At 34.2% G+C, this 144,179-nt stretch overlaps 1 protein-coding gene across 1 annotated transcript; it reads left to right on the forward strand.

Moving 5' to 3' along the window:
- The first annotated feature begins 2,215 nt into the window (after positions 1–2,215).
- Positions 2,216–86,744, forward strand: LOC143234926 (uncharacterized). Its single transcript, XM_076472621.1, has 13 exons — positions 2,216–2,330; positions 2,746–2,810; positions 7,542–8,013; positions 19,011–19,165; positions 21,399–21,437; positions 32,712–32,821; positions 53,164–53,219; positions 59,129–59,184; positions 69,257–69,346; positions 74,285–74,338; positions 74,808–74,844; positions 83,273–83,359; positions 86,060–86,744. Exons 1-13 carry the CDS (start codon positions 2,216–2,218, stop codon positions 86,113–86,115), a joined length of 1,392 nt encoding a protein of 463 aa, XP_076328736.1. The 3' UTR covers positions 86,116–86,744.
- Positions 86,745–144,179: the final 57,435 nt, after the last annotated feature.

Raw genomic sequence — 144,179 nt, forward strand, 5'->3', positions numbered from 1 at the left:
TACACAGTGATGTCTGTGGTCCTATGTAAACTCCATCTATTGGAGGTAGCAAGCACTTTATTACATTTATTGATGATTACTCAAGATGCTGCAGAGTGTATTTCTTGAAACAGAAATCAGAAGTCTTTGAGAAATTCTAGGAATTTGAGAAGTTGTACTCAAATGAATCTGGAGAGCGCATAAAAACCCTGCACACAGATAATGGCGGAGAACATACGTCAAATGAGTTCCAGCAATATTTGAAGTCAACAGGCATTCATCATGAGATGTCAGTAGCATATTGTCCAGAACAAAATGGTGTTGCTAAGAGAAGGAACAGAACTCTTGTGGAATCAGCAAGAAACATGCTGTCACATGCTAAGTTGCCAAGAATGTACTGGGCGGAAGCTGTAGCTACTGCAGTGTATGTGAGTAACAGAGTATCCACATCGGCAATAAAAAATGGTAGTACGCCATATGAGAGATGGTATGGGAAGAAACCCGATGTAGAACACATGAAAATGTTCGGATGTCTTGCATATGCACATGTGCCAGGTGCGTCAAGACAGAAATTAGACATGAAGTCTGTAAAGGTACGTTTCATTGAACATGATAACTGCACCAAGGGATATCGACTGTTGATGAAAAATCCAGGAAGATTTTCATACGGCGAGATGTTATCTTTAATGAAACAGAATTTGGTCAAGAGCCTGTGACAAAGAGTATATCTCATCAAGTGAACAGATAATGGACCAAGAAACAGAAGTTAAAGCTAAAGATAAAGCTGAACGACCAGCAAGAAACAGGAAACTCTCCATCTGCTATGGATATGATGAGTATGCTGATATGGCAGCAGCAAATGAATCAGTTTGTCACACTGCAAACTTATGCAGTATGTTAGAGCCAAGCACATTAAGTAGAGCAATGTCAAGTGACAATACAAAGAAGTGGCAGTCAGCCAAAGATCTGGAATTTGAGTCTTTACAAGAAAATGACACCTGGGATCTGGTGGAATTATCAGTTGGAAGAAAACCTATAGGTTGTAAGTGGGTATTCAAAGTTAAGTATGGAAATACTGGAAATGTAGAGAGGTTCAAGAGTAGGCTCGTGGCCAAAGGTTACTCGCAGAATTATGGTCTGGATTACGAGGAAACCTTCTCCCCAGTGGTGCGCTATGCATCAATTCGCTCCTTGATTGCATTTGCTGTGCAGAACAGCTTGACAATTCTCCAGATGGATGTCATGACTGCATTTCTGAATGGAAATCTGGATGAAGAGATATACATGGAACAACCGGAAGGCTACGCTATTTCAGCAAAGGAAAATCTTGTGTGTAAACTGAAAAAATCACTGTATGGATTAAAACAGTCACAACGCTGTTGGAATAAATAATTTCATGAACAGATGATGGAACTGGAATTTGTTCAGAGTTCAACAGATCCATGTATTTACATACGGAAGGGTGAAAATCTAGCAATAGTTGCAGTATATGTGGATGATATTAATTTGGTTGCTGATAGTGATGATGAAATAATCAATATAAAGGAAATACTGAAGGAAAAATTCCGCATGAAAGACCTTGGAAAGCTCCATTACATCCTTGGACTCAGTGTTGTTCAGGATAAAAAGAATGGCTGTGTATGGTTAAATCAAAGACAATATATCCTAACTATCCTGGTAAAATTTGGAATGACTGAGTGTAAGGCAGTTGCAACTCCATCATATGTAAACATGAAACTGCAAAACGATGATGGTGTAAGCACTCAGGTTGACCGCAGTTTGTACCAGTCGTTGGTAGGCAGCCTTCTGTACAAGATCAAATATTGCATATGCAGTGGGAGCAATATCGAAATATTGTGCTCAGCCCAATACAGCACACTTGACAGCAGCAAAGAGAATCCTACGTTACTTGAAAGGAACAGCTGATCTTAGTCTTAAGTTTGAAAAGGTACCAAGAGATGTCATTACTAGTTACTCAGATGCATATTTTGCTGGAGACCTGGATGATAGGAAGTTTACATCAGGAAATATCTTCATTTAAGCAGGAGCAGCTGTAATTTGGATTAGCAAAAAGCAATCCCCGGTGGTCCTGGTCCTGTCCACCTCAGAAGCAGAGTATATAACCTTGAGTCTTGCAGCACAGGAACCAGTATGGTTAAAACGATTACTGCAAGAAATAGGTTCCGAAGTTGATGACCCTGTTTGTATCATGAAAGATAACTAAGGAACAATCGCAATGGCACAGAATCCAGTGGGTCATGCAAGAACAAAGCACATTGATATTCGTTACCACTTTATTCGCCAATGTGTGCAGAATGGATCAGCAAAACTGGAATATTGTCCTACAAACAGTATGACTGCTGACATTCTTACAAAGCCACTTGCTAGAAATGCATTTGAAAGGTTCAGAGATAATTTTGGACTGGCACCAATGGATAAATGAACCAGATAAAATGACGATTATAAAAACAGATTGAAAGTAATTGTAAAACATTTAGAATAACTGTACGATTAATTACAGTAATTGTGAGTTTGTGTAAAACTTAAAATTAAGTGGGAGTGTTAAGAATATTGAGATAAGAGCTGCCACCTGTAGTTAGGAATAACTCAAGGATAATATTATTAATGACAGGGTCAGGAAGTATTGTGATGTCACACTTTGTAATTTGTTTGTACATGTGTATTCAATGTGTATCAACACTTACAAGTGCCATAAACTGCACTTAAGTTCTGAGCCTGTGTTGGGTGCATGTTTTCTTGATGCAGAGCAAGGAAGACTCAGGATGGTTCTGGGTCTCTCAGATGATGTTTCCGAACCTCTTGAGAGTTACGTTTGGTACCTGCTTTTCATTGGAATCACCTATAGTGTGGCTTTGTGTCATAACAGATCAAATGTGTTATTTCTCAGCTTTGTGTCCTGTATCATGATATTCAATGAATGAATATTGTCTCACTGTGTGGCAGTATAGCCTATTTATCTGTCTCACTATCTACTCGTTGCAGAAAAGGATGCAGTCTTTTAACTAGTATCACAAACGCATGCTACCTCAGTTTTTTCTAAAAGAAAGAAGTTTCAAACTCCAGAAATGTTTTCTTAGATTTAGAAATATAATACTCCTGACAGAGGTGTGAACACATCAGGCACCTTTTGGTGAAACATCTTGGCAGCAACCTTTGTTCCTTGAGGCTTGCATTTGGTTCCTGATTTTCTGGTATAAGCAGAAGTATAAATGGTAACTGCTGTCCTATCATGCCTTCCAAGATGGAGATGTTTTTGTTAGCTCAGTTGAATTTTTTACTGCCAAGTGGATTGCTTGACTCCAGACAACCTCAGTGTCCGTCCAACGATTGACAAAGTGAGCTCTTTCGAGTCAGATGCATTGACAGTTAGTACATCTTCATCCATGAGCTCAGCCACTGTGGAAATCAGTTTGGATGTCAAAGCACTATGTTTGGCAACTTCATATACTTACCCATAAACAGCAAATCTTTAGCATACTCATTGGTTTCGTTAGACAAATCAATGGCAATTGATATAGGCTTCTAATGCACTACTTTGGCATCAAATAGGAAACCAGGAAAGCTTAATAGTCAATAAGAGAGATTGACCATGACCAAAACTCAATTTTAAATACTGAAACTTCAAACTCAAGTTTAAAATTAAATGAATTTTAATTGGCCAAAAGTTTGTTCATGTGCATATACCAGGGAGGATCATAATGTGTGATTACTTCTATGAACTATAAATTAAAGTACTGGTCAAACAACACTTATATAAGCTTTGGATGTACTCATTCATATATTGCCAACACGAGGCCTACCTGCGCTAAACACTGGTATTGATACTCGTGGTTGGTACAGCACAGATAGCCAGTCCATTATGTATTTTTGCGCTGAACTACGTACAAACAAAATCTATCAATAAAATGCAGTTTCAACATAATAATTTATTGTTATGAATTACAACTCAGGACGTTGCACATGCGTGATAAGTAGGTGGTCAAAAGCTCAATTCATATTATATTCTCAGTGTGCATAATATAGTTCTTTTTCCAAAATGCTTGTGTTTATAGTGAGGTTTGATACCAGTAAAGAAGGTGTTGTCATCATATGTGGACTCTTAAATGCTAGAAGACTATTTTTCTGGTACTCCAGTTACCAGATCCATACGAGTTACAGACTGAATGAGCAGATGATAAGATAATGTGAATATACATACTGTTTGAGTGCATATGCAGTTACTTCATCAACACATTGAGTGTTATGGTAATAAGTCCCTAAAGTTCTTTCTATCCTCAGAAACTTGTAACTATTTTGTTTGTGTAAATAGCTGTTTATCTTTGTATTTGGACAATGTGATGCTTTAACCAAATTGTTTAGCAAAATAGTGTCACCATGCAATTAATTGAAAGTTGTCAACAGTTTTTCTTATTAACATTTCAGAAGAATTTATAATGATATTTAAGTACACTGGCAGATTCAAGAGTAATGTTCGAGAGCGTTCAAAACTCTCCTCATTCAGTTTACTACCAAATAAACATACATTTATACTGAATAAAAAAATCAAAACATTTTACGATTTCAAAATGAGCTGTCTCGCTCTGTTCACTACAGATATTGAAATCCATGATTAGTATTATATATATCTTTAGACTTACCACTGAGCTACTGGGAAAGATTTTATGACCTGTTGGAAAAGTAGCTCCCATTAAAAGAATCCTAGATCTAACCTTATTATGAAATCATTGAGATCTACTTAACTCTAAGGATCTTTATCTGACAGTAGAATAGCAGAGATTATTAAGTGAACTGTTGCAAATGCTCACGTTCCAGTTCTTGATTTCTATGCTATCGCAGTACTTTTAAGTAATATATTTGCTATAAGGGTGAAACGATAGGTCTACAAAATCGCAGAAGGGTATTCAAGATATTTGGAAAAACTAATTCTGCATTTTTGACAAACTGAATTCATGTGAGAAAATGAGAGATTCAATAAAGATATACATTCACAATAAACGATATTTCTTTAAATAAGATATACATTGAATAAAGACAGTTGACTTTGCTCAAGAGTTAAGTTTGAAGATGTTCCATGATGATGTAGATTAAATGACTCAGATGTAGTCCTACTATACCAACCCTGTTGTAGCCTGAATAAATCTTATGTAATATATTTAACTCATTAACATTATACTTCTCCAGAGCAACTAGCACTATTTACATAGCTGGTCATTTTCAATGAAACGTAATGGAGATCGTGAATTCAAAGATCATCTGACTACAAGTGGAAAATATCAATAACTTTACATATGATCCTGCAGCCATCTTTACCAGTACATGGGAAAAGGTGCTATTCTAAATGAATGACACAAAATAAGTAGCAAAAATACAAGAAAATAACTCATGTTCTTGGCCAATGTGTTATGTGGAAACTGAATATACTTTCATAAACAACAAATTATGTAAAACTCCAAAATTGATACAAGAAATAGAAAACACGTGGTATTCATGTACACCACAGCTTTTCTTCCTCCTCCTTACTGTAATTTACAAACATGCATTCCTGAAGAAGCAGTGTAACTTTTTATTTGTGTTATAAAAATAATTACATGTAACATAGATAACACAATCTTTTAACAATAAATAAACATTTTTCATGTAATAACACTCTTTAACAAAGATAACATAATGGTTCTTAGGACCCAACTGAAAAGTACTTATGAATCATGAAAACAGTGGCAGATATTATAAGGGAAGACGTTCGTTCAGTGGCATATGAAACATACTTATGTTCCTACAGATAAACCTGTTGATATTACAGTGTCTGTAGTTCCAGACACTGAAAGTATTTATCGATGATCTGTTAAACAAAGGGGAAAAGGTAGCTGAAGATAATAAAAGACGGAAATGTGCTTATATTAGTCATACTGTTATTTCAGCTACCAGACCAAGATAATGTCTGTTTATGATCCAGCTTGGATCTAAGCATCTTGTAGACATACTAAAGTTAGAAGGTATGAGGAATCAGCAATGGTAGAAAACCATCCAACGATAGATAAAAATGCATTTACGCAATTTATATTTGATAATGTTCATTTTAATGAGTATACTCTTGATGGGTATGACACTTTCCACGGTGCTCTCTGTCAAGCAGATGTTACTGAATGCAGAAAGAATTGGTCATTGTCTGAAAGCTCAACTCAAGTGTGTAAAGCACAATTGCAGATGTAAAATGCTTAAAGCATAAAAGGAGTGCATGATATAACAGTTGAAGACCTCAAAGACACCAAAAACCTCACGTTAGCTATTTTTTTTGCATGCCGTTATTGACATAGTGTGGATGTGTGGTTCATGATGGAAGGTACCCACAAACACATGTTAAAGTATTAACCAATAAAAATATGGACTACATGATCACTAAACTGATTTTGATAGCTTTCAGCCAAGTAGAAAAGATGCAGTCTACACTGCTTTGATGTTTTAATATTTTGTTGACGAGTATAAAATACAAAAATATCAGACCTATGTTTTCATATTCAATCAGCCTCTGTTTGTCAAAGCTGCAGAAATGATGGCTGTTAAAGGACCTAATATTGAACTTTAATCATTAGTTATCGGGCTTGGTGTATTTTTCTTACTGATGTCATTCATGAGTTCTGTTAGATTTATTGATTCGAAATAATTCAAAATCTCTTGATGATCTCAATAAAGACTCTGTACATCAAGAAGCGTCAGACAGGTATCACCAGTAGAATAACCAAACTGATTACAATGTTTCGATCAGGTAATACTGATGCAGTAGTTTGTATATCCTGGGAAATGTGGTGAATGGACTATGTATATCGAAACAGTTGACAAAATGATTTCTAATTTCCATGCAGGTAGTCATTTGGCACATGCAAATGTCTACAGGTGTCTGTATTGGAAGAAAGGATGACACCAGCTAAGTTAGAGAAGTTCACTATTTTAAGCAACTTCATGGTATGATGTAGTAATAAGACGTGAGCAAGTTTATGGACAGACATGAAAATAGAGCCGATGTTAATGTGAACAACAAAAATCCTTGGTTACCTCACCTGTGACCATGGCATGACTAAAAATGTTTTAAACCAGTAGGTTCTCGCTATTCCAGAGTTTGCTGAGTTACGACACCACTTCGAAGAGTTATGTGATTATAATTTTACAATCACTGAACAAAATGTTGAGCTCTGAAAGTCGATAAAAGTGCACAAAACTATGATGTTGATAAGCTGAAAGACTGGCTTACAGTCCATCATCTGCTACCGAAGAGTCAGGTATTAGCCTCCATAAGTACCGATATTGTTGGTAATGACACAAAGCTGAAAGCGTAAGGTATCTGGATAAAGTATACAGTATCAAAACTGTTTAAGAGAGTTTCTTAGACTTCTCTAACAATCTGCTCTTCCTGCATACAATGGCAGGTTGTGATATTACTTCTGCATTATACCAGAAAGGTAAAAAGAAGATATTTTCACTACTGCAAAAACAGGCAGATTTGTATAAATATATGAAGGTATTTAATGATCAACTTCTGCTAATAGATGCAGTCATATGAACTAGAGAAGAATTGCTTCTTGCCTTTGCACAGTGTCCTCAAGACCATATCATTTCTAAATGAGCATAGACCTTATTCCTTTATGAAAGAAGTTGCAATATGCCTGACACACACAAGTATCAAACTTGAAGCACTTTTGCTAACATCTGCAACAGTAAAAGAGCGTTCATTGCTTGTGTATAATCAAATTCAACACAGGTTAGGGCATTATCTACCATCAACTCATTGGGGATGGGACCTCATTGATGGGCAACTAAATCTAGTTCTAAGTCATCAGCTTCTTGCTCCTAATGCACTTTTAAACTACCTTCGTGCAAAAAGGCTGGGCTTAAGTGTTCACTGCTCTGTGGCTGTTGTCGTAGTAGTGTCTGCAACAAATCTGAAGAACCAGCTATACCAGCTGGGTGGTGAAAATGACCATTCTGGTGACCTTCTGCAATCCAACAGTAGTAATGAAGGTGAACAAGATATTAAAGAGGACTAACCATCCAACTGTGAGGATAATTTATTCATAATTAAGCCACCCTTCCATGATAGATGAACACTGCTTGAAGAAGGGGTTGCTGTTGTGATTGAATTATCCTGTTGTGATTGAATCATTATACAAAAATTTATATTACTAATTTGTGGTTGAAATTTTTTACACATTTAATGGTAGTATTTCTAGAATTATTCACATTTCTATAGTATTTCTAAGTTGTGATAAAGGTTAATAGAACTGTTGAATATGTGTGACGTGTTCATAGTTGACTAGTTTTTGACAAAATTGATTTTATTACATAAATAAAAAATAATAATTTTTTAAAAAGTGCTAAAACAAATTTACAACTCAGGAAAACCCAATATCGTTGTGTTTTTTAAAAATTATAATACAATTAGAAATAAGTATGGGGTTATGACTTGGAATATATGGGACTTTCAATATGTTATTAAATTGGTTCAGAAGAAGGTATCCACCAACTTTCATCTTTCCCTTATTTTTTTTTCAGTGTTTAGGTAAAAATGTCCTAATTTTACTGAGCTAATTCTAGAACCTAGCCTCATTTCTAGCTTAAAAATCTTGTCATACAGACAGTATTTAGTTCCACTGAGAAGAAATGGGTTACGATGATATTGCTTAGGTTTTTCGAAGTCAAACTAACCTGAAATATGGAGCTCTAGCTTTACGTTTGATCATTAGTCTTTGCAAACACTTTTATTATTTCTTTATGGACTTTTCTCCATATGTAAAGTGTGTCACAGCTTTAGTATCTTTTACTTCCCCTATTACACAGCCTGCATTTTCATTTTCAAAATTTATATTTTATAATGAAATGTCCGGAAAATATCCAGTAAAATTATTTACATATTAAATATATTCAACCTGGATGACAAGATATATTGCCATCATAAATAAATATAAAGGTGGACATCATGGGTATATGCTTGTTATGACAACAAAGCCATTACTGGTGAATTTAACGTACCTTTATCTTGATCAAAATAATGTTTCCGGCATTATACTTATGGAAATCACCAGATAAAACTAAATTAGGACCACTAGATAAATTCATGTTTTTCTCTTTCTAGCCATAATGTTAATATCTTTGTTACTTCTGTCTTTTCCATTAAAAATTCATCATCTGCCAAGCATTTAAAGATCGAAGTTGAAAGTTTCTATTATAAGCATTAGCATGGAAACAGTATGGCATATTTTCCAATAATACTTTCCTGGTCACTTAATACTGTTAATCACATTTCCATTAATGTTTAAGTCGAGATCATATATTTTGTCTACATTATCTCAATGTTAGCGTGTTTTCGTTTTGCTTATTACAGTGCTACTTATGTGATTGATTGATGTGCTTTATTTGTCCTTAAAACATTCATGAATGACTCTGTGTTATGGTTTGAACAGCCTATGATCCACACACACATGTAATTGTTTACGTATTTTTACACAAACATTTGCTTAAATACGCACATTGCCATACGCATGTGCTACCATTAGTCCCTGTAGTAGTTTATATAGTTCACACCTGAATGTCAGATGAACCGCTTCAGTAAGTTAAAAAGTTACCTATCAAAGCTATTCTCGGTACTGAGAGTGATGTCATCTAAGAGCTTTCAAACTCAACTCATTTACATTTCAGTCTTTACAAACTATCAGGTCATTCCATAAATAATAAAAGAAAATTTCATATACTAATGACTAAATATGTAGTAGGACATGTATAAAAATATGCAGTCAAATAAAAGAAACTAACCCAACTCCACTCTTTCAAGTCATTAATTAAACAAACCCTTATGAAAATTGATATGTCTGAGGAGTACATTAGGCACATAGTGCTTTATGAGTTTAAAAAAGACAATAGTGCAGCAGAAACTACACGAAACATTTAAGTCCTTTACGGTGCAGAGTCTCTCAATGAAAGAAAATGTCGAAGGTGGTTTCAGAAGTTCAGATCAAGTAACTACAGCTTAAGTGATGCGCCACGTTCAGGTTGTCCTTTTGAGTTAAATGATGACTTGCTGCAGGCTGCACTTGATGAAGATTGTGTTGTAACAGTTGAAGAACTAGCACAGAAGCTTAATTCAACCCATTCAACAGTTCACCATCATCTGCAACAGCTTGAGAAAGTATCAAACTTGGAAAATGGGACCGCCATGATTTGACAGAAGCCAACCTTAGAGCAAGGATGGACATTTACATTTCTCTGCACTCTTGTGAACGTAACTCACCTTTTTTGGACAGATTAGTGACTGGAGATGAAAAATGAATATATTATAAAAATGTTAAGCGCCACAGACAATGGCTCAGTGCAGGTAAACTGGCTCAAGCACAGCCCAAAATGGACCTCCACCCTAGGAAAGTCTTGCTAAGTGTTTGGTGGGATATTGTTGGTGTTATCCACTTTGAGTTGCTGCCATTCAATGTAACGATTATATTAGATTTCTATTGTCAACAGTTAGAACGCTTGAATGTTGTAATGAAAGAAAAGAGGCCTGTTTTGATCAAGGTAAAGGTGTTGTGTTACTCCAGGACAATGCGTGACCCCATACAGCAAGATCACATCTGCAAAGATTGAAGAACTATAATGGGAAAAATCTTCCACATCCTCCTTATTCTCCAGACCTTGCCTCATCTGATTATCATCTATTCCAAAGTTTGCAAAAATATCTTGATGGAAAAGAGCCTGAAACAAATGAAGATGTCAAAACTACCCTCTTTACATTCTTTTTCTCTAAACTTCAAGTATTTTAAGAAGTGGCATTCAGAAGGTTGTTAATCGTTGGCAGGAAGTAATTAGTAATAATGGAACATACGTTATTGATTAAATAACATTAAAAGTGTTTGAAATCCTTTCTCTTTTTCTGAACTTAAAATTGGACATTACTTGAGGGATGACGTGATATATCATCACTGGCAAAACTCAGAAAGACATTTGAAATTGTAGATCTGTCTGAGAGATCAATGAAAAAATTGAGCAAGTACCAGATGGTACCTCTGCAGAGTTCTCACCACCTAGCTAGGTTATCATAGTACTATTCTGGAAACATAAGTAAATATTTTGTATTGTAACATTAATTCAGTGGTTTGGGAAACAAGGAGTCGCAATACTCTTTTAATCCCTTTCTTTTTTGTCACACAATTAGCCAAACTGTTAATCATCTAATTTATTATAGAAACCTTTTGATTGTTTGATATTTTCTTTCCGCATCATAAACTGTAATAACTGAACTGGTCAAGTAGAAATCACACAATATAGTACACAAAGTTCACTGTGCCAATCAGAAATAAAAGAATGCCACTCTCTTATATTCGACCTAATGTTCATCCTAGATTTTATGATCAATCTCGTCATATGGACCAAGATGTCAAAGTTGACACTTCATTTGCTGATTGGAGCTAGTAGATACTATAACTTCCAATGACTCTTAGCATGGGTTATCAAAGATCACCAGATAAGTATCTGCAGTTTCCTCTCCATCAACAATTAGTTTGGTATAAGTTATTATAATTTTCTAGTCCTCTCCTGACTCATTGGTTTCCTCTCCCGTTTCTTGATCAAGCCAGTGTACAAAATGTTCGTCTGTGGAGTATAAATACAGCTGATTGACGTTTTCTACTTGCTTTTGCATGCCTCTTGTCAACTGTAGCTCATACATCAAAATATCAGGGATGAACCAATGTAGCCTGAATTAAGATACTTTTTTAGCAGTTGGCATGTGCCACAATCATACACACAGTCTCTGCATTGTAACACTCATTCTTTCACTATCTGATCATGGTATTTATTCTGCTAACATACTGACAAATTATCAGACTGAAAATAATTAGGTGTAGTACGACTCTTCACGTCTAACACTACAAAACCCAATGAAGTGTTGACTGTTGAAGAGTATTTTTCTTATACTATTTATTAAAGGTGAAGTCTAATGTATCTATTTACACGAAATAGATTATTTCCTATCCTGAAATTAGGGATCTGTCTGGTAAAAGATGAAGTCCCAGAATACTTTGTAACCGTGGCTGGTCATCTATTTTGTTAGACTCGGAATGATTGTAGACATGGTGGGTAACGAATTGTGATAATGTAAGGATTGTTTCACAGGCTAGGTGTAAAAGTGGATACACTGATGTATTTGTGAGACCAGATGGCTAACAGGGTTGAACGACAGTGACTTAACATATTATTAATATATTAAATATATATCCAATAAAGCAATCATTGTTCCTATTTCCTTGGTATACTAGGGAGGTCGCCAGTGCTAAAATACAGTGGATTTTATAGAATAGAGTTACACAATATTTACAGAGTGCTTATCCTCTTTAGTAGTGATAGTGACTTTAGAAAGTAGAATTTATTTATTTGTTTGTTTGTTTTTGAATTTCGCGCAAAGCTACACGAGGTGTATTTGCACTAGCCCTCCGTAGTTTAGCAGTGTAAGACTAGAGGAAAGGCACTTAATTATCGCCAACTCTTAGGCTACTCTTTCACCAACGAATAGTGGTATTGACCGTCACATTATTACGGCCCCATGGCTTAAAAGGCGAGCATGTTTGGTGTGACGTAAATTCGAACCCGCGACCTTCAGATTACGAGTCGAGTGCATTAACCGCTTGGCCATGCCAGGCCATAAAAATTAGAAAAGTACATTAATTTTTTTTATTGATTTTAACGGGTGAACATGATAATTCGTGTCAATGTATTTCTTTTACTGCAAAAAACGAAAACGAATTTCTGATTGCATTAAATGGTAGATGTAAATTCAATACCTTGGATATGGTTGAAGATACAGACAAGTTGAGCTGATTGATAAACGTAGGATTAAAATTAATTTTAGCACAAGTAATGGCTCAAATTAATTCTAAGTTATGTAACACATTCTTAGTAATGAATCAGCTAATTCACAACAGATGATGGAGCTTATTTAATAAAAAGGAGAGAGATATCTAGTCCACAGATATAATGTTTTGATGTTTGACTATACTTTGAAGTTAATGTCTGAAAAAGTGAATATGATATTTTAATGTGTATAAAAAGTAATCTTGGAACTAAAACCACGAAAGTGTTAGCTCATCGGTATAAAGTTGAACTTTTTGATCAAAGTATGGGGAGAGATGGAGTCTCGACAGACTCAGCTAAAATAGCTGCAGTGAGAGACTGACCTCGACTCTCAAAGAAGTATGAAGCTCACAGATTTCTTGTTGTTGTATCACATTACTGATGATTTGTGTTAATCTTCTGTTACTATCAGGAAGATGGTAGCACCATTGTTGGTTCTCTTGAAAGAGGAAGCACGCTTTGAATGGAACAAGAAATGCGATCGTGTATTCCAGCCTCTAAGGTCTGGTTTGGCGAATGCTCCAGTGCTGGCCTATCCACGCCAAGACTTTGAGCTTCTCCTGGACTTCAACATCAAAGTCAACGAAATTTAAGTAGTGTTATTACAGTTGCAAAACAAATTAGAATGTGTAATTGCATATGTTAGCTTATACTTATGGCTTCTGAATGTCGATGCTGTAGGACTAAAGAAAGCCGCTTCCAGTGGTTGTGTTAATAAAAACCTATAACCAGTTCTTGTATTGTAGGAAGCCTGTCATTCAGTTGGACCATGTTTTTCGTAAGTAGTTAGTAAATTTTAAAAATTTATGAAGGGATGATAGCACTTTGTATAATAATTTAGAACATGACTTTATTATACTTCTCTGGCTGGGCTAACAACCTAAAAACACAAATGGATTATTATGTCAAATGGTTATATCTCGTTGTGAAATGTCCTGATTCGTGAAAAAAGTGAGAGACGAAACTATGACCATTTCAGTTTTAACAAATGCAAATCATTAATTACGATATACCATCGGGGAATGGATGCTAAGTTAATGTTCATGGTGTTCTGGAGCAAACAGCTGAAGGATCCTCACTCAGCATGAATGCTCCTTACTGTTCAACAATGTCAAGCCCAATCGGCACTAGTAGAGGAGCATAGCATGGATTCATAACCTTTGGCACCTAAAAACACAGTTACAAGTGCAAAAAATGTTCTGTATCATTGATATTAGCCAATAAAGCTTGGTGTCCCAAACTCTACACCAAGATACACTACGGACTTTATAAAACACAAAGACTGAGGGCATCAGCATGCAACTTGCACTCGCGTTAATATTTTATGGTAGTTATTCTAGTCACAAATGAGTCTTTGTTTTGTTTTTGAATTTCGCACAAAGCTACTCAAGGGCTATCTGTGCTAGCCATCCCTAATTTAGCAGTGTAAGACTAGAGGGAAGGCAGCTAGTCATCACCACCCACCGCCAACTCTTGGGCTACTCCTTTACCAACGAATAGTGGGATTGATCGTCACATTACAACGCCCCCACAGCTGAAAGGGCGAGCATGTTTGGCGCGACGGGGATGCGAACCCGCGACCCTCGGATTACGAGTCGCACGCCTTAACGCGCTTGGCCATGCCGGGCTCACAAATGAGTCAAGGTGCTTAGTACTTGCGTAAACGCTGTTCATTGTGTATCACCCGGAAGAAAAAAGAGCTGAGATAAGATTAATTACAACAGAGAAATGTTGGTTCGTATTTCCCTATAAATATAAGTTAATTAAACCAACTAATAGCAGTAGACTTGATCAGGAAATAGAGTAGCCTATGTTTAACAAGTCGATCAAAGTTTTTTTTATGTGAAATAATAGTGACACCTGATAAGTTTAACAAAATTAATGTAATCGTTATTATGAAGCAAACAAAACTAAAATGCAATGCACATGTAACACAAAAAGATAAACACTTGTAGCAGATCATACTTTTATCCACAGTTTTCTCTTTCTTAGAATAGACTTTTGTGGAACTAAACATTTTGATATTCTTTGATACATTGTTTAAGCAGAATACTCATGATGAAACTTTATAAAATGGACGGCAACTGCCTGTTGTGGAGACACAAGTGTAGAGGACGACGTTTCGAAAGTCTTACGCCTTTCGTCTTCAGGTCACAGTTGCCGTCTATTCTACAAAGTTTCATCATAAACATTTTGATCTTATAGTGTGTCTATTCAAAGAACTCCAGACAGAACTGAGCTAAGCAGACACACTTAAATTCTGCAGGTAAACTTGACTACTTTGTTCAGATGACACTTGTGACTCTTGTTCTATTACATTATTAGTTAGCTCTAATACACACATATTGTCAATTTTGTCATCAAAGTGCATCGCAGTCATTAATCCTATTAATATTATTGTTGTTTTTACTGCAGTATCCCTTCGGGTATAATAGATATTATCTACAGTGGAATAAAGAAACAAATAACACACATCAACAACTTTCTAAATCATGTAATTATACTAAAACTACTCAGGAACTAAACAAATGACCTTTAAAAATTCTGTAGCATTAAAATCAGGTGTAAAACATTTGATACGCTTGCATATCGTATGTACATCCATGTAAGATCAACATAGAGACTAGACATCCTTTTCTTCTTTTTATACTCAAAAACTGGAGATGAGAAAGCACTATTTGAATGCTGCATGGTCTCGTTCTTTATTATCTGCTTTATTTCAGTGCTGGGTATATTTGTTGAGCTTCATAGAAGCCTGCATATGGATTATTAAATTTGATATTCATCACCTGTATTTATACAATGTTATTGTTCTCTGACCCTGTTGGCCATCTGGTCTCACAAATACAACAGTATATTCAACCACATTTTCCATCAAACAGAAACAGGGACATGAGAGAAGCTTATTTGTTATTAATTAAGTACGGAGCGACACAAAGGGCTATATGTGCTCTACCCATCACTGGTATAGAAATCCGGTTTCTAGCGTTGTAAATCCGCAGGCGTACAGTTTGCAATTGGGAGGTTGAAAGAAGTTACCTGATAGTTTTGTTAAATACTCTAATACCAAATGGCAAGTGTCTCTAAAAGGTCCAAAAAACATATATGTAATTAACTTTTTTACTATAAGTATTACCCCCGTGTTTCTATTTCTCAATATCACTGTTATTTATATATACTTTTCCATATTACAATTTTCTCTGATTCCCGTTCTTTCTCATTTTTAATTTTATTTTTCTATTCCATGAAAACCGTTTTAACATTTTTAAATAGTTATATCGCTTCCCTCACCTTAAAAATTGCTCTGGTATGTAGAAATCTAAAACAAAAAAATTGAAAAATTTGTACCACAAAAAATGGTTGATGGGAATTAGATATTTTAATATACACAACATTCCAGCCCGACACTTAGTTAATATTAAAACATCTGTTTCACATTAGCCATTTTTCATGGTAAAAGTGTTTCCCCCTTTTTTATCACTCTTCCATGTTTTATGTAACACATACATTTCTTTTGTACAAACTAAATCTGACTCTAATGTTTTCAGTTATGATTAGCTAGTCCCCAAGATCAACGTACCGATAAAATCTATTATGTGATGTTGACATATTTCCCTACATATTACATTACACTCACTACTCATTACCCTTTGTTCTCCTGGAAAATAATAGTCAACTATATGGAAGCGTTGGAGCTTTGGGTTGATATTAGTCTTTCGTTTTTTTGTTTTTTTTTTGGAAATTCAAGCAAAAAGTTACCGAGTTGCTGACTTTACGTCGGGTCCAAATTATTTTCACATTACTCATTCAAATATCCAGATGTGTTGGCATCCTGTAGATTTCTCAGACACGATGTAATGGATACATTACAGCTAGTCTCAGTTATTTCCGTTTTACTTACTCTTCTAATGATCATAACAGCAAGAAGGTGAATAATCAATATTCCATAATTGTAAAACAGTGTCGTTAATCATATTTATCCTTAATCGGGCAGAGAATTGCACAAACTAATAACTCTTCCTTTCAGGTTGAAAACTGCTCATTTCATATATGAATTCTATATTTGCATTACAAGGTACAGACACATCAGACTTCCTTAGTACCAAGCCACAGAATATTTATTGTGTACTAGGAGGTACTATGACTACCTGTCTACTGCTTCTGAGAAGTGGATAGCTTTCTATGGAGCAACAGTACACTGGTTGCATAAGTGAAACTGACCAGCAGGCTCTATAGTAGTTGCACCAAAGGGTACTTATACTTGGACTGAGGTCAGCAATTACTATCTTTGTTCTGTGGTTAATGCTACCAACATCTAATCAGAGACATACTTCTTAATTCACTTCTAGTTTACTGCTATTTGTAAGGAAAAAGCTGACATTGTTTGGCCAGAGTTATGGTCGAACTTGAAGAGATTGATGTGTTGCATGATATACCAGTGCTTTTACTGCTTCTGTTTCGGAACTATATCTTTCTCTTGCACTTTTACAAGTACGTATTAAACTCCACACACTTTGAGATATCTAGGCTGACCAACAAATCTTTATGTGCCAGCAGACTGATGAGCTCGTCAAATGTTGCTGAACAGTAAAAAATACACCTCTAATTCTGAATCTCAAATGGAAAAATTAAGAGAAATGTTAAAAAAACATCTACAGTTAAAATTATTTTCATCGTAACTTTCTGTTCTGTTGGTTCACTATGCTTCGCTACCTTTTGACATTTAAACCATTATTTTAAAGCTTTCTCTGAATGTTTTTTTTTAATTTCGCTCAAAGCTACATGAGTGCTATCTGCGCTAACTATTCCTAACTTAGCAGTGTAAGACTAGATTGAAGGCAGCTATTCATCACCACCCACCGCCAACTTTTGGACTACTCTTTTATTAACTAATAGTAGGATTGACCGTAACATTATAACGCCTCCACGACTAAAAGGGCGAGCATGTTTGGTGTGACGGGGATTCGAACCCGCAACCCTCGGATTACGAGTCGAGCGCCGTAACCACCTGGCCATGCTGGGCTCTTTCTGATGATAAATGCATGACGTGACTTCTGAAAGACAGTAGATATAAAGCGCTATTTTCAGAGCTCTTTGATTTTTAATCGGAAATAAACAAATGAAGCAGTATGTGTGAAAAAACGACGACATGCATTTAACATGATTTTATTGTAAATTTTAAGCGTTTGAACTATGATTTTAAACGTAGTTCACGTAGTCAGTGAACTAACGGCCCGGCATGGTCAAGCGTGTTAAGGCGTGCGACTCGTAATCTGAGGGTCACGAATTCGCATCCCCGTCGCGCCAAACATGCTCGCCCTTTCAGCCCTGCGGGCGTTATAATGGTACGATCAATCCCACTATTCGTTGGTAAAGGAATAGCCCAAGAGTTGGCGGTGGGTGGTGATGACGAGATGCCTTCCTTCTAGTCTTACACTACTAAATTAGGGACGGCTAGCACAGATAGCCCTCGAGTAGCTTTGTGCGAAATTCAAAAACAAACAGTGAACTAACATACGATTCTTGGGACCACTGCCTAAATCTAATAGTGAATAAAATCTTCATTTCATTTGTAAGATATTTTAATGTAATATCCTTATTGAATTTTTAACATGATGTTTTAAAATGTTTTGAGTGCCGTCAAACGAGAAAAGAACAACACAAAAGAATCGAGAGGAACGTTTACATTTCAAGCAACGCTATGGGCTGTTACTTTGGAAAGAAGTTATTGTTGTTTTTGAATTAAGCCCAAAGCTACACAATGGGCTATCTGTGCTCTACTCACCATGGGTATTGAAACCCGGTTTTTAGTGTTGTAAGTCCCCAGACATACCGCTGAGCCACTGGGGAGCACTTTGGAAAGAAAAACTCAACCGAATGATGTCATGGTTATGCCTTCGCATTGTATTTTGTTACCCTTATAGTTTTGGCATAAGACGTTATTTTTTCAAGCATTATGTAAATTGTGAACACATATTTTAATTTTCTAATTGTCGTTAATCAGTCACAAAATGCTAGTACAATTTCAAAAATTTACTGTTAAAATTAAACTTCAACTTTCTAATTAGTAAAATTCCTGCTCTGCGAATATTTAGTAAACTGTTATTTAAGTAAATATAAATTAGCTATCTGTGCTGTGTACACCCGGGTATCAAAACACAACCAACCACTGGTGCAGGTCTACGGATTTACAACGCTAAAATCAAGGGTTCGAGTCTTCTTGGTGGACTCAGCAGATAGCCCGACGTGGCTTTGCTATAAGAAAACACAGTTTTTAGCGGTATGAGTCGAAACTGAAAATATATTTTTGAAATATGGTTTCCTTCAAAGTTCAGTATAAAATTCACAGGGTGTACTGTACTCATGTATTTCCATAACAACAGAGAGTCGCAAGCATGGTGTGTTTCTTTAGATTTTATATTTAATATAAGAAAAACCTATTATTGTCCCATAAAGAAGACTAAGTTTTTTTAATCTAATTGAAAACAAAATTATGCATGATGGTGTATCTATAACAGAAGAAACGTAGTGAAAATTTTAACTTCTATCAAAACTAATTGAAGTTGAACTTGGGAAATGTATTTGTAGGCGTAGGAACTTATAAATATATTATACTATTGTTAATGCCTAGCAAACGTTTATTATCAAGTAATATATTGTATCTCAGAATGGCTGGTATGAGTATTAACACTTTTACCAAAATGTAGCAAAGAACAGCGTTTCGACCTGAAGATGACCTAATCTTCTTTGCTATATTTTGGTAAAAGTATTAATACTCATACCAGCCATTCTGAGATACACTTATACTTCAAGTGGGTTCTCGTCATCAAGAAAAGTAATATATTATTGTTATAAGTCTAATTACATTTAGTAGATAATTAACAAGGACTAGATTAGTGTCGTCTTAATCTGGGACATACCAACCTAAAGTTCTAACATTAATGTGCTTGTCATTTATTGTTGAAGGTATCATCATCACATACTAATGATACAGTACGTGGAAATGTGGACCCTAGTGACGAGATCTAATATTATAGTAGTGCAAAACACTGGTTCATCACACCTGAAAAGATAATGTTTATTTCACCATTTTCCTATTGCAGGCTTCCAGTAACTGTATTGGTACAGGAAAGCAATGTATTGAATATACATAGCTCTGATATTTTACAAAAATTATAAAAAACGTAATTTTATGTTTTAAAATGTTTCTTTAACAGATTTTAATAACTGAAACAGTTTAGACACAAGAAAAATATCTGTTTTTCATAAAATAAAAATGTTTTCAGACCACAATTAAGAGTCTAAGATATGGCAAGATGCATGACCATTTATTGAGTTTTATTTTATAAGTTACAGCTTCAGTTCCAGGTGAGTGGGGAAGTTGGTATAGAAAACTTCTCATTGAGTAGCACAGTCACACTTGTACTAGAGTGAGTGGATGAAACCCTTAGTGGCAAAGTAAGGCTAGAATCTTACCTACTAATGTAGCATAGGACACCCCATTACATTATTAATCAAGTCATTCCCAGTGGCTTCATTCCATTCGGATGGGTTGTGGGTACGTTTTGGAATGTAGGTCTAGGCTGCCATTGTTAGTATTTCATACTTGTGGTGAATATCTTGCATATTTCTCCAAACTGAAATGGCCTGGTTTATAGCCCTAATTATACTACTCATGCTCAGCTGCTATTTGTGCAATAATGGATAATTGAACAATCTTGTATTCTGCCAACCTCAGTAACTCTTTAGCAAAAGATTTTTGTACCACTATCTTTTACTCTATTTCCTTTCCTAACAACAAATTCCAATAATAATACTGGGTGAAAAATATTATCTGCTTGAGATGGATGTTGTCTCTCGATGATTGCTCTCCATTAGGCTAGCCCCATCCACGTGGATGCCACAAGAAATTATATTGTGTACCCTCAATGTTAGTGGTGAAATATTTTATGTGCTGTTTCTTATACATATGGACAATATTTAGTGTAACATAACATTTGAGAAAAAATAAGGGACCCCTTGACCTACTATGGCTGTTTTAGTCATTTAACCAACAATCTATCTGCCTACATCCAGCCTTGACTCTTCAAGAACTCATTAAACCCTATCTGGAAAACTCCAAATCATATTTGAAGTCTACCTATTCCAAAGGCTGACCACTCTATTTGAAAAATAAATTGCTTAATTTGCAGAATACTTGGTTCCTGCCAGATCTTAAATCTATGTTCCATAGTCCGATCAGTTTTACCTCTAAGTGTTAGTGTTAGGAAGAAGTAGAAAGTATTATTTCAGCTTCTCTTGGATTTTTCTATATAATGTATGGTGAGGTAGTCAGAGCTTGTGCTTACAACTAGGTTTAGTCCTATTTGTTAGATTTAATTTAATATTGGTATTTTGCTGAATAGGGGTTACTTCAATGTGATAAGTAGTTGATTTAACTTACCTACTTTCTTGTGGCAGTGTGATAGAATGTATTATTGCAAGTCTGATATGCACTTTTTTCTTTCCTATAGGCAAAGGGAATACCTGTGAAAGAAGCTATCAAGATTTGGGTGAGTAAAATCTTAGCAAGAAGAGTGCAATTTAATAGTGTAGTAATTTCAAGTGACACTGCTATATAATGGGAGAATTGGTAAAAACAATTGTGAATTAAATCTCACTTTAGTAAGTAATAGAGTTTTAAGATTAGAAAATAAACAGATTGAACATTTAATGTGAAGTGAAACACAATCTCTTTTGTGTATTCAGACCAAAAAAAATAAATAGAGGTTTGAATGTTTCCTTCTTTAGGATCAGGGAATCAATCAGCAGTTTTTGTCTCTCAATAAGTTTTCTATCAATTGACTCATATTAGGACACTGATACAGCTAATACGAGTCCTACAGTCCATACTAACATAACAGGAATTGTTGGGTTTACCTGTAATGATGCATGCTACGATGTGACTCTTTATTCTTATACAACATAGTAGAACAACTGCTAAAGTTATACTTACCATGAATTAATCTTTCACAGAACTATATTCAAGTTACACCTGAATTTTTCATGATGCTACATCATCCATAACTGGATTTGGATATTAGTTTTATTATCAAAAAAGGGGAACTAGGGTATTCAGCATTTCTGGCTCTTCTTATCTCCAGCATGCCATATGTTATTATAAAGTAATTAAGAAATTATCTTGTGTATTTGCCCCATACAAGGATGGATCCATTTGAGTTGCTAGTTAAAATTGAAATAACCATCTAAAGGTAGGGCTTAGTATAGTCAAAGGCATAAAAGACCCTTATTGTCCAGAATGTATGACTAAGCACAAGTATTGTAAATTAAATTTTTAAACATTACCTGAATACATCAGACTCAGTGTTGCCAAGTCTGCCTATAATAAGTGGAATTGAGCTAATTTTCTTCACAAGTTTCTTTAATTTTTTGAGAGCTATGGGTTGCAATTTTTTTGGTTTATATTATTCTGATGTTGCTTATTTGTTTTGTTGTTGTTTTATTTTGTAATAACTGACTTAATCACAACAGAGTAGATTCATTATGGGAATGGTTTCGGTAACTGATTGAGTTAATTAATTGCCCATATTATTATAGTGTTAGAGTCATCCTTGATGATGAGAAACCCACTTGAAGTAAAAATGTATCTCAAGATGGCTGGTATGGGTTTTAAAACCTGAAGATGACCTAAGAAGGTCAAAACACTGTTCTTTAGATTATTTCAATACCCATACCAGCCATCTTGAGATACATCCTGTCCCAACTCCTTGTCAATTTAAAACACATCACAATCGTGAATGTTTTGGCCCTCCCACTTGACACATTCTGAATAACAATTAAGTCATGCAAAATTACCATTTTGAGGGTAAGCCATAAAGAGCAGCTTTGAAATCAGGGATGCTTGTTTTTCTCACCAGATGTACCAACACTAACCAGAATAAAGTAATATTATTTGTGATACTGTACATTACCTGCTCTCACATAAATAGCTGTTCCGGTTCAGTGCTGCCCTCTGTATGCAAACAAAATTTACACATGCCTCCTATCTTCCCTTATTCCAATGAGTCTCTGATGCATGTCATCATGTGACAATTCTCCACCAGTAACATTGCAACATATTCTCATTATGCATGTAACACCTGCTATTCAATTCATATCATCATGTGACAATTCTCCACCAGTAACATTGCAACATATTCTCATTATGCATGTAACACCTGCTATTCAATTCATGTCATCATGTGTCAATTCTCCACCAGTAACATTGTAACATATTCTCATTATGCATGTAACACCTGCTATTCAATTCATATCATCATGTGACAATTCTCCACCAGTAACATTGCAACATATTCTCATTATGCATGTAACACCTGCTATTCAATTCATGTCATCATGTGACAATTCTCCACCAGTAACATTGTAACATATTCTCATTATGCATGTAACACCTGCTATTCAATTCATGTCATCATGTGTCAATTCTCCACCAGTAACATTGTAACATATTCTCATTATGCATGTAACACCTGCTATTCAATTCATGTCATCATGTGACAATTCTCCACCAGTAACATTGTAACATATTCTCATTATGCATGTAACACCTGCTATTCAATTCATGTAACATTCTCATGTGACATTCATGTCATTCTCCACCAGTAACATTGTAACATATTCTCATTATGCATGTAACACCTGCTATTCAATTCATGTCATCATGTGTCAATTCTCCACCAGTAACATTGTAACATATTCTCATTATGCATGTAACACCTGCTATTCAATTCATGTCATCATGTGTCAATTCTCCACCAGTAACATTGCAACATATTCTCATTATGCATGTAACACCTGCTATTCAATTCATGTCATCATGTGTCAATTCTCCACCAGTAACATTGTAACATATTCTCATTATGCATGTAACACCTGCTATTCAATTCATGTCATCATGTGTCAATTCTCCACCAGTAACATTGTAACATATTCTCATTATGCATGTAACACCTGCTATTCAATTCATGTCATCATGTGTCAATTCTCCACCAGTAACATTGTAACATATTCTCATTATGCATGTAACACCTGCTATTCAATTCATGTCATCATGTGACAATTCTCCACCAGTAACATTGTAACATATTCTCATTATGCATGTAACACCTGCTATTCAATTCATGTCATCATGTGACAATTCTCCACCAGTAACATTGTAACATATTCTCATTATGCATGTAACACCTGCTATTCAATTCATGTCATCATGTGTCAATTCTCCACCAGTAACATTGTAACATATTCTCATTATGCATGTAACACCTGCTATTCAATTCATGTCATCATGTGTCAATTCTCCACCAGTAACATTGTAACATATTCTCATTATGCATGTAACACCTGCTATTCAATTCATGTCATCATGTGACAATTCTCCACCAGTAACATTGTAACATATTCTCATTATGCATGTAACACCTGCTATTCAGTTCATGTCATCATGTGACAATTCTCCACCAGTAACATTGTAACATATTCTCATTATGCATGTAACACCTGCTATTCAATTCATGTCATCATGTGTCAATTCTCCACCAGTAACATTGTAACATATTCTCATTATGCATGTAACACCTGCTATTCAATTCATGTCATCATGTGTCAATTCTCCACCAGTAACATTGTAACATATTCTCATTATGCATGTAACACCTGCTATTCAATTCATGTCATCATGTGACAATTCTCCACCAGTAACATTGTAACATATTCTCATTATGCATGTAACACCTGCTATTCAGTTCATGTCATCATGTGACAATTCTCCACCAGTAACATTGTAACATATTCTCATTATGCATGTAACACCTGCTATTCAATTCATGTCATCATGTGTCAATTCTCCACCAGTAACATTGTAACATATTCTCATTATGCATGTAACACCTGCTATTCAATTCATGTCATCATGTGTCAATTCTCCACCAGTAACATTGTAACATATTCTCATTATGCATGTAACACCTGCTATTCAATTCATGTCATCATGTGTCAATTCTCCACCAGTAACATTGTAACATATTCTCATTATGCATGTAACACCTGCTATTCAATTCATGTCATCATGTGACAATTCTCCACCAGTAACATTGTAACATATTCTCATTATGCATGTAACACCTGCTATTCAATTCATGTCATCATGTGACAATTCTCCACCAGTAACATTGTAACATATTCTCATTATGCATGTAACACCTGCTATTCAATTTTATCAAATTATCACTTCACATTTGCCAGTACTCATGTTCAGATGTATTTTTTCTTTTAGTACTCTTTGTGTATACCATGATCTTAATATCCAAAGGGGAATTCTTCATTATTATTATTATTATTCTTTACATTGAAGAAATTTTTGAATTGAACTCATTTCTCAGTCTGTATTTTTTCTTACACTCACATATTTTATATCTGACACTTTTGTTTGATTTATATATTTTTACAATGAGGTCCATGTTCCTACTTTGGGAGTTATACCTCTTGTACTTTTTTTTCACAGGCAGCAGAGAGGGAGGGATCATTAGATTCCTCTGCTATTACCTGCATGAGATTAATTGTTATATGGGTTAACCTCCTTTTCAAGAACTTTCTCCACTAATCCACCTGTACAAGCCAAACCTGTTTGGCCTAAGGAAGATTTGATAGCCTTTTTCCAACACCAGATTTTGCTGTGTCTTTTCCTATCCATCCTGCAGAATCAAGAAGGCTTAATACTCCCCCTCCTTTCCTCCCCATTGAAAACAACTGCTTTCATATTTGGGCAAAACTGAAGGTGGTGGTTAGTAGAATTGAATAAAATCACATGCATCATGAGAGTATGCTGTATTCTTATTGGTGGAGGGTTGAACATGATGATTTGTATGAGAGGTGCACTGGAATCAGTCAATTCCAATACAGGGGAGATAGAGGGTTTGTGGCATGCAAAAAAATATTTTACATGTAGAGGACAACACTGAACAGGAATAGATATTTATGTGAAAAGAAGTAAATACCTGTTGGAAATGCATTTTCAATATAGGAAAAATTATAACATTTGGGGGTACAAAAGTATTACAGCTATATTACTTGGATAATAATACAGTAACAGCAATAAGTATGAATTATAAATATGTTAATATGTAATACAAATTGAAACCTTTTAATAAAACATTGATTATTATAATCAGCAATATATAACTGCTTGTAGAAATCACTTTGTTAAACTATCTGTGGATATTAAGTGTTATGCATATTTGTATTATTTTTCAAAATACAAATTGAAAATTTACAGAACTAGACTAATTGTGTATCTAGTTGACAGTAATAGACAAAGTGACTAAATCATATAGTGTTTACTCATTAACTGACTGACAAATTTGCTAACATAATAACTCATTTCAAAAGATTTATTAAATAAAAAGTCTAACCTGTTTTTGGTTTTTTTAGGACTAAACTTATTTCCTAAGCTTTGGAGAAAGTTTCAGATATTAAGATCATAGGTCATACCTGTTATGTTACATTAAACCAAACAATATAAATATCTAGAAGCATCTAGATTAATAACATGGGCTGTAGTACTGCTACTTTCATGGATTATGAACACTCTTTAACAACTGCATTGTGAAAAAAAGAAACAATGGCTTATTAAATTCAAATTTTCATAATTGGCAGTAAAAGGATCCTTGACAATTAACATTATTAATATTCATAAATATAAACATTACAATGATTAAACTATTATTAAAATATGTTTCAAAGTACAATCATCAAATGTGTTGTTGGAAAACAAAGCTTTATTTCATTACTAAATTACTTGCCTTAAACTGTTTAGTTACCCAATCATTTTTGGTGGTTTTCTTTTGTGTTACTTAAGATACAAATAGTGGGTAACACCATTGTGTCATTCTTTTTAGATATACATAATCAAGGAGAATTACTGGTTGTTCCATCCAGGTAATAAGTAGGAAGTAATTTCCACAGGAGCCTTGGATTCTTAATCAGATATTTGATTTATCTTTGTTGAAGTATTTTTATAAAAGCTAACCATTTGACCATTCTTTTGCCAGAATACCTCCAGAGATGATTGTGGTGAAACTCTTTTGCTTGTAGTACCTATATTTCTGGGTCCTGCAAACCAAATAGTTAATTTATTTTTGTCCTTCCCAATGTCTGCTTAACTTTGAAGATAGTCCTTCCTCACAGTATGTATTGTACAGCCATACCATGGCACAATAATTAAATTTAGTCTTATCAGCATTTATGTGATATTTTCACTAGATGATTTTTAGTCTTTTTCAGGTAAATTAATATGTACTATCAGTATTGTTGCTTAGTCTTATTGAATTCTCTAAGTCTCTGCTAAGTAATGGTCCTCGGGGTGTGAGTATGAATGGTCCTATAGCATTTTCAATTTCCATCTAAACATGAGTGATGTTTTTGTGTTCCTAGCAGCTTAATGTACTTCTGCTCAATATCTCAAGAGTAAGAGTGGAAGTGGAAGATTTTGATCCCACATTCTGTGATATTTATCCACATAAATGGCTGATTTAATTAAAAACACAATGTTGTATCTGTACATTATTCCATCAGAAGAGGGTGTAAGGTCACTTGCTTTGGTGTTTTTTTATTCCAAAGACTTAAGAAATCTACAAACATGTCGAATTCAGAATTCCATATTGATGTGAGTGTAGTTTCATAGGCATTCCATGTCGAAATAAATTCATTAACAGGATTCCTTACTAGAGTTTCCGCTTTTAAGAACATCATACACTTTTGGTCATTTGGTAAAATAGTCCATCACTGTCATAATTTGTTTATTTTAACTGTTGCTTTGTGGTGATGGACCAAGCACTCGGACATAAGCTTTCTCAAATAGTGCTTCAACACAATCCAGATATAGTTATCCATGTTTTCATTTTCTTTGTATTTTAGTTTATAACAGACCTCATATTATTTTTACAAGTCCTCTACAGATTTCTAAAATTTAACGTAGTAGAAACATTATGTTATACAATTTTTTTTCTCATCTGTCTCCAGTTGTTAACACATTGTTAAGATGACAGAGTTCTTTTAATTGTAATAACTGTACAAACTGAAAGTGTAATTTGTGTTAACTTGTAGCTTTCCTCTTCTAACACAACAAGCCTTTTCATAGATATTATTAATTATGCTATATCCAGCTCATCTTGGGTTGTTGGATGTATTGAGCTGCTGTATGCCATTCGTTATAATACTTGTATCTTTTGCTTAAACATATTTCAGATATGTGTAAGACCACATTTGTTTTTCATCAGTGGACATTCTATCTTCTACTCTACTTTGTTGTATTGGTGTTTAAATATCACAGTTAGGTGATAATGAAGGATTAATACTTGGTTATATTACTCCTTTGTCTTTTGCAATGTTGAACTCATGCTCCTAAATCTTTTAGAGCCATTTTACTCTTTACCCTTTTATAGTATGGAAATCATTCATCCATTTGAATACTATGTGTTTTGATATGAGTGTAAACTTTTAACGGTACAAATAGTGATGCATATAACTGAGTGCTTGAACAACATACATATGTTTTTTTAGTTGTACAATATATCTTTCCTGTATAATTAATTGATATCATTAAGAGATGATCACATATTCTGCCTCCTGCTATATATGTGGTAACACTTTTTACTGCAGAATCACTGGAATTTGTATCTTTTACAAGTGAATTTCCAACAGTAGTAACTACCATATTTTACAGCACAGAAGAAACACTGGCATGTAAGATGCAACATATTAAATCAAATTTGTATAACAAAAAAAACTTTTAGGTAAAACTGTGAGATAAAGAGCAAAAGCACTGTTGTTCTGTAAAACAAAAATACTAATTATCTAAATATCCAGCAAAATCTTCATCACTAGTGCTTGTGGATAGTGAACTTTTGCTATCTTTGAATAATGCATTATCTTCAGTTCCATCTGTGACATTACTAATGCTACACTTTTTGAAAAACATCACAATTAATTCTATTTTTACAGCATCTCAATAATTTTTTACCCACTTGCATACTTGTGGAATGTTGGGACATTTCATTCTTCCTGTGGATGTGAGGTCATGATCTGAGACTAGCATACAGTTGTTCCACACCTCAAGCATGTTCTGTTTAAAAGGTTTATTTGTGGATACATCAAAGGGCTGTAACATGCATGTCAATTCACTAGCCAACATTAATTTGTATATTTTAATCTATAGTTGTTTGGGGAAAGAGTAGGAAGAATTTAGCTTATGGGGGCAAAAGTAAAAGATGCATTTTCTTTAGATTCACATATTAAGTGCAGATGACTTTTAGAGGTTGTTTTTTTCAAGAAGTAAAAATGTATCTCAAGATGGTTGGTATGAGTATTGAAACTTTTATTAAAATAAAGTAGATAACAACTTTTCTACCTTCTTAAGTCATCTTCAGGTTAGCATATTTGTGAAAATATTTATCCCAGTTGAAATAAACAACATTATTTATGAACTGTCGAGGCCTTAACATGGAAATTAGAGTTCATAGTGAATACATACAAAGTTTTCAAAATTACGAAACAAAATGGTAACTGAAGGAACAAATTGAAGTAAAATCATGTAATGGGAAAACTAAATGACCTTCAAGAATGGCATAAGTTACTAAATAACTACAATTTAGTTAGTGAAAACCCAAATCAGTAAAACAACATCATGAATATTCCTAAGCATTGTTGAAGTAAGAAAACCCATACAATTGAAACAAAAACACAACTAGTCCTAACACAGTTGATTTAAGAATGAACTTTCTGCAGGAAGCAAGAAGGAAAAAAAATAATTCTATGGACATTTTAAATTTTTGTTGTTGATAGTAAATTACAGGACTGTAATGAAATTCCATAAACTTCATTGCAGTGTTATGCAAATAAATAATGGATTTGTTAAATTTAAGTAGACATAAAATAATAGCTATGTTGGTAGAGAAGTGATGTATGATGATTTTTCTCGAGACATTTGTTGAAATCATTCAGCTCCAGTAGGGAGAGCAGAAGGCTTGTGGCATGTGTAAAGAAAAAACTAAACACTTTGAAAAAGGTAGAACTGTTGAGAACTGAGGTTCCTTACTGAAATTGCTAAACAAAGTCCTGTTCATTATCAGTGAGCATCATCACATGACTTGTTCTCTCACAGCATTTGTGAGTAGTAACATACAGATATCATCCATTTGGTCATTGAATGACATTGTTTGTGTTGACCCATTTCAACCCTTATTTTCAAAGTTGCAGTAACATTTCTGTGAGAAAAGTAGATACTGTGTGCTTTCACTAACAATGAAGACACAAGGCAACTAGAACAAAACAATTTCAACAATTTTCTGAACAATGCATGTGTTTATGCAAAAACCACATTACAGTAGACTTAATGAAAAATTCTTATATTAATGAAAGCAAGTAGAAAACATATTACTGCATATTACAATTGATTCTGAGCATGTTTGCTATTCAAAGGCAGACTTTTTGTGGTTGTAATACTATTATACACTTAAAAACTGTAAAACATAGAATAAAGAATGTAGTGTATAAAGATGCAATGAGCCTAGTACAATTGTCTAGTAGCAAGCACAATGTAATATATTAATGTTTTTGCATCATAATAGGTGATATAAAGTGTATTGACCAACTAACTTAGGAGAACACATACTGAAATTTTGAAAATTTACCTGAATATACCTGAATACAGTTATGTTTTTTGAAAGTCATGGAAGTATTATCTGTAATGTAACCAAAGTAAAAGGTATACACACACACACACAAATTAAAAATTATTTGTGACCCAATAAAATAATATTCTTAATTATTGATAAGTATGAAATATTGTGATACATACACCAAACATTATATGTGCTATATTCTGAAACAGTAACAAACACTGAGAACGGTCAAAGAAATACTTTATAACTATGATAAAAGTACTTTGCAGTAGTGGTACAAACAATATATATGATGATAAAGACACACTCTAACACAGAGAAATTTGTTTTAATAACTTCTAATATAGATAAGTTATAAACATTGTATTAAAATAAAATCAGAAGCTGAAATTTTTCTTTGAAAATGGGTAAAAAAACGTTCTTTGAATTTTATGCTTTTCCATAAAACTGTGATTTCTTGTGAATGACTAACAAGAAAAAATTTAGGCATGATAATAATTGCAGACTTTCATGCTTAGGCATATAATTCCTAGTAAGCTGTGATAATAAAATTACATTAAAACAGAAAAAGAGACAAAATACAGTTTCATACAAAATCAAATATTTAATGGGTCACAGTTAACAATACAATTAAACAATACTAACATACTACATAACAATACATTCCAATTGGTAAGGTGTTGTGTGTACTTTGAAGCTTTAAATAGAAAGTGTAGAGCTAGCAACAGCTAATGAAGCCTTTAATAGAAGAATACTTCCATTAGCCTGTGTGCTTCCTCTTGTATGAGCTCCCCCTTGTAAGTGAATTTGAGTGAAATGAAACCATTAACTAAAAATAACCCCAAGTTAGATTAAAATATTCTTACTTCAATCTAAATAAATACATTAGAACTGAGGCCAACTTGGTTTTTACCAAATCAACTTCACTTAAAAATTAGCTCTTAATAATGACAGAGCCAATGTTTTGCTAACTGTGTATTAGATATACAAGACTGTTTAGTTTAAGAGGTATCATTTAGTTTATTTATGGATTTAATATTTAATTATTAGTTCGTTTTCATAAAAAAAATGGTTAAAGTTATTTATTATAAAAGCTAAAGTTATGACAAATTGTATTATGTAACTTTTTATGAGTCATTTATTGTGTATGTAGATTAATTGTTGTATTAGGCTTTAGTAATATTGTTGACATCATATTACTCAAAGCTTCAAAGTTTTATAGGTAAAATTGTTACAAGAGAGCTAGATATTTCTATATTTTTCTGTTACATATTATAAATACATGCAAATAGAGAGTGGAAGTTAAATTAATGAAAGTCAGGTTAGACTTTGTGATTGTTAGCTTAGCTATAGCTGATGATATTTAAAGTAAGTTTCACAGTTTGTATTGTAACCCATGAAGTAATGTAAGAACTGATTCTGTTATGATAAAAGAGTAGAAAAGAATAACTCATCATGTCAAATTGGTTTTTAAAATAAGTAAACCAGCAAAGGTGGACTTTTGACATAAAAGAGAATTATTTAAAATTTTAAATACAACTGTTAACCAGTAGTGTATTGAATTTTTGTACATAAATTTGATTCATTTTGAATGTATTATTGTAAAACAAATGGATTCTGTACTGTCCATTCATTGTTAAAATTCCTCACCAACAAGTCACAGGCATCTGCTGTGAAAGGTCTGCATTACATTTTGTACCTATTTTTCATGCTCTTGAAATATAATTTATTATAATACTTGGTTTTTCTTTCTATTTGTTATTATTTTGTGGAGTTATAGACAGAATTGTTGTTTTTATCAGGAGTGTTCAGAGATATTAGTGTTTGATATTGATGTGTTATCTCTTATTTTCTTGGATGTTTCTACCATTGAGTTTTATATTTGTACCTATGAGTGATGGTGTTTGTCAGGCTTTCAATGTTGTGTTTCATAAAATTAATTTTTTTTTGCTGTATCTCATGTTATAATATGAGGATTACAACAAATTGTGAAATTATTACATATCAAACTTTTATGAATTATTAAATGTACATATATAACCTATTATTGTTGCATTTTTAAGTTTATAAAAATGCAATAAAACTATTTAGGAAACAAAAAGTGGAAAGAAAGCTGCTGAAGCCACAGAACTAAAATTAATTGGACAACAACCTCCAATTGATAAATTAGATGCTTCTCTGTCAACTCTTGCAAATTGTGAGTGAGTATAATTTTCAAATCTATACATATTTGAGATAAAAATGTATCTTAAGATGGCTGGTATGGGTATTGAAACTTTTATTAAAATAAAGTAGTAAACAACATTTCAATCTTCTTAGGTTAACCTCTTTGTCAACCTGAAGATGATCTAAGAAGGCAAAAAATTTGTTCTCTATTTAAGTAAAAGGGTTAACACCCATACCAGCTGTCTTGAGACACATTTTTCTTCCAGTAGGTTTCTCGTCATCATGAAATTTGAGTAACTTATGGTTAGGTAAAACATATATAATTTTTTATATATGTTTTTTTTATTTAACTTGTATCATAGTACATACATAAGAAATATGATTATACTGCAGCAATTTCAGTCATTCTTATTAATAAGTGTGTAGTTGTTCAGTTTATATAGAATACATATAAATTAATTGTTTATTTACTTGCTAGTTCTGCTAAAGTATAACACCATTATTCAAGTCACTCCTAAGAAAATAATTTCACCTTATTAAGTGCAGGATTGAATTTTTTCTTTTTCTCACTGGTCCACAAAACTTTAGACCTATGGAAAATGTTAGTTCTAGCAGTCTTATTTTATGCATTTTTATTTAATTATCCAATTTATATATATATATATTCTTTGCCATATTAATGCAACTAAAAATACTTTAAATTTAAAATTGGGGTAAAACATTTTTAAAAATACAGTATCACAAAGTTAAATTTAGATCATCAGGTACATGCATTAAATGGTGCACTGAATAAGTATGACAGCATTGTTGATCACTGATTCAATATTAGTCAGATATTTATGTCCAGTTAACAAGAAAAGTATAATTTGTATTAAGTATTCTGTGTAATTAATTGTATATAATTTTAATAAATTACATTTCTGAGGATTTTTGACATTCTAGTCCATTATGTTTTCTTCCCTTATAATGTATATATGTACATTATAACTATTTATTTTAATATTTGAAAGTTTTTTTTAATGGACTACTATTGTTGATTAATATTTGAGACAAAATATATCTTTGGCAGAAAGTAAATGATAGGTTGTTTAGTAATGAATGCCACATAAATTTCATTTGTTTAGAATAAGTTCAGCAGTGTAACAATTGCAAATAAAGATTCAAATAATTCTGATATTTTTTTGGATTCAAATTACACTTTGATCTTTTACAAGTGTGCATCATGTATGTCTAACAACATAGTTCCATAAAGTCAACAACACCTAAGCCGTTATACATGTAAATATTCAAAGCTTAAAGAGTTTAAGGTTAATTTTCAATTAGTTTTTTGTACTACAGTGATAATAATGATAATTTTACATCAACCATACTAAAAATGACAATATGTTTCAGAAGGTTGGCAAGTGGTTTATCATAATCTCCTCTTTTAATCAACAGGCTTTACCTTTGCTCCAATATCTGGAGTTTCATTAAATATTTAATTAGTAATTGTTTTGTTTCTCATATATGTCAGACTTACCAAAGTTTAACTTCTTCCTTTTATTCAGTGAAGGTGTGATTTAGGTTTTATTCATTTTTTTACTCTATTTTGTTTATTGTACACTTAAAATTAATTCTGTTTTTGCTGATATACACTCCTTCCAAGTATTGCAATAATGTAGGTGTTATAAAATCCAGTGTTAAAAAAAACAACTGAGAGTAAATTAAAAAAAACATGATAAATTGATGCCAGCTAGTAGTAAGATGTATTTGGATTAGTAAAAAGTAAGAGAAGGAATTATTTATACATTTGGGGTTTGTTGTAATTATTGTACAGCTGCTGGTTTGTAATTATAATGTTGTGGTATATCCAGATAAACCTGAATTACCTCTAGAGCAACACTGGATAAGCATGCTTAATAACTAGGATTTTGATCAAGATATATGTTACTGAATGGACAGTCACTTTTACCTGATTGTCTATTCAATCATCCAATACTGTGTAAATGCAGTGTTCCTTAGTTTTTGTGCCCTCTATGCAAAAATATTTTATTGTCACTAGCTTTGATATTCTCACCTACCCTCATACATTTTTATCTGAGGTAACAGCCCTCCACCAGTAGGAGTATGGCACAACTCCTAGCACTTCTCGATTGACACTCATGTTGATCAGATGTTTTTCACTCTCAGTTTACAGACTTTTCAATCAGTTCTTGTTTTTATTGTTATGGGAACTTAATTTTTCTTTACATTTGTTACACTTGTATTCTGTAATTTTAACTCATATGATGTAACATTTTTTGTCTTTTATTCTAATGCATTATTCTTTGAAGCTCTTTGTTTGGACTTTCTTCTTCCACTCTTAGTTGAAATGAATTCAGAATGCCACATTATTACTGCTACTGCTGCTGTTCTTACTACAGTTAATCTTACCACAATAGTGGATTTGGGTACACAACTGTTTGAAAATTATATTACAACCTTGGCTCCCCAAGATTTGGCCACATTCATGTGGGCTTATAATACAAGGTGTTCAGAAAGTCACTGTGCACTTATATATTTATGAACAGACAAAATTGCACAGTGACTTTCTGAACACCCTGTATAATGGCTTTCCATATCTCTGCATTACATTTTATTAGACTTCCAGTAGTTGGATTCTCCTCTGCTTCTGTGGAGTTCAGATCCCTAAACTTTGGTAAAATTTTCTCAATTTCACTTTTCCTGTATTTGCATCATGTTATACTCACTCCTTATTCATCATTTGCTTCCCATTTGTCTAAATCTCCTTCTGAACCTGTTTCTGTGAACCATTCCCCTTCTTCCACTGCTTCACCCAGAACCTGATGCATAGGTCTCTTGAGTTTAACTGCTGGTTCTTTTGTCAATTATTTTGCCCCATGGTGGTTGTGGTGACTGTATGAGGAAAAGGTCTGGTGGGTGTCAGGTTTTTGCACTTTGCCACCATTTGGGAGCTTCACCACAGATCCTTGGGCTCTGCAGTTTTTTCTGAAGGACTTGTTCTTCATTTGAGTTCACCTCCTCCCCAATCACCTCATCCCACATTCTTTCTCCATTATCGGGATCCACTTTTCAGCTAGCATCTTACTGAGAAGGTTATAGATCTTCTTCACAAGGGCATTAGGAAATAGGGGAATCCTTCTCAGACAGCTTTTTTTTTAATCTTGTTTGTTTGTAGTTCCCATGAAGACTAGGAACTTGTGCCATGTCATTAATTTCTCTTACTTGAATCACCTTGATTCACCATGGAGTCCTATCTATGGGCTTTCCTTCCTGGTCTTTGGAAGATGAAGTAAGGTGTTTCAGATGTTAAATTCCTCATCCATACCTCCCTGGCATCCAGAATTTTCTTTGTTTGATCCACTGTGATTGCATCTTCCAGATCAAAGCTCTTCTATTAGGGCTGGCTCCAACTCTCTATTTCTTTGTCCACATTCTCCATTCTAGAGGCCTTTTGTTTCCACTGTTATATTTACAACTGGCAGCCTGTAGTTGTTTTGTAGGTAACTTATTTCCTTCAACTTTACTCTCTTCTTTAAGAGACTGTATGGGTAAATTGGCTGGTGAATATGGAGAAGTTCTTCCTTTCTTCCATTGCATATATTATTCATTTTTGGGTATTTTTCAACTCCTATTTCATCAAAACCCACCTTTCTCCTCTTCACTTGTGATTTGTGGAGCTTCTGGTATGGTGAGCTTCCTACTTTCCTCCTAATGTGTGGGCAGTTCTTTTTCCTTTGTGGATATGGGCTTCTTTGGAGACCCTAATTCCTTTTAGGCAAACCCACATGTGGCCTCTTCAGTGGGGTTCACAAGTTCAGTGGAACCTCATTTGGGATCCCTTTGATAACCGTGTCCTTTTCCCTCTTTACCTTCATGTGGACTTTGCCTGGTGGTTGGACAGAAACAACACCATAGTGGACATTCTTCTCCTTGTCTGGGGGCTTACCTTTCCATAGATGCTTTATTTTGGGTTTGGATGTATATCTGGATGCTCTTGAGTTTTTGTACTGTTAGTCTATGAATGATTCATCTCTGCATATCAATCTCTTGGAACTGCTCATGTCTGATAGGTTTGAGTTTTCTATCTTCTATTTCTCGTAACTGGTTGTTTATGACTCATTCTGACAAATTACACATACTAAAAAGCCATCAGAATAAAAGTGGGTCAAAAGATCACAATATCTGATAAATTTTGTTGGAGCAGGATAGATGATCCACTACAAGATCGAAAGTACCTTGAACATGACATGCAGTAAAGTTAATGTGGTGCATATGGGCCCAGTATAGGAGATCCAATGTACAAAAACAATGAGATATTAACCTGGTATCTTTTTGGTGATGGATATGTGATGCCACCATCAAATTGTTGGAATGAATCATTACCATACAATATCTGGCAGGAAGAAGGAAGTGATCCAAAGTCCAGTGGACTGCAAGAAGCTCAAGGATGTTGTTATACAAAGACTACTTGATGACAAACCAACAACCTAAAGCCTCCTGGTGATTGACCCTCATTGGTTCCCTTTCTGCATCATTGAACTATTTTACTCAATTTTTTAAAAATAATCTTAGAATATACAACCCTGTAACCATCCCCTTTTCTGTGCTCCTGCTTTGACTGCTAGTACTCAAGACCAAACACAATTTATGGTCACTTGCAAACTTGGCATGTTCCTCACCGATAGTTTAGGAAACTCTAGGACTACTGCCATAGAGTTGTATTTTTGTCAAATGTTATTATAAGGCATTCAAGGCCCTGCAAAAAATATTTCTGCTATATTCATTCATTTTGATTTTCAAGAGGTCAAGGGGAGTTAGTAGGGAGCAACAAAAACTCATATAAATATGTGACACTGCATTCTACAGACTTTGCCAGATGGCACACAACAAAGGAATTTCCAAAGAAACTTTTAATGTCTCAGCTTCATGACTATAGACATGTTGCTATCAAGTATTTTCTTGTACAACCACTATCTAGTGACAGTGAGGTGAAGTAGGTTAACCCATTGGTGTTTTAGAATTCCACCAAAGAGGATTTTGTATTCTTTTCGTGATGCATTTCAAACAGGCAATTGTTTGAAAAATGTCAACTTTTTGAAGAGTGATTCTGATTTTGGTTGGTTCGTTGATTGAAGCTGCAGGGCAGATAGAAGAAATAGCTTTAGAATTAGGACATGGTCGTAAACAACCTACATCAATATTTTTACTGTATGGAAAACTAGTTAATCAATTGGTCTGAATTCAAGGCTTTTAAGCGAGGACATCATGACACCTAACTGCTTAGGTGCCAATCTTCAAAGCTTCTATGGAAAATTGTACTCAAGCATATCATTTGTAGGCACAGGAGGTTCTAATTGACAAATGTATAGAATGACTAATAAGTGAAAATATGCAACAGATCATGGGTTTCATTGGAATCTTGTCATGACAGAGGCAGCTTCTGTAACAACAGCATTCAAGATGATCTGTTAAATCACATCCTGTAGCTGAAGGACAGGCCAACAGCACTTGCTGTGGTTGGTGATTTCATTATTAAAAAATACAATTCAGTGATGGCATTCAAGGCTCAGTAAAAATTAGACCAAAAGCTGCACTAGTGTAGTCATCATGTTTCCTTGTAGGACAACAAAGCTTTCCTGGCCCATTTACCATGGCAGCATCACAAATGAAGAAGAAAAGGTCAAAGAAAAGATGCTTAGAGCAGGAGGGATGATCTTGTGCTTTAACTGTGACTTGGCTCATCACAGGGTGTGAACTACTCTATAACCTGTTATGTCTGAGACAAGACAAACTCAGTTTGAGCAGCAGCTCATTTCAACCAGAGATATTGTGGCTAATTTGTTGCACACAATAATGGCTCTTCAATGTATAGATATTGTACAAGAAGGAACTGCCTACAGTGACAGTATTTGTTACTGTTGAATATTTGCCACTAAAATGTTTATGGATTTGAAAAGTCTGAAAGGTATGATTCTATGCTTAATTATAATTATAAAGGATGAAATTTCACATTACATTATTTGCTAAAAAAAGTAATGTACATGGATTATTTTGCTACCTGGTGAAAAATGTTTCTTTCATATCAAGTACACCTATTGACATATATCCTGGGTGCTTGAACCTTGTTGTAGATTGCTTCTTTCATCTCAGCAAGATTCTCCCCACAGAGTAGTCCCTAAATCTCCAGATGCTTTTGTGGTTTTGTGCCCAATGAGATATCCCTCTTCTAGTCCCCAGTGCCACATCCTTTGGCTTTTGTGGTAGATGCCTTCAGTCATGACTTGTACAACTTTACCTTTATGCTTATCCTCCTATCTGCTTCCTATCCTGGATTTTATCCTTTGTCCACATCAATCTATGTCCAGCCTTCTCATTACCCCTCTCTGATCTGCTCAAATGTGGCTTCCAGTATTTATCCTCCTTTAATTATCCTTTCTGCAACCACATCTCATTTCTCAAATAACTTTAAACATGAGTATCATCACATCATCACCATACTCCAGCTTCATGTGTGATGTTTGTCTGGTCTCTTGTGAGGTGGTATGGACTCTCCACACATGTAAGTATCATGATAAAAACCTTCTTTCCCAGTGAGTCCATATTTCATCATTAATTGTGTATCAGTGAAAATGGCACATTTTCTACTCTTGACCCCTGCATCCTGGTAATCTCCTTTCCTGTCCTAGTGTTCCTCACATTTCAGAATGTTTTAACAAGGTGTTTGACAATGGCCCTTCTGTGCCAACTATTACCTGCTATCAGGCAACCTTATCCAATACATTCTCTGCTTTCTTTTTTTTTTATGCTCTTTTGGCTTCTTTGTCCTACTTTCATTCCAAACAATAGGACCTCAAGTTGATTTTTTTATGTCCCTACCTATCCTTCTTTGTAACCCTTGGCTACTGTTTGTTCTTGAAAATATGTTTTTGCTCATTTTTGCTTGTTGGCCAGATGTATTCACTCTCGATGTTCCATGTATCTTTTACCACTGCACATATGGCCTCTCTTATCTGGATCACAGTTTTTTCACAAGAAGCTGGCAACAGATGAAGGTAACATCATCTTTTCACCTATTTTCTTTTTGTATTTATGCTCCAATCTGGATGATCTTTTATGTCCTGTTTGTGCTTTTCAGTATTATGTTGCCCAAATGACTTCCTTTCATGGTTTCCTTTCTCACCTGTTTTTCTGTTAGAATACTTCCTTTATCAGAGACAATTATTTGGTCATTTTTACAAGTTAGATTCACCAATTTTCATCATATTTGTCAAGTATCCTTGCTCCAAATTGATCATCTCACACTCATTTTGGCTGCTCACTTCCATCACCAGCTATGAGAAAATATCCAAACTGACATGTGGCCATCTCCTCCTCAGGATATTGAATACCTTCCCTTAAAATTTTACACACCTCACTTTAACTCCCCCTCGATGTGGATTCCTGTACATGGTTAGGGGACTTCCCAGGGAAGGTTCTGTTCTTTCAGTTCTCCTCCTCTGGGATCTAAACATCCACCCACATGTTTACCGTGTGCCATGACCTGTGAAGGAGAGGAGAGGATCCTGGTGGTTTATGGGACCAACCCTAACACATCACTTTGGCCTTGAATTCCTGTAGACAGGCAGCTCCCCAGGGTGAATTGGCTGGTCCACTTGGGCTAGGGTCAACCAAGTACCAGTGTTGGATGTTTTCAACAGTTGTTGTAGACATTGTATCTGATGCTGGTGTTTGGGCATAGTGCTCTCAAAACCCTGGCTCTCTGCAGTGTCCTTGTTTGGCACTGTAGTTCTTCCCACATAGGGCTTCATGGTGGTGGGGTCAGTGGGCACTGAAATGTAGCTTGTTTTTTGTGGATACCCCTCTTTCTAACAAAACAAATAAAAATGAAAAAAATTGAAAAAACAGATCATTGGAAAAAGACCACACATGGACGATTCTGTTATACAGCCAGATACTACACCTCAATTTCTGATTCTCTATTCCTTATCTGAGAAATCCTTGGGGCAGATGTCTCCATTTTTCATTCAGAAGATATTAGAGGGACTTGCTGACTCCCCAAAGTCAGTAAAAAAGTTGTGCTCTGGAGAAATTTTGGTGGTAACATCTTCACCATAGCATACCAAACTCCTCTTGAAATCAAAAGCCATTGGGGATATACCCATTGAGGTTACTCCCCATGCAACTTTGAATTATTCCAGAGGATTCATAGTTGAGAGGGAATTAAAGAACATTTCTGAGTTGGAAATCCTTGCTGACTTCTCCAGCCAAGGTATTACTATGGTAGGCCAAGTCTTCACTCACAAAGATGGAATTATGGACCCTACTAATGTTCTGATATTAATGTTTACATTACCTCGTCCTCCTGCTACAGTCAAAACAGGTTACCTAAACTACAAGGTATGGCCTTAAATTCATAGACCTCTCCCAGGTTTCCTGTGTCAGCTGTTTGGTCACTCAAAAACATCATGTCATGGATTTTTGGTATGTGCTCATTGTGTTGGTAAAGACCACGGCACTTACAAGTGCAACCTGGAACCACACTGTGTTAACTGTAGTGACCCACACCAATCTTACTCTATTACTTCCCCTAAATGGGTAGAAGAGAAAGAGGTGCAATGCTTAAAGACTGTTAATAATATCACCTACTTATTTTCGGCTCGTTGGTCTAGGGGTATGATTCTCGCTTTGCATGGCCTAGAAGACTTCGTGAAAAGGGAGGCTTAAACATGCTCTCGCCTCCCAGCCGTGGGGGGTGTATAATGTGACGGTCAATCCCACTATTCGTTGGTAAAAGAGTAGCCCAAGAGTTGGCGGTGGGTGGTGATGACTAGCTGCCTTCCCTCTAGTCTTACACTGCTAAATTAGGGACGGCTAGCACAGATAGCCCTCGAGTAGCTTTGTGCGAAATTCCAAAACAAACAAACAAACAAACAAAACTTATTTTCATGCACCTAGTCAGCCTTTTACTGCTATACATCTTTCTATCTGCTTCCTTTCACTTTTCACCTACTTTTCTTGGAGAGTCGACAGTAATCCATGGGGCAGTAATCATTTTCCTGTCATTTTGAGAGAGACTGGCCATGGTCGTTGCCATTCGACCCGTGTGCCTTGATGGAAGTTGGACCAGGTTAACTGGCCTTCTTTCACCACTCTCTCAGAACTTGCTTCTGCCATCGATAGATGACTGTGTAGTGGCAGTAACTGACTGTATTGTCCAGGCAGCTACTTAGTGTATTCCTAAAACCTCAACACATTTCCCACAGTATTCTCATCTTTGGTGGAATCCTACCTGCCATGTGACAAGAAAAGGTCAAAATGGGCTTTCGATATTTTCTTAGATATCCCACACTTTTAAACTACATTGCATTTCAGCAGGTCAGACGTCAAAGCCAGAAGGAATTTTGGATTAGATACACCTCTAGCATTTCTTCTACCACTAGTTCTGAAGCAATATGGGACAAAATTTGAAAGGTTAGTGGTCAGTATACTTCTGCCTTCTTTCAATCTTGTTTTCTGATGGCCAGGAAGTTGCTGATACCCAGAGCATTGTCAATACTCTTGGCAAAAGCTTTTCTCAAATATCTAGCACTTTTGCTTCATCCCCTATCTTTCTTCTGTATGCCATTTCTCTTGCCCTGGATCACATAGAATCTATACAGTAAATGAACTGTACTATTTATACAGATTTGCTTAGCTCTATGTTAGCCCTGGAATCTCTTCACATCAGTTCCCATCCTATTCTCGCTGATATTCAAAACCGACTGTCCCATTTTTCTTTAACAGTTCTTCTGAATACCAGGCCATGTTGGTATTCGTGGGAATGAGCTTGCTGACACTGCTCTAGCACTATCACTGCTGTGCTTGTTCCATACATGGTCTATAGTCCTTTATTCAAGGCTCGGCTCCATGCCAGTTGGCAGTCGACTTGGAGTGAGCAACGTGAAAATAAGCTTTTCCAAATAAAACCCTCTATTGGACTTTGAACATCATGTTTCCTTAAGAATTGGAAAGAGGAAGCTGTCCTAACTAGACTACGCATTGGTCACATTTTTTAACTCATCGTTTTCTTTATGACTCTCAACGACGGCAGCATTTTAGACATGTTTTGTCCCAAGGTTTACCCATAATGTTGGACAGTGTTTTTAGTTTTTAAAGACCATTGAACTTTTTAACACTATTAAAGTTTTTAATTCACAAATTAAACCTTTTTTTAAAATTTCTTTTTGAAATACAACTAGTTGGATATGAAATTAGAAAATGGCCATAATGTCAAATAACTTGAAATAAGGACTTGAAAGGCCAACTTCAGGTGACTAACACTGATATTTGAACTTACCCGATAGTCATCCTGGTGAGTTATAATAATTAAAATTATACTGCAGAAAGTCTTTTAAAACTCTATTACTTTACTTTCTGAAAATGGCTGTAACGTCACATAACTTGAAACCAGAACTGGAAAGGCCAACTTCCGGAGACTAATGCTGTTATTTGTACTTACCTGTTAGTCATCTTAGCAAATTATGACCATTCAACTTACACTACAGAATGTTCATTAAAACTAGTATTACTGTAATTTCTCTCTTACTGTTGTACACAAGATTAAAAATTGGATTTCACACTGTTTAAGTTTTAATTCAACTTTGTTTTGTTTTAACTTGATTCCTTTTTATGAATTTTAATACTTTTACTTTACTTTTAACTTTTTACCAGATGTTTGGTGCAGATAGCCTAGTTGCTTTGCGGCATAAAATGCCAAACCCACCACCATCACCACTTCAACTGTGAATGATTAAATATTTTCCAAAATCTTTATTTCTATTACAGAAGCACATCTTGCTCATTGGATCCTGCTGTGGTAAGTGGTGCCTGTATTGGTATACTAATTCATACATCTGCACTATATGATCATAAAGGCTATATATAACACTCATTGTTGAGATCAGGTGTTCCTTGTGGTGTTTTGCTTTATAAATAAAACACTTTTCAAGGTGTACCAATTCATGTACTATCATGAGTAAAGCAGTGTCTGGATAGTTGCCCTCCAATCATGATCAATAAATCAAAACTAACCTGCATTTAGATATAGGGCTTCATGGTCACACATTGCACTTTCTCCAGTGTGGTAGTCCTAGCCAGTAGGGTGGCAAACCATGGAGACATTCTCCTGGGTGAGCTCCATTGCAATCAGTTGAGATTATAGCAGTTGTATTCTGCTGTTGTGGATAGTGTGAATCCTCCTCCTACTATAGGAGGATTGAAAAATTCCCAACACCTTTTGGTTTAGGACTGGAGATAATTCAACATGTACAGTTCACCTCTCCAGCTGAGATCCCTCATCTTAACCCTGCCTGGATGTCACTTCCTGGATGGTTCAGTGTTGTATTATAGCAGGACAGGTCAACATGTGGCTGGTAGGGACCCTCTTCATACCACAGATTGGATGATAAATTCACAATGATGCCATATTTTGGACTTAATTAACCTGCAAAATTGCATTCCTCTTTCCTATCACCACTTTGGACATTGGGTTCTTGGGTGTCCTGGTGTTGGCTGTGTACTATGTCTGCACAAGTATGTCTTGGATAGGATGTTTTCCCTTTTGCTCCTAGTCTTGAAGTGAAAACTGTAAGGACCCTCTTCTCAATGTGGACTGGACAATAAATACCAAATGCCACCTGGTTTTGGATTAGATTTGACCCACCATATACACTCCAACATGCAATAGCCACTACACACCTGTAACGTATTTACCGTTATACGTTTGTTTTAGTGCCTACACTTGTTTCTGTATAGTTTTCTTTTTTGCATGTGACATATATTCTTGAATGTGCATTGCACAAGTCTCAGCTGTTGTCAAAGCTTGTAGAGAATTCTTGAAAGTGAGAACCAACAATATTTGTTTACAAAAATGCACTAGGTCATTTTTGAAAATTCTAAAACTCACACAATTGGTATATAAAAACTCATACACCAAGAAAGAAATCTAATTAATATTGTTGGTCAGCTACAGTCAGTGTGCTATAGGCCCAGAAAGCTATAATTGTGATTAATGCCTATTAATTGGAAAACTACAGAATTTCACCAGGAACATTTATAGATTTCAAAGATTACAAACTGTTCAACTTCATTGAGGCCAATCAAGCTAGTTAGTGTAAGCAAGGTGTGACAGTATCAACTCAGAATTAATTTGTTTGTTGTGGGCCTGGATTGTCAATAAAATATTCAGTTCTAGACCAAATATAAAAATCAGTATTGTCTGTAAGTTTGTAAAATCTCTTGTATATAAACCATCATTTGTAATAACTATTAGCAATAACTGTTATTATAAATTGTATTATTTTTGTTTGTATATTAAAATAAATACATGTTAAAAAAGAAAATTGTGTGTATCAATCTTGTTGGCAAGTACAATACATTTGGTACATATTAACAGTTAACTAACTTCTAAGTTCACATTTCTGTTTACTTGAAATAGTAATGTGTAGCATACATAATATAATAAATCAGAGACTCATCCAAAATAAAATATAATATGTAACAACACCACTTGGAACAACCAATTTTTCATTGGATGTGTATCCCTTCTGCCCAATTTAGAAAGTGTATTTATAACTTACAAATAATTATATGCATCATTTTGCATTTCCCAAGATACCTTCCTATATAATAAATTATATGGAATGAAATATTGATTTTCTGAATTATCACAGTAGATATAAGAAATATACTGAAAGTGTATGTCAGTCTTACTGTTCCAAAAAACAATGCTCCATGATCATTTGTCACAATCAGAAGATTAAAAAATCTACAATTTCTTAAGGAATAAATTTAATTAAATAAACAAAGACTTGATATGCAAAGTAGATTTCATTATAAAAAAAAGTTGGTGCCTAATGGTTCAGATATACACAAAAATCTATTTTAGAATCAGCTAGTATCTCTCCATGGAACAGGTAGCTAACACTTCATACCACTGCCTTAAAAGTTATGCACTAGTATCAAACCTTTGAACATAACATGTACTGCACCAGTCTTTGATACAATCAGCATAACTCTGTACCACTCTGCTGATAGATGAGCAACACTTCCTCCATGTACAGTACTCACTTTGCATTTATTTCCTTAGCATAAGAATATTTAATTATACCCCTTTTTCATTAGCAATACAGAATGTTTATATTTATTATTTCAACTATTAATTAACTCTCAAAGTTTTATATTTATTTCCACCATTTTCTTATTTTGAGAATAAAGGTACACATTTTTAATATAATTTCAATTAAAGCTTTTGATAAAAATTTCTGTCTTTTCTTACTTCACTTTGATTTATTAGCTTAATCTAACTGTGAGATTTTGGGACATAAAGATATATCCTACATTGTCATTAAGTCACTTTTTACTTTTTGTAATTAATCTGAACTTCATCAATACAAAACTGTGCAAAAACATTTACAGTTTGAAAAGTTGTAATGCACTTGTTTGTTTACAAATTATAAACATCCATGTTGTGGCATCTAGTTGAAATGAAAATTAATTCTCCCATAAAATAAATGTGGAAATAATAATATTAATACTTTTATGAATTCAGTTTTGTGTATTTTATTGAATACAACTCTTTGTGTTCATGTTTCTGTAACCTTCCAAGGTTCAGACTCTTCTCAGTAGGATTGACTTGTTTTCCTTAAATGAAGGCTGCAATTATTTTAATGGTGGGCAATTTTACAACCATTAAAAATAATGTGGTCATTCTATCCCATTTTGTCATCTTGGATAAAAGACTCATGACCCCCTCTTTTGTAACTTGGTGAACCTGCCTTGGTTTTGGAATATTTTAACCAACTATTTCCACAAACTGTTTTTGCTTCCAGTTCTTCTGTCACTGAATTCTATCACTAATTCTTGAGGATTTTAATGTGGATAATGCATTCATTGTTTTTGTATTTCCACTACTGTATTTACATTTGGCATCTTTTAGTCCTGTTCTGCCATTTGGTTTGGAATATGCTTCATTGAGTTTGCTGTTCAGGCTCATAAGTCAGTATTCACTCCCACTTAGTATCTAGTTTATTTGGCAGTATTTATCATCTCATTTATGCAGAGAGTTCAACTTTTCCATATACATTTTGAAGATGTGGAACTTCTTCTAGTTACCAAAGCTCATGTTTCTCCTTTTTCTCCTACTCATAGTGTTTGGTCTCTTTTGGAAACTTTTGCCTCTTTCATGGCCTTTCTTCCTGTGAATGTCTTTTTTTTTGTGTTGCCTTCAGTGAATCCTGGTAGGTCAGTGGAATATATGCTGTTGTCCACTGTCTTCTCTCACTCTGCTCTTATATCTTTATCACTGTTATGGGATCTGAATATTTATACAGTGAGGCATTGTTGTATATTTCAAATGCCTTGTATATCTGTGTGTGATGAGAAGTGTGGTACAGTGAAATATAGGCATAGAAGTATGAAAAAATGGTTATATAACGATGATGACTTAATAGGAGAAACATGTTGAGAAACTCTCTGCTTGCATATTTATACTGTAACTAAACTAATGCTACCAAGGTCAGTAAAAGATTATGAAAGCTATGGATGCTAAATTAGCAAGACAGAACTGAGATGATTCTGTAACAGCTTGGAGATGCCACAGTATGGGCTAAGGCTGTAGATGATTGATGGTTATCAAGTGTAAAACTGCCTAAAAAGGAAGCTAGTAGGCCCTTTGATGAAATCTCGATAACAAAATTATGGGTATAGATACAAGAGAAGAGGCTGCCAATTCACCAACTCTGTCTGCAACCAGTGGATAAGCAGTTTTTTTTTTACTAGATCTTGCACATGATTGAAAGAGAAATTACCAATTAAGTATCTGAACTACTTGTGGGTATTTGTGTATACTATTTGGCAGATCATGAGAATGCTGAGGAAATATTGAATAAAACCTCATGTAACAAGTGGAAAATCAGTTTTTCTGCAGCCAAAGAAGTTGCATTCAGACCTTACATCAGTTCTCTCAGCTAGTTTTCAAGCCAACTATGAATATTGAACTAATGGGTATCCTAACTGTTTCTCACCTAAACTCTTTATAAGTAACTCATTGCCATTATTCTTAAACATCTGTGAGCACAGTAAAATATCATAGAGTTGATGTATGTAAGTAATTGTTTTAAAGTTCTTTGTGATTTAACTAAAAGAGTATTATCAGCTGTAAAATGTTAAATGTAATTCTTGGTATTGGAACCATATTATCTGATCATGCTATGTTGGAAAGACTGCATACTTTTGTTTTTATTGGTGGTAGTAAAATAATAGTTAATTGTGTGTATAAATAAAATACTTGTAGATTTCACTACTGTATTTAAACCAAGAGAAGTTGTGTTTACTGGCTTCAAAACAGGAGAAAGCACAGTGTACAAAGTTTTTTTACATTTTTTGTTTAAAATATATTCATTTTGAAAATTAATTTCTGAGATTTGAAAATATTTCAAAGTATTTTCATTTTTTTTTATATAAATTATTTGAACATTTATTGTGGGTGAAATTAATATAATTTTGAATTCAAAAGTGAACCAAATATGGAATCACTTGTTTTCATTCCTATTATATTTAAAGATATAACTAAACCAAGTTTTAGAGCTGAAATGAAGCCATGTAATATTTAATGCTCCAAATTTCAAGAAAGTGGTCAGTTTTTATATGGGTTCTGACCAGGTTTAAGTAACAATCATAGGGACTGTCCTATTAGTTTCACTTTCCCATTAGACCTAGCACTCTGCTTTTGAAATATGATAATAGTGTGAACCCTCATATGTATCTAAGTAGTGGTCATGTTAGCCTTTAGTAATGCAGTTGTATGTCAGTCCAAATGTAGATTATGTCTTGTAGAGATTATGTGGTGTTCTCAAGAAACCTTTTTCACATATATGCCCATTAGTGCTGTAGAAGCATTTCCTTTATCCTGAAATATGTACAGTAAAACCTGTCTATGGGAAACTGCACAGGGTGGAAATCTTTACAAGTCACAAATATCAAAATTTTGCAACGTTGTCTTCAGATTTCTCTTATAAAAGGCCATCTGTATGGCAAAACCTAGATAACATGGATAGAAAACTATCTTTCACTTACCTCATCTATCATCAAATAGGATTAGAACCTGAGTAAGGCAGAAAAAATATTTTTGATTAAATATTAATTTCTTATTTAATTAATAATTTCTTTAAATATTAATAAATTCTTTAATTAATAATTTGTTTAAACTTCCAAATGTTCATTTAATCTTTCTACCTCCATATACAACATCAGTTCTACAGCCACTAGATAATGGAATTATACAGTGTATAAAATTTAAATACATAAAATTGATGCTTCAGCATATTATTTCAAACATGGACAACCATAAGAGAGCATCTTAAATGACCATGAAAATTGACATGTTAGATGCAATTGCATTTTTAATTCATTCAATCAAAAGTGTAAAAGATGAATGTGTAATAAAGTGCTTTCGAAACTGTGGATTTATTTTTGATAATGGCAGAGATTGTAGAGAAGTTCTTTGTTATGACAATTTTAGTGGAATTCAAACTGTGATTGAGAAGATTGATGCAGATAATTTTGTGAACACAAAAAGTTATATGAACATTGATAAGAATGTTTTACCAGAAACTCATGAAATTGATTTAAAATCTATAATAGAATCACAAGGTGGTAACAGTGTGAGAGATTCAGAAGATGAACAAAAGATAGTGAGGAAATAGAAATTCTTACTTCATCGCAAGTGTTAAGTATATTAATGTTATCAAATTGTATGCAAAAATGAAGGGGGAAAATGAACTTCATGAAAAGGTCATAGAATTAGCATTATTTTTTAACTGCATGAGAAAGCCCATTGAAAAAATGAAACAGTTGAAATTGGACACTTTCTTCAAATAAATTTGATTAAGATTTTGTGTACTTATGTATATTTTAAATGTCCTTTTTTGTTCTTATTCTAATAAGTATAGCGTAAACAGTATAATAACATTATTCACAAACGTCTTACTTCCCTTGAGTCAAGCAAGTATAACGTTTTGCTCAAAAATTGTATGTAATTAAGGAAATGTATGTTTATTATATCTAAGCTAGAAAACCTGCGTAAGCTAAACATTTTACTGGGTCCTGTGCGATTCTGCCTTAGATAGGTTTTGCTGTATTTATACTGAGCCTGGAGGAATGGCATTCAGTTTCTGAAATGGCACACAAAGATCCTTTCTGTAAACAAAACAAGTTATTTTAAGTCCTTGTGATTTATTGAGATTCTGGCTTATTAGAAGTTGTATGTACTTGCCATTTTCAGTTCTTATTTTTGCTATAAAAAACAACAACATAATTTTAAACAGTGATTACTCTGATTTATGAATAGGACCAACTTGTAACTTGCCTTACAGCTATGATGTTGGACTTTCAACTGGAATCTAATGATTGAAAGCCACCCTGAAAATACCTGATGAGTTCATTGACCTAGAGGAAAGCTAGGTAATAACAGCAGTGGTCATAATGTAAGAGCCAATGCCTTTAACTAGCTGAGCTGTCATTTTCTACTTATTACTACCTTTTGACATAGTCAAAGGACACAGCAGATCAGGTCTTCAAGCCACTCTGCTTTCTTTCAGATTTGTATATTTCACAGAATCTTAAAGACCTTGTGTATCCTATTGAAGAATGTGATGCCTTTAAACCCTTATGGAGAGACATAATATTACATACATGCTAAAAATTAATATAGTGCATTTATATTTCCTTTAAGCCTTTTCTTTTTAGATAGATATGAGTACACAGATAGATTTGGATAGATATGATTGGACATTTAGAAGTCTGTGTTGGTTCATATAGAATTAAAAATTGAGTTTTTTTATATCCCTAAAACATGCATTGCCTAACAAAAGCATTCACCCTTATCAGTAATGTCACATTTGGATGAAATACAAATAATGTAGGCAATTTTTCAATGAACTTATTTTTATTTACAACTCTAATGATCAAACTCAACAGTGTCGTGAAAAGGAGGCTGAATGTCAGCAAAACTTGCAAAATAATGTATCAATTGAAATTTACTGATAGTAAAGGGAAGTATTCAGTTCCCTACATCAGTACTTGGTTAAGGTATTTTTGGTAGCAATTACAGCTGTGAGTCTTTTTGCGTAGGTCTCTTTCAACTTTGCACAATGGGATGGTGTAATTTTTGCCCATTCTTCCTTACAAAATTGCTCTAGCTCCAATCTTGACAAGTTTGTTGGGACCATTGATGGACTGCAATCTACAAGTCTCACCATCAATTTTATATTGGATTCAAGTGAGGATATTCACTTTCTACTTTTGAAATCACTCCAGTGTGGCTTTGTCCTCATGCTTCAGTTCATTGTTCTGGTGAAATGTGGATTTTTGACTCAATTTTAAATTTGTGGCTAAATCAAGCAGGTTTTTCTCTAGGATTTGCCTCTACATTGCACCATCCATATTCCTCTTAATCCTGACCAACATCCTCATAACACAATGTTGCCATTACCATGATTAACAGTTTGGATAGTGTTTACTAGGTGATGCTATGTTTGGCTTGCACCAGACTTAATGCTTTGAATTGAGACCAAAAAGCTCAATTTTTGTCTCATCTGACCACAAAACCTTCTGCCACATATGTACAATATCATTTACATGGTTTGTCACAAACTTCATATGAGATTTAAGATGATTCTTTTTCAGTAATAGCTTCTTTCTTGCCATTTGCCCATTCAGGTCAGCTTTTTTAGGGACCAGAATATTGTTGATATATGAACACTAACTCCCATATCAGACATGGAACTTTGCAAGTCTTTCAATGTCACTGTTGGCTTTTAGCTCACAGTAGCATTTCTAAGTAGTTTCTTGTTTACTTTAAGGAAGTTTGGAAGGGTGGATTGATTTGGGTAGTGACTGGGTGGTATGAAGTACATTTCACTACTTAATGATGGACTTCATCATATTCAAAGGGAAAATCAGTGACTTTGAAATTTTTTGTAACCTTCTCCTGATCTGTGCTTCTCTACAACTTTCTCCCTGACTTGTTTGGATGGAAAACTTCTTTGTTTTCATGATCGGTTTGTTGTACAACTCTGTGTGTTTTGGCTTGAACAGATGCATTTATTTTGAAGTCTAGTTAAACACAGAAAAAGATCATTGCACTAATTTTGTGACATTTTAAACTAATCTTTTGCACCTGAGCTAATTAAAGGTTGCTGTAGTAAAGGGATTGAATATTTATGTGATTGAGGATATTCTAATTTTCTTTGAAAATCTGACTGACTTACATAATATTATATTTTTTTTATTTTTCTCAGTATGGAGTAGATTATTTAGATTCAAAAGTTTCATGATTGTGAGCTCAGAAGGCAACAAAATGGGGAAACTTTGCAGGGGGCAACTACTGTTTTGAAGGCATTGTATGTAAAACTTAAAAGACAGAATATTCACATATCTGAAACCTAAGAGCATCAAGAATTAAAGTATGGGTTTTATATGCTTACTATATATTAAAAGTATATAAAACCAAATGATGTGAAACTTGTATGCTTGATATGTTTGTAAAAGTGTACAGAAATAATAGATATCATGTTCTTTGCTTAAAAAGATGATACTTAAACAACAAAAATACACTAATATCTCACATATTACAATCAAATCAGAACTTAGAATTATTGTAGTGACAGAGAATAAGATTAAAATTCAAAGCTAAAGGATTAAATTTAAGTGAAAAACTGGTGGAGTGAAAAGTAAGGGTAATTCAGAAGTGAGAAAATTTTGAAAAACTTGATGTTAAAAAGACAAAATGACAGAAAAGTTCCCTTGCCCTTTTTCAAAACTATTTGATTTTCTATTGGCCAACAAAACACACACACACACACAAAAGTTATATATCACTTTTACAATGACCATATGATACAAAAGCATCTGTCAAATTATGCAGTGCCTATCCCAAAATTTGGGATATTCAGTTGTTTGCATAACTTGTATAAGTTTTAAATCTCTTTGAGAATCATTTTTGGTTTTGTTTGCAGTATTGGCACTTTTTTCTATTGCCAAGATGATATTGGCTGTAATGAAGAAAGACAGATTTTTGGCATGATTTGATTCATATGGATATGTGTCTGAAAATCATGATTTAATGGCTTATATTTTTTAATGATCATAGTTTTAAAACTATTAGTTCACTTTAAGTTGACTTTAGAATTTACATATGATGTAAGGATAATATTCACTAAAAATGAAGAAGGAAATAAGGTTTTCACATGCTTAACTTGATGAAATTTCTGTACTTCTTGAATATTACTTCTAATGTAATATATAGTTTACAATTATGGCTATTTCTCTTTTATAGGAAACTCTCACTTTCAACAAACTGCATTGAAAAACTAACAAACTTGAATGGACTCAGTAAGTTTTAAGATTATTATTATTTTACATTTGGTAAGTTTGTTTGGTCCATTTATTCTTAAGTACAAATTTACAAGTCTAGAGATGTCCTCTGCCTACTGCAAGAATCAAAACAGGATATTTACTGTTATAAGCTCACAGACTTACAACTGAGCTACTGTAAGACACCTGTGATAAGTAAAAGAATTAAAACTTTTTATAAATAGCAATAATTCAACAAACTTCCAGTTTCACTTATTTCCAAACAAAACAACAAGCCCTCAAGAAACCAAAGAAAAACAAGAACACTATAGTTAAGGTAATACATAAGAGTAAAGCAAAATGTACATTTGGATATTGAGATCTTTATCAGAAAACAAAGGAATATTAAGTAACACTACTTTTTCTGAGTGTGTTGTTAAAAACTCAAAAGTCAGTACCTATCCATTCTCATAACCCCTCAGTGAGTATTCCTGTACATGATGAGGGGACCTCATAGAGAAGGTTCTATACTGTCCATTTATCTCCTCTGGGATCTAAACATCCATCCATATGTTTGCCATGCATGGCAACTTGTGAAGGAGATGAGATGATCCTGGTGGTTGAAGGGTCCAACCCTAACACACCACTTTGGCCTCAAATTCCTGTAGACAGGCAGCCTTAGGGTGGTACCACCAGGGTCATTTGGCTGGTTCACTTGGGCTAGGGTCAACCAAGTACCAGTGTTGGACATTCTCAGTGGATGTTATGGACATTGTGTCTGATGCTGGTGTTTGGTGCTCACAAAACCCTGACATTGCTGCAATGTCCTTGTTTGACATTGCAGTGTGTCCCCTCATTGGGATCCATGGTGGGTAAGGTCAGTAGACTCTGACATTTCTTTCTTTATTACAGATCCCCCAAATCAAAATAAAATAGTAAAAAACAGATCATAGGTAAACGACCACGTCTTGAAGATTCTGAACAGCAATCTTTAACTTCTTCAACACATATACCTCATTTTCTGATATTACTTTCTTCACCAGACAAATCCTTAGGGTAAATGTTTCCATTTTTTATCCAGAAGGGACTACAGGGGCTGGCTAGCTCTCCTAAGTCACTAAACAACTCATGTTATGGGGACATCTTGGTGGAAACATTCACTCCAAAACACAGTGAACTTTTTGCATTAGAAGGCCATAAAAGATATACTTATTGAGGTTACTCCCCATGTTATTTTGAATTCATTGCAAGGAGTTAATGTTGAGAAGGATTTGAAGAATATCCATGAGTCACAGATCATTGCTGGTTTCTCCAATCAAGGAGTTTCTGCAGTGAGGTGTATCTTCACTTGCAAAGATGGAATTATGCTCCTGACCAGTATCCTAATTTTGATGCTTACATCATCACGACCTCCTGCGACCATCAAGGCAGGTGATCTAAATTGTAAGGTAGGACCATATGTTCTGAACCCTCTCAGATATTTCCAATGTCAGCAGTTTGGTTACTTGAAGGCATTATGCCATGATTTCTTGACATGTGCTCATTGCAGTGGCAAGTACCATGATGCCTGATGTGTGTGAAATGGACCATCATTGTGTTAATTGTAGTGGTGCTCATTCTACTTTTGTTTTTGCCATCGGTGGGTGGGGGAAGAAGGGTTATAGCTTTTGAAAATGATTCACAACGTTATTTACCTTGAGGCTCGAAAGTTAATGTCCATCACTCTATCTTGGACATATGGACATATGCTGCTGCACTCCATTCCACTGCTGCAGTGGGAGTGGTAGATAGATCTTTCTGTGTCTTCATTAGAGTCTTTCTCAGGCTATGTGAAGAGCCTTTTACCCTCTGTGGTCAATGTCTACTCTAATCTCTGTACCTACCAATCTTTTCAGTGATTGCATGGGTTTACTTCCTTCTGCCCCTACTTCTGGCATGTGCTCAGGCCCATCTGTGGCCTCCGGTTGTTGAATGATTATTGTCCTCCCTTTTTATAAGCCCAGGAAGGATCCCAAAATTCCTTCAAACTACCATCCAATTGCTTTAATGAGCTGTCTCTGTAAGATCTTAGAGAGGATGGTTAATGCTTGTCTTCTTTTGTTTCCTTGAATCAAAGAACCTCCTCTTGCCTGCCCAGTGTAGGTTTTGACAACAGTGCTCCACCACAAACCATCTGATTCAACTTGAAATGTCAATCAGGGAAGCCTTTCTCAAGTGACAACATCTTGTTTCTGGTTTGTTTATTTTACCTTGAGAAGTCTTATGGTGCTCCTCTGTATAAAAAATATTCTCAACCCAAACCAGCCATTTTTGCATATATATACTCTTTAAAAAAAGAAATGCAAAAGGGATATTTTTGTTATTTTAAAGAGAAAAAAATATATGTAATAATGTTACAAGCTCAGAGTATGTGATGTTACACGTGTTAAAACACTGATTGTCAGACCAAAATGACAATAAAAGTTGTGCACTTTGAAAACGGAGGAAAACATTGGATTTTTTGCCAAAATGCATTCGTGTCCAATAAATTTGTTTGAGAGATCTGCATGTTCTGCAAGTGCAACATGTGCAAAATTCCTATAAAAGTGACGGGTTCTCGGTTTCCATAGCTCAGTGTTAAGCCACCGACACACAATACAGTTACGCCAAGACTGACTGAGACACAACGCAACAACACCATTGGTCGCTTGGAAGCAGGCGAATCTCGATCAGATGTTGCCAGAGCTGTGAATGTCCACCCAAGCACCATCACAAGGCTATGGAATCATCACCAACAACATGGATCAACTAGTGACCGTCCACGATCTGGCAGACCTCGTGTGACCACGCCCGCACAAGATCGCTACATCTGGCTACGTCACCTTCGGGATAAGACTACCACTGCGACATCTACTGCCTCAACCATACCAGGGCTGCGTAGGATTTCTGATCACACTGTACTCAACCGTCGATGAGATTCTTGGGCCCCATGTGCAACCCATCATGGTGAACGTCAACGATGTTTGTCAACATGACAATGCCCATCCTCACACAGCCCAACTCACCACTTTCTTCTTGAGACACCACAACATCAACATTCTTCCCTGGCTCTCCAGATCACCAGATTTAAACCCCATCGAACATCTTTGGGACGAGTTGGACCGATGTCTGCGACAACCTCAACCGCAGACTGTACCTCAGCTTGCAGCAGCTTTGCAGGCTGAATGGACAGCCATTCCACAGGATGTGATTCGTCATCTCATCGCTTCCATGGGCAGGAGATGCCAATCAGTTACTGATGTTCACGGGGGGGGCATACTCGTTATTGACGTTGAGTGACATTAAACGTCAGCTAGTGAGCGTGGACTTCACCTTTGCAGACTTTGGATGTTCAGCACTGAATGTGCAAAGTTTCACACATGTCATACAGAACTACCCAGAATAAACTTGTTAACAATATGTCTCAAATTTTGCCTTTTGCATTTCTTTTTTTGAAGAGTATATTTTTCTCTACAAGTGGGTTTTCTTGTCATCACTGAGTTTTATGGTACTATGTGGATGTATGTCAATTTGCAGTACCTCCATTCATATGGGTTACATTGCCATTTGTCCACTTTTATCAAATTATTTAATGAAGCAGCCATTCCAAGTTAATGTGAGTTCAACATTTTCCTTTTTTTTCCCACAGGAACTTGGAATCCCTCAGAGCTGTGTCTGAATTGTCACACTTTCCATTATAAATATTAATGTCACTACTGGACATTTCCATCCTACTGTTACAGTACAGTCAATATGTACTGTTACAGTACATATCAATTGTCCAGATATGATATCATATCTCTATATCAACAACTTATACATCTCAAGTCAGATGTTTAGCATGAAGTTTATTGAGTGGCAGCTACAGACTGCCCTCGATCGTTTACTGAAGTGAACCACAGCAAATGGTTTTATCTATTCTCTCTGTATAACCATGTGCATGTACTTTTGCCATTATTGGGTATTCACCCCAATTCAGAGCTCAGTCTCAGTGAAGTTGTGCTTCCTGTGGTTTCCAAGGCAAAGTTCTTGGGGCTTACATTTAATTGTAAGCTTACTTTCATTCCACACATCAAGTATATGAGTCCATGATCTATAGCTCTACCAGGACCTCAATCTTGAAGATGTTGCACCCCATTCACCATTTGAGGATTCAGCTCTGTAAAGGAGTTTTTTCCTTTTCCCAGTCCAGACAGAATCTGTGCATTGAATCTGATGAACTTCCTCTACACCTCTTCCATTTGCAACTGTTTTTATTGTATACTTCAAAACTTCGACCCTTACCACAACATCCAATCTTAGGTTGTGTTTTACTTCTTTAGTGTGCCATGCTTTTTCAGAATAGATGGTCTGCTACTGTTCCTTTTAGCCTTTGTATCCAGGTGCAGGCTGCTGTATTGGATCTGTCCATGGATCTGCTGTCTCCACTGGTCAGTCCATCCCACCTTGTTTTGTTACCATTCACAAGTGTGACCTTTCTTTAAGTCATCTGAAGAAGGCAGATACTCCCAATTGGATGTACTATCTTCTGCTTGCTGAACATCTTTCGAACCATCAGTATAAATAGGAATGGAAGGATGTGTTTACTGTCAAATTGTGTGCCATTTCTCTTGCCCTGGATCACATGGAAGCCATACAGTACATGAACTGTGCTATTTATACTGACTTTGCTGACTCTGGAATTGCTTCATGTTACTCCTCACCCTGTTCTCGTTGATATTCAAAATCTGACTGGCCTATTTCTCTTTATCATCTGCTTCTATCCAGTTTTTCCATACATGGACTACAGCCCTATATTCAAGACTCGACTCTGCAACAGTTGGCAGTCGACTCGGAGTGAGCTTTCCCATATAAAATCTTCTATTGGACTTTGGTGATTTTATTTCCTTAAGAATTGGAAGGAAGAAGTTGTTGTAAAGAAGTTATGTATTGGTCACAGTTTTATAACTCATTGTTTTCTTTTATCTGGGACTGATGCACCAATGTGTGATCTTTATGACACTCAAGCCACAATAGTCAACATTTTACTGTCATGCCATTTTTACAACTCTCAATGATGGCACCATTTTAGACATGTCTTGTCCCAAGGTTTAATGCTAATAAACAATACAGTATAAATATTAATTTCAATAAGTAAAGAAATAAGGGAAAAGAACCAGCAGAATAAAAAAAAACCTAATTCTAGAAAAACAACAACACAGTGTTCCAAAAATTAAACCACCTTGGCAATAATTTATTTTAATTACATTTCATATAAAGATCAAGCAAGTGTTTTTATTAAGTGGGTAGATCATGAGGCTACATCTTACATGACTAGTTAATTTAGTAATCTTTCACAACATTATTTGAATGTAAGTGCAGAAGTTTGTGCCAGTTTCATAATACAAACATTGAAATTTATTGTGAAGATGAGTTAGAAATTTAATACGATAAGAAATTCATAGTTGAAATTAACAAGAATAATAAATGAACAGTAAATAAAGAAAACTATAAAAAAATAAGCATGCCATTTACTATGTCACAAATCTTAAAATAAAATTCACCTTGGCTACAGAATATACTTTGTACATATATTCAAGACAGTCACAACAGTGAGTACAGCATCAGGTCTAAGGTTCGTATTGATTTTGTATTTCATCAGCTTTTGTTACAATAATTATGTCTTATAGCAGTGTTTTGACTCTTTGTTTTTGAAGTCAGTTAGTTATCATATATATAAATTACTTTATTGCAAGATTACATTAAAATTCCAAGATTAATAATCACATAAATGAAAACAAAGTTTACAGCTCTTGTAATTGTAATATCTTGTGACTGCTAATACATGTATGATTTAAATTACAATGATTTAAATATTGAAAACTTTACTGTAAAAACCTGATCTGAGAACTACATTATCAAAAACTATGTTTGGATATTTTCTCCCTTAGAAAACTTAAGAATTTTATCTTTGGGAAGAAATTGGATAAAATCACTAGCAGGTTTGGTAAGTTTAGAGTATGTTATCAGCAATACATGTATTTGTTCTAATACAACTTGTAAATTGTTTTTACAAACATATACCTTAAAGTATGATATTAAAAGACACATTTAATTCTGTAGTTAACTATACCGTACTTCAAAAACACCATTACTATTAAGAAAGATTAAAAAATTAATGGTAATATGAACATCATGAAAGTTGTAAGTAGAATAGAACTAAATGGCACATAATATTGGAAAAGCTTAATAGCAAGCTTCACACATAAAGTTACTATTGACTTTGTAATTTATTCTTAGCAACATGTTTTTTGTATATACTCAGTGATGTGATTATTTGTATATAAGTTCAGTTATATGTGATTGCAATATGGAGTTATTAATTCCTTTTAATTTTCCCTTTTTTAGAATCACAATCAATGTTAACAAAAGTTAATGTATAAATGTTGTCAAATTTTGATATCTTTGGGGCCAGATTCTTTACAGTTAGTGTATATGAACTTCACTAATATACAAATAGCACAAAACCTACATTTCAAAATAACATATATATTAAAACAAGTCAAACATATATATATATACAAATGTTCTTACAGTGTTGTTTATCAAAGTTGTATCCAGAGCTTTAAATAACTGTTTCTTTTTTTGTTATAGTCCACACAGGCTGATTCAATTGCTTTGAAACACAATTTGACAAGACAACTTTTTCTTCTCTACTCTGTTGTTGCAGTACATTCTGTAATAGTTTCAGTTCAAAAATCATCATTGTAACTAAATTCACAAACACAAAGTCTAGAACTATTTGATTATATATCTTATCAACTTGAAGTATATTTTGAATGTGTATTTATAAATATCCTGACTGAGGCCTAGAACTTTCCACATACTATGTGATATTATGATGTAATAATACTTGAGAGAAACTTATAAAGTTCTACTTACATGACAAAATAATACATCAGTTTCCAGTTTATGACAGCTGAACTACACAAAGTATGATTTCATTGCTAATAGTAATGAAGATTAACACTTGTACTGTACTTAAATTAAAATATTCATGTATATCTAAGAGTAACACATCTTCAAGACAAATATTTACGACATTTTTGTACTATATACAAAGATTATTTTCTGTTTATGCTCAAAGTCTATTCTTACAGTTTGCACAAACATTTGCAGTCCCATTGATGCCTTCAGTGTGGAACTGGTAGTTCTAGATATGCGACACCCACCTCATGGTACTTGCACTGTTCATTTTGTATTTCTGGATGTATGCAAGTAGCTGTTGGTTTGTCTGTATGATGTACTCCTGGGTAGACATTCTTGTTCAATCATACAGTAGTTCTTCTCACTCCTCAACATTTTTTTACCGACACACCTTATGGGAAACATACTGTTTTCATGCTGTTGGAAAAGTGCAGTTGCAATTCCAATTTCTGATGCATCGGCCTGTTTGATGAATGATTTGTCAAAGTCTGATATTTTAAGGACTGGTAACCTTTCCAAATGTTCTTCACCTTCTGAAATGCTGTCTGCTGTAATTATTCCAACCTTAGCCTTTCTTGGTCAGTTTTGTCAGTGATGCAGCATCTTCAGTTTAGTTTGGGATGAACTTTTTGTAGTAATCTGCTAACCATAGGAAGGATCTAAGTTACTGCTTGGTTGTCAGAGCTAGTACATCTTGTATGAGAGTTAACTTCTCCTCTTCCATGGCTATCTTTTGGTCACCCACCTTGTGGCCTTTGTGGGAAAGTCTAGCACAGAGTAGCCAATGTAGCATGTAGATGGCCTGATGGCCAAACCTACTATCTTCACCTGCCTGAATAGCTCTCTGAGTTTTTCAGGAAGTCTTCCTTTTGAGAGGTATAGGTTGATCTTTCTGTCCACTTTCACCTCTCAGTCCATTGTGTTGACTATTTCCTGCATTTCAAAAGATCCTTTCTACTGTAGGATGAGTTTATCATTGTTTGTGGGTAACAGGACCAAGACCTTTTGTCTGACCTTGAAAAGTTGATCTTTGGCCTTCTTTTCATAGAAGTACTGCATATAAACTTTCTCCAGTCCATTTCTGAGGTCTAGCACATACTGGTATGTGTATCGTACTTGTTTCAGTCTTTGCATCAGATCTCATACTGTTCTTCCATTCAGTAACTCGAAGGATCAAAATCTTGTATGTGCTTGTAAAATGTTTGATAAGCAAATAATACTGCCTGTTATGTGGTCTTTCACGGCATATCTTCAGCATGTTCTTTAAGTCTCAGTTGACACTCTCACTAAGGAAAGGTTACTTTGCAGAATACCTCCAGGAAGGCTCCTGCTACTCTCACTGTCTCTATCTTTAACACTGCTATGGCTCTGGGGTAACATGTGGCATAGTCAAGTAATGTCAGCATATACTATTTGTTCTTGTCAGATAAAGAAGCTAGTAGTCTGATCATTCCACAACTAATATGCTGAATTGCTCTTATATGAGTATCATCTCACCCATTGGACCTTGGCTACTTTTTTTCTAGGTATTGTTTGTTTGTCAAATGCCATATGACTTGCAGAATCTGGTCACATTTCTGGGGATTTTCCAACCAAATGGAAGTTGTTGATGATACTATTTGTCATCTTTTTCACTCCTAGGTTTCTTCCTACACTCATGTTCTGAGCTAGTTTTATTACTTGACTCCAGTATTCTGTTGGTACAATAGTCTATTTAAGTTCCCCACTAGAACTGTCATGTTATATATCTGATAAAGCACTCCCCTTTGATTCTCTGTTTTTTTTTTTCTTCTTCCCTTTGGTCTTGTGCTCCACTCTCTCCCGGAAATTGTCCCAAGTTTTCTGCAGAGAAGGATCATTCTTTTCTGCTTCCATAAGTTCCCATAGACCTACAATTGGGATGTCACCTTTCAATACATGTTGGTGATTGATGTTGCCTTCATTTTTTTCTTAAGCTCTTGTAGTGATTACAGGTGAATCACCAATCTCCTTTCTCTCTGACTCCTAACTTTTACTGTCTGGAGTATTGCAAATCGTGAAGTCATAGATAAGTGCCTTCTTATACGTGACCTCAGTTTCTCTCACTTTGTATGGAGTGTCCACCTTTATTCATGTTATGGAAAACATTCTTGCTGTCCCATCAATAAGCACACACAAATGTACCTTGCTCATCATCAGATACTAGACTGGTTCTCACTGATGCACACAGTGTCTTGCAAAACTTTCATTTTTTGTCTCCAAAATTGTCTTCACCTACTGGCACTGTAGAATCATTTGCTAACATGAGCCAGTCACTAACCATGCACTATTTAATCATGGTATGGTGCTTACTTCTTGTGGTGAATCTTACAGTTGACTTCATTCTTTTTCTTCCTGGAGCAGTATCCATGGTGATAGTCCTTTCTTTCTTGTTTGTTGCCAGCATCGTCTCTGTAGGTAGTTCCAGTTGTTTTATGTTGATATTGCTGCTGTTGATTGTTGGTCACAGAATTAAACTCACTCATGATGTCCCATTTTATGAGAAGTATAGCAACTCATCTTCCTTTATTCTCCTGAGTTATTGTCACCTTTGGTTGCATCCAGCTTCTGGTCAGGCACTTCTGGTTTCAACTTTGACTGGTTACTCATGTTCATGCCAGTTATTTTTCCCTCCATGGGCTTTCCTATATTGGTCTGCCAATTTGGTCATCTCATTCATGTGTTTCAATACTCTCTCCTTCAGGAATAGTGATATATCAATGGAATATATAACAGGTCAGTCCTTCAAACTATGTTCACATTTGTCTGTGTTAATCTGTCTTGTAAGGTATCACTTTAGATGTGCCAGAAACTGATGTACAGTTTCTCCAGTGTCAGATTTGACTTCTCTGAGCTGCCATTGAAAATATTCTTTGGTAAGTACATAGCATTTCAGCAGGGCTACTTTTAACTTGTGACATCATGCCAGCATATACTTTTAGGTGTTTTCCTATGAGAAGAGAGCTAAGACACACACTACCCAGTTGCCTTTGTCTCAGTTCTGGCTTTAGGCAAATCTTTCATTCCTTTCCAGGAATACATCCACATCATCCTTCTATTCATCAGTTTAGGCAGCTCAAGTCAGGTGTTCTTTACCACATTTTCATTCTTGACTCCTTTATCTTTCTGTTGAGTGAGTTTGGCAATCCCAGTTTGCATTCTTATTCTCTCCATTTCCAAGCTCTCCACTATTTCCTTTTTTTCTCACCCAGTTTTTGCTCTTATTCTCTTTTTCTCCTTTTCTTCTTTCTTTTTTCTGCCTTAATCTTTCTTCCTGTTTTCTGTTGATGCTTTTGTCCCTCTTTAGGTTTTGTGTTGCTTAACATATTCTTTTAGATCATTATCTTTGAGCCCAAGTTGCTTGCCCCTCTCTATCCACTTATGCAAGTAAATAGACATGATTGTATAATGTGATTGTAATCACTACAATATTGTAGCCACCACTATAGCTATGCATATATAAGCCTACCTTGCCTGCTGCTGTTTAAATAAACCACCATTTATCACTGGAAATCTTGGTTGGCTTCCCAGTATCAGGTTTTTATAAGTATGGTGACATCCTGAATCTAGGTCTACAGGAACTAAAGGAATCACAGAAGAAAAAACCATTAACTTCTAAAACTTGCCGAAATGAAATTAAGCAGAAGACAAAATGGAAAGGGAATAACAGAAAAGAGTGCTGTAAAAGATCTATCAAGGCATTTCTACAGGGTGGAGCTAAAGAGATCATAGTACCAGCAGATTGCTGGGTTTGTGTTAGATATACACAATTGTTTCAGTGTGAGTTTAACATGATAGTTATGATTTAGCTAGTTTATATTATGAGGGTGTTATATCTTTGTAGAAGAAATATTTTATGGTAATTTTGTTTATATTATTGTTTATGAATTGTGTTGTGTTGTTAAATTGTTGTGAATTATCAGTTACTATTGTATCATATTGTATGAACTTTCTGACTACCTTGTTGGTATAACTGAGTTCCATTGCATCTGAATATTTAGTGTTGCATGTTCTAGACCTCTGTCAGATTATAAACGTGTGTCAAAAAATCATTATTTATTTCTAGTTCTAGACTGTGTGACCATGAGATTAATGGTAAAACATGCATAGTGGCAATCATTAGTCCTTTGACAACTGCTTCTCTTTATAAATACCATTCTGCACATTGTCATAAAGTGTTACAGAGTTATGTTCCAAATTTAATTAACCTTGTTATTAAGGGTCATGGGTCAAAGGCCATGCTATTATGTTTGTTCACTTGCATTCAAAATTTTATTGAACTACTACTTTACAAATTTATGCCAGTAAGTTTGGTATCAAATGTTAGTATCAAACATTATTCAATTTCTTAATTTAAAAGTACATATTAAAAAAAGACACTTAAACATCAATTTTTATATGTCATGTGAATAACCAATCAAAAGATCAAAACATTCCTCTTGTGGCTTTCTCAGCCATTTTCATATGTTTGGATGCCATCTCGTTCTTTCAAAAGAAGATTTCAAGAATGTAGGTTGTGTTTTTAGCCTGCTTGAAATTCCATTTTTTGGATGACAACATGGATCAGTTACTAAACTTTATAATTATAATGCAATTCTGTGGTATAAATATAGTAAATTATGATTTCTTGGTCGTTCGTATGTCTATATAAAGCCTAAAAAAATTATTTTGTTTCACATGTGCAAAATTTCTTAAGGTTTAGCAAGCTACAATAAACAGCAACTGAGTAAAAAGGTTATGACAAGGAAAAAAAAATTGTTCTTTACTTCTTCATTTACTCTTCTATGTTTTAAGAAAAATAAGTTTAAGAACTTCTTTGTAAATAGTAATAATTTATATACATATATAATGTATAATAACTGAAATTTGTCTGTATTTTATAAAACATAGCACCAAGACAGGTCTCTTTGATATTACTATAGCTCCATTTTTATAATTCTGCAACAGTTTAATTGAAATTCTGTGTGTACAAGGCCAAAGTTCACACATTAGTTTCATTTCTCAACTTGTAGTTTATTCCCTTCCCCCATCTGCTAAACACTGGACTCATATTTCAAGGTATTCTGTTGCTAAGCAACAAGTTTTTTCTGTCCTTGAATTGAATTCTTATAGCCAATAGAAAAAGCATAATTCACAATTCTAAGTTTTTTTCTAATGTGCACTAGTTAACTTGACTTCTTTGTTTTTCTGGGACTGGCTTGGTCAAGATGCCTTATTCTCTGAGGCTAGTTCTCTGAGTTTTATCTTGTAACATCCATGTGGCACTTTGTCTTCATGACTGGGTATTTTGGGGGTGTTTCTTATCCATTAGAAACTCAAGCATTCTCTGATTACTCTCTTTTTCCTCTTTGCCAGGTCCAGGGAATTTGAACAGGTTTCTGATTCTCATAAGCTATGACTCTCATCTCAGAGGGTTGGATATGTGGATCATGAAGGTCTTGTTTCTGAAACCATGGGAGCTCTGCTCTCATATTTTACACACCTATGGAATCATTTTATAAAAGACCTTTGCATCACACAGTAGCTATCTCACAGGCTTTCCTTAACTTTTTGCCCTCAACTTCCTCTTTCTACCCCTCAGTTCCTTTGTGTTCTCAGCATTTAGAAGAGGCTTTTTCTTCTTTACATGTTATGAATTTGGTGGCCACATTTTTTATCCCAGTCTAGGGTGATTTACTATTACATCTATCTTTTTGTCTTCACAATGTGAAATTGGAAACCTATTATTATTTTATTGGGCTTGAATCAATATAAAGTGGATGTTCTTTCACAGTTTTTGAATGAGGAGGGTTAACATTCCAGATGAATTTATTCACATTTGCTTACAACCTGCTGCCTCCTCAAAATTTTTGATTCTAGAATCTGACATTCAAGTTATCTGGGACCCCATATGTTTTTGATTGGGGCCTAATAACATTCATTTAATGCTTATTATCTCTGCTACAACATAGATATCATGTTTTCTTCTCCATTCAAAGATGCATCCTTGTTTGTGACTACCCTTTTTTTGGGGAGGTGGGAATTATCTCATTGGGATTGGCCAGTAAAACAATTCAAGTCTGCTTTGTCCAAGTGCAGTATCTAAATAATTTGCATAAATAGTTTTTTGGATGAATCATCATTTAATTTATGAACTTAAAATGTAACAGAAAACAGACAACCTATCACATAGCTTTGCACTAAAATAAAAAACATACAATACTCTACCTGTTATTACTATAGGTCATACAAGACATGGGTCTTATGCTTATTAAAACTCTCATGTCCCCTCTTCGTGCTCACAAAGTTCTGTCTCATTTGTTGACTGTGACTTTTCTTAAGTCCCTTTTTTCACTCTGATCTACCTATATGCATCCTCTTCAGTGGACTCTGGCTGAGAATCACTATTTCTGTCATCATTCACAGTTGCAGAAGTTCATTTAGTCCTACATGACCCTGAGTATTTCTCTTCCCCTGCCTTGCCCAGACATACATATATTCAGAGTTGCCTCTCTTTTAGGATGAAGTGAATTTTTTGGACATCTGAACCTCTGAACCTTTTCTGTATCTATTCTCCAGAGCAGCATTCTCTTCATATCACCATTCACATAGTGCTGATTGCTTATCAAGCTTTCCATGTTCTGTCTGGTCACTTGTTATGATCCATTCAGACATCTCCATTGTTCTCTTTTACAAAAATTACTGTGAACTAATTACTCATAGGACATCCACTTTTTGGTTGTAGAATTTCTCTACTAGGATCACAATCACCCCATTTGGTAGTTGGCTTGTCTTTGCCTTTGGAGATTTGATATTGTGGGAAGATCAGCTGTTTCAACTATACAAGATACTTTTATCTCTTCATTCTCTGGTATTTCAGTGGTTTTATTAACACTATGGGAATACTCTGATGAACATCTATGTGATTCCCATTACCCCAGCTTTTCATTTTTCTGGTCACCAGTCCAGTACTTTGCGATGCTGGTCCTATTAACACGAAAAGATCATCTGCAGCATTTTCTAACATTATTTTCTTCACAATGACATTTAATGTTGATAACTTCACAGCTAACTGTTGTTTCATTCTTTGTCTAAAAAGTCAGAATCTTCTTCCAGGTGGCTCAATTTTTAGTCCATTCTTTATGACACTCTTCCCTGGTTATGTATTAGTTTTTTTTTAAGTCATCATCCAGAGTTTGTGCTTTAAGCATAACATATTTTGTTTATTTCAAAATTCTCAAAAAACTGTTGTTGTTTTTTCTTATGGATGTGTTTCATAATAGTGGCTCATAAAATTATTTCATTGCTCTGTTTTCTACCTTCACATGCCACTGAAGCTATTAATCACTTTTGACCTCATTGTTGAGAAAATTCTTTTCTGAGCCTTTTGTCTTCAACAACCCAATGTTATTATGCACATTAATTTAGATTACAACCCAACCTAACAGTACTCCACAGATTTACCTTATAAAGGTAGAATTTGTTTATATTTTAAATCACAAAGTGTAGCTTAACATTGAAGAACATCAAGGGAGATTTTCGTCCATCTGTGCAATCTTATCCACTAAATTAAACTAAATTCTTAAAAGAAAATTTAAAAACTAAAATCAGCTCAATTATCACTGAAATATTTTTCATGCTTTATTTTAAATTTCCTTAAATTATCTGCATTCACCACATCCAAAAGCAACCCTTTCAAGAGGCCAACTAACCTGTTAAAAACATAAAGCTGCCTTAGCTGAAGATGACTTTTTCCGTGCCAAAATCTATGTATTTTTTTCCTAGTCTTACCATTCTCACTGTTACATATCAGAAAAGATGGTGCATGAACACTGTCAACTCCTTTAATAATATCAAACATCTTTTCCAGAGAAAATAAAGTTTAGAGATTGTAACTCATTCTCATATGATAACCTTTCCATCCCAGGTATCATCTTAGTACCCTTCTTTGAACCCTCCTAATAATTCAATATCCTTCCTAGGGTGAAGAGCCTAAGACTGAACACAATACTCCAATTGTGGCCTAACCAATTGCCTATACAATGTAATAAAAACAACTTTAGATTTGTATTTAATATTTCTGTATGTTCCATAAAAAATCTTATTTGCCCAACCACTAGCAACAATACATTACTTGGAGGAGTCAAGAGATTAATTAACCAGAAAATCATGATCTGTTAGGTAAGCTCCATTGAAATCATATTTATAGTTCAAAATATAGTATCCTATATGCATTACTTTGTATTTATTATAATTAAAAGCTATCTGCCATTTATTCAACTAACCATATAATCCAAATCCTTTTGTAAGACAGTAGCATCCTCTTCACAGTCAGCAACATCCAAACCTTTAAATGACATAAGCAAACCTAAATAATCATCTATTGACTACTTCTTTATCTATGTCATTGATGTAAGTCAAAAACAGAAAGAGACCTAACACTGAGCCTTGAAGTATCCCACTCACAACATAAATCCATTTTGAAAAAAATTCCATTCATAACCATCTGTTTTCTTCCATTTAGCCAATTTTCTATTGAAGGAGCCAATCTATTCCACACATCTGCAAAGATAACTTTTTAACAAGTCTTTTATGTGGCACCTTATCAAATTCTTTCTCAAGATCCAGATATACCACATTTACACCTATAATCTCCTTTATGTAAGCAGCAATTTCTTCAAAGAATGTCAAAATATTAGTAAGGCAAAATTTACTCATTGTGAAACTGTGTTGACTAACCTACAAAATGTTTTCTTTGTTAAATGAGTTTGCAAAGTATCTCTTCTCAGACATTCAAAAATTTTTATCACTACTGATTTAAGAATAATAAGCCTATAATTGTCAAGGCAAATTTTATTATATCCCTAAGAAAGAGGAGTAATACACAGTCAACTTCCAATCTTGTGGTGCCTACCCACTGTTGAAGGACTTGAAAAAAACTGATAACAGGTGGCTCACATATTCAATCTTTAACCTCTTTCACAACCCTTGGTTATATATTATATTGTAAATCTTTACTCAAGAAAAGGTTTATGCTAATTTAATGCATTTAAAATATTTCATGAATATAATTTAAATAATTCTTTTTTTTACAGGAAGCAGTAGGAGACAGCTTGGAAGAATTATGGATCTCATATAATTTAATTGAAAAACTAAAAGGAATAAATGTATTAAAAAAACTTCAGGTATTGAAATTAATATCATGTATTTTTTGTGTTTTTAAACTATTAGCAGAGCTCTGTATAAGATTTTAAGTCAGTGAGTATTTATACCCTAAAATCTAACTCAATGATGAAAAGCAAAATTTCAATTATTTTTTCTTCTTAAGGTAAAAATTTTCTAATATATTATTTAGCCTAAGGCTTATGTTTAATAATATATAAATATTTATACCTTAAAGAGAAACACTGTATGTGTATGAATCATTACCTTGACAATGCTTTACCACATAGATGTAGTTTACTGTCTAAAGGTAGAAAAAAATCCATTCTTTCTTAAAGTACTCCCCTGCAGTCCTATATCACAAAACTAGTCTTATGTAATTTGACTAGCCTGCTCAAAATGTTATATGTCTAGCCTAAGTCTTTACATCACAGATGAATGAATATGAATAACTGAGTTGTATCTTTGCACTTGTGTCTAAGTCTTCTTCTACTAAATAATATACTTTGAACTGTTACTAAATTTGAAAGAATCTATCACTTCCTGTACATGATTACCAAGAGCTGTTTAACTTCAAAAACATTTACATATGTACATTTAAAACAAATATATTGTACTTGTTCAACATCTCCTATACAACCTGAAGCACTCCTTTGATTTCTTGACAAAGCCATTCCTTTTTTTCTTTTCTGTAACTCATAGCCTGACTTCTCTAATAGGATCATAATTTGATAATAGAATATTACTTGTTTTAATATTCAAAAGACTGCCTAAAGTTTCTGCTTTCAATAAACAACTGTATTTGTTTTTCATTCTGTCTTGGGCACTGAAATCCTTTTGCACTCAACACATGTAACAGCTACATATAGAGCTGTTGTACTCAGCTTTGCAAGCTCAACATCACTTCTTTATCAATTTGTATAATCTTCTGGCACAGACTCTGAATAGGTAAATGTTTGTATAAGTCTGAAATCATACTTTTTAGCATGGGCTACTTTAGCTTAAGGTTTTCGTTATCTAAGAGTTTGCTGACTTGTTTTTGTTTTTCTCTTTATTCATTCTTCCCCTGTTTGGTCAGCTCCATGTAACAATTCAAGAGCCTTTTCACTTTCACCAGTACTTGCTGAATTTACCACCACTGATTCCAGCAAAACACTAGAGTCATTAAAAATTTCATTGTCTTCCTTCATGAATCTGTGCTTTATATTATCTTTTAGTCTTAATAGGTACTTCTTTTTCAGGTCTGACAATTCATTTTCAGTGTTTTCAGAATTCTTCTTAAGTTTTTGTCCATTTATAAAAGCACTAGTTCTCTTTCTCTATGTTCTATGCAGTCTCTCATGCTCTTTACCACATTTATATCTTCTTATTCTAGAAAATCTAAATTAGCTATTGGTACTTCCATCAATGACTATATTTCTCTAAATGTCCCTTGCTGGAACAGTGGTAAGTCTATGGATTTATGATGCTAAAATCAGGAGTTCAATTCCCCACAGTGGACACAGCAGGTAGCCCGATGTGGCTTTTCTATAAGAAAACACACATTTCTCTAAGTACTAAATTTTGTTTTTGCCCACTAAGTATTGCAAGAACATGATGACTGTTTTGTTTGGAATTTCGCACAAAGCTACTCGAGGGCTATCTGTGCTAGCCGTCCCTAATTTAGCAGTGTAAGACTAGAGGGAAGGCAGCTAGTCATCACCACCCACCGCCAACTCTTGGGCTACTCTTTTACCAACGAATAGTGGGATTGACCGTCACATTATACACCCTCATGGCTGGGAGGGCAAGCATATTTAGCGTGACGCGGGCACGAACCCGCGACCCTCAGATTACGAGTCGCACGTCTTACGAGCTTGGCCATGCCAGGCCGTGACATGATGACTATCTAGCATAAATCACACTAGCATCACTGTCTTATATTCTGAAAAGTATTTATACAAATCATGGGCATTAGCATTTTTCTCTTCTGCAAAGTTTGAATTGGTAACCAGGACTGAGTTATAACTCTCATACAGTTTCATCAACATTTTAAATCCCAAGTCATCTTATGCTATGTGGCTTTTTTATTGTAAGTTCACACTCATCTAACAGTTTTTGAACATTTTTGAGTTTTGAAGAATGGTTACTTGACCTACTCATGAAATAATGTGAAAAGTTAAAATTATCTCTAAATGTCTTGAATCTGTCACAGCTAAGTTTAGGTGATGGGCAATACAATTGGTTTGTACTGTGCAGAGGGGGGGGTGCCATCATTATTGATGCACTATCTGTTGCTAAAACAATGATCTTAGCTGGGTCAAGTGCATGGTTAATGAGGTACTTTATTAGGTGATTGACAAAGATGTGGTCTTTTCCATCCATAGTGGCTACATTTGCTATGAACTTTGTTACTATTTCATTATTCTTCACACACTTTATATACACTGATAAGAGTACCTGTAGTGATAAATCTGTGCTTTCATATATCATCGTTGCATATGTCTCAGACTGAAGGATTTCTTCTATAAGTGATCTCTTAATAACTCTACTTATAAATGTTTTAAAATCATTTATTCTTTATAGCTTAAATTCTTATATTTGATATTTGTTCCATTCAAATTTTGTAACTCAAACTGTTGACTTTATTAGATGGGAGCTTCTTGTCTGCTCTGTAAAATATTGTACAAAACAATTTACTGTCTTCATGTAGTACAGAGATTGAATTCTCTTTTTATTATTAATATCACTGTCATAGATTTTACTCTTGTCCCCAGATTCCTTCAGTAAATCTTTTTCCACCTGCTGGTATTTTGAAGACAGCCCATGCCTCTCAGTACTGTTCTTCTGAATAATAGATGATCCTTCATTTATCCATATACTTCTCACTTTTCTTTCTATGCAAAGGCTGCACTTCAGTCTCTTATCTACCTCATCATCAATAACCATGAACATTTTTCTTCCAAGACTGAATTGTATTTTCAGAAATGGTAGTTGCAGAGTGTTTTTCTGCTGTCTGATCACCAAGTTCAGTGCAATAAATGATGAAATCATTTACAATTTTGCAAATTATCTTCAGTTTTATCATCTCAATTGATGTATTGATACAGTGAGCTCATATTTGTCATGTAATTTTTTTAAGTCATCCTGGTGACCCAGTAAATTGTTGATGGGAAATATTTTGAGTGCCTGATAAGGTCAACAACAATCAGTAAGCTTTTGCCAACTTGGAATGCATCAGACTGAGTGGTGCTGCTGAGTGGAGTGTTGTGCTTACCCGAATAGCAGGAAACCACTTGCACATCCTTGATTAACTTACATAAATTTACACCAAATAAACACATTGAATTTGTACCTGCCAATTCTCAAAGCATTTTGTACACTAGATCCAACTTTTAAGTATGTTTTTAGGGAAAATTATGCATGAATATGCAGAACACATCCTTATTTAGAACTGTGTTGAGTATGGTATGGTATGGTATGTTCATTTATGTTTAGATGAAATTTTGTTTTACTATATGTTTGAACCACCTTTTAGTTTTTGAAAATTAAAAATTGTATGTTTTTGTATAGAGTGTTCGAGGATAATATGTACAAACCTTAAAATGAGCAATGCTTAACCATTGTGAAAGATGTCTTTGCATAGTTCAGTATTGTTGGAAAAATTTATGTCCATTTTGTAACAGACAAAAAGTAAAATTTAGAATCATCATTGTAATTAACTTAGCAATTAATTTTGATTTTATATTTGGTTAATCATATAAAATCTTGAATCAATTCAGGGTTAGTAATTTTCTTAGCATGTTCAAAAATTAGAAAAAAATTGTTTACGTGATTCACTTACTTTATTATAGAGGTAGAGTGTATTTCATAAAATTGCCTGCACTTAGTTTTAATTATACTTAATTAGATTGAAGCAAAATTCAAGTTAATTTTTTGCAGAGATGTTGTATCTAGTAATTGAGAGTTAGCAATCTTTAGTCAACAAGATATGTATACAAACAAGTTTCCTACAGCTTTTCTCAGATGTTCTTTCCATATGTAAAAAGAAATGATAATTAGTCTCTGACTGTAATGTATCCCTGAACTTTGGAATTATAAAAAATATTGCTTAAAATTGTGAAATTGTGTTTAACATATATATATTTTTAAAAATATCTTTTCAAAGTTCTTATGTTTGTAAATCTAAAGCCATAATCAAGAAATACAAGTTACTTAAAGAAAACTTTAAGTAAACCTTATGAACATTTAAACATTTTTATCAAATGTGACTAAACTATCTGTATTTTATAGCATCTAAACTTTCTTGAGTTAACAATTAGTATTGTTTTCATTATTAGGATATGCTAATCATTTTGTTTGTTGTCAACTTAATAAAGATGTTTTTAATATTAAAGCTGTATGTGCCTTATGGCATAAGAAATTTATTAATTATTCTTAAAAATTATTTGGCTTAAACATTGTAAGAATTCCTTTAATTAGTCATCTCAAGCTTTATAGGTAGCTCTTCTTAAAGTATTGAAATAGATACTTTCTGTGATCACTAAATGAGTTAAACTAATTTTTACACACTTGTATTTTCAATACACAGATACAAAAATACTACTTAATAACCTTAAAATTCATTTTTGGGAGGTATAGAACTAACAATAATAAATAAGAAAAACTATATTTATTTTGTAGTCTTGCATTGTACTAATTTTAATGTTTTCTTGTGTTGTTTATTCTCCTAATAATTATTTGTTCATTAGTTTATTTAGAAATATATTTTAAAATGTATATTAATTTTTGGTGTCATTAAGGTTATTGTTTAATAAATATCTTAGATCTTTAAGATTTTTATTACTTTGAAATCTATTGAAAATTTTCAATTTTACACATTTACCAGTAGGTTATAAAATAATGTTCAAATATATTTCATGAAACGTATTTGCCACAATATCTGGAATGTATCAAATACATATTCTTTGAAAATGTTATAGGTTCTTTACATGTCCAATAATCTTGTAAAAGACTGGGCTGAGTTTCAAAGACTAGTAAGTTATATTTTTCTTTTATTGAGTTTGTTTTATAAATTAAGTTATATTTTAAAGTATGTAAATATTCTTTGTATTTCTTTGTGTGTTGATAAATCTGTTTAATTGCATTTCCAAAAAAGTATACAAAGGTAAAACTGAATGTAACCTTAAAAAAATAAGGTCACTGAATTTCAAACTTGAATATTTTTTTATATATTAAATACTTTGGCAGATAATCATTATCACTGTGAAAAACTCTTCTATTAAAATTTGATTCAATGTCAAGATTGAGTCCATTTACCAACAATTCAAAATATTTTGTTCACTGTTTGAAAATATTTTATGGTAACAGTTTGAGACCCTGTTGTTTTTTGTTCATTTAATAGCTATAGTTAGTTCTGAGTAGTTCAGAGTAGAATAGTATTGGTTCTTTGGTTAAGTAGAAAAAATAAGTACTTTTTAGAGCATGCATTTGTTTTTCTTTCAGACAGAACTTCCAGTTTTAGAAGATCTAGTTTTTGTTGGTATGTATAAATTATACACAGAAATTACATAAGCTGAAAAAAGCAAATTAAAAATATATTGCAGAAGATTTAAGAAACAATTAGAGGATAATATTTTACACAGTTTTTTAATGTTAAGAAACATTATGCTTAGAATTTTGTATTGCTTTTAGTTATGATTTCTTACCATTTCTAGACTAACTGAGAAAAATTAATGTTATTTTACTTTTCAGCATAGTAATAAAATCATTTTTCTTTCTTTACATCTTTCAATTTAACCCAGCAAAAGATATCTACCATAACATGCTATAGAAAAATAATTTGTTCAACTGATAGATTTTGGTGAGGTAAACTATGTCTCAACTAAAACAAATATTGCTCTCAAATTACTGGCCTAGCATGGCTAGGTGGTTAAGGCACTCGACTTGTACTCTGAGGATTGTGGGTTCGATTTCCCGTCACACCAAACATGCTTGCCCTTTCAACCATGTGAGCATTATAATGTGACAGTCATTCCTGCTATTCGTTGGTAAAAGCGTAGCCCACGAGTTGGCAATGTGTGGTGATGACTAACTGCCTTCCATCTAGTCTTACACTGCTACATTAGAGATGGTTAGCACAAATAGCCCTCTTCTAGCTTTGCGTGAAATTCAAAACAAACTAAACTCTTAGATTACTATCAGGTGATAATTCAGTTTTAGAAAATTTCATTCTACAAGTCACTGATTAGGCCACATTTGGAATATTGTATTCTATCTTAGGGTCCTTACCTTAGGAAGTGTTATTAGAATGATGCTTTGTATAAAAGGGTTGTCATATGAGTTAGAGGAGATCTGATTGGGTTGTTTAAGATTGCAAAAGGAGTTGATGGTGTTGATGAATCGTCTTTTTTCATACATAACATGTGACTGAACTTCTGAATGTCCTTCACACAATATAGACCATGTTTGGACTTACCATAGCCACTCCTTTCTCACTTTTCATGTGAGGTACTGCTCTTCCAAAATGGTATTACTTCTGTAGATCCAAAGCTATCTTGACTTTGGTTTACCCTTTAAGTATTGCTAAAATTTCTAAACAGCATACCAGTCTGTTTTACTCCTTTATTTCTGCTCCATTGCAGCAGCATGTGCTGATCATGTGACTACCCTTTATCAATCATACTGTGTCACCCATACTAGCATAGATAGCTTCCTCTACCACTGCAGCGTAATCGTCACTTTCTCAGTTGGCATTCCTGTGTACAGATCTGTGTTTTAACTTGTTCTCCATGTGACTAAAAGATTTTGGTTATGCTTTATCACAACTTTATATCAGTTTCAACTTCTTGTTTTTGATTTTCATTGTGTCTACTCATTTGTTTTAGAAATATTTCACTGTCCGAATTCTACTTTGTTCATATGAATTCAAGACTTAATATGGCAGATGATGAAATTCTCACCATAAGTGGAATACTGGTCTCAAGATCTGAGGATAAATGACGTCTGCTGGAGAAGCAAAGGTTTTAGTTCATGAAGAGTTTGTGTCTTAATTTTGGCCAACAATTTTTCCTTTCATGTTACTTTTTTTGTGGAGAGTGTTTTTCAATGGCACTTTACACCTATTACTATGGGTCCACATAATCTATTGGGTATTGTGCTTTTCCCGAAAGATCTATGGTAAGCTTTTCAGTGTGTATTTTTCCCTCTCATGTTCTGTAACTATGTGAGCTTGTATATGCACCTAATTTCCACACTCAATAGTTTAGGTCATTCAAGTCTTCTCTTTTCAGTGTTGGGTAAATCAGATTTTTCATTTCTTTTCACTGTTAATGTTATTTTGTTTGTAAGTTTCTATTTCTTTACTATTAATCACTTCCAATTGGAGATTAGGTTCAAGTTAAATTTTTCCTTGAGAAAAATTCTCAAGGTTCTCTTTGCATTTTATTTCTGAAAATCCAAAAATTACCACAAATTAATATATGATGTGACTGCCTTTATTTTTCAGAAGATCATTAATCCTCTTTGGCATCATGAGTTGACTGCAAACTTTACTAATTTTTGGATTGCAGTACCACACCTCAATTATGGCCTCAATTAGCTTATCTTTCAAAGTACAGTCTTTTCCCTGAAGTCTTTCTTTACAATTCCCCCAACGATTTTCAATAGGATTTAAGTCCAGCGAGTTTCCAGGCCAGTCCAGCACCTTTATTCGCGTTGTAGTCATAAAATTCTTTACAAGTTTTGATATGTGGCACGGAGCCAGATCTTGCTGAAAAATGCCAGATCCATCTGGAAATCTCTTCCAATTCTGGAAGGACTCTTCTCTGCAAAACTTCGATGTATTGTGGTCCTCGCATCATACCTTCTATGATATGTAATCCTCTGATGCCATAGTAGCTGAAAAAGCCCCAAAACATCTTCTTCAAGGGATGTTTTATGAACTAATTGATGTGAGATTCTAGAAGTTTCTCACCTGGAGATCTGTGAACATGCAGACTTCTTTGACCCTGCATGAAGAAATGAGTCTCGTCACTGAATAACACCTTCCTCCATTGTTCTTGCATCCAGTTCTTGTATTTCAAACCCCATTGATACCGTTTTTTCTTCATTGAGTTGGTAAGAAGTTGTTCTTTGACTGGTCTCCTTGCCCTTCTAACACAATTTCGAATGATGTAATATTCCTCAAAATTTCGTCATATATCTCAAAAATAGATCGACTGTACTACAAAACACAGCTTTCCACTGGGGATCATGACCAACCTTGCTTTGTGGCTCAACAGGAAGTTGACCATACTGGAGGTTCCCATTCTTCTGCCTTGATCCAAGTATTATCTCTTTACAAATGCTTCCTTGATGGATATTGAGGGCTTTCATCAATTTTCCAAAGATTTTGGGTTGGTAGTCAGTCCAGGATACTACTCACCATTTCAACATTCTGGAACCTTTTTCTGTGCATTGGTCTCTGTATAATTCCCTCCTGTCCATGCAGAAGTGGGTGGTTATGGTTCATTTTAACATTTCCAGTGTCATCAGCTATATTACCAAATAAGGAGGAACCAAGTCAGTATCTTTGTGTTTTCAATATCTGGATCTACTTTAATAGACCACCAAACATGACATGATTGTTCTGGTGTGTCATGTTCCTGGAGTATGAATTTTGTAGCTAATTGTTTATCATGTCAATATCAGGTTCTTTTCATGGAGTGGCCCCTTCATCTTCAGTTCTAACTGTGGGTGTTTATTTATCTGGGAACTCCACATACATATGGATTTCCCACTCACTGGAATGTCAAACTTCCTTCTTTCCTCACCCCCCAACTCTGGAATGAATGCTTTCAGTCCAGATTAGAGTGGTCTTCACATATATTCCTACACTCCATTCAGACTCCTCCCTAAGGTCTTTTCCATGATCCAGATCACTACTTGTTGTTTTATGCTGGTTACTCCATACTGGCCAGCACATATGTGTTTCCCTCTGCTTTAGCCCTTATTGGAGCTACAGCCCATTCCCTTATCTTCATCCTAATCACTCCTCCAACACCTATGATTAGACGTTTTTCATCTCAACATCACCACACTACATCTTCATGTGTAACTTTTGTCTATTGTATCTCTACTCTGGGAAATGCCCCTCATGTACTGTATTTCCTTATCTTTGCCATTCACCTTTCCTCCTTGTGTATGTACCAGGGACTTTGGTCTTACTTCACACTTGGGCCTGTTAATTGTAGCTTCAAACCATCCCTTCCTTCTGTTCCTCCCTTGTACCAGTTTTTCATCTGATTGTTTATTTAGAGTTTGTCTGATTTGACTGTTTCTTTTTTGGGGCCACCTTGTCAAACACCTTCTCTTCCCTGATTATTCCCTTTTTTTTTCTTTTGTCTGGTCCATCCTTCACATCCCTTTGTTCTGTAAGTTTTGAATCTCATTGTTGTCCTTCATTCCCTATCTGATTCTACCTTTGAACCCTCTGCAATGTGTTTATTATACTATTTTCCCTTAAAACCAATTCTTTCTCCCCTCCTAGCATGCAGTTATTGTTGTTCTAGTGATTCACGTTTCCTGCATACTTTTACCATTCCTGATAGGTTATCCGTTATCTGGATTAGACCTTCCTTCCCATAACATTGGCTGCCCAGTAAAGTCGTTGGACCTCTTTTTCTATTTCCTTGCCTTCCTTTCCTACCTATTCTTCCATTCAGATCTGGACTGTCTAATTTGTCTAGTTTGTTAACAGTTGTGTTATATCACTTATACTGCCTTCTTTCATGGTTCTCATTCTTGTCACCTTTTCCATGGAAGGCCTTTGTTTCCCATGATTTTTTCACCTATTATACACACTTGTTGAGTTCTTTAACTTATCTGACTAGCATATTCTGACATGTGAACATCATATTTCTTCAGACCAAATTTATCATTTAACTGTTTTTAACTGCTCACAATGTCCATATTTTGGAGGATATCCCTCAGGTTGGTATGTGAACAACCTTCAATACATTTGTCACTCTTTATCTGCACAACAAAACTGTGTTTGCCTTGACTGGTATTGTCTTCCTCCAGTGGTAATTCTACATATATCTGTTCTCCTTTTCCTGGGATAAGTTGAAATATTATTCTTTTATTACATTCATTTGTTCATATACATCGTATTTCAGGATAACACCTCGTGATGAGGGCTGCCTGGTCAAGCATATTGAATATTATATCTCAGTACTAAATCTGTATACAGGCCTGTTCCATATATGGACTATGGTCCTGTGACAAAGGTTTTGCTTTGTGCCAACTGACAGTTAGTTTAGGGTGAAGAACATTTCAACAAGTTTTTCCATATTGAACCTACTCTTACTTTTTGGCCATCTAGTTTCTGCAAGGATAAGTTTTTAACCCATTGCGTTTTTTTATCTGGGATCGATCCACCAATTTATGGCCTTTGTGACACTCAAGTCACAATAGCCCACAGTGTCATGCCATCATTAGGATCGTGAGAAGCAGCTCCACTTTAGACATGTTTACATTTAGAATTTACCACTGACTTTGGATAGTGTCATTGGTGATGGTGACACTGTCCATCTTGATTGTGTTTTTAGATTTTCTATGGGCCATTGGCCTTTTTAATTCTATTTGGGTTTTACCATTTTCTGGGATTTCAAAAACAACAACAACATACAAAAAAATGCAAGTCACATATTTTAGCACGTGCCATTTTTACCTTGCTTACTTTTGACTATTATATATGTGTTGCTACGCTTCCATTGTTTGTTTATTTTTTACCTTTTTCAGGGAATTGTTTTGCTTCACAAGAGAAAGAAAACAATTCCTATTTTTTCCAACTGATAGTTCACTCTTTTACTGATTATATGGCAGAGATATCCTCATTGCTTTGTGCTATTAACGCCAAACAGCCACCCAACCAAACAACTCTGGGGTTTCACATAAAGAGTAATGCAAAAGGTATTTCAATTGGACAGAATTTAAATATTCATTCGTGTGTGAAGTTATTAATAGTAAATACAGTAGCAGATATGAAGTTGGTGTAACCAATTTTATTTAGTTATGATAGAACACTTTTGTTTATGCAACTTAAAAAATTCTTAACAAGCACACAGTCTTCTAAATATTTTCTTAACATTGGTTCAATGAAATGCAAAGTATTAACACATGAAAATGCAGCCCACAAGTGTACTAGAGGGATGCAAAATGCTAACACTTGTACAACTGGAATTCTGTAAACTTTGCCAAAGGCTAATACTAAATTTCTAACTAATAGAAGATCCCTAAGTGTGAGTAAAGGCTGATAGTTTAGTGATTTGCTTTGATAAAAGTAACTGTACTTAATGTTTAACGTTTATTTTGGTCATTTTTGTGATATGTTCTTATTACGTTTATTTGATTGTTATTTATTGTAACTTAATATGTTTTTATCTTGTGTTGCAAGTTTATTTTATATTTTATTATATTTATTTTTATTAATCTTCTGTACATAATAATTTTTTTTATCCTGACATAGATCTAATATGTGTATGTGTCATGTATGAGGAGTTTATCTTATGCTTACTGATTTCAAGTAAATTTTGTCTGCAATGTGAATTTGTGTAGAGTTGTCATGTATTGTGATGCAAATTTGTGTAGGGTTATCATGTATTGTGATTTTATGGTTGTTGAGAGATAAGTCTTACAGCTTACATCAAAAACATTTATGTTTTGATACCTACAGGGGGCAGAACACAGGCAGCCTGTTTTGTAGCTAGATTATCAGGCTGTTGCATATGAAATGTTGGATTTTCATGTGCAAATTTGAAACTTGATTTTTGTGGCTGAAAGAGAAGCACTATTGTAAATTTTTCAGAATAATATAATACATTGTCTGGTTCATTTCGAGCTCACATTATTTTTATTATTTCAGAAACTAAATCATATTTATAGTTTTTTTTGTCATCATTGATATTCACATAATTTTCTTGTATGAATTCAAGCTTGGTCACAATATAATGACAGCAGCTCATAATATCAATCATGCATATGATGATGGCACAGCATTGGTTCAGGAGATTTTTGTTCTGGTGACACAAGCCTTAAAAATGAGATTCGAGGTCACCCTCAGCCAGCCATTAATGAAGAAGAATTGAAGGCCTTAGTTGAATCAGATACCAGCCAAACTATTAGAGAACTTGCCAACAAACGTAATATTCATTATTCAACAGTTTCCAGACAACGTGAAGCAATTGGTAAGGTGAAAAAGCTTGATAAGTGGGTACCTCATGAAGTGACTGAAAATCATCAAACAAGAGTTGAAATTTGTTCCTCACTCTTTGCTTGCAACAAAAATGACCCATTTCTCCTTAGTATTGTCACCTGTTATGAGAAATGGATTCTTTATGACAGCTAACAATGATCCAGACAGTGATTTGACTATGATGAAGCACCAAAACATGTGCCAAACCCAGCCCTTCACCCTCAGAAGCTTATGGTCAGTGCTTGGTGGTCATCAGCAGCTGTGATCCATTATTCATTCTTAAACCCAGGATAAACAATCACAGCAAAGAAATATTGTTGTGAACTTGAAACTATGCAACAAATGTTATCATGAAAATATCCAGCATCAGTCTATCTCGGAAGACCAATACTGCTTCGTGACAATGCTCAACCTCATGTTTCATGTGTTACTGTCCAAAATCAAAATGAACTTCAGTTCAAAACTTTACTTCATCCACCATATTCACCAGATCCTTCCCCTACAGATTATCACTGTTTTAACATTTATACATTTTTTAAAGAAAAAAATATTTGCAAATCAAAGGTCAATTGAAAGTGCCTTCAAAGACTTCATTGCATCAAAGGATATCCATTTCTTTAAAGATGGCATTTATGAACTTACAACTTGTTGGTAGAAGTGTATTGAATCTGAATGAGCTTATTTTTATTAAACAAATTAAACAACAACAAAATGTACTGATTTCACATTTTCCTTTAAAAATCTGATATTTCATATGCAGCAGCCCGATAGTAACAAACAAAGTTATTTGCTTCCATACTGTAAATATCTCAAACTAATTTGTAAATGTATTTGTCCCAAAAAATTTTCTAAATCATTATAATATTGTATAAGGTTAATATAAAATTTCCATTTGTATTAACATATCTATAAGTCATATTTTCAAAGTCGATTTTTCAAAGCTTGCAGTATAACTGTATGTGTTAATGCAACCTTATGCAAACGTTGATTTGACAGTTCACATGCCATTATTATTTCAAAATATCCATCAAACATTTAAAAAACTACAATCAATAGGTTTGTTTCTTTACAATTAAGCACAAAGCTACACAATAGGCTATCTGTGCTCTGCCCATCATGGGTATCAAAACCCAGTTTCTAGCATTGTGAGTCTGCAGACATACTGCTATGCCACTGGAGGGCTCTACCAATAGGAGTGAAAAATGTATAAAAAGAAGTATGTAAACCATAATTAAATGAAACCAACATAGAGATTTATTTTATAATAACACTTATTTAAGAGTTGCTGAGGAATATTACATTCCTTTGTGGATGATTAGTTTCTTGGGGTTAACAGTTATGAGAAATATGTAGAAATTACTCATAATATTTGCAGCATCTTGAACATAAATATTACAATTTAATATTATTTATTTTTCCAGTGGAGAATTTAATTATATTTTTAAAAAATTCAGTATTGGTCAAATAATGCAAGAATTGTTCACCATTTACAGGGCATAAGCTTTATCTGAGTTTTTAAGCATAATTTTTGTTTCATTTTGGGGAACTACGTTTCTGATATGATATTTAGTGTGCATCCATGTTTTGTGATTTATGGTTGCAAGTGATGAGCTGTATTAAACTTTATTAAATATTTTTTGACATGAAAATTGTTTCGTCACTTATGTGATAAGATTATTTTGCTTGATTATGAACATTTTTAGTTTATCAAAACCTACAAAACTCTTTATCCCAGGAAATCCATTAGAAGAAAAACACAGTCAAATTGGAGATTGGAAGGAAAAATCAACCATTATCTTATCCCACTTAAAAAAGTTAGATGGTTAGTGTTTTTTTTTACAGTGGAATACTGTTGACCTATTTGCTTTAGAACATAACCTTTCTTTATCAATTAAGGTGTTCTAATGACATAATGTATTCTTAGGTATAGCTTGAAATATATCAAAATTAGTGAAATGTTTTATTTCCATTTATTTAGTTACAAAAGTTTTCTGTTTCCATTCATAATTTTAAAAATACTTGCTTGAGCAAGTTTTAAAGATGTATGTAACTGTAATTTGTTATATATAAAAGAAAGTGATTTTTTTTGGAATAAGGTGACAAATTAGTAAAGTTTATTGTACAAAGTTGCACTTCAGTTGATAGTCATTAAGGTACAAATTTAAATTAATGATGCTTCTGAGACATTAACAGTTGCCCTTATTATTGTACAATGTAAAAACGATAAATTTAGTTTAATTGAATATATTAATAGACCAATTATATCACTGTATATTTCCAATGAAAATTATTATTTGTTATTGTCACAACTGATAATTGACTTTTTTTTTATAATAGTTTTAGGTAAAATGACTTAGAATGGTTTTGTGGTTAAAATATTCTGGTGTTTGAACAAATTTGTAATGTTCTACTTTGCCAGCATTGCCATGATATGACTATACTATTCCAATAGTGATTTATTGCTGTAATAAAGTAATGAAATAATGTAATACAAGTAGTTTTATCAGATCTTCTTACTGTCCATTTCTGTTTAAAATTTCACATTCTCAAATTTTGGTTAAATTTGTTTTCTTCTGTTAATTGGGGTATTATGTGTTGAAGGAAATGAGATATTTAGCAAATGCCTTATCATTTTACACAAGCATGGTTTCCAATTTGTGTTAACATGCCAATATTTATTGAACACCCTACCACTGAATCCCTCTTCAATGACCCTCTCCCCATTATTTATTACTGATACAACAAAAACCTAAAATAAATCCTGGTGTACAATAACCTTAAACAAAAACACAAAATGATACTCCAGGTACTGACACATGTAAGCAAAACAGGTGTGTCACCCGCCCACATATAAACAGCATCACACATGCACAAGGAAAAAACACAACTTATGGCATTAGACAGTGATTTACATGACCCACTGAATGTATTATTTTTTGCATTAATTTGCAAAAATGCAATAGTTTATGCATTGAACAAACAGGCCATTGATTCAGAGAATGAGAACATCTAAACCAGGGAACTAAAATACACCTATAGGCAAACATTTCACCATTAACAACCATACAGTTGAGGACTTCAATTCTTGGACTTATTAGTGCTCTGACTGACATTCACAAAAGAGAACAACCTGGGAACCCTACAACCAGCTGGTTTAAATGATTGCTTTTCTTCCCTATAAATTTCCATTTTTACATTTTCTGTTTAAATGTTAATTGCAATGTGTTTTATTTTCTCTTGACTTGTAATATTTATATGAGGCTCAGCATGGCCAGATGGTTAAGGCACTTGGGTCGTAATCTGATGATTGCAAGTTTGAATCCCCATCAAACCAAACATTCTTACCCTTTCAATTGTAGGGGGATTATAGTGTGAAGGTCAATCCCACTATTCGCTGGTAAAAGAGTACCCCAAGAGTTGGCAGTGGGTGGTGATGACTAGCTGCCTTCCTTCTAGTCTTACACTGCTAAATTAGGGATAGCTAATGCAGATAGCCCTCGTGTAGCTTTGTGCGAAATTCATAAACAAACAGAAGAACAACATTTATGTGAAAGATTTAATTTTACACAGAAATTTCACACTCAAAATTCCAAATATTGCCCATACAGGTTTTTAAAATTCTACACATGCACCTTTATTGTAACAAAGATCAAAACATCATCCTTCTCTAAGTAGAAATGTTACAGAAACTTGGTGGTTGTTCACCCTAGTATTTAATATGGATATCTTTGTCACCTATGTGGCTTTATCTACATATTTATGCTCATTTTCATGAACAAAATCAGGAAACAAGGAGAGAAAAGCAAATCATAAATAAGAGGTTTCTTAAGTTATATATGTTTTCCAATAGGCCATGTTGTTTGATCTGTCATCTCTATTTATACACACAGGTCTGTTTTTATTTGTGAAAATACTCTATATTAAGTTTCTTTCTATTTTTGTTTGTGCATTTCTTGAGATCTTGACATTTTTTAGTCACTGTTACATCACAATTCCAGAAATGTAAGATGTTAAACAGGTTACTCCCTGGCAAAAATTTGAAAAAAATAATTCAGCTTGTAGGTAAATGTTTATATATTAATGTACAAAAACAATTCTTAATTACCTATTGTGAGAAAAAGAAAGTTTTAATACACACACACTTATGTAATTCCCAAATAGTTAACACACACCACTAATTTGTAGGTTTACAGTAATAACTTTTTTATTACACTTTGGAAAGTAAACGGAAAATAATTATTAAACTGCAGGTGTCAGAAATATGTCACTTCTGTAAAATATTATTGCATAAAAGATATTTAAAACTCCATTCATATTTCATTGATTATTTAAGGGTTTTATTTTGTTTTTTCTCAAATAGTATCTTCAATACAGTATAATCATTGATTATGAACTCTCCAGACCTTTTAAACATATAATTATTTTGATTCACCATGTTGTTCATAATGTTTTCAATTAAAATTTTAATATTAGATTGGTAATAGAAGTATAAATTGTATATATTTGAATACCTATCATTTAGGATTTCCAGTTATCCGAAGTGAAGATGAAGAAGAAAAGGAAGAAGAAGCAACTTAAGAGTTAATTTCATCATGTCATCTGTACAGTTACTCCTGGTAAATATGGAAGCAGTTATAGCTCTTCTGGAATTAAAATGATATTTACACATTGTTTTTTATTAATTTTACTTTACTTCTTATATAGAATAAATTCACAACAATGAGAAGCAATATTTACTTGTAATATTTTGTTTAAAAAAACACAAAATTTTAACTCTATACGTGATTCAGTTCATGCATTTGTGTAACTTCAAGCACTAAATGTTTTGTTTGATAACTGATCATTTTTTACACTTGTGACTAAAATCCAGTTAAACACTATGGTAATCATTCTTCATAACTGATCATTTTTTACACTTGTGACTAAAATCCAGTTAAACACTATGGTAATCATTCTTCATAACTGATCATTTTTTACACTTGTGACTAAAATCCAGTTAAACACTATGGTAATCATTCTTCATAACTGATCATTTTTTACACTTGTGACTAAAATCCAGTTAAACACTATGGTAATCATTCTTCATAACCAACAGTAAAAGAAATTAGATTAGAAAGAAAGCATAATAGGCTGTAACTATAAGAGTTGTTTTTCAAAAAAATGTAAATATATTTTGGTTGTTTATTAAAAATGTGCATGAAACTATATCACCTAGTAACATTGTGAGTGAAATATGACCTTAAGGTCAGAAAAGCTGTCTGTTATTCAGTGACATATAACAGTACTATAATGAATAAGCAAACTGCAGAGGCTAATTTGATTAAACTTCTGAAACATAATATATAAAGACAGATTTCTTACACTAAAAATCAAAGAGAAAACAGTAAATTATTTGTTTACAAGAATGCACCATTTTCAAGAACCTTGTGTTCAGTTTTAAATGATTATTTGAGCCTTCATTTGACAAGAACATAAACTTATTTAAGCATTCAAATTAAACTGGACAATAACCTGGTAATGAAATTAGAATTAATGATTGGTGAAAAAAACACTGTTGAATGTTGCCTTGAAATTTAAATTACTGAGAAAGTTAAAAAAGTGTGTAATTCCTTAACCTTCCAGAAAACATAATAGTTTAACATTGTCTGGGAATAATTCAGAAGTTTCAAATAAATTTTACTCTCCAGAAAGAGTGAAGAGCACTCTTAGGCCCTCATGTGTCCAGGATAAGTAAAAAAAATGTATTTACTCTGAGCTTTAGTTTGTCTGCCATTAATAATAATTTGAAGAACTATAAGTAATCCATTATTAGTTTGCAACTTTTGTTAATGATTGTGAAAAAAAAAGTTCCATTTCATAACTTTACAACAAAGAAAGTAATTATTATGTAAATAGACACATTTACTGACCATAACAAAAAATAGATTGGCAAAAATGAACTGAACCAACAAGAACAACAAGGAAAGAAAAATAAACAAACTGAAAGTAAGAAACAAAATATAAAAACAAAAGTCCAAAATAGAAGAAAAATGTTTCATAGCTGAAATAGCTAATAATTTCAGCATTCTACAATTATTATAGAATATATCTTTATTTGGGTATATTTTGATAATTTTTCTAAATTGTCTTGCAGTTTCCCCATATAACTAATTCCACATCCTTGTTCACTGAATATTGCAAGGTGATGAACATTAACTAATCTTTTTTGCAAGTAGAGGCTAGTTAGTGCAACTTCATTCTCAAGTTAGCATATACACATTTTTCTGTAAACCTTCTATGAAGTTATTTTATTCAAACAGGTAATGCAGAAAAGGAAACTCTGGCTAGTTTGTTAACTAACACAGATAATTGTGAATAAAGGTTTGTTCTCTTTGCTGATACTTGAAACATATCTGTCAGATCTCAATGTACCTAAATACAACATGTGCAAATAGGAGGGATACAATGAGGATGATAGAGAAAGAGAAACATACTAGTTATCTAATGGAATGGAGGAAATAAAGGGCTATTCACAGGTAAAAGCAAAGACTAGCAAGTAGGTATTAAGTATGGTAGTATGGGGGGTTAGAAATGAAGAAAAGTTGCTAAAAAATAAAATGAATACACATACTTGAATAAAAAAATATGAATCTTTCTTAAACACTATACACAAAATATGTTGGACCTTACTGTGGTGATTTGTCCAACTTCTGTTCTAACTCTAGCTACTAATGCAAGAGAAGTATTACTTCATTCTGTGAAGTCCCCGCTGGTACAGCAGTAAGTCTACAGATTTACAATGCTAAAATCAGGGGTTTGATTCCCTTTGGTGGACTCAGCAGATAGCCTAATGTGGCTTTACTATAAGAAAGCACACACACACACTCTGTGAAAACAGATTTTATCTCAAATCAGACTACTTCTGTCAGTGATCTATTTCTGTTAAACATTCATAGGAGGTTTAAATACCAGCTTATACTAATATTTACAAATTTCTCCACCATCCCATTACATTACATACGTGTGATCCTTATCCCAGCAGGAAATTGACACAGAAGCATGGCCAGTGAAGTTTAAAAAGTTAAAAGTTTAAAATTTTATAAGATATTCCACATGCTTTCAACAGGGAATAATCTTGCCTTACTAATCTTTTGAGATACTTTGAAGAGGTTACTGCTCATTTAGATTAGGTTATAGATGTGGATGTGGTATATCTGGATTTTCAAAAAGCATTTGACAAGGTGTCACATAAAAGCAGTTAAAATCACGTTGTGGGGAATATGTTGGTTCATAGGACATAAAACTGGCTATGCAGAAAAAGCAGAGGGTTGTTGTGAATGGAGTTAATTCAAAATGGATTATTGTTATAAGTGAAGTACCTTAGAGCTCAGTGTTAGGATCTTTGCTCTTTTTGATTTACATCAATGACATAGATTAAAGAATAAGTAACAAATTATTTATTTATTAAGGTTTTAGGTGTCACTGGCTTTGAGGAGGATGCTACTGCTTTACAAAGGATTTTGATTAATTGATGAGTTGGGCAAATAAATGGCAGATGGGTTTTAATTATAATAAATGCAAGGTAATGCATATAGAATATCACATTATGAGTTATAAGTATAATTTTAATGGAAATAACCAAACAGTGTTATAGAAAAAAAACACCTTAGTGTCTGATTGATCAGTCTTTTAATCCATTCAAGCAGTTACTAGTGGTATAAAAATAGGATTTTAGGTTGTTTGTACAGAAATATTGAAGTCAAAAGAGGGTATAATATCATTATATAGGTCATTGGGTTGGACACATTTGGAATGAATATGAAGATGCATCATCTTTTTTTTTATATTAATGATGTAAATGATACTAGGGGACACAAATATAAATGTTTATAGAGAAGTCATGTTCAGCTAAAACAGCTTTATTTTTCTAACAGAATGGTTGGCCTCCAGAATGGTTTGCTTTATGATTCAATTGATTTAATGGAGTTTAAGGGAAAGCATGATAAAAATTTGAATAATAAAGGCTGGCTTTGACATGTTTTTTTAATGATTTAATTTAATTTAGTAGATAGGAGAGTACATATGGATCAAAAGGTCCCTTGCTGTCCTTTAATTATATGTTAAGTACAAGGTTTTCTCTGTGTCAGACAAACTGATTGGCTTATATTCTTATGTGTCTCCCAAAGTTTTCTAATTTTGGAACATCCCAAAATTGTTTATAAAAACCTGTTTTTTTCAGATGAGATGTCAATACCAGAGGGATTTGATTTTTGTAATAATCCATTTTTGTTTCACTGTAGTGCAGTATTATGGTTGTTGTTTTTTATTTTCGTGTTTTTTTTTTCAAATCCCTATGAGCTAGATTAATTATATTTAGAGGATAACTCTTCATCGTGATAAAAACTGAAAGTCCAGCCTTTTAGGTAAAATCAGTTTTAGAATTACATAAATGACTGGTGTGAATATTGAATGAGTGGACTTGTGAACCAGGAAAAAATTAGAGAATAAGTAATAGTATGAACCAAATTGAAAACTGATTATCTTTCCAGTATTGGACAGAAGACCAAATATATGGCTATATTTTGGGTAGCATATATGGTATATAATATCCAGACCATTCCTTTACTTGATTTGTGGCCAGAAAAATATTTATTGAATGCTTGCAGTGGTATATGTGTGTGGCAATCCATGATGCCTTCTAAGTTTTAGATCATACAAAGTTTGTAAAATGTTCTGCAGTATTATATCTTGAATGTCATTGACTGTATTAGAGACCAACTATAGAACTTCCCTGGCAAACAGTAATGGTGTGATACGTCATTATGCATTATAAGTAATCATACAACTGTGAGATGTTACATCACTAAATACAGATTTTCATTATTTGTAATGACACCCATTCTTCACCTTTATGCATAACATGTAGTGCCTAAACTATATCTGAACCCTTGAATTTATATTCTTGACACTCTTAGTTAGTCGTTAATGTTTTCCACTCATAAGCAGAATTGCTACTGCTTGTATGGTTCATTGTCACTGTAGTGGTTTAGACTGCTGTATTTTATCCAGGATCCAGGTTTTTTGTTTTTTTAAATACTAGTTGTTAACATAATATGTCAACATATTAAGTGTTGTGCAATGAAACTGTGTTCATGCACTGGTGTCTTTATTCAACATGCAGTGATATCTTCTGGATTTTTGGAGCTTAACTGCCATTTCAGTGATGCATGTTTCACTTAAATGGTGAACTTCCCATTATACAAGCACTGTTTGAAAAATATTACAACAGCAAGTAGTTCATACTTTATGGTACAATATTAACATTGAAAAGCTGTGAATGTATGGCTTGCATATATGGTTACATGCTCTATATCATCATACATCTATCATAGTACTACTATACTTATAATATTACTGGAATTTGTATTCCTGATGAATCATTTCATTTCACAGAATTATTCTAATATTGGTGCCTCAATCTTAGAATACTGTAAAAGCTTATAGATTTTCTGTCTCTCAATTGAAAGTCCTTATATATTTTAGTCAATGCAGACAGTGTTTCTATCTTCGAGAAACTGATTACAACCGCTAACAAAACACAAAGCTGCAAACTTCTTATTTGGTCTTTAGGTTGGGTCAGTTCTTGTGCAGTGTGTTTATTTTAAACCATTTTGTCCTTGTCTACTATATGATGTATGACACATGAAATTCCACTTCCTTATGCATTAATGCACAGTTCTAAAATTTCTGTTTCAAATTTTTAACATTATTTGCAGTTCTGAGCAACAACCATTATCAGTGAATTGTATGTATCTGCTGTGTCCTCTGAGGCAACTGAACCCCTGATTTTAGCATTTTAAATTTACTGCTGTGTCAGCAAGGGATCCCTCATGATAGAAGCAGCCATAACCTTGCTTTTATCATTCAGCTCAATTTGCCATAATCTGGGTACCAGATAAAAGATGCTGAACTAACAGGGGACTTTTAACTTGTCTAGATGTCCATGGTAAAGGAAAGGCATCAGTGTGAGTCACCATGTTTGCCCATTTAAAATCAACAGGGAAATCTGTTGTTATTTTTCTTCTTCCTCACAGTAACTACTGCGAATAGGTAAGCACTCTCCAAAAGTTGTATTACTCCATCATACAGCATTTGCTGTATTGAAATGCTTAAGATTTCTCCAATGGTCCAAGAAAGTTGATGTGGTGGTTGCTTTGTTGGACATGCACTGTTTGTGTCTATATAATATTGAGTCACTGATATTTGACCCATTTGACCATCTGGTCCCACAAGTACATTGCTATATTCATCCAACAAATCACTAAGTTTCTTACACTGTGTTGTGTTTAGATTGTTTGTACAATCATCACCCTGTGACTTTGGATATGTTGGCAGCCTCATAAATGTTTTTTGGCCAAGATAGGATTAATGTAAACTTTGTGTCTCTGGAATTGTTACTTCCAATTTACCTTGCCTACACCCATTTCAACATTCACCTGGGTTGCTAATAAGTCATGGTTAAAAACAATATTGGAAATTCATCTTTAATGTTGCATATATTTTCTATAGCAAATAATCTCATGACCATGCCACATGGCACCAACACATTAAATGTTTTCCAGATTATACCATAGAACTTCACCAGGGTACACTGATGTCTTATAATCCCTTTGCTACTTATGCACGTGTTATCCATTGTTCTAAGAAACATCGGCTCACTCTTTGTACAAGCAAAACTGACAGAGAATTGACACAGTACCTTCATCCCAAAAATTCTATATCTTGTCAACTGAGCTCCAGCAATGGGAAAAATATAATGCAGACAAAATATTAAATGTTACTTAGCCCAAGGCCTTTCAATCCCATAGTTGTGAGTTAAATGAAAAATGAAAGTTTTGCTTTCTGTTGTTATTTAGGAATATATTTGCAAGCATCACAGAGGTTAAATAACATTTATAACTTTCTATATTCATGCAAATATTTTGCATTTTACATTAGATGTTTACTTTTTTTTAATAATTTGAGACCATGTTGTTGCTTTGAATTAGGATTATGCTGTAACATTCACTTTGGTTGTATGAGTGCAAAATCTTGGAGAGAACAAGATTTAAGATATTGTCTAAATTTCTTATTTTTTTATGTATATTTTATTTATTGTTATAAAATTAAATAAAATGTGAAAGTTAGGAATTTATGTAATTTTAAATAAAATGAATAAAAATGTTCATGATCAATGATACTTAGCACCTAATAAATGTGAGCGAGGTTATTTTACTCAAGATTTCTGAGAAGAGGATTATTTGTTCACATAACAATGACAACAAATTCTTGGCAGGTATTTATTTTGGTTTGAAAACTTTCAAGCACTTTTGGATCCTGAAAAGCAACCAGGGGTGGTCAGTAACTATAATTTCTCTTTGCCCCCAGGCCTGGCATGGCCAGATGGTTAGGGCATTCAACTCATAACCTGAGGGTCATGGATTCGAATCCCCATCATAACAAATATGCTTGCTATATTTCAGCCGTGATAGCATTATAATGTGGGTTCAATCCCACTATTTGTTGGTAAAAAAGTAGCCCAAAAGTTGGCTGTGGGCAGTGATGACTAGCTGCTTTTCCTGCAGTCTTACACTGGTAAATTAGAAACAGCTACTGCAGATAGCCCTCGAGTTACTTTGCACAAAATTCAAAAAACAAACAAACTTTTCTCCCCACTCACAAGAAACTTTTTGAAAAAAAAAAAACAAAGCATGAAAGAAGTTATGAGAACATTCACATAGTTTTGTAAATCTTAGTGTTATTGGCACGAGTTATTCACAAGCATGGTGTGGGAATAAGGTAAACAATGTTAACATGTCAAGATAAATGTCACGTGGTGAGACAGTGGTGAGGCAGAAACTAGAAGCTCCTTAAGAGAAAGAGAGGTTGATATTGAGATCAAAGAATTTTGCTCCTTTTGTGTGAAGATCCAAATATGAAAGGTGACTTTTGATATTGAAGAAACAAGTGTGAAGCTGGTGGCGACTTAAGGAACAAAAACGAAGAAGAAACCAAGTCTGTGCCAAGAATATCCAGTTCTACATTGACACACTAGTCATATAAATAAGGAGACAAATACAGTCAGAATGTATTAAGTAAATAATTCTTGAATAATAGGAGTACATAGAAATCTAGCAATGCTAGCAATATTTAAAGGGCATTAATATAAAAATTTGTAATTTAATTTTAAACAGTTAATATAGATGGATATAGAGGGAAACAGCCTTTCTCGGGAAAGGACTTATAGATCCAATGGAGATAAATGAATTTGTTAGGAACCCCAAGAAAACCCACCTTCATTGATCAGGCACTGAATATTCTGCTAGGTAAGTGCCCAGCAACTTCAGGAAAGCATAGGTAAATGAATTTTTCCACAGTGTACTACCACTTCACACAAAATATATATATCTATCTATTTAAAATAAGTAACAGTATTCATTAGGGATTAATTAACTCAAATGTTAACAAATATCTCAAATCCCTGATTTAATCTATAATGGTAAAAAGTCTGTTGTAAATATGGTTATTTAATTTTAAAAATGTTGACGTAAAATCTCGCTCGATTGAAACATTAGACTTCTGTGTAACAGTTGAGCATTTTAACCACCGAGTAACCTTCACATCCAGTACTTTATACCCAATGTTAACAAATATTAATTTAAAATATCATGATATTTGTGTTTTTCTGAATCCTTACAGAGCTTCCTCTAAATATGATCACTTAATTAAGAAACAATTACAAAAAAATCCCAATTCTACTGGTATATATGAATATATAACTTCTGTTAGAGGTTCAGGTGTTCTAACCACAGAGGCAGTTTGAGTAGTACCAACAGCAGGGGCTTTTATTCATATAGATAGCAAATAAAACATTAAGTTCAAATTCATCACATCCAGATATACCATTTAGTAGCTTGGGCAAATAAATGATAATGTATTTCAATTATCATACATGCAAGCTAATGCATGTGTGTTATAACAGTTTAAATTATAAGTATAATTTTGATTATAATAATCTTCACAGTGTCATGAACAAGTTACTCCTGTAAGAGGATCAAATAAACAGTCTTTAATATCCATTTATACAAGTTAGAATTAGTAATTTACTTAAGCACTTTTCTGCATCCAACAGGGGAGCTGTGGAAGACAATATAGTTTTAAAAATTTTACTTTTTAAACAAAAGTTGTGGAAAATATGTAGTATGTTCAATTTTAGCTTAATCAATGTTCACGTTAGGTCTAGCTTCACAAATAAAACTATGTCTTCATAAAAATTACCACTGCTTGTCTAATTTCTTATCACTATTACTTTATCAAAATATTAACTCAATATTCACAACAATTACATAGTTTTTATATACATGGTCCAAATTTTAAGAAGATTTTAGTCATTGTGACCTTGCAATTGTTTTAATTAAACTTAATTTTAGCTAAACAACAATAAAAATGCCTAAAAAGTATAGTTCAAAACCTAGACTTCATTATTGTCCTTTCTCTAGATTGTGAAGTCACTTGAATTTGTGTTCTTAAATGACCTACAACATGAAGAAGGGATTACTTCTGGTTCTGTATCATAACATAGTGTCTTGTCACTATATAAATCTTCTTTAGGTTATTGGGTTGAGGAAATCTACTTGTGATTTCATTTTTTGGTGATATATTGAAAGGTGCCTCAGCATCTTAAGAGTTGACTTGTATTTAGTGAAATCTTCAACAAAGCCAACCATTTGACTTAAGCCACCTGTCTTTCTTGATTCTATAAACCATATCATTGGTTCTTTTGACTATAGCATAAGATCTTTCTCAATATCTACTGAACTTCTGATATATATATATATATTATGCAGCCCTATCATGTCATCAAAATGAAATTTAATCTTAAAAATATTTACACTGCAGCATCTTTTCATTTTGGCTGTGAACAGTCAAAGCAACACAGCCCCAGTTCTAGTCAAGACTACCAGTAATTAAGGGATAGAGACTGTGCATTCTATTGGTGGATGATTTTTATCAATCAGAGTTATCTTCACTCACAGGTAAGGTAAAAGGTACCCACAGGCAAAGACAGTAACCTATGGTGTGAAAACTCCTTCAGGATGAAAAGGTACCCTGTGACAATAATGGAAAATTTTGATACCTAAAGTCAAACATACCTGCAAGACAACCCACCCTATATAGCTAACTAATCACTCTAAACCAGGGACTCACCTCCCATTAGGGATGTCAGAGTCCTTTTCAGTAGCTCCCATCCAGAAATTAGGCTATTTGTAACAAATTCTCCTATTATCCATTGGGATTGTGAGAAAGAAACACTTTGAGCCAACAGACAAGTCCTCATGAGTGAAGCCGAGCAGATTCTGTCTCTAATGTATGCAGTGGCAGCTTTAGTTGAAATTCAACTGATAAAGAATACAGCATGGGTATCTCCACTGTAAAGGGCTAAACCTCATTGGAAGAGTAACAGTCTGTTGCTTCCTCTGGATTGAAATGTAATGCAACAACACTGGCTATACAGGTCTGCTCACAGTACCTTTTGCAGAAAGGTCAATTCACAGGATCTGTGTCATAACAACGTATGTCCATGGGATATGTACCATAAAAAGTTGCATGCCACTAGATGGTCCACACTTGGGTCATACACCACAGTCATAACCAATGCCTTCACCTGAATATCATCCAGAAAGGGAAGTACAGAACATTTGCTTTGCTTGTGAACTAGTGAAACACTGGCAAGGGAACGTGTTTTATGCCACAGGAAAAATGGCTCAGCAGATTCAAGCAAACCAACAATATCAGCAATTTTTCAAGTAGCACAGTAGGTAAAAATATTGATATTGTTCATAAGGTCAGCAAGAGTGGAATAATAAGCAGTGGGTGCCGTGGTAAATAATCCAGAAAATTCACTATGTAAAAGCTGAGCTTCACTGCAAACTTGATGAAAAAGACAATATGCACCAACTTTATTTTACAAATGGCAGTATTCTAGACAATAGTGGAGAAGTGGATCTATGGCTCAGTTCAAGAGGTACCACCCATAGAACAAAAATAATTTCCAATCTCCTATCTAGAATATTCATCCTAACAATGAAAGTACTGCATAGTTTGTCCATGCAATGAGTAAGTCGATGCTGCACGAAACATCATTCGATGGTGGCCTGATACAGGCTAGGAAAAGTAGACTGCACGAGTACATTTAGTGAAGATAATGAATAAGCTGTTTTGCATTTGGGCAAATCGTATCAAGTTGTATCATTAACTATATAATGTGATATCACATACAGCAGGTGACCCCTTTATCAACCCAAAAAAGTATCTAAGAATTGAATCATGCATAATGGAATTCATGAAGTTAAACACAGTGCATCAACTTGTACCTAATCTACTGCATATCACATGTAAATTCAACCAATTCATATTGTAGAAAACCTTTAAAGAAGAATGTAGCTAACAAAGTGTTGTGGATTCTCATCACATGCGTCATAGACCATGCTCTTATTCAGTGGAAAATGTGAATCATTGGACTTTGTCTTATAACATTTTATATTATTCTGTCTGTATTACACTACCGTGATAATTCAGGTACTGATCTGGGACAGTGAATATATTTTATAATAATTACTGTATTTAGCTCCTGTTTTTCTGAATGTGTACAGTGTAGGTGGTAGCACAAATATTAATACTGGATGAAGAAATTTTACCAAAAATCAATTTAGGTTAATTCGAACTCTGATTATATATTTTGTAACACCAAGCGCAGGTTAGAAAGTCAAGTGTAATGGCTCATAGATGGTGGTATGGTAATTGTTAGTATACACAACTGTTTTATTTAAATATATGTTATGATTTAAGTAGCTTATATAGTTACAGTGTTAAGTTTAGTTATTTTTGAAGTAATAGTTTATTTCAAGTTTGCTTATGTAACTGTTTACAAATCACATATTGTGCAGTTCAGCATTTATGAATTAGTGACTATTATATTATTGCATTGTGTTACCGAAATTTTATTGTTATTTTAATTGAGTATTATTGCATCATAATATTTAGTACTGTGTGGAACATCTTGGACCTCTATCAAATTACAAATACACATCGAAAATGTAGTTCAAAAGATAAGTCTAAAGTGTGTGATTATGAGTTTAGCCATAAAAAGTCTAAATAACTGAAGATGTCTACATGAAATTATTACAAGTTATACTGTAATAATAGAGCAGGGAAATTAATTCATCTTGTGAAATTGTGTTCTGAAGTAACTGAAACAGCCTGTGAGGGCTTAGACAAAAAAAAAAAAAAAAAATCAAAGCTCTAGATACAACTGTGATAACCAACAATATAACGAATGTTTGTATGTACATTTGGCATGCTTCACTCCATTACTTTAAAACAAGTAGACTGTGTGCTGTTTATTATTGAAATTTATTGCTAACAAGTTACAGACACCTACTATAAAGAATCCAGCTCATTCATAAAACACTATAGTATTAAGTAGCAAGGGTGTTGAGAAATAGTTAAAAAAATGATCCATCTGGATTGTACATGTACAACTAGTAGTCTGTCTGAAACTATCAACATATATATATATATATATATACGCACACACAATATCAATATTCACATGCGTACTGCATTGTAAACGTATAAACATTATATGAGTTCATTCATTAAGTATTGCTAACATGTGAATAAATAAATAACACTGATATGAACTTGGGAGAGTATATAACAGTAGTGTTCCAACCATACTTGTCATATCTGTTGTAAACAATATGTTTTCTAAATTCAGCACTCCTTAGGTTGGTTTGGATGCAACAAATATGGCAATGGTAGGAACACTATTTATATAAGCCATTTGACACAATAACAGTTGTTATGTGTATGATTTTTAAAATCTGGCAAAGAATGATTACAACTATATCTGTCATTAAACATTAATGATAAGTTAGAGTACTATTACTATACACTTGTAATTTTTGAAATTCCTTAAGGGACTAAAGTAAGAGTCCCCCGCTGGTACAGCAGTAAGTCAACAGATTTGCAATGCTAAAATCAGGGGCTCGATTCCCCTCAATAGACTCAGCAGATAGCTCAATGTGGCTTTGCTATCAGAAAAACACACACACTAAATTAAGAATGTGGTGTTTACAAATACAAATGACAAATATAATAGTAATCATTTTTTGCCAGTTTGTAAAAGATATACACACCATGACAGTTTAGAAAACCAAAAGGATTAGTTGCAAAATTAGTTATGCTGAATGAAGGAAATAACCAACTTGAAAGGTCATATTGCTGAAAATGACTGGCAAAAGCTTACAGGGGATAAAAAATAATAGCATTAAGAGAAAGTTGTATACATAGGAGAGACCTGGCCATAACAGCTGAGACTATAAGAAATCAACAGCTATTAAGGCATTAAAAAGCCAATATCTCTGGAATGAATCTTATGCTCAACCAAACTGAAAAAACAACAAATGAATATAGAGACATTAGGAAAAAAAATTAGCTGGGATTATGGGATACAGCTGAACTGAAAATACTCCATCTACCTCAGATGATGTAAATACTTCACTATTTAAAGAAACCATCCCACAAGTCTATAGGTTTTTTGTTGTGAGGCATTGTAGTATGTTGATTGGCACTGATTCTACAGCTGTAATAGTTAGACCCAATTTGATCTTCATCAATGAAAAAGGAAGAATGAGTGATGAGAACAGTGATAATACATACATTTCTAGCAAGAAGTTAGTTTTAAAAAATTTCTATAATTCATGATATTTGATAAACTAGCATAGTAGAAGAGCTCATATTAGGAAATGACTTCATACAAATACATCGATGCAATGTTAGACTAGCTTCAGATAGTTTCACAGTTTCGATCTACTTAGGTCATCTTCAGGTTAACAAAGATAATTTGAAACTGATTTATTATTCTTGATGACGAGAACATTTGGAAAAACTTATAACAAAACACAACATTCCAGTAAATACCAACTTTATTCAAAAACCAGGTACAAAACTAAGGTCCATATTATGTAAAAACTACACTGACAAATACAACACCAACATAATTTATAAAATACAATGCAATAACTGCCACGATTTCTATTTTGAAGAGACAAGCAGAAAAATGGAAACTAGATTCAAAGAACACAAAAAACACCTTCACACATTTTCAAACACTGCAAATCAAATAAACACAACATAACCATAGAAAACTCTCAGATACTAAGAAGGGAAACAAATATAAATAAATGCAAAATCAAAGAAGTCCTACTTGTACAGCAACTAAAACCAAAATTAAACCAATACCTTTATACTTATACTAATTTATAACCTAACATCTAACTGCAATCCCGTACCCGTTTATACTCTCATCACTAAGACGTGTCTGGCAATGGTCAGTTGCAAACTCTCTTTGTTAACCTGAAGATGACCTAGGAAGGTCAAAACGTTGTTCTCTGCTTATCAATAAGTGCTAATGCTCATACTAGCCGTTCTGAGATACATGATTTAATCATTGTTAAATGAAATAGATGTGACATATTTTTATAAATAATAATAACGACTGAAGAAAATATATGTCAATCGAGTTAAGAATAGGGATTATTTTGGGAAAATAAAAGAAAACATTAATTAAACTTCAGTTGCCCCCAGTGGCACAATGGTATATCTGCATACTTGCAATACTAGAAACCAGATTTTGATACCCATGGTGTACCTTTATGCTTAATTCCAAACAAACAAATAAACTTGAGCCTTCGAGATGATCTCACAAGCTTTATTGGAGTTGTGTTTCTTGAACATAAACATGGTTAAAGATATCAGAATATATGTGATATGGTCATCAACTTGATTTTGAGCATTATAAGCCTGAAGAGGTATTGGAGTTAATGAAACAGTTAAAGAAAGTCAAGAAGAAATAAAATTAAAAATCATAAGAATGAGACACAAATTTAAAATATTATAAAAGAAGAAAGAGATAGTGAATTATATTAATGAGCAAGAAATTTCAAACACCAGAAAGTAAAAGATAAAAAATTATAAGGAGAATAAAATGAAACTTATAGAAAAATAAATGAACAAAAAGAGGTAGATAAATAAAACAAAATATTAAAGGAAAAATAATATTTTTTCCAAAATTAAAAAAGTCAAGAGACAAATTTATGAGAGAAGTTATAAGTTAGAAGAATTAAAAATAAATCTGATTTAAGGCCAGATCCATGAAACTATAGTGTTGGCTTACCATAAATATAATAATATCTAGTAAAGTATATTATTTTTTTGAAGAACTGTTGAATTAATAAATTAGTTTGTACTTTCTTCAACCAAATCTGTTTTAGGTAGGAAAGGCCAACTTGGCCAAAACTTGTGGGTAACGTCATAGAACTTCATATTGTATTCAACCCGGCAAAACTGGTTATCAGACCTTTTCTTCCAGCAATCAGTAGGAATTCATGTCAATATAATATTCAGTAACATCTTACATATCGTCTTTGGCATAATTGTCGTCATTAGCAAAAGAATAAACGTATTTGTTTGATGAAGTTTTCGCCTTTTGTCCATCTCAGGTATGACAAGTTTATTACAGTTTGAAATGATATACAGCGTCAGGTAACACAATACTGGAAGAAAAAAAAAATGTGTTTTTGCATATTCTAAAACTGGATATGAGAACATCAAAAATAGCAGAGTGATCTCAAGACCAAGCGATTTCTTGATATTAGTTCAATACCTGAATAAGAGGAGGATTTAAAACAGTCTCCCACATGGCACAGAAATAATTAATAAAAAAACAAGAATAAAAAGAAAATTATTCACCAGAAAGACACGATTTAAAAGCATTTTTAACTACACAAAGTGTTTGTTCGTGTTAGTACAAAGTCGCATTGGGTTATCTGTTGTTTTCATCACGAAGAATCGACCTCTGTATTTTAGTGTTTAAATCCGTAAAATTGATGCTTTTGCACCTTGGGAGATAGGAGTAAAATTTTTTAGTTTAATTATGAAGGTTTTTTTTTTTTAATTGAGAATCGAATTATATAAATTAACTTAAGAATTTTTTTTCTCCTACTGCGTCAGCAGTAAGTTTGCAAACTTGTTGTTGTTGTTGTTTGACTGTGTGGGTATTTGGGTATTGATGTTGTTAAATACCCAGGAGGGTCAGGTACATTTGACCTCTTCCTCCCTCCCGAACGATTATAGCGTCTGTCTTTAGGGTTTTTTTTGGTTTTTTTTTAAAGCTTTGGGCCAGAGTAAAAGTATAACATCATACTCAGGTCCATTTCAGGGGTCAGTCCATGCATGGACGAACAAGAAGTTTTTTTTTGGTTATTTTTTCTTCATTTAATTTTTTTTTCCATATATATTTTTTTTGTATTTTTCTCCCTTTTCTCGATTGAGAGAATGCTACTACTACTTGTAGTAACACACACACACACACACAAAGAAAGTAATATTAATTATTATTATTCAATACTTGAATAATAATTCAAAAAGAGATAAAAAAAAGATTAAAAAGAAAATAATAATTATAAAAATATAAAGAAACAAGGACTAAGTGTCTAGTGAATAGTGGCCAGCTTGTGTTACATTTCTTAAATATATGTTAAAAGGGGAGAGGTATTTAGGACCATTTACATCATGTACGTGATATCTGTCGAGATCACACATTAAGTCATTTTTATGCCAATTCTTATTGAAATATTTTAGAGAATTATGCAAGTCTTTCAGCTATTGTATCTATGTTTGCATACTTGTGCATGAATGTGGTTGAGACGCTACGTGGTACTTTATATGCTGAAGTTAGTACAGAATTTTGTATACGTTGAAGTTTCTGTACATGTGTGGGTGCTATGTTAATCCAGGCAGGTGATGCATATTCTATTGTTGGTCTAATGTACGTTTTGTAGATTTTAAGTATGTTGTCTGGTGATGTTCCTTGGATTTTACCTGAAAGACTTCTTGCATAGTTTGCTCTTTTCCAGATTCGTATCAGTACATTTTTAATATGTGGTAGCCACGTTAATTTTGAGTCATAGGTTAGACCTAGAAATTTAGCAGAAGTAGCAGTCAGTAAAAGTGATCCATTCATATAGAGTTTTGGTGGATCTTTTTTCAGCTTATTCAGTCTGCTGAATACTATGACTTGGGTTTTTGGAATATTAATTTTGATTCTGTATTTCTGGCAGTATTCTTCGATGTTATTTAGGACTGGTTGTAGGTTCATTGCTGCTATTGACGGAGTGGGGGCACTTTTCCAGACTGCTACATCGTCAGCAAACTGTGATGCATAACCTAAATTTAGGTCCGACAGAGGCATATTACTCACGTACATGATAAATAATATAGGGCTAACAACCCCTCCCTGCGGGACTCCTGCTTCGGGTGAAAAGGACCCTGAGTGGGCCCCATTTACATTTACTTTACACATTCTGTTATCCAGGATGTTGGACAGCCAGCGAATAGTTTCCTGAGGTAATGCCATTTCAAGCAATCTATGTCGTAAGCCGTTATGCCACACTGTGTCAAATGCTTTCTCAATGTCGAGAAAGCAAGCTACAGTGCATTCTTTTTTGTTGAAGCTGTCGGTAATTGATTCTGTAAGTCGAATCAGGTGGTCTGTAGTTTAGCGGTTTTTTCGAAATCCGTTTTGAATTTCTGGTAATTTTGAATTTTCTTCTAAGTAAACTGACAGACGATTACTAATTATCCTCTCTAATACTTTGCCAATACAACTGGTTAAGCTAATCGGGCGGTAGTTGTTTGGTTTATTCGCTGACTTTCCTTCTTTCTGGAACATCAATATTATTGCTTCCTTCCAAGAAACGGAGATATATCCTGCTGATAGTGAGAGATTAAATAACGCTGTTAGGTGTTCATATAATCTCTGAGTGCCTTGTTTTAGGAGGATAGCTTGAATACCATCTTCTTCAGGGGCTTTGTTTTTTGTGTTGTTAATGGCAGTTACGAATTCTGTTACAGTGATATGTTTTATCAGTTGATGAGTGCTCCAATCTTTTGTTTTTTCTTGGTGTGTAATTGTGTTGACTGGAAATTTAGGTGTAAAAATGCTTCTGTTTTGATCAATAAAGTTTGTGACTGTGTTATAAAAGTATAATTAGTGAAACTCTTCTATATAACTACCATAGATTTAAATTAAACGGCTACTCTACTATTAGACATGACAGGAAGGAGAATAGAGATCCAAACAGAGGTCTTTTATTATTGTATAGGACTGAACTTATTGTTCAGGAACTTACTATCCCTTCCAGTAATGAATCTATAGTTATTAATGTAAAAACGCAAAATCAGACAGACGTTACTGTGGCGGGCATCTACTGCTCGCCTAGTACAGTGTTAGATGTAAATCTATTGAATATATTGTATAATAGCAACTGTAATCTTATTATTATCGGCGACCTAAACAGTAAACATATAGCATTCAACAGTCGTTGTTCAAACGCAAATGACAACCTACTTTATCAATTTCTGGACGAGTCAAACATGACTTTATTAAACGAGGCAACACCGACACATATCTCGTATGCACACTGCACCAGTGAAATACTGGACCTATGCCTGTGTTCGTCAAATATGAGTCGCAAATTCGTAAATTTTCATGTTGGTCACGATATAGATAGTGATCACCTCCCAGTTTGGTGTATCTTCAATCTCACCCCCACTTAAATAAAATCATAGTGAGAGACCAACTGAACTACAAAAAAGCTAATTGGCCAGTTTTCCAAACTATATTAAATGAAACCTTACCTCCCGAAGTACTACATATTGCCGCGGACGCATCAGATATAGATGCATACTGTCATATCATCTCTGAGTGTCTAAAACATGCAGCCAACAGTTCGATACCGAAACAAAAACACTTCACAACAACTCATTCATGGCAACCACATAAAGATTTTATAGACTTAATTAAAAACAGACGTATACTCCGCAGACAATACATTCAAAATCGCAACCTCACACTTAAAACTCAGATAAACACAATAAGGAATAAAATACGAAACTTAATCAGACAACAGAAACAAGAAAACTGGGACACCTTCTGTTCCGATCTAAATCACAAAACTGATCCTAAACAATTCTGGACACATTTGAAAAGATTTACAAACACAGGAACAACAAACACAGTATATCCACCACTCGAAATGGATGGAGAAACAGCATACACTAACACAGAAAAAGCCGAGATATTTAAAAAACAAACAAACAAACAAGCACCATGGGAGACAGGAACAGAAACTTTTATTTTAGTTTAATTACGAAGGTTTTTTTTTAATTGAGAATCGAATTATATAAATTAACTTAAGAACTTTTTTTCTCCTACTGCGTCAGCAGTAAGTTTGCAAACTTATGACGCTAAATTGTTTATTTTTGAATTTCGCGCAAAGCTACACGAGGGTTATTTGTGCTAGCCGTCCCTAATTAATACGTATAAGACTAGAGGGAAGGCAACTAGTCATCAGCACCCATCGCCAACTCTTGGGCTACTCTTTTATGAACGTATAGTGGGATTGACCTTCACACTATAACGTCCCCACGGCTGAAAAGGCGAACATGTTTGCTGCGACGGGAATTCGAACCTGCGACTCTCGGATTACGAATCGAGTGCCTTAACCACCTGGCTATAACGCTAAATCATTTAAAACACTTAAAGATAATTATTGGTTATGCAAGGATGTTTAGTATGAAAGCAATTATTAATTATTTAATTATTATTTATTTGTCATAACAAGAGATACAGTGGTATAGTTGTGACCTAGCAATGCTAGGCCAGCTAGTTAGGGCGCTTGACTCGTAATCTGAGGGTCGCGGGTTCGAATCTCCATTACACCAAACATGCTCACCTTTTCGGCCATGGGGGCGTTATAAAGTGACAGTTAACCCCACTATTCGTTGGTAAAAGAGTAACCCAAGAGTCAGCGGTTGGTGGTGATGACTAGCTGCTTTCTCTTTAGTTTTACACTGCTAAATTAGGAACGACTAGAGCAGATGGCCTTAGTGTAGCTTTGCGTGAAATTCAAAACAAACAAATAAACTCTTAAACTAATTGCCGTAACACCAAACACAAACGCTTGTTCTTCTTAGAAACTAGCTATAGTAACGCAAAACAAAAATAAAAAAATGTATTTCTAGTGATACAAAACTTTCAATGATTTTTGTGCAAATTGTCTTGAAAGAAAATGAGCCACATCATTTAAATTGCAGAACCAGTCTCTTAACAGTTAGGTTTTTATTTTGAGAATTTAGTAATTCTTTATCCGAGTTCTCAGCTATGAACGGTGACAATGTGATCTTTGACATAAAGTGTTATTGATGCTCAGGTATCCACGTTTTATTTCACAAGGTTTCATAATGACTTACACAAGATTGACTCCACAAATCACAAGAAAGTAACAATAGTTATAAAGTTGTAAGGAGGTTTTGTAAACAACAAAACGTATCTGATGGTTATTAGAATCATATCAGTTCGTGCAGATAAAAACGTGTATCAAATTACTCTCAAAGCAATGACAAGTAGTATCAGTTAATATTCTCTTCAAACTTTCTTTCTCTGGCACCGAACGAAACTGGTGACAATTTTGTTTATTCCAGTAGATATGATTATATAACATTTTTTGTATTTGAAATTATTTCTCAACAATCAAATTCCAATGGCTGTTACTTAAATTTTATAATAAATAAAAACGGAAAGGTCTTCAAGAGTGGTGTAGTCTCCCACATATGAGAAACCTGACTACAAAGAAACTTAATTTGTGCCATTCAAAACTCGACCACCCCTTACATGAATGACCAGTAAGGCTATCACTGCAGGAAAAAAGGAAAGGAAAGGCAAAACTGTAGCTGTAAGAAGAAACTAAGTAATGAATTAGCCCACAAATATGATAAGTATCAGGAAAAGAAAGACAAGATTGCCCCTCTGACCGCCTCTGTGAGATATGGTAAACAGCAGGGTGGGAAAGGAAATGTCATCATTAGAAGAAGGTACACAAAGGGTAAGTTCAGGAAACAACAGCAAACATATTTATTGCTAAAAAAGCTTCATAAAGAGATTATTTTAATCATACCAGGGTAGGTAAAAGAAGGATAAAGACAATTCATGGAGGACGGATTAATCAATACATTACCCTATCGGCAAGTAATAAGAACAAACGCGCAGGACTATCGCAATGTTCAAAAATTAACGAACAGTACTGTTATCAATATGTTTATAAATTGAAAGTTTTTAAATAAAACGCTACGTTTTTTCAGTGTTGTATCCATAGACAAAAAAAAAAACGTAATAATTTTGCACGTAAATATTCTGTTTGTTACGTAATTAAGAATACTGCTAAATATGCTTTTTTCAGATAACACGGCTATATTTCCGCACGCTTTTCACCTTGATAAACATTTATACAAAATAATTAGTGTAAATGTTGTTACTGTAAATGATATAACTTCAAACTTTAACTTATTTTTGATATCTATAAGTCTTAGTAGCTTCTCACAGTTCCTGGTGGCTGTACGTAACCAGTTTCTTCTGCTCCCTTACTACTAGCTATTTAAAAAGGCGACAAACGTTAATTTAATGATTGATATTTTGAAATCAAGCACAAATTTACACAACTGGTTATGTTTGCTCTGCTCACAACGAATATCGAAGATTCTCAGTGTAACTATTTCTTGAACAGTGAAAATTATGAAACCGGTAAAAGAAGGAAATAAAAGACATATAATACAGTATTTTCATATCCACAATAAAATCTTTTCGATATTTTGGATATTACTCCCAGTGACAAACGGTATATATATGGACTTACAACATTAGAGATCTGGTTTCGATACCCGTCACAGACAGAACGCGGAGAACTAATTGTGTAGCTTTATCTTAACTTTATAGACAGACAAAGGTTTGGTTAGATATATATATTTGTTTCACTAGGATAACAAAAAAAGAATGACTAAGAACAAGCCTAAAACCTTGAATTACGCCCAGGAAATCTCCAAAGTAAAAGGGAAAATATCTTTATTTTTATTTGTCTAATATTAAAAGTACTAGCGAAATCATTTAAAATTTGTGAAATGTTTTCCTAAAATATTTATTTCATCATATACTAGACCCGAAAAGAAAACCGCCTCTTCCTTCCACTTTCCAAAGTTACACCAATTACAAAACTTCAATACAAGCATCGAAAGTATGTAATGTAAACAATAATCTATAAACACAATAAAGTGATTTAGTTTGGGGAGAACGTACAACACTTTTCGAAAGAGTATTGGTCTGTCTTCTTCAGATATGGTCTTCAGCAAAGCAGTACATGGTTTATATACAAGTTCAAATACAAGAGATACAAGAATCTATAGTAAAAGAAATGTTTTCACCAAAGCTACACAAGTCGCACGCCTTACGCGCTTGGCCATGCCAGGCCCCCGTCAGAAAATAATGTAACCGTTAAATTAAAATTACAATAGCAAACAGTTTGAACTGATGATGATGCCATACTAAAGGACGAGGCTCGCCATGGCCAGGTAGATTAAGGCGTTCGACTCGTATTCTGTAGGTTACGGGTTTGAATCCCCGTCGCACCAAACATGCTTGCCCTTTCAGCTGTGAGGGCGTTATAATGTGAGGGTCAATCCCACTATTCGCTGGTAAAAGAGTAGCCCAAGAGTTGGCGGTGGATGGTGATGACTAGCTGCCTTCTCTCTAGTCTTGCACTGCTAAATTAGGGACGGCTAGCGCAGATAGCCCTTGTGTAGCTTTGCGCGAAATTAAAAAACAAAACAAAGGACGATACGATGCAGTTATTAAAGTCATAATTTACCTCATGTAGAAGCTGATGTTATTGTGTTTTGAATTTAATTACTTAATCTAGCAGATTCCTTACTAGATAACAAATAAAAGCTAGTTTGGATATTATTTAGTTTTCTGGAAATCAGCATTTTTTATGTTATTTTAGATGAATATTGGGAAACAATTAACACCATCTGCGATGAACGAGAAACATCAATGACTCCGGAGATTTTCATACCCAAAAGGTATGTATTTTCAAGTAAGTCCTGACTCTTAGCTCAAATGGTTGCCAGGACGCTCTACTCACAATCTGAGGAACGCTGTTTTGAACTCCTATCACACCAAACACATACACCATTTTAGCTGTAAAGAAAAACTAAAATATGACGGTCAATTTCACTATTCATTGATAAAAAGAGTGAACAAATAGTTGACGTTGTTTGCTGTTGACTAGGTGTCTTTCTTTTGCTGAAAGGATGGTTGTTGCATATAGCCTACGAGTAGAGTCGCGCAAAATTTAAAAGAAACCAAATCAAATTGACCAAGTATCGAATAAATATTTTAAAACTATAAAAAGTATGTTCACATAGTTTCTTAATGAAATAGGACACAAATGGTTTAAGATAAATACGTAACAGTTCATGTACTATTGTTCTCAGTTGTCTTTATCTCACCATGGTGAACTTATGTTTTGATACGAATGTGTACTATTAATGATTATAATCTGTTATCAAGCAGAAAAACTGTTAACTTGAAATGCAATGAAAAGTATGTAATCCAATAATATAATTAGGTTTCATAATTACTTATATAATCTATGTATTTCTTCAATACTTCGCACCTTTGCTGCTTGGCTAAAACCAGTTAAACGCTACCTGCCATATCATCTTTGCCGTCAACATCTTGTAGAGTCGTTTTCACTTATAATTTCTTTTAGGCCCTTAATTCTTGTATTTTTTTATTCAAGCAGACAAATTTGGTAACATACGTTATATGTGACCCTGAAATAACCATAATTCGTTATCTATTCCACCATATAAATATTCAAGTACGTTTAATAATCATTTGACGAACCTTAACAACTGTTTTTCTATAGACACAATTCCAACCATTTTTCATTCTAAGTAACTTTAGTGTGGATATTATAGTAACTTGTGATTGAAAGTAGAGAAGAATATATCAACTCCATTACATCTGCTATATCCATTGGTATCGAGGACTTCTGTACAATACCAGTAATCCACAGTTTGACTGGTACACGACAGATCTAGTAGTTGTTGAAATACTGTTGTCATGTTGTCTGAGCAATAACTGTTTTAGAATGAATTGTGATATTTACCAGTTTTATCTAAGTTGTTAACCATTAACACTAAGGTACTGATTTATCAATATAACACTATTCATTTAAATAAATATTGATCTTCTCTCATACAAGTCATTTATATGTAAATATACTATGGCATATTCATCACATGTAAGTATTGCTTCTATTCCAGTGACTTTGCCATGCACAAAAACAAAAGGTCACTTAGGAAGCGGATCTGGAACGATCTCAGGAATGTGTTTACTTGTCACCATAGCTACGAGCTGTTCAAAGAGGAGACGATAAGAGGTATAAAAGATCCTATGGACGAGGAAGAGTCCTCCTGGTGTCACGACTCGTAAGTTTTAGGGTTTTATAATTTAAATAGGATACGGTATTATCATACTACATATACTCATCGTAATGTATTGCTTTACAAAAACAAGTTTTAATACATAAATTCTCACCGTGTAAAAGTGGACAACCCATGGTCTGACTGGATACCGATATTTTCAATTGATGGGTATTCTATGCTCACAATGGCTAAATGGCAAATCAGAATCACTTAACATTCCTAATTCTAAACAACTGACTAACCACTCATTGCCATAAGAAACTTTAGCCATTTCTTAGAGCCGAATAATGGGACTGACTGTCATTACTATAACGCGAGCAAACCGAAATACTGATTGTATTTAGCTGTATTGTGGCTCGTATTTTAGACACAGAGAAACGCAATCCTGCACTCTGAATACACTGTGCAACACTCAAAAAAGTAGAAGAGATCTGTGGCCATTTTTATATGCAAAATGACATGGGAAATCCATTTCTGGCCTTCTTTTTGTTGAATTAGTCATGGTTTTTGCAGAATTGTCACTGTATACCCTTTTTGTCATTATTATTAAATAAAATTCTCTACCGCATTGTAAAATGGTTTTCAACCCAGGGCTAGAGACCAATCTTAGTAACACCTACAATGTGATATGATAAATAGCACAGTACAGTTTAAAATCATATTTTCTGGTTTATTATTGTGTGCTTATATTTAATTGAGTTTAACACTTAATACTTTATACGTCAAAGCTTGTGTTTAATGTTATTTATTTTTTTTCTTTCAGATCTTATTTGTTTTCAACAATGAGTGCAAGACAGTGCAAAAATGATCCAAACAGATTCTGTTACATATGTGGGGAATTAACTTTTGCTAAAGAAAAGCGCAGTATTACACGCCATATCAAAAAAATCTACAAGGCGTACTTCGTTTGTGACTTAGGAGACCAGGACAAGTCATGGGCTCCTCATGTGTGTTGCCTTACATGTGTGAAGACATTGAGTGCCTGGTATGCAGGAAAAAATGTTCACATGAAGTTTGGTGTGCCAATGATTTGGAGTGAGCAGAAAGATCACTTTAATGATTGCTATTTCTGTCAGCAAGACTTTACAGGCTGTACTACAGCAAAGAAAAATAAACACATTGTTTACCCAAATTTGCAATCAGCAATGTGCCCAGTAGAGCACTCAAAAAATTTACCTGTGCCCAAACCTCCAGATCAAGAAATGCAGAGTTCCAGCAGTGCAGATGAACATTCCAGTGGTGAATATGTGGAGCCCAATCATCCAGAAAGCGAGAATAAACCAATACCATTTTCTCAAGAGGCTCTAAAAGACTTGTGCAGGGATCTCTATTTAACCAAAGACAAAAGTGAGTTTCTGGCATCAAGGCTTCAAGAACGTAATCTTCTTGAGAAAGGAGTGAAGATAACACTGTACAGGAAACGTGCAGAGGATCTGCTTGCATTATTCACCATGAAGAATGACTTATGCTTTTATAATGACATCCCTGAACTTTTTGAGCAACTGGAAATACCATATGATAACACCAACTGGCGACTTTGCATAGATGCATCCAAGGACAGCATCAAAGCTGTTCTGCTACACAATGGTAACACTCTGCCTTCTGTTCCCACACCTTATAGCACAACCATGAAAGAATCATATGAAAATCTGAAAGCAATTCTAACAAGCATACAGTATGATGGCCATAACTGGCATATTTGTGCAGATTTCAAGGTTGTGGCCATGCTTACTGGCCTTAAGCTTGGCTATACTATATTTTGCTGCTTCCTGTGCTTATGGAACTCCAGAGCAAGAACTGAACATTATGTACGCAAGGATTGGCCGATCCGAGATGAAATTGAGCAAGGAAAACACAACATCATGCACAAACCACTTGTGAAAAGTGATAGAATTCTTTTACCACCTTTGCATGTTAAACTTGGTTTGTTTAAGCAATTTGTGAAAGCCTTGGACAAGGAATCCTCCACATTTGCATATCTTGCAGAGAAGTTCCCTTCCTTGAGTCAAGCTAAAATTAAAGAAGGTATCTTTATAGGTCCCCAAATTCGAAAAATTGTACTTGATGAAACCTTCATCACACATCTCAAGAGAAAAGAGAAGCTTGCCTTTGAGTCATTCAAGAAAGTTTGTGATAACTTCCTGGGGAACCATCGTTCAGAAGACTATGTGCAAGTTGTGAATGATCTGCTGAGTCATTATCATGATATTGGATGTAACATGTCTCTAAAAGTTCATGTGCTCCACTCTCATTTGGATTTTTTTGCGGAAAATCTTAGTGATGTGAGTGATGAACATGGCGAGAGATTCCATCAGGATATTTCAGTGATGGAGCGACGATTTAAAGGAAAATGGAACCCTGGCATGTTGGCAGACTACTGCTGGGGTATAGAAAAAAGATCACACTCCACACAAGAGGCTTAGAAGAACAAAAGTTATTTAAACTGACAGGTGTGTGTTTTTACTTCATAACCAATAAATGTTTTGTTATACCAACTAAATTTTTGTTTTGTTTTCTGTAACTTTCAGTATTTGCAATGTTGTGTTCAATACGCGATATTTTGCAGTATATTATAAAACATATGGTTCATGGTACAGAAAAACGGTGCCTAATCTGGAGGAATAAGGGTCAGATTCAGAATCAGGACAATATTTTGACCCATAAACAAGTCTTACTTAACTTGTACTTTTTTTGAACCTGAAATTTGTTGCACAGTGATATCGGCCACTGTCCAAGTAGAATATAATAAGTATAAAATAATGTTAGCTTTTAACCTCAGTACAGACCTGTTTGGAGAAAGAGTGATTTTTAGAAATGAAAAATGCAACAGTTTTTAACATGACTTTTGGTTAATCGACGATTTCTAACTTAGAATACATTTTATAGTAAGCATTAAATTGTATTGAGTTTGTATATCATACAGCTTCGTTGGACTTCTTTTGACAACCATATCGTGGTTTTCTTCTTTCTTACTATCATCCGCGTGGCATGACATTAATTAGATGTCTTACCTCTTTAATCCATGCTTGTATAATAGGAAAACAACAATCGGTACTTTAACAACATTTATTTTCTCCAAACCATACTCTAGTCACAACAACACTGAACAAAGCGAAATGTGTGGTCGTGTAATTGAAATTCAAGCGGATGAAAAACGTGTAATGGAGGAAGTACAACCAACGAAGAAACCATTCGGATTCTTCATTGCTCAGGGGAGGTTGAAGAACAGGAAAGGTAAGCAGCCTCTTGTGGGTATCAGAACAGCGTTTCTTTTATTATTGTTATTACAGTAAAAGATGACCTGGAGAGATCACCTGTTTTAACCATTTCCACCACTTTATGATGTCTCTCTATAACTTAGGTACTAGACACTGAAATGCTGTCACTTAAGGGACACTTAGCATTGCAATTTGTACTGTGTGACGTTAGTAAATCGTGCACATGCCATGAATCACGAGAATAATTATACAATCTGTAGGATACAACACAGAATGACGTATGAACTTGAAAGGCGAGAAATAAACATATTTGTTACTATTCATTTTGTTTTTACCTGCTCTTGATACAAATCACGTCAGAGGTCCCTTCATGAAACATCTAGATTATTAATGTATTTCGTAAGTTCAAGTTTAAACAAAGATGAAAGGACTATGTGCTCAATATATTATTTTCAGGTTAATTAATTATAGGGGAAATAAAGTTATCATGGCATAAGCCGGCAGAAAATAAGGTGACGATTAATTTAAAATTACAATAACAACAATTTTGAGCTAATGATGATGATATGCATATTAAAGGTCGATATGATGTAGTTATTAAAGTCAGGATTTACCTGCTGTAGAAGTTGCTGTTGTTGTATTTTGAATTTAATTATTTAGTTTAGCAGGTTTTGCATCGTAACTGAAACAATTTTATCTTAGCGTTTTTAAATTTCACTTCAATAGTTTTGAGCCGACATGGCTCGGTGGTTAACGCACTCGACTCGTGATCCCAGGGTCGCGAGTGGGGGCAATATAACTGACAGTCAATCTCACTATTCGTTGGTAAAAGAGTAGCTCAAGAGTTGGCTGTGGGTGATGATAACTAGCTGCTTTACATCTTGTCTTACACTGCTAAATTAGGGTCAGCTAGCGTAGATAGCCCTCGTGTAGCTTTGCGCGAATTTCAAAAACAAACGAACAAACACACTTTATTAGTTTTACACTTTGCGCTCAAAAAGGTTTGGAAAATAGAGTTTATAAAATAGTTAGGGTGAGCATAGTGCAAATAGACCTTTGATATAATTAAACACGCATACACACAGATTTACACAGAAGTGTCATGACAGATTGATTAATTTATGTTTTAGCATATTCTTCACTCAAAGTCACCCATGGAATAGCAGTTTTAGGTTTTAAACTGATGAACAAGATGGAAGTTAATTACTGAATAAGACCACTGTACTTTTCAGCCTGCTACAGTTCCACACCCTACCCACTTAACAGTTTCAATAAGGAAAAGCATAGAAATTATTCAATATGACCTAATATGTTGTCTCCCCACCTGTAGTTAACAACAAAGAACAAGTTTCTAGTTTGAGGGATAAGTCAGGTGATAAATATGCGAATTGAGCATAGTCAATAAGGTTTGTTTGTTTTGGAATTTCGCACAAAGCTACTCGAGGGCTATCTGTGCTAGCCGTCCCTAATTTAGCAGTGTAAGACTAGAGGGAAGGCAGCTAGTCATCACCACCCACCGCCAACTCTTGGGCTACTCTTTTACCAACGAATAGTGGGGTTGACCGTAACATTATAACGCCCCCACTGTGAGCTTGCTGTGTTTTAGTTCTTACTAGAAATATTCTAGTACAATCACCTGTTTTGTTGTCTGCATGGTGAGCTTGTTGTGTTTTAGTTGTTACTAGAAATATTCTAGTACAATCACCTGTCTTGTTGTCTGCATGGTGAGCTTGCTGTGTTTTAGTTGTTACTAGAAATATTCTAGTAGAATCACCTGTCTTGTTGTCTGCATGGTGAGCTTGCTGTGTTTTAGTTGTTACTAGAAATATTCTAGTAGAATCACCTGTTTTGTTGTCTGCATGGTGAGCTTGCTGTGCTTTAGTTGTTACTAGAAATATTCTAGTATAATCACCTGTTTTGTTGTCTGCATGGTGAGCTTGCTGTGTTTTAGTTGTTACTTGAAATATTCTAGTAGAATCACCTGTTTTGTTGTCTGCATGGTGAGCTTGTTGTGTTTTAGTTGTTACTAGAAATATTCTAGTAAAATCACCTGTTTTGTTGTCTTCATGGTGAGCTTGCTGTGTTTTAGTTGTTACTAGAAATATTCTAGTAGAATCACCTGTTTTGTTGTCTGCATGGTGAGCTTGCTGTGTTTTAGTTGTTACTAGAAATATTATTTTGTTTTTGTGAATTTTGTTCGGCTTATTTGTTATTTATACCTAATATAACTCTGTTTAAGGTATCTACACAATTTATTTTCCTTATTTCATGTCCAAATCTACTGTTTTTGTAGACCACGTCCAATTTGAAACTGATAAGAAAACTCGTTTTAACCCAAAATATTACAAGTAGATAGGAAGAAGAAATTTTGGTGCCATGCCAAACAAAAGTTACTATGAATTTTTTTGTCTAATAACAAGCGTACTAGCCATTTTTAGAAATAAAATATAATTTTTTTAAACGTAGAAACAAGCACTCGAAACCGAGACTGTCGCACAGGAGAAGTGTCACATATGAAGCACTAACACTAGTCAACAGTCATGCTCCTGAGGATAGACCACGGCGAGAGGTGACTGATGTTCGCAGGAGCTGTTTTGTGCTCGTAAAGGTTGAGGCCGCTTAGAGATGTCTCTCATGAAACTCTCAGGTTGTCGCCAACCAGGGTAACTACTCTCGTCAAGACGATCAGAAAGTGCTGAACAAAGGCAAGTAATTGCTTGGAATGGACGGAAAGAGGAGCACACTGTGAAATGCCTGATCTTGAGATTAGACAGTCCAGTTGTTGATGTAACTGACCACCTGGACAAGGATGAAACAAGGTAACTGGACAATCGTTGTATACAAGTTTCATCGCTGATTCGACGCTGCAGAGAATATTACCATCTGTTGAGCCGAGTTTAAGGCTAATGGCTTTAGTAGATCGAGAGAACATACTGGTCAACACATTTGTTGAAAGTTTATCCGTCATGTTTATGTAACAATACTTGGGGTGAGAGCTACAATGAAAAATGTTCCAGGATACTGTTGGGTGTGGCTGGTGGCTTGAGAGGAAAGCTAAGTAGACCACTGATGTTTGCAGGATCTGTTTGATGCTCATAGAGTTTAGAACCGTTTAAACTTTCAGGCTGATAAATGTACAAGGGTGATGGAATTAATGGAAGGAATTAGCAAATGTAAGCAAAGAAATATTTTCTTAATGCACAAAAAACGTTTGCTGCTTTGAAGTTGCTTTGACTTACAATGTATTTAAGAAACAATCATTAATTACGACTGCGTAAAACTTTTATGGATTAGTTTGTACTCACTTACCTAATGTTTATTTATCATATAAATGAGTTGACTTAATTTTGTTTACAAATAGACTACAACTACAGAACAGTAATTTCAACGAAAGCTTGTTGTTGTTTGTGTACGCAAAACAACACTATGGAGTATCACCCCTGTCTCTATCGCAGATAATCGAACCCTATATTATTCCGTTATATGCTCAAAACTTTACCGCTTGGACAGAGAGACACCTCTCGAAAGTATTAGAAACTTTTATAAAATTAATTGTTATTGTTTTTTACATATTACTTTTTTGTTTGTTTGTTTGGTTAAAATTAAGTACAAAGCTACACAATGGGCTATCTGTGCTCTGCCCACCACGGGTATCGAAACAGTAAGTCCGCAGACATACCACTGTGGGGCTTACATATTACTAGTAGCTCTAAAAACAAATTACACAAACAAGTTAATCGCCAGTTCCATATTTGTTACTTCACCGAAAATAGTCTAAACACTATCATACAATCACGGTATTTTTGTGGAAATACTTTTTTCTTAAAATTCATATATTCACCACTATAAAAATATACATGTAAAATTTATTATGCAGGGACGAAATCATCGATATCTTATTACTAGTTCATCACAAACGTCTTTATTCTTGTTCACGAATGCCAGACATTGAGACAAACAAATACATGTTATTTTTCAATATTGTATTTGGTACTGTTTATTCCCTTAACCCTAAACCTGTAAAAAGTTGTGCCTATAAAAGTGCAGCCAATGAATTAAAAGCTTTAAGGTATTCTAATTACAATCTAACAGTAAAAATTAGGATTAGAGAGCAATGAAATAAAATTACCTGGCATTGATCAATATTAGATATCCTTTTACAGACACTAGAAAGTATAATTAGCCTTATGCTAAATGACTAAAGTTTATTATTGATATTACTATTCCAATAGCATGTTATAAAAATCACTCAACTTATACTAAAAGAACGTAGCTATATACTGGTGTAATTAGCCTTTGATATATTATGAAAAGCATTCAACTCATGCTAGAAGTTCTACTAGTGTTATTAGCCTCGGATCTATTCTGGATTGTTGAATATCTGTAACAAAGTTTCCAGGACTATTCTAATTCGAATTCTTGAACGAATTATGAATTTGATTTATTCGTTATAAACTTTTCTCGATTTAGCTCCGTATAAACACATACACACAGATATAAAGAGAGAGATAGGTATTTAGAGAGTAGTCAAGTTTTGTAGTTCTCGGTATAGGTGGAAAGAAAATTCCATACAGATGTCATAAGTAGAAAAAATACAAATAACAGTTTGCGTATATTTGTTAAGCCAAGAACTGTTGATATGTCATCGCAGAAAATATTCAACTCCAAACCCATGGTGACCTCATGTTCAACGTATTTCCTTTCCCTAATATACATAAAAATAAAAGTTTTTATATTGTTGTGCTTTTGGGAACGTATAAAGTCTCAATTCTAGATAAACTTGTGCCATGTATGCTTTTCTCGCAGCCTTTTTTTTTTTACTCTTATATCTTCATTTCTGTTGGTTTAATCTTCAAACCAATTTTAAACAAATGCGCATCTATAAAATAAAAACATACTGTGGTCGAACTACAGTTTAGTTTGAATTTTATTTAAAATTTAAATTAACTCAGAAGTCTCCCCTTTCTCTCCCTTCTTCGCCCATACTCAGAAAAAAGAAAGTAACCCATAATAAGTTCAAAACCGCTTTCATAAGGCACATACAGTGGCCAACTTTTTTACCTTTCAAATTAATCTTTTGTACCTGAACTGATTCAGGACTGCCGTATTAAAAGGGTTGAATAGTTATACAATTGAGAATTTCTCATTTTCTTTTAAAAATCTAGCTTACTTAACATCGCGTTTGTTTAACTCAGTTTACAGTAGATTGTGTAGATACAAAGTCCCTCTTGAAAGTTTCATGGCTGCAAGCTCAGACAGCAGTAAAATGTGGAAACTTTGCAGAGACTGAATACTTTTTGCAAGACACTGTAGATATTGTAACGGATGTACTGTTATACATTTATTTTAATATTAATGTTTGTTTCAGTTAAATATATATTCAGAAATGCGTGTAACTTATGTTATTAAATGTGTATTGCGAAATTCCTGCTATTCACTATTTTTTTAGATTTATAAGCCTAAGAATCAACAATGTATATATCTACATAAATACCAATATTGTTGAGCCAGTTGAGCTTTCTAGAACTTTGCTTTAAAGTTTATAAATCGCAACACGCGGATAGATAGTTATATCGTATCCTACCTAGTACAGGCTGGTACAGGTATTAAAACTTTAATTACAATAAAGTACAGAACAACGTTCGACCTTCTTAGGTCATCTTCGGGATAACAAAGAGAGTTTGCAGCTGACCGTTGATTTGCACGTGTCTTAGGAACAAGAATGTGAACGTGTACGAGAATTTAGGGGGTGTTGCAGTTAGTGTTATTAGATGTTATGTTATTAATTAATATAGGTATAGAGATGTTTCTTTATATTGGTTTAATTTTGGTTTGAGCTCTTGCATAAGTAGGCTTCTTTGATTTTGCGTTTGTTTCCCTACTTATTACGTCGGTATCTCCTATAGTTATGGTGGGCTTATTTAATTTGCAGTGTTCAAAAACGTGCGAAGATGTTTGTTTGTTCTTTGAATCTGGATTCTATTTTACTGCTTGTTTTTCTGATATAGAAGTCATGGTAGTTGTTTCACCGTATTTTATAAATAATGTTGGTGTAATGTTTATTTGCGTGTTTTTTAAACAGCATGGATTTTAGTTTTGTACGTGGTTTTTGAACGAATTTAGTGTTCATTGGAATATTATGTTTTGCTCTAAGTTTTTCCCAGATGTTGGTTATATTATCGCTAATGTATATTATGCAGCACTATAATGTTTTATTGTTAGTTGTTTCATTGAATTTATTATTGTTTGTTTGTTGTTGACTGTATTTTGGTCTAAGTGTGTGTGTGTGTACAATTTTTTTCAGCGGTCTTTGAAAGTAATTTGTTGATGCTTATGAAATTTTGTTTTATTTTGTTGATTTTATCATTAATTTTATCGATTAAACATTGTTTTGGGGTTGTGTTCGTTTGGTTTCTTAATATGTTGAGTTTTTTGTTGTTGTTTCATGTGCTGAGTCCCAAGGAATATATAGTCCAGCCTAAGTGATTTTTCTGTGGATTTCTGTTTTGAATTGTGTATCAGTTCTTATGATCTTGAGAAATGTTATTTGGTTAGTTTTCTCGTGTTCACATGTCAACTTAATGTTGGGGTGTATGGTGTTAATGTGGTTGTGTGTGTTTTGTAGCGTGAATCAAACAATTGTATCTTCAACATATCTGTTCCAGTGTAGTAGTGGATGTAAAGCTGAAATGATCTCTTGAGATTCAAATATCATGAAAATGTTGGCTAGAATTGGAGATACGGAATTGCCCATTCTTAAGCCATTTATTTGTATGCATTTTAGTCTTACTACAACACCCCTTAAAATCTCGTATCCGTTCACACTCTCGTGCCTAACACATACCCAGCAACAGTCAGTTGCAAAGTCTCTTTGTTTACCCGAAGATGACCTAAGAAGGTGAAACGTAGTTCTGTACTCTATCTTAATTAAACTTTAATACCCATACCAGTTGTCTTTACATTTTTACTTTAAGTTGATTTCTAGTTATCATGAGACAGTTATATTTTTTGTTTTATTTCAGTTGGTATATTATAAACCTCGGAAGATATAATTGTGATTAACACTTTTAAATCGGGAAATGCAAATATTTGACCACAAAACGTTTGCAGATGTCGAACATTACAAACCGTTTAACTTCAGTAAATTAACTTCGGACGTTAATATTTCTACGAGAACATTACGTATCTTTGTCTGTGAAAAACTAACGCTATAGAAGCTAGTGATAGCTTACCTGTTAAGCGAACTGTTTCAGTGACAACACGGAATAAATTCATGTGCCATGAACCGTCCATAAAATATTCAGTTCCAGATCAGATAGAAGACTCAGTATAGTTTATAAAACGTTTGTATATAAATTATTATTTGTAATAACTGTCTTTATAAAGTGTGTTGTTGTTTGTATATTAAAACATATTTGTGTTAAAAAAAAAAGGAAATTGTGTGTATCAGTCTTATTGGTAGATATCATAAGTTTGATGCATATTGACATTAAGTTAACTTGTAAAATAAAATTAAAATTTCTGGCTATTTGAAATCGTAGTATGTAACGTGCGTGACATAACAGATCAGAGAATCGTCCAAAATAAATTATAACATGACACGAGAACTACCGTGTTTCTCCGAAAATAAGACAGGGCTTATATTAATTTTCACTCCAAAATATGACACTAGGGCTTATTTTCGGGGGATGTCTTATTTTGATATATTAAAAAAATGAAGTTACAAAGTAAAACTATTAAACTAACCATTTAAAATAAACTATTATTAAACTATTAAACTAACTGATTAATACTTAAACAAACTAATTAACTAACTATTAAACTAATTAATAAATTAATTTTTTTTATTTCTTTCCTCTTCCTGCCACTCTTAACTAGGGCTTATTTTAAGGGTAGGGCTTATATTAAAACTATCCCCAAAAATCACACTAGGTCTTATTTTATGGGTAGGTCTTATTATCGGAGAAACACGGTACTTACATGCTACAATTTTCTTTAGTATAAATTAGTACATTGTATACAATTCATTATATTATTTGCTTAGCCATTGTTTTATTATTTTTAAAAGTCTACACCGTCGTTCATTTTTATCCGCAATGTTTCTTGCTTCAACAGCAATTTTGTTGATTTTAATCATACGGTTTGATTCTATTATTTATATCATTCTATCAACATTAATAGAGTATCTGTTAAGTTGTAACATTGCCACTTGTGTCCTCTATTGAAATTTCACCACGTTACTGTGCTGTGTGTTGACATAGTTTGTGAGACTTGTTCAAGATATATTTAAATGCTGATAGTTAAGATTCTATTGCTTGGTAAACATGCAAATACCCTGATTATAATTTGACTGGAATGTAGACCGATCCCTGACTGAATGTTTATATCATGTTTTTGTGTTTTGTTCCACTCTCTGAAGCACGTGTTGGAGATAAGTTATTTGAAAGATTTGTTATAACTGCGTCATTCTTTATTCTTGTTATTAAGCTCAGCACTATAGTTTATATTTCTCTCCTTTAAACAATAACCAAAACTGAAGATAGAAGAGAAACAAGTAAGAACATTACACAAGCACAATAACCTGACGTGCCATGTGAAGTTATGGAATCACTTTGTAACCTAGCAACGGTTAGAGAACTGTAAGGGTGGAGCACAAATACCAGTTTTAAGCCAGTCACAGTGGTTTTGTTAGAATATGAAGAGCAGCTCTATGATGAAAATTACTTAAAGATTCAAGGTCATCTGAACCCCCTAGTCACTGATTTAAGAAAGGATTTTAGTAGCAATTTTAAAGAATAACAATGAGTCGTGGGTGATGACAGGTTGTATTTTTCACACAAAATTTACAAATGTTACCAGCTTTTTATTTGTCCTTTACATGACTTTTTCAGTTTTTCTTACATCTTAGGTAAAATAGATGTATATATTTTCAATATAAAACCATGAGCCACAAGGTAAAAAAAATGTATAAAAATAAATAAAAAACTAAAGAGAAAAAACGAAATTTGAAATTCTTCTTTTTTAATTAATGATGCAACTTTTATTTAATTTTTGTCCTTAGATTTTGTTTTTGTTTTGAACTTCGCAAAAAGCTACACGAGGACTCTGCACTAGCTGTCTCTAATTTAGTAGTGTAAGACTTAAGGGTTTGTTTGTTTTTGAATTGGCCTGGCATGGCCGAGCGCGTTAAAGCATGCGCTCGTAATCTGAGGGTCGCGGGTTCGCATCCGAGTCGCGCTAAACATGCTCGCCCTCCCAGCCGTGGGTGTATAATGTGACGGTCAATCCCACTATTCGTTGGTAAAAGAGTAGCCCAAGAGCTGGCGGTGGGTGGTGATGACTAGCTAGCTGCTTTCCCTCTAGTCTTACACTACTAAATTAGGGACAGCTAGCACAGATAGCCCTCGAGTGGCTTTGTGCGAAATTCCAAAAAACAAACAAACAGCTTGACAGTCAACCCTTTCAATACAGAATGGTAATATGGGTCCTTCACATCCTTAAGTTGGCCTTACTACTTTGCTGATCGTTAATCTGTTGATCAATTAGTAAGATGGAGAAGAAAGAAGCATCAAGAAGACAAAGCTTGGAAGTAAAACAGCAAAGTTTTTATTTATTTCATCAGAGCACTTTCTTATTTTGTTTGATAAGTTCTCTCTTTAAAATATTAGTACAACATTTTCATATTTTTATAGTTTCCATTTGTTTAATTTTTTAACATAGGCTCTTATTCAGAGCCAATGTTTGAAGGGGGTGTTCTATTTTGTGAAACCAAAAGCCAACACATATTGTGCAAAGCATAAGCACCATTCAAATCAAGTTAATGCTGCGAAGGTCAGGTGGCATGCTCCCCTGCTCTTCCAAAAATGTGTAAAAAAAAGGTGCTACGAGATTTAATCTGAAAGAAATTTTCTATAAAATAGAGCTTAAATAATTGCATGGTCGTTCATATAAGATACACAAACATCTAATGAAAAGTTAATAAATCATCATTTTGTTGTAACACTGCACATAAATTAACATATGTTCTAGTATAGTAAAGTAATGCACCATTTACATACAGAGCAGTTATCAATTTGTAAATTACATTACGAAATTAAACAACTCAGTGCAGTGTGGTGAAGTTTCTGTTATGTAAAGATATTTCGCACACTTAAACACGCTTTTAAAGCCAGCCAGTATCTGGGGTCTGTCCTGGGAGAGGCATAATAAGCCATCAATGGAAGATTTCATACAAAGTATCAGAAATTGGTAAATTTTACATATTAAATTCCACTTTAAGATTTCATCTAAATATTAAAGGTCATTACATTTTCACGTCTAACTGCAGACAGCAAAAAGTAGTAGAAGTTAAGATATTGTGAGTTCAGGCACTCAGCACCAAAATAATGACTGATTCTCCTTAGTTAGGAGCTAGTTTGATATTGACGTCAGGATCTTGTCTGATGGATGGAATATTCCCAACGTGTTTGGGTGCTGTGGCTTCAGACATTATCTGTCATGACTAAAAGACGGCAGCGAGGGCTAGCGATGGAAGAATAGTTTTGGTTTTGTATACATATACATACACTAAACAAGGTATAATCACAAGTAAGTTACGAAAGGATAAAAACTGACATACTTGTAACAATAAATGTTTTGCCCCTATGGAGTTTTTGTGGAGAAAGCAGACCTAATGCCAGGTGTTTATATTACCTAAACATACAAGGAAAATGTCTATCCTTTTCTCACGTAGGCCAGTTTGGTTTGGTTTGGTTTGAATTTCACGCAAAACTACTTAAAGGCTATTTGTGCTAGCTTTCCCCAATTTAGCAGTGAAAAGCTAAAAGGAAGGCAGCTAGTCATCACTGCCCACTTTTTTACTGACAAATACTCAAAGGTCAATATTGTTTCTTGGAGACAGTATAAGACGTGTTAAAAGCGCGGATATTTTGTGCACAAGTTGAAGATTCGAATTTATTATCTGTTAAAAATATTTTCCTCGAGAAATTGATAAAAATTAAAACTCATTGATTATACCAAATATTGTTTTTCCATTTGATTTTTGGGAATTTATTATATTTTATCTCAATATTTCAACATAGTTTCTCTTCTCTTCTTTTCGTATAGCAAAGCCACAAATGGCTATCTGCTCAGCCCACCGAGGGGAATCGAACCCCTGATTTTAGCGTTGTAAATCCGGAGACTTACCGCTTTACTAGCGGGGGGCGTTTCAACATAGAGGTGAAAACCATTATTTTTTTTCAAGTTACATAAACCATTTTATGCTAATTAACAATTTGGCTAATTCAAATATAATTATTTATTTTTCCGGTCAATGTTTTATTTAAAAAACAAACAAAACTAAACAGGCCCGGCATGACCAGGTGGGTTAAGGCCTTCGACTCGTAATCCGAGGTCGCAGGTTCGAATCCCAGTCACACTAAACATGCTCGCCCTTTCAACCATGAGGGCGTTATAACGTGACGGTCGATCTCACTATTCGTTGGTAAAAGAGTAGCCCAAGAGTTGGCGGTGGGTGGTGATGACTAGCTGCCCTCCCTCTAGTCTTACACTACTAAATTAGGGACGGCTAGCACAGATAAGCCTCGTATAGCTAAGCGCAAAATTCAAAGCAAACCAAATCATACGAACTTTAGAAACGTTGGAGGCGCTTGGAGAGGGTAGAGATAGGTTATACCTCGGAAAGGCTCTTAAATTCTACGTGTATACAACTTATATTTCGCTTCATATTCTTCGAGTTCTTACTATTCACTTCGAGTTTCACGCCAGTAGATACAGAGACAGAAGACCTCATTATCTTAAGAAGTAGCCCGAGACAGCAAGTCCAACTTCGCTAAACAACGAGGCGTCATGCCGGCCGGGAAGTCGGAGCGGTCAGACACCAGGGAGAACGATATAGCGTCTGAAATTGAGGGAGCAAGCCCGTCTATAACAGGGACAAAAAGTAAGTCTAGTGACGGTGGCCAAATGGTAAATGAAAATGTAAAATTAAAATCATTCATGTTTATAGCAGGAAAAGAATTAAAAGCCAAGTTAACGCCTATTAAAGAAAATACGGTTAGGCCTAGAAAAAAAAGAAAACTAGTTAAGGATATTATACTTTCAACATCTGAAGATAGGGTAGCTAAGACTACGGAGACAGATAATAATAAGCCAACAACCAGCAGTTTAAGTAACCCAAACCCCACCCTGGATATCCCACAACACACGAATTCAGACAAAGACGAAGTTCTTTCTGACGATGAAGGCTTCACGCTTGTGCAGTCTCGTAGTCAGAAAAAACAAATTAAACAAAGGACAACCAACACTGACACACATACACAACTCGCACCAAAATTACCTACGCACGCCATTATAATCCAAGGAGTTCCTGGTAGTTTCAACCAACCACAACTAGCGAAAGAAATTTACAGGTGCAAACCTACCACAACAATCACTAACATTAAGCGTCTGCCTAGAGGCGGTGTTCTGGTTCAAGGTAAGTAACCCGCTGACTTGAACAGTCTACTGAAAGCTTGGCCTTCAGACGCGTTCAAAACAGGAAATATTACAATACACCTACCAGGAACTAAACCAACACCTAAATCTTTTGTGATACGGGGTGTACATAATTCAATAGACACAGAAGACATTAAGGAAGCGTTAATTACACAAAACATAAAACATATCTCAGTAGACCGAATAATTTCAAACATTACAAAAAAACCCACAAACCTAATCAAAGTAGTCAGAGACAACAGCCAGGACATTACACAGTTCATTAATAATGGTATCACTATGTGGTATCAAAGGTACACAGTAGAACAAACAAAAACACCAGCAGTGGTTGTCACACAGTGTTACCAATGCCAAAGGTTTGGACATTTAGCAGCAGCATGTCAAGCTAATGCGCGTTGTGCGGGCTGTGGGGAGAATCACCACATTACACAGTGTACTAAACAGAACCCCAAACCCAAATGCTGCAATTGTGGGGAGGAACATACGGCTAACTATAAAGGATGCCAGAAATATAAATCCATTAAAACATACTTGTACGAAATTAAAAATCCAAACACGAACAAGCAGCCACCACCACGAACAATAAAGGAACAGTCCAGCACCACAAAACACAACTACACAAACAAACACTTATGCTGCAGTGGTTAAAACTTCATCATCCCGACAGGAAAAACCATCACCATGTGAAGACGAAATACCCAAACCACCTCAAGACACACAACCAACCATGCCAACAACGATTGAAACTACACTGACTTCTGCCATAACTTCCACCTTCTCGGAAATAATGGCAGAATATACAAACCCTACAAACACCAACAGTCTCACAGACATAATAGTTAAAATCATATCGAAAAACATACACAAGTTCTTGCCGCAAATTTTAACCTCCATAAACTCCATTAAACATGGATAACTTTACAGTTCTACACATCAATATCCAGGGTGCCCTTGCTTCCAAGAAACATGAGATTGAAGATACAACAAACTCCATTAAACCAGATGTGATTATAATTAGTGAAACTCTCCTCTATAATTACCATCGATTCAAACAAAACGGCTACTCCATTATTAGGCATGACAGGAAGGATAATAGAGATCCAAACAGAGGCATTTTATTATTGTATAGGACTGAACTTATAGTTCAGGAACTTAGTATCTCTTCCAGTAACGAATCTATAGTCATCAATATAAAAACGCAAAATCATGCAGACGTTACTGTGGCGGGCATCTACCGCTCGCCTAGTACAGTGTTAGATGCAAATCTTTTGCATATATTGTATAATAGCAATTCTAATCTTATTATTATCGGCGACCTAAACAGTAAACATATAGCATTCAACTGTCGTAGTACAAACGCAAATGGCAATTTACTTTTTCAATTTCTGGATGAATCAAACCTGACTTTATTAAACGATGCAACATCGACACATATCTCGTACGCACACGGCACCAGTTAAATACTGGACCTATGCCTGTGTTCGTCAAATATGAGTCGTAAATTCGTAAACTTTCATGTTGGTCACGATTTGGATAGTGACCACCTCCCAGTTTGGTGTATCTTCAATCTCACCCCCCTACTTAAATAAAATCATAGTTAAAGACCAACTGAACTACAACAAAGCTAATTGGCCAGTTTTTCAAACTATATTAAATGAAACCTTACTTCCCGAAGTACTACATATTGCCGCGGACGCATCAGATATAGATGCATACTGTCATATCATCTCTGAGCGTCTAAAACAGGGGTGTGCAACATTTTTCGTCGGTGGGCCATATAACCAACTTCATCAATCAAGCGCGGGGCCACTTAAAAAACAAGCTTATTTGTGTACATGCACAATAAATTAAAAAAAATTCTCAAAATGCAAGCAATAATATTTTATATTTTTGCATGAGTGATCATTTTAGTGCGACACTTGAAATTTAGAGTCCTTGCAGAGCTTGTCAATATCAGCTTTGACAGAAGTGGTTGCCACTCTTAACTGACTGGTCAAATATTCATCAGTCAGCTGACTTCTACATTTGGTTTTGATGAGCTTCATTTTGGAGAAAAATTGCTCACAGCAGTAGGTGCTACCAAAAAGGGAGGCAATTCTTTGTGCATGACGGGACAAATTGGGAAACTTTTCACGTACACAGAGTTTGTAAAAGTCTAGCAAACTGTTTTCAGAGAATTTCCTTTTAGTGTCCATGTCAGCCTGCAGTTCAATGAGTTCCATTTGGCAATCATCAGGACTGTCTTCCACTGCCAAATCAAAAGGTTGAGCGAACAATTTCAATCTAATTTCAGTTTGTCTGAAATCTGGAAATCTGTTTGCAAACTCATCACGCAGCTTTTGTACACTGGTTCCATATTTGGTGCAATCCAGATTAGGAAATTCCAGTTTCCTGGTTGCAAGACATGTAAAATGGGTCAATATGGCTCTTCTCAACTGAACCTGAAAAGTTCCAATTTCTTCCCAAAAGCACAAATATGCTCAAACAACTTATTCACAAGTTGACTTTTCCCTTGTAGTTTTAAGTTTAAATCAGACAGATGCTGTGTAATGTCTGTGAGTAATGCTAAGTCATTCAGCCAGTTCTCATTGCTCAAGAAGTCCACATTCTGACGTTTGCTCTCCATGAAGAACTTAATCTCCTCGCAGATTCCAGAATCTCTTCAAAGTAGCAGCTCTACTAAGCCAACGTACAGCAGAGAAGTACAAAACATCTGAATACTCACTGTCCAGCTCATCTAAAAAAGTTTTAAATTGTCGATGATTTAATCCTCGTGTTCGAATATAATTTACGCATTGGACGAAATTTTTCATGACTTCTGCAAAATCCAGAACTTTGGTGCACAAGCTCTCTTGGTGAATAATGCAATGGCTTACAACTACGTCTTGTGCTCCAATTGCAGTTAGAAATTTCTTGGTGAATCCATTTGTCCTACCTGTCATGGAAGGAGCACCATCTGTTGTAACACCACATAATTTATAAGGATTCAGTTCAAACTTTTCTACAACCTTAAGCACTTGTTCACAAATATCCTGTCCTGTGGTTGTGGAGGAAAGGCTTGCCATATCTAAAAACTCTTCGAAAACATCAAAGCCTGCAGTAACAGCTCTGATGAAAATGACAAGTTGGGATGTGTCATTGATATCAGTGCTTTCATCTAAAGCCAGACTGAAAGCTTCACACGAATTCAATCTCTCTTTCAAAGTTTCTTTGATGTCCTCTGAAAGATCTTTTGTCCTGCGTGAGACAGTAAAGCGGGAAAGGCTAGTTTGCTCCACCAAATATTTTTTCTCTGGACATGCATATTCTGTGAATATTGTTAAACAATTTTAATAAATTCTCCATCACTGAAAGGCTTTCCCTTTTCTGCCATACATTCACAAAGCTTAAAACTCAGTTTTGTCACCAGTTCTGAATTTTTCTTGAAAGTGGTAAAAACACCTTGTTGCTTTTCAATGGATGTTTTTAAATGTTCAATTTTGTCCTTTCGTGCCTGACCAACAATTTCATCAAACTGGGAGAGTGCTTAGTTGCGTAATGTCGCTTAATATTGTACTCTTTCATGACTGCAATTGTAGTTTGACAGACGAGGCAGACAAAACCTTGATTATGTGGGACAACAAGATATTTTGTGCACCATTCACTGTTGAATAACCTTCCCTCATCATCAATTTTTCGTTTCTTAACTGCTGACATTTTACTAGCCCTGAAATCAAAACAAAAATTATTCTCACGAAAATAGCAAAGTAGAAAAAAACATAGAATTTATTTACACATGGAACCTCTTATGGACAGAAACACATGTTTCTAAATTGGCATCCCGATCATAGCCTTCCGGTACTTAAATTAATTGAGAATAGCAAAATACAGTGTGACCTCGCCTATTCGCGGTTCGCCATTCGCGGCCCCGCATATTCGCGGGTTATGCGCGAACTGCGTTTTTGTAGGTCACAGAGACTGAAAGGGCTTTTCGAGGAGATTTCTGTTGTATTTACTCAATCAAGCCGTTTTTATCAATTGTCGTCTTCACCAAACAAGATTGGACTGCTATTGGCTGACTGCTTCAGCTTCGCAAACGGCAAAGCACAGCCCGGTAACGCACGGTACAATTTAGTGAAATACATAACAGTATGCAATATTGCTACATTATTACTGCATCAATGAGTATAAGTATCATTAGTGTTTGGGAAGCATTTCATATGAAATAATCATATATACTATATATATATATAAATTCATATATAATCGCATACATATACGTTTTAAAACTGCGTCCAATATTCGCGGTTTTTCGCTATTCGCGGGAGGGTAAAGAACGTAACCCTCGCGAATAACGAGGTCACACTGTACATAGAATCAGATGCATCTGAAAGCAAAAATTTTAATAAATTCAGTAAAGTCACAACAATATGCTAAATAATAATCAATTTACCTTCAATCTCTTGTAGTAACTGTAAAAGGTAATAAAATTTTCACCAATAATGAATGACGGACAGCAGAGGTTAGGGAAAATTGTCGCCAGCGGGCGAAGGCGAGGTTCAGGACATGACGTTGAGTCGTAGACAATAGTGCTAGTGCACGTCACCTATTCATCCCCTAAGGAGGCCGACCAATCGAATTCGGCCTGCTCCTCTCTAGCAAAGATAATTTTAGAAGTTTGTCGAGTCGAAGCCTGGGAATCCCGTAGGATCGATGCTTTTAAAAATATTCCATTTGCGTTGGATTACAGATCAGGCCACATGGTTAGATTACAACAACTAGGGCCACACTAAATGGCTTGGCGGGCCGGGTTGTGGCCCGCGGGCCGCCTGTTGCACACCCCTGGTCTAAAACATGCAGCCAACAGTTCTATACCGAAACAAAAACACTTCACAACAACCCATTCATGGCAACCACATAAAGACATAATACACTTAATTAAAGACAGACGTATACTCCGCAGACAGTACATTCAAAATCGCAACCCCACACTTAAAACTCAGATAAACACAATAAGGAACAAAATACGACATTTAATTAGACAACAAAAACAAGAAAACTGGGACACCTTCTGTTCCGATCTAAATCACAAAACTGATCCTAAACAATTCTGGACACACTTGAAAAGATTTACAAATACAGGAACAACAACCACAGTATATCCACCACTGGAACTGGATGGAGAAACAGCATACACTAACACAGAAAAAGCCGAGATATTTAAAAAACACCTAGAAAACACGTTCAAGACACATCATGAACCAGACATGAACAGATACTTTTATAATACAGTTACCAACTTTATTGATCAAAACAGAAGCATTTTTACACCTAAATTTCCAGTCAACACTATTATACACCAAGAAAAAACAAAAGACTGGAGCACTCATCAACTGATAAAACATATCACTGTAACAGAAGTCGTAACTGCTATTAACAACACAAAAAACAAAGCCTCTGGTGAAGATGGTATTCAAACTATCCTCCTAAAACACGGCACTCAGAGATTATATGAACACCTAACAGCTTTATTTAATCTATCACTATCAGCAGGATATATCCCCCGTTTCTTGGAAGGAAGCAATAATTTTATTGTTCCAGAAAGAAAGAAAGCCAGCGAATAAACCAAACAACTACCGCCCGATTAGCTTAACCAGTTGTATTGGCAAAGTATTAGAAAGGATAATTAGTAATCGTCTGTCAGTTTACTTAGAAGAAAATTCAAAATTACCAGAAATTCAAAACGGATTTCGAAAGTACCGCCAAACTACAGACCACCTGATTCGACTTACAGAAGCAATTACCGACAGCTTCAACAAAAACGAATGCACTGTAGCTTGCTTTCTCGACATTGAGAAAGCTTTTGACACAGTGTGGCATAATGGTTTACGTCACAGATTACATGAAATGGCATTACCCCAGGAAACTATTCGCTGGCTGTCCAACTTCCTGGAAAACATAATGTGCAAAGTAAATGTGAATGAGGCCCACTCAGAGTCCTTTTCACCCGAAGCAGGAGTCCCGCAGGGAGGAGTTGTTAGTCCTATATTATTTATCATGTATGTGAGTAATATGCCTCTGTCGGACCTAAATTTAGGTTTTGCATCACAGTTCGCTGACGATGTGGCAGTCTGGAAAAGTGCCCCCACTCCGTCAATAGCAGCAACGAACCTACATCCAGTTCTAAATAACATCGAAGAATACTGCCAGAAATACATAATCAAAATCAATATTCCGAAAACCCAAGTGATATTATTCAGCAGACTGAACAAGCTGAAAAAATATCCACCAAAGCTCTACATGAATGGATCACTTTTACTGACTGCCACATCTGCTAAATTTCTAGGTCTAACATACGACTCAAAATTAACGTGGTTACCACACACTAAAAATATAATGAAAAGAATCTGGAAAAGAGCAAGCTATGCAAGAAGTCTTTCAGGTAAAATCCAAGGAACATCTCCAGGTAATATACTCAAAATCTACAAAACGTACATTAGACCCGTAATAGAATATGCATCACCTGCCTGGATTAACATAGCACCCACACATCTACAGAAACTTCAACGAATACAAAATTCAGTTCTAACTTCGGCATATAAAGTACCACGTAGCACCTCATTCACATTCATGCACAAGTATGCAAACATGGACACAGTATCTGAAAGACTCTTGCATAATTCTCTAAAATATTTCAATAAGAATTGGCATAAGAATAACTTAATGTGTGATCTCGACAGATACTACGTACATGATGTAAATAGCCCTAAATACCTCTCCCCTTTTAATATGTATTTAAGAAATGTTACTCAAGCTGGCCACCTTGCACTAGACAATTAATTTTTATTATTATTATTTTTTTAAATTTGTTTATTTATTATTTTTATTATTATTATCATTGTTACTACAAGTAGTAGTAGCATTTCTCTATGGAGAAAAACAACAAGTAGAAAAATTACGAAAAAAAAACGTGAAAAATACAAAAAAAACTTTTCTTGTGCGTCCATGCATGGACTGTGCCCTGAAATGGGCCTGAGTACGACACTATACTTTTGCTCAGGTCCTAAGCTTAAAAAAAAAAAAATCCTTACGTCAGACGCTATCAACGTTCGGGAGGGAGGAAGAGGTCTGATGTACCTGACCCTCCTGGGTATTTAACATCGATACCCAAATTCCCACACGGTGAAACTCGAACTTTAGAAACGTAACACTGTTGTCCTAAAATAATACAAAACACCTATTAATATTACTCACATTTTTTGGAAGAAACTAAAATTTAATTCAAACTAATTTTTGTTGCTTATTTCTGTTTGGACTCTTATTTCCGTTCATTGAGACACACACACACATACATATATATAAGTATTATCGTTTTATATAAAAGATTGCTTTTCCAGTGTTTCACTTGTATGCTATATTCGATCTGTTGTTTGGTGTTAATTTCGAACGGTTTGTGTTTGTTGTTTCTTGTGATGTCGAACATTATATTCCATCAAAGTTCAAAATCACCAATTAGTTTTTAATTTTAGGCATTACGAAGAAATGTCAAGTTTGTACTGGTTTAAAATTAGGTATAAAGCTACACAATGGATTATCTGTGCTCTGTCCATCACGAGTATCGAAATCCGGTTTGAAACGATTATGTATTTCGCATTAGCTATTTTTCATGCTCTAAATTTCCTTCTATTTTTTGTTTTGGATTACTCAAGCATTGGTTATTCGCATGTTCCAAGTTTTATGATTAGCTTTAATTGGTTTCAATTTGAACTTATCTTTGGAAATTAGTTATGGGCACTTTTTCTATTAGACCATTGCTCTTTGTTTTACAGAATTTTATTTTATATTTAGTTCATCTTTTACAAACTATGTTTTCTGGCTTTCTTTCTTTTGACATCGAGAATTACAACAGACTTTATAACAAAAATAAACCATATCGTCATTAAGAGACATCACCAAATCACCTGATGTAATTAAATCAAATGTTCAACAAACTGCTTGACTTTACACATTTTTATTTTATTATCATGGAATATGTATTTCCAGGTATGAGAAAAATGTTAATATGCAACTGTTCACAGTATAGCAGTGTACCAACAAACACTGGCCCATTTCAAGTACTGATCTTATGCGTATAAATTCACAAATGGTTTTTGAACATTTGAAGATGAAGTTATGATGATTGAAAGTTTTATTTTAGAAAATGAGTTGACATTATTTTAACTTTTATGTCGTTTGAGGTTTTTATATCATTATTTATAGAACGTCTGTCGCCACCAACTAGTACAGTGGTATGTCTACGGATTTTTACGCTAAAATCAGATGTTCGATTCCCTTCGGTGGGCTCAGCATATAGCCCGATGTGGTTTCGCTATAAGAAAACACACGCAAAGTCTGTCACTGTTGTTTTATAAAAAGCGTTTATATTTATACTTTTAATTTTAGTGATTATAAGTAAGAGAATAAAAAATAAATAGCTCTATTAAAATCTTAATATGTTCATATGAGTTAACTCACATTAAAAGCAATTTAGAAAAAACATCAAATATATATAATGCGCTCGTCAAAAATGTAGAGTTAGTGGTTTTGAATTTCGCTCAAAGCTGCACGAAGACTATTTGCGCTAGTCGTCTCTAATTTAAGAGTGTAAGACTAGAGGGAAAGCAGCTAGTCATCACCAACCACCCACTGCCAACTCTTTGGCTACTCATTTACCAACCAATACTGGTATTGGCCGTAACATTATAATGCACCCACGGGTGAAAATGCGAGATTGTTTACGAGTCGAGTGCCTTAACGACCTGGCCATATCGGCCCTTTAACAAGGATGGAAAACATTTCAAAGCTCCTTCTCATATATTTGAACTCATGATTAAACAGAATCACTTCTTTAATTTTTCACGTTGAAATAATTGACAAAAAGCAATATTAAACGTAGAACAATTGACGTTCTCTTTATTTTAACTACATTGAATATACAAGTATTAATTTATATTTATTCTTATTTTTCTTCTTTTTACTCAGTTGTTGTTTTGTATTTAATAGTTGAAGAAATTATTTACGGTTTTCTAATTCTGTCTGAAGAAAATAAATAAGAGAAAGTTTGAAACATATGTAATTGGTTATCCGATAATAAATAAATAAAAATTATTTAGCTTTATTTCAAAGTCATTGATCAAATTTTGTTTCAATAATTATACTGAGAAATATCTCAAAAGTAACAAAGTTACAGCATTGCTATGACAACAGAATTCTAATTTAGCCGACAAGATTAAATACGTTTACTAGTAAGCTGTTGAGAATTTAATTAAAATATGGGAAAAAGAGGAAAATATATCAAAAAAAAAAAATATACAAAAATGGGTCTACTGTTTAATTCCATCTTATTATGTAGTAATTATTTATCGATTTATTCATTAACCTTGCGAGAATTTTTCTTTTTATATGGCCTAAACTGTAAATGTTCTGACTAAGCTTAGATATACTTGTATACACCTTGGAACTATGGGCTATGCTGAAGCTATATTCTTTACAACATAGCTCAATTATATCTTTCTTTTTAGTCCCACGCATATTATTATATGTTATTATTTATTTTGACCATTCACAGATGATTGCATAGTTTAATAATTACATGCAATACATTACTATAAAAAGTACTTTGATCTTTCAACGAAGTTTAAAGCGATTTCATGTTGTTTTTTCAATTGACTCAACAGGTGGAAAACGAAGTTTCATAATAAATATTAAATACATATTTATTCCAAAACAAAAAAAATCTTTAATACGTAGTTTCGGAATTTCCTTAAATTCTATCATCAGCTTTAATATCTCAAAAAGAAAATTAGTTCGTAATATTCGAATTATATAAAACAATATTAACGTATAGCGAGATTTCAAATTCAATCGGCAGTTTAGAAAGAACAGTTTTAAACGGTAACAATATAACGGAAAGCACGACAAAACGTGCGGTTTATATATGTTTATTAAATAACATTGTTAATAGTAATTATCATAGAGAAAGGTTTGAATATAAGCATAAACACTGTATTCTTAAAATGATAGTGAATATTAAATAAAAATAATGAGAATCAGAGACTTAGAATTTGATGTTATTCTTTAGTGTTATGTGATCATTGGAAATGAGAGGTTTTCTTTAATAACTATTTCATAATCAATGGTTTCTTGGTCGAGAATTATGAACTTTTCCAAAAAAATGATGTGGTTGTTATTCTTACCACGAAATCTGGTATTTCAGTCCGATGAATTGTTTCACTTACAACCGCTTCTTGCTTAAATTATCATATGTATGCATTTGTAAGTGACGTGTAGTTTTACCAATATAGGTTGCTTTATAGCTACCATATGCGTATTTATATACGACCTGTGCGCGTACAGGAATGTGTAGTGTATTGATTTTAAACATATTTTAAATTCTTAATGTGGGCAATATGTTTTAATCATTTTTAAATTTCATATTTGAGTTTAAAACTTTGTCAATGAAAGATATGGCAAGAATCAGTGATAGAGTGTAAGAAATAAAAGGATAAACCATTATTTTGTCATAACTTATGGATTTTTGAAATTTCTAAGTGAAAATTGCTTTGGTTTGTTTTCAATTTCGGGCAAAGCTACAAAAGGACTATCTGCGCTAGCCGTCCTTATTTAGCAGTGTAAGACTAGAGGAAAGGCAGCTAGTCATCACCACTTACCGCCAACAGTTGGGCTACTCTTTTACAAACGAATAGTGGTATTGACCGTCAAATTATACAGCCCACACGGCTGAAAGGGTGAGCAAGTTTGGTGTGAGGGGTATCGAACCTGCGACCCTCGGATTATGCGTCGAGTGCCTCAACCACCAGGCCCTGCCGGGCCTAAACGAAGACATAAGTAACCAAAACAAATATTATACATTTTGTTTAAAATATTTGGAGCAATGTTATGTTTGAAGGAGTCTGATATGATTTGTTTATAATTTCGCGCAAAGTCACATGAAGATTACCGACGCCAGCCATCACCACCCACCGCCAGCTCTTGGGCTATTCTTTTACCAACGAATGGTGGGATTGATCGTAACATTATAACGCCCCCACGGTTGAAAGAGCATGTTTGATGTTGCGGGATTCGAACCTGCGAATCCTCAGATTGCAATTTGAGCGCCTTAAGCACCTGGCCATGCCGGGTCTGTGTGATATGAAACAAATGTATAAGCCAATAAATATTTTCTTAAGAGTAAATAAATAGATGTTGAAAAGAGATTGTTTATTTGACCGTTTGAAAACTCTAAGTTACTGTTTTCTTCTATCTCATATGTAAAATTTATAAATGGTGGATAGTGAGTTTTGGTATTTTAAGAAAAAATCTTCTTTGTATGAAAGGGTAGAAAAGTATCATCGTCGTACCTTCTATATAACACAGGTTTGTTTTAAATAAAGGGAGTAATTATCTTGCTGTTCACGTTCGTATTAAAACAGAAAAATATTTGCAATGGTCCAACCTAGAGGTGATCCCCTCGCCACTCCATCTATCTGGTCATAAATATGACCATTAGAAATGATTAGAAATAATTAGAATGAGGGTGAATTTAAAAAATGTTTTTCGAATTTTTTTAATTAAAGTTAGTTCATTAAAGATTTTTTTGTATTGTCGTGTTTTTTATATCTATTTTGTTTTCACAGTTACATGAAACAGCGTTTTCCACTAAATACTATAAGTTAACTTATGTAACGTCTGCTTATTCTTTATTATTTATCATATGTGTGATACAAGCTTAAACAGAAACATAAGTAATAACGTTTAGGTTTTATTTTGTTTTCCAATAAATATATTATGCTTGATTTATCGGGTTTTTTATTTCGTGTTGGAACCAATTTTTGACGCTGCATAGTTTTGTAATATTATAATATAATTGTACAAGCTTCTTATAGTGTAAAAATGTACTTCATGAGTATTCTCAATATATTAAACACAATGATAAAAACAAGTTTGGTAATGTGTCGCTAAAACAAAAAATGTTTGTAAACAACTACCACAATCATATTTCTGATTTCATCTATCATCAAAGCTTGTTTTATAATTTTACATTTCACTTGAATTATAAAGCTGTAAAATAATAAGAAAATATTTTTCTTTCATGGAACAAGATGATGAAAGCTTAGTTAAATCATTTTACACTTTACCATTCTAAGTTTTGTTTTGTCGACAATATCGCTGTGTGAGACTGTTTACAAGAAACTTAAACACTTAAGTAGCTAACTATAGTACGATAAAATATATATACATTTTTTCATTACGCTAATGATCTTAAACACAATGAAATTTTATGCGGTTTCGAATCAAAACAAAAATAGCATTTACAGGTTACAGTCGCTAACCGCACACACATACAAGAAAATAACTTTTACATTAAGTAATAATAGTTTTGTATGGGTGTGCGGTTAGCGACTGTAACCTGCTCTGTAATTCTTTAAATCATTCTATTATTTTGGTGTAGCTTTATATTATTTTTGGTTAATACAATTTAAAATCAGTTTTGCACACGTTGTCAGGATTGCTATTTCGGTCGTAATCGACGACCTAGAAGGTTCAGGTACAAAGAAGACCTGTATCTCAAGACGGCTAGTATGGGTATTAACACTTTTATTAAAATAAAGAGTAGAGAAAAACGTTTCGACCTTCTTAGGTCACCTTCAATGGACTTACAACGTTAGAAGCCGGATTTCGATATCCGTGATGGGAATAGAATAAACAACCCATTGTGCAGCTTTATGCTTGACTAAAAACAAACATGCAAATACCTTTAAAAATATCATAAGACGAAACGTTGAATCAAATTGCAAATATGTATTTTTAACCTATTTACAAGTTACTAAAAAAAGTAAACAAAGAACATTAGAAATAGTGTCTATATTATTTTCTCAAGCTAAAAATCTCTTTTTTTGACTCCACTAAAAGTTGTATTTTCTGTAGATATGGAGCTAAAATATGGATTTGTAGCTTTAGAAAATAATATAAATACTATTTCTAATGTTGTTTGTTTAACTTCGTTTAGAGTTCTTGTTTCTGGGGTTTTTAATTTGTTACATGTTGTTTCATCTTATTTCTGTACTTTTTGATTATCACTATTTCCCCTTTTTCAATTTATACTAAGCTTTTTCTTTAAGATTTTTATGTACATTTATGGAGAATGCATTTTAAGCTACGTACGTGCATGTGTGTTCCGTTGAATGTTACACGAACAGTGATACCTCGGTTCTCGAACGACTCCCTTCTCGAACAATTCGGTTTTGAAACATATTGTTTGAGAAAAAAGTCTCGGTGACCGAACCAAGATCTCAGGCCCAAACCCCCAAAATAACCCGACTGATGACCCAAAGACTCTTCGATCATTTTCGGCCAACGCCAAGCTTGCCCAAAATATTTTACCCGCACCTGTCGCTCAGTCCACACCCCCGCTAAAATCTGCTATGAACGTTCCCGTTTTTCTTTTTGTTGTTTTCGTAAATAGTCTGATTAAATTAGCCACCATGGGGTCAAAGAAGGATAATGAAAGCAGCAAACCAAAAAGAAAAGTTGTTAGAGCCACAATAGAGGTGAAAAAAGATCTCATGGCGAAGTATGAGAGTGGTGTTCGCGTGTCTGACCTTGCTATACAGTTTGGTATGACGAAGTCTACAGTCTGCACCATACTGACAAATAATGAGGTCATCAAAGGAGCTGATGTTGCAAAAGGAGTGACAGTGCTTATGAAACAAAGATCACAAATAATGGAAGAGGTAGAAAAATTGTTGTTGATTTGTGTAAACGAAAAACAGTTAGCTGGTGATAGCATTTCTGAGACCATCATTTGTGAGAAAGCAAAGCAGTTGCACACTGACCTCTTAAAAACCACCCTGGAATGAGTACTGATACAAGTGATGCCGCCATAAGGCTACTAGGGGTGGTTTGAATATTTAGGAAGAGAGGTGACATACATAGTGTAGTGAGACATGGGGAGGGGGCCAGTTCTAATAAAGACGCTGCTGATAAATTTGTTAGGGAATTTAAGGAATATGTAGAAGCTGAGGGTTTTATTCCCCAACAAGTGTTCAACTGTGATGAGACAGGCCTCGTTGGAAGAAAATGCCAAAGAGGATCTACATCACCAAGGAGGAGAAGTCACTGCTAGGACACAAGCCAATGAAGGACAGGCTAACTCTATTGGTATGTAGTAATGAAAGTGGGGACTTAAAACTTAAGCCTTTGCTTGTGTATCATTCTGAGAACCCGAGGGGTTTTAAGAAAAATAATGTCCTGAAAAGTAAACTAAATTTCATGTGGAGAGCTAATAGTGAAGCATGGGTAACCAGGCATTTTTTTATGGAATGGGTCCTTGAAGTGTTTGCCCCAAGTGTAAAGAATTACCTCACGGAAAAACAGTTGCCACTCAAGGACCTTCTTGAGATGGACAATGCACCTGTTCACCCACCAGGCTTTGAGGACGGGTTGGTGGAGGAGTACAGTTTCACTACCGTGAAGCTCTTGCCCCCTAACACGACTCCTCTCATTCAGCCCATGGACCAGCAGGTCATATCGAACTTTAAGAAACTCTACACCAAAGCACTGTTTCAAAGGTGCTTTGAAGTGACCTCTGACACAGAGTTAACCCTCAGAGAGTTTTAGAAAAATCACTTTAATATCCTCCATTGCTTGAGAATCATAGACAAAGCCCAGAGGGAAGTGTCTTTGAGGACCATAAACTCAGCCTGGAAGAAATTGTGGCCAGGTTCAGTAGCAGATAGAGACTTTGAAGGCTTTGACGCTGAGCCTTTTGTCGAGGATATTGTCTCACTAGGCAAGTATATGGGCTTGAATGTGAGTGGTGATGATGTGGAGGAGTTGGTGGAAGACCAAAACACTGAGCTCACCACGGAAGAACTCCAGGACCTTCAGAAGGAGCAGCAACAGAATGCAACTGAGGAAGTGTCTTCAGATGAGGAGGAGGGAAGGGAGGATGTTCCTAGTTCATTAATCAAGGAAATGTGTAGAAAATGGGAAGAGTTACAAAGATTTGTGGAAAAAATTCACCCTGACAAAGCTGTACCAAACCGCAGCATAAGCCTTTTCAATGACAATGTCACGTCTTACTTCAGAAACATTTTAAAATGCAGGCAGAAACAAGCCTCATTAGACAAATTTTTAGTGAGAAATAGGTCCAGTGAGTCTCAAGCAGATTGTAGCGGTGCAAAGAGATAGAAAAGAGAAAGAACCCCAGAAGGAGAGTTACCTGACGTTTTTATGGAAGGTGACTCCCCTTCCAAACAATAATAACCCTCCGACTCTCCACGTTCCTCACCACCTTTTACTTACGCCATCAGCGCCCCTCAGTACAGGTAGAGTGCAGTTAAAATTTCATTTATTGTTTTCTTATTGTATTAATAGTTTTTGTGGTTGACTTTATGCACATAAGTATTATTATACGGGTATAAATAAGCAATATTTTTACTTAAAATGCTTCAAAATGCGTAATTTTTGGAGGTCTGTAACGGATTAATTTAATTTATAGTATTTCTTATGGGAAAAATTGATTCGGTTTTCGAACAGCCTTCTGGAACGGATTAAGTTCGAAAACCGAGGTGCCACTGTATTTCAATAATTTACTGCTGCATTGGCTTTTTTTTTTTTTTTTACACCCAACCACCCAATAAAAGTAACAAATGTACAATAAATAACAAACATTGTGATGGTCATCACATCTGTGTGTCAGAACTGAAAACTCTTCTAAAGAAATAAGGTGCGATGATGTTTCGTTGTGACAATATTTTGAAGAGTTAGGCGGAGTTTGGAGTGTAAGTCCAGTTCTCTTAGAACATGTATTGCTAACTAACTACAGGAAACAAAATGTAAAGTTGTTACCAAAGGACCGTCGTTAAGGCAAGAATTGTATCGTCATAGATTTAATGACCGTCTTCCAGTAATATCACAGAGTTATGTAATAAAGAAAAGCATCAAAAATCAAACTTATCATAAAGGAATAATATTACTTTTGTGTTTGTGTGCGTTTTTCTTATAGCAAAGCCACAAAGGACTATCTGCTCAGCCCACCGAGGGGAATCGAACCCCTGATTTTAGCGTTGTAAATCCGGAGACATACCGCTGAATATTACTTTTAAGATAATACAATACAGATTAACAATGTAAACAGATGCAGTAACATGCTTATCTCGTTAGGTCTTTATAACACATGTGTATGTTCATCAATAGCCTGTTGTCCACAAATGTTTGCTAGAAAAATGATGCATGCAAGATAGACAACAGCGAAACACTTAGCTTAAGTCGCCACTTTTCGACATATAGAGCGCCACTTTAACACAAACTATTAAAAATAGCAATATATATACATATGGAATAATGCTATATGCAGCGGTAATAAATACGTAATACACACTCATAAAGTCATATAATTATAAAAACAAACAGGACAAAGGATCACTTCCGTCATCTGAGTGGGAAATCTACAATAGTAACTCTCCAATTTACAACTTAGCTGAAATATAATTGCGGAAGTCCACATTGGGACAACAAACTCGAGAAACGATATGAAGCAGCAAAATATGAGATGTTTCATGTGGCAGTTTCCAACTAATGTGCTGGAAAATGCACGTGTTTTAGCTTCCAACTAGCGTATACAGTAGGAAAACACTGGATTTTTTTAGTGGTAGAAAGAGAAGAGCTTAGAAATTTTTACATCACAATAAAATTAAAGAGAATATTTTAAATTTTAAAAAATTCTATTGTTTTTGATAAATTCCTGTGAGACCTTACAGCACAGTATATATTACTTGCAGTGGAATCTTAACGGGGATTTATATCTTGAGAAAACAACCAACAGTAGATATCTAGTCTTGTTTACTTCCTTTTTTTGCGATCACTATTTGTATATTCTAAATTATCAACTTTTAATTATATATTGCCTTTCTAAATCCACACCAATGGGTAAGTATACGCCTAAAGTAAGATGTAACCCCATTAAGCATGCATAAAAACAGAAAACTAGTAGGAAAATAACTTTTTGAAGTAAAACAAATAAGTCTAAAACAATGCTTTAAATTATGTATTTTCAAAAAATTATTTACTGAGCTAGGTGACTTTTTATCTGAGATTTTTTGTAAACGCGTTTAACAGGCATTTATAACATAGGCAGTTGCTCATAAGAACCTCTCTCTCTATTTCGGCAGATTTTTGGGTATAAGATTAATATTTCCTAAGAAACATTAATCCCATGGGGTGGTCGAAGACTAATTAGTCCTCCTTCAACCCCGCACATGATAGAAATTAAGAGGTTAACTAAATGAATGGATGATAGGGATAATCGGAATGATGGATGTACATTTTATTTGAATAAATGCTAGTCTAGTCTGGTAGGTGTGGCAGGCGACAAAGGCTCATAAGAACCTCTCAACTGTTGTGCATTTATTATCACGTAAATCAACTTTTAAGTTAATCGTGGACATTCGCAGCGTTTCATATAGGTTATCTGTCTTGGTTACGGTGAAAAAATTTGTTGTAAGTTTGTGATAATTTGGTTGTGCTTAAAATGATGAAATCACTTATTTCCCTTATTATCAACAATTTGGGTTGTCTTAATTAATGTAAAAAGAAGGTTTTAAACGTTGACTCGAAAATAAATCTCCTTTTCATGGTAATGATAATAATAGAAATTATCAGATATTTCCACCCTTCACACTGAAAATTTTAAAAATTAATAAAATATAAGCTTCGCAGACATTTGTTAAAAGTTAATTTCACTTATAAGTTGATTTCTTATTATTGGATTGTTGTACAAATGATAATAACGTTGATATTTTCACAGTTACTTGAATTCTGAAAAAATAAGTAACATCTTATTCAATTACTTTATAGTTGCTGTAAAGGTGAAAAAATAAAACAAAGCAACGACATAGAATTAAAAGAAGGTGAAATTGAGGAAGAAGAACTGGAGGAAATAATGAAATTTAAAAATTCGAAAGAAAAGTTGATGATAGTCTCTTTTCCAGTCGAGAGAACTGTGATTTGTAACTTACAGAAAGAAATCTACTTAGGTCCTCCAACAGAAACTTATGGTGCAGAAGTAATTCATCACTTGATGAAACACCATCAGAAGCTGAGACAATAGCACAAGTTCATCAAGTTCAAGGACCGCAGGATTATATAAGTCCAAATTCTTCCAATTCATCTACAGATTATTTGTTACCAGTTCAAGAAAAACAGGACAGTTGTACAGAAATGAAAGATTGTTTCTTCCAAAACGGTTTGTTTCCAGTATCAACAACTGACGGAAACTTCACGGACAGCGACCTAACAAACATAATGGGTAATATGATTTTAAACAGCCTTATAAGTTTTGTAATACACTGTGGGCTTGACGTGGCCTAAACGTTTGTGTAAGTAGATGTGGAATCGAAGGATTCAAGATTCTGCTGAACACGGTCTACACTTCCAGCG

Source organism: Tachypleus tridentatus, chromosome 12, assembly GCF_004210375.1.
Source record: "Tachypleus tridentatus isolate NWPU-2018 chromosome 12, ASM421037v1, whole genome shotgun sequence".
NCBI classification, from domain to species: Eukaryota; Metazoa; Arthropoda; class Merostomata; order Xiphosura; family Limulidae; genus Tachypleus; species Tachypleus tridentatus.

Coding starts and splice junctions, on each gene's coding strand:
- LOC143234926 (XM_076472621.1), top strand. CDS start 2,216: ATGGCACAGAATCCAGTGGGTCATGCAAGAACAAAGCACATTGATATT. Junction 2,811..7,541: donor CCGAACCTCTTGAGAGTTAC/GTTTGGTACCTG, acceptor TTCTGCTAATAG/ATGCAGTCATATGAACTAGA. Junction 32,822..53,163: donor TCAACTCTTGCAAATTGTGA/GTGAGTATAATT, acceptor TCTCTTTTATAG/GAAACTCTCACTTTCAACAA.